The 136573-nt window shown below is 41.0% G+C and overlaps 12 protein-coding genes across 17 annotated transcripts; 4 read left to right on the top strand and 8 right to left on the bottom strand.

Moving 5' to 3' along the window:
* Positions 1-4717: 4717 nt before the first annotated feature.
* On the top strand, positions 4718-7147 carry LOC115665291 (uncharacterized). The gene is made up of 4 exons (XM_030587165.2): positions 4718-5231; positions 6385-6402; positions 6504-6682; positions 6790-7147. The coding sequence occupies exons 1-3, from the start codon at positions 4841-4843 to the stop codon at positions 6680-6682; spliced, it is 588 nt and encodes a 195-aa protein (XP_030443025.2). The 5' UTR covers positions 4718-4840; the 3' UTR covers positions 6790-7147.
* A 104-nt stretch (positions 7148-7251) lies between these two features.
* On the bottom strand, positions 7252-9457 carry LOC115665292 (probable WRKY transcription factor 53). Its single transcript, XM_030587166.2, has 3 exons — positions 8786-9457; positions 8533-8661; positions 7252-8079 (listed from the first exon to the last, which is right to left on the bottom strand). The coding sequence occupies exons 1-3, from the start codon at positions 9106-9108 to the stop codon at positions 7449-7451; spliced, it is 1083 nt and encodes a 360-aa protein (XP_030443026.1). The 5' UTR covers positions 9109-9457; the 3' UTR covers positions 7252-7448.
* Positions 9458-13766: 4309 nt separating this feature from the next.
* Positions 13767-15005, bottom strand: LOC115665289 (transcription factor TRY-like). Of its 3 annotated transcripts, none has more exons than XM_030587164.2 (3): positions 14457-15005; positions 14176-14263; positions 13767-14016 (listed from the first exon to the last, which is right to left on the bottom strand). In XM_030587164.2, the coding sequence occupies exons 1-3, from the start codon at positions 14512-14514 to the stop codon at positions 13890-13892; spliced, it is 273 nt and encodes a 90-aa protein (XP_030443024.1). In that variant the 5' UTR covers positions 14515-15005; the 3' UTR covers positions 13767-13889. The 3 variants fall into 3 exon arrangements, with proteins under 3 accessions (XP_030443024.1, XP_056173573.1, XP_030443023.2); XM_056317598.1 differs by having other exon boundaries at positions 13767-14019; positions 14457-14691; XM_030587163.2 differs by having other exon boundaries at positions 13767-14263; positions 14457-14691.
* A 23771-nt stretch (positions 15006-38776) lies between these two features.
* On the bottom strand, positions 38777-39482 carry LOC130139851 (probable polygalacturonase; the record flags this gene model as incomplete). Its single annotated transcript, XM_056317643.1, has 1 exon — positions 38777-39482. A coding segment is annotated over one exon (651 nt), but the record flags the coding sequence as incomplete, so codon positions are not given.
* Positions 39483-45941: 6459 nt separating this feature from the next.
* LOC115688475 (probable polygalacturonase) lies at positions 45942-50528 on the bottom strand. 2 transcript variants are annotated; one of them, XM_056318044.1, is made up of 6 exons: positions 49945-50528; positions 48556-48676; positions 47738-47912; positions 47540-47610; positions 46449-47020; positions 45942-46195 (listed from the first exon to the last, which is right to left on the bottom strand). In XM_056318044.1, exons 1-6 carry the CDS (start codon positions 50290-50292, stop codon positions 46175-46177), a joined length of 1308 nt encoding a protein of 435 aa, XP_056174019.1. In that variant the 5' UTR covers positions 50293-50528; the 3' UTR covers positions 45942-46174. The 2 variants fall into 2 exon arrangements, with proteins under 2 accessions (XP_056174019.1, XP_030470162.2); XM_030614302.2 differs by lacking the exon at positions 45942-46195 and having other exon boundaries at positions 46259-47020.
* Positions 50529-54852: 4324 nt separating this feature from the next.
* On the top strand, positions 54853-61625 carry LOC115688474 (uncharacterized). Of its 2 annotated transcripts, none has more exons than XM_030614300.2 (17): positions 54853-55052; positions 55530-55677; positions 56346-56396; positions 56507-56682; positions 57039-57116; positions 57213-57324; positions 58102-58186; positions 58280-58331; positions 58423-58484; positions 58570-58685; positions 58777-58898; positions 59671-59742; positions 59932-59989; positions 60141-60214; positions 60754-60802; positions 60893-60972; positions 61345-61625. In XM_030614300.2, exons 2-17 carry the CDS (start codon positions 55545-55547, stop codon positions 61405-61407), a joined length of 1383 nt encoding a protein of 460 aa, XP_030470160.2. In that variant the 5' UTR covers positions 54853-55052; positions 55530-55544; the 3' UTR covers positions 61408-61625. The 2 variants fall into 2 exon arrangements, with proteins under 2 accessions (XP_030470160.2, XP_030470161.2); XM_030614301.2 differs by having other exon boundaries at positions 54870-54998.
* Positions 61626-62388: 763 nt separating this feature from the next.
* On the bottom strand, positions 62389-64080 carry LOC115688476 (ethylene-responsive transcription factor ERF061-like). Its single transcript, XM_030614303.2, has one exon. It carries the CDS (start codon positions 63582-63584, stop codon positions 62610-62612), a length of 975 nt encoding a protein of 324 aa, XP_030470163.2. The 5' UTR covers positions 63585-64080; the 3' UTR covers positions 62389-62609.
* A 24225-nt stretch (positions 64081-88305) lies between these two features.
* Positions 88306-93188, top strand: LOC115688470 (endoglucanase 6-like). Its single transcript, XM_030614295.2, has 9 exons — positions 88306-88829; positions 89069-89281; positions 89581-89781; positions 91023-91112; positions 91243-91407; positions 91634-91918; positions 92110-92458; positions 92579-92629; positions 92768-93188. Exons 1-9 carry the CDS (start codon positions 88638-88640, stop codon positions 93064-93066), a joined length of 1845 nt encoding a protein of 614 aa, XP_030470155.2. The 5' UTR covers positions 88306-88637; the 3' UTR covers positions 93067-93188.
* A 574-nt stretch (positions 93189-93762) lies between these two features.
* LOC115688471 (probable protein phosphatase 2C 8) lies at positions 93763-96544 on the bottom strand. Its single transcript, XM_030614296.2, has 3 exons — positions 95674-96544; positions 94654-94759; positions 93763-94275 (listed from the first exon to the last, which is right to left on the bottom strand). Exons 1-3 carry the CDS (start codon positions 96328-96330, stop codon positions 93965-93967), a joined length of 1074 nt encoding a protein of 357 aa, XP_030470156.2. The 5' UTR covers positions 96331-96544; the 3' UTR covers positions 93763-93964.
* An 8010-nt stretch (positions 96545-104554) lies between these two features.
* LOC115688468 (uncharacterized) lies at positions 104555-109813 on the top strand. 2 transcript variants are annotated; one of them, XM_030614292.2, is made up of 6 exons: positions 104555-104820; positions 106035-106189; positions 106766-106983; positions 107315-107924; positions 108661-109164; positions 109271-109813. In XM_030614292.2, the coding sequence occupies exons 1-6, from the start codon at positions 104642-104644 to the stop codon at positions 109378-109380; spliced, it is 1776 nt and encodes a 591-aa protein (XP_030470152.1). In that variant the 5' UTR covers positions 104555-104641; the 3' UTR covers positions 109381-109813. The 2 variants fall into 2 exon arrangements, with proteins under 2 accessions (XP_030470152.1, XP_030470153.1); XM_030614293.2 differs by having other exon boundaries at positions 104680-104820; positions 106004-106189.
* A 441-nt stretch (positions 109814-110254) lies between these two features.
* On the bottom strand, positions 110255-117330 carry LOC115688469 (mitochondrial inner membrane protein OXA1). Its single transcript, XM_030614294.2, has 10 exons — positions 117155-117330; positions 116131-116637; positions 115605-115695; positions 114341-114388; positions 113681-113739; positions 112467-112542; positions 112227-112358; positions 111696-111803; positions 110992-111046; positions 110255-110876 (listed from the first exon to the last, which is right to left on the bottom strand). Exons 2-10 carry the CDS (start codon positions 116613-116615, stop codon positions 110614-110616), a joined length of 1317 nt encoding a protein of 438 aa, XP_030470154.1. The 5' UTR covers positions 116616-116637; positions 117155-117330; the 3' UTR covers positions 110255-110613.
* A 1838-nt stretch (positions 117331-119168) lies between these two features.
* LOC115688488 (putative RING-H2 finger protein ATL21A) lies at positions 119169-120620 on the bottom strand. The gene is made up of 2 exons (XM_030614315.2): positions 119948-120620; positions 119169-119632 (listed from the first exon to the last, which is right to left on the bottom strand). Exons 1-2 carry the CDS (start codon positions 120618-120620, stop codon positions 119169-119171), a joined length of 1137 nt encoding a protein of 378 aa, XP_030470175.2.
* Positions 120621-136573: the final 15953 nt, after the last annotated feature.

Here is a 136573-nt window from a genome sequence, read left to right as displayed (position 1 = left end):
CAAATAGCGAGAGATGAGTGTATACAAAGCAAACCCATCGATAATTTTTTACCTCAACCTATGCTTTATAATGAAAAAGTTGCAATAATATCCCTAACTGAATCGAAAGAAGCGTTATTCATATCAATAGTCGGCGCAATTCTTCTACCATTTCAGTAAATATCCAATTATTCAAATTTGAACTTAAATATCTCTTGTTCCAAAGCTAGATCAAATCTTTAAACATTTCCTTCCCGATTAAATTTTCCCTCTTCTTCACTTGCACACGCGTGTACTCTTTTTGCAGAGCAGCCAGAGCTAACATCGATTTTTTCTAGGTCTTTATAACGAGATAAATGGATTTCAGTGTGTACAAGATCGAGCACTTCATAGTAATCTGTCATGTTTGATGAGACAATGATGGGAACTGGTGGAACAGCTCACCTCGATCCTGTGTTTCTTTCTTGACCTAAAAGCAGCTGCTTGTCTCTGTCTTGGCTGATTATTGCATGGGAGAGAGAGAGAGAGAGAGAGAGAGAGAGAGAGAGAGAGAGACTCCCTATTTCTCGTGAAAATTACCTAACCAAGACCTAACAACTAGCCAAAATCTCTTCTATGTTGACCCATTAGGATTTTTGTGGTGTATCTACCAAAGTCTTCGTCTGCTTAACCTAAGACTTTTTCTTCGTCTAAAATAATGCTAACCAAGCAATAAAGTGGGCGCATTTCTTCATTTAAGTAACTATGCTTTATATCCCTTCATTGCAGCCACAACTGATCAACATCCATCGCACGGGGAAATGTAACTTAATCACCATGAAATGAAAAGTCTAAAAGAAGCGATGTAAAACGGACCATTCAACGGAATATCGTTGATTTCGAATTTGGATGGAACTAGAATTCGGGGGAAGATGGAGCCGGATGGACACAAACGTGTATCATTGATGCAAACGTACGTATTATTAAGAGCGTGGTCCGGATCTATGGGTCCTATTACTCTCATATTATAGCCTGCTTATATGCATTTACTTCTTTTCGTTGAGAAAATTATTGCGCTCCTTTACTAAAGTTTGAATGACGGGGGTCCATTTCGTACCTTGTTGCTTCTGCGAGGGAAGCATATGACAGTAATTTGCATCAGCTAGGGCATATCCACTTCATGCATGATCTTGACAAGATCATGCATGACCGTTTGAATCGAAACAGATCGACAGATGAATCCCAAACCCCTGCGACAGAAGTAAATGCACGTCGAGAGCAGAATAAATGAGTCGTGTCGTGAGGATGGTAACTTGCGCAGATGATGATAGGGGAATTTGATGAAAATTTGCTGTGTAGGAGGCATAGTTATTTTGCCCCAACTAGCAAGCAACTACCTATTTGTCGAGGAGTGCAAGAGCAACTCACTTAAGAAGAACAAAGAAAGAAGTATGGTAATTAAAGTAATTAATCTCGCAATTACAGCAAGATGTTTATCCTTTTTTAGAAGCAGAATTCTGTTGGGTCCGTAGCAAAAATAAGAGAAGTTTTTAGAGCCAGATATAAGAAAATTTGGTTACTAACTATAAATGTTTGTAATTAACTTAGATAAGAGGTAAAACAAAATTAGTTGATAAGTTAATCGGAGAAAAGTTGGTGTCGCTCTGATTGAAGTTGGTAATGTTGGTATAAAGCTCAATTGGCAGTTGTTAAGCAATTCAAATAAGAGTTGGTAATCTGAAACTAATTGGTAACTTAATCTGAACAAAGTTGGCAAGTCATTCAAATAAATTGTGTAAACTTCACATAATAGTTGGCATATTTAAGGCATTGATAATAAAAAGTAAATGGAAGTTCATAAATGAAAAGAAAATTTTGTTTACTAGAGATAAGGGAAGGTGGTAACCAAAAAAACATCGGTAACTAACTAAAATAAAAATTGGTAAAGCAAAACTAGTTAGTGTTATTCACTCTTAATTAAGGCTAGTACTTTAAAAAAGAGTAGGTAAATTAAGAGAAAAAAGCAAAATAAACTTGGTGAGAACTGAGAAACTTAAACAAGATTTAGTAAATCAAAACTAGTTGGAGGAAATATTGATAAGTCACGCAAATAAATATTGGTAATCTCATATAGAGTTGATAAATTTAAGGCAATCGTTGGAGAAAGATATTAATGTGGGTGAAAGATAACAAAAGTTGACAGATTAAAAAAATAAAATTCACGTCGGTAAATAACCCAAAAAGTTGATAACTCAAAGCTAATGTGTAATTTAATCGCAAAAGACTTAGTAAGCCAATCAAATAGAGATTGATAAATCCGTATAAGAGTTGGTAAATTTGAGGCGTTGTTAAGAAAAACAAATAAGAATCGAAAAAATTGAAGAAAAGTTTAGTAGTTTACAAACAATAAAAATGAATTGGTGATTTAATAAAAATGTTGATACTTTACCAACAAGTTATCAGGAAATCACGTATCCGATAAATTTTTTGACTAACAATTTTTTACAACTACCAACTTGTTCAGATGTCTATCGACACGGGAAGAGAAAATCTTTTCTTGAAAACAGAATAGTAAAATCGTCCATCTTAAGAATGGTAGAAGTAAGGGTTTGGGGTAGGTAATCAAAACTTTCAAACCTACTCAAGTTCGATTTGGGTTCTTAATCAAGAGGGGGAGTTCAAAACAATAATGATATAAGTTTATGGAATTTCAAAAATTCGTTTGACTATATTGGCATCATACAAAAATCTCAAATGTCATGATTTTCCGGAAGATAGGTTGAAAATAAATGTAAAGTGTGTCCAATGCAAGATTTAGATTGAGGGAAAGGTAAGGATAGAAATCTATTTAGGCGTACCATGTAAATGGATTCGAGCTAGGCATAACGTGCCCATAAAGTTGTCCAAGCCCGTATAATCATCAGTCCACTACGCCCGTAATGTGATTTTTAACATGAAATATATAGCCTTTTGAAAATTATACAAATATTAGTAGGGATATGTTCACTATAAGTCCTAAAACTTGTTACCAAAATGCAATTGAATCCTAAAACTTGCAAAAAATGTAATTAAATCCTAAAACTTATCAAATTGGTTCAAATGAGTCCTAAAGTTAGTACTGTCAAACTTACTAACAGAAAATGCTCACGTGACGCCGACGTGGCTTATTTTAATATTTTTTCTCTCTTATGTGGCGATGACGTGGCTAAAACAACGTCGTTTTAGCCCAAATTTGATTTTTAATACTACTTAATAAGCTAAAAAACAAAATTTTAAAAAAAGGGAGGAGGAGGACAGGCGAGGAGGGAGGGCTTGCCCTCACCGCTGCCCCACCATTGCCGAGAGGGACAGGCGAGGGTGGGGGGATAGCAAGCAGGCGGGGCCGGCGACCGTCGCCGACGGCAGGCGAAGGCCTGTTGGCCCTCACCCATACCTGGTCGAGGGTCGCCGATCCCTAGCCGAGGCCCAGCGACCCTCGTCTGCCGTCTCCCCACCCTCTTCGGCCCCTCCAGGCGATGATGGGGTAGCGGCGGCGGGAGGGAGAGCAAGCCCTCCTGCCCCGCTTGTCCTCCTCCTACTCCCCTTTTTTAAAATTTTTTAAAATTTTATTTTTATTTTTTTAATAAAATTAATATTAAAATAATGATTAAAAAAAGCCACGTCATCGCCATGTAAGATAGAAAAAATAATTAAAAAAATCATGTTAGCATTTTTCATTAGTCAAATTGGACAGTGTTAACTTTAGAACTTGATTGAACCAATTTGACAATCAATTGCACATTTTACAAGTTTTAGGACTCGATTGCACTTTTGTGATAAGTTTTAGGACTTCTAGTGAACATATCCCACATTAGTATCAATTATAGCTTTCTTTTTTTGTGATTTTAGAGTATAACTAATATTTTATGCATTAGAGTCTTGGAGGAATACTCAACTCGATACATAATCTTTTTAGAGATAATGGCATAAATAGTCTCCAAATTTTGGCCAAATATGTAATGTGGTATCTAAACTTTTAATTTGTTCAACATGATCCATGAACTTTAGTCGAATGTGCAATATAGTCCAGGAACTTTTAATTTGTTCAATATGATCCATGAACTTTAGCCAAATGTGCAATATGATTCATGAACTTTTAATTTGTTCAATGTGATCCCAGACTTTTGGTACATGTTTAATTTAGTCCTTAGATTATATGAAAATGCTTAATACTGTCCTTCTATTAATTTAAGCTCAAGGACAATATTGACCAAATGTTCACATTTAGCTAAAATTCAGAGACTATATTGAACAAATTAAAAGTTCAGGAACCACATTGCACACTGGACTAAAGTTCATGGACCATTTGCATCGTTTTCTCATCTTTTTACTCACAAAAAAGTTTGGGATAATGACACAAGTTATTCTTGAACTTTGGCCCAGTGTGCAATGTGGTCCATGAACTTTTAATTTGTTTAATATGGTCTTTAACTTTTGGTAAATATTCAAACTAATTCTTAAACAATATAAAAATATCCAATGTTATCTTTCCATTAATTCAAGTTCATTGACAACATTAAACATTTTCATGCAGTCTAGGAACTAGTTTAAACATATACAAAAAGTTCAGGGATCACATTGTAAAAATAAAATTTTAGGGATAATATTGTACATTAGACTAGCTTCAATGACCATATTGAAAAAATAAAAAATTTGGATCATTTATGTCATTTTCCCAACAAGGTTTTTGAAAGAACAAAGGTACACCAATCCAACGGTCAGAACAGCTCGAAATCGCTGACTCCCGATAAGGAAGAAACCGAAAGGCGGAAGCACTTCCGCTCCATGTCAGCTCCCTCTGCTCTGCAACCATCCCCAGTCCACCTCCATTGATGCGAACACCATGACCAGCTTCCCTCCCTCCCGGCTACTCCTCCAACGCTCGCCGCCGGCCTTCCTCGTCCCTCCGACGTTCTCGAGCCCGTCTCCTCCCCCGCGAAGCCTCGCGAGGCTCCGGCGCGGCGAGGCCGGCGGGTCCGGGCGGGGCGAGCCCGAGCGAGCCGGCGAGGAGGGGAGGAGGGCGCGGCGGGGGGCGAGAGCGGTCGCGCGCGGGTGGTTGCTGCCGGTGGATCCGTGGGCTCCGGCCGTCGATTCGGAGAGCATCGCGTCCCAGCTGTTCGCGCTCTCCCTGTTCCCGTACCTCGGCTTCTTGTACTTCCTCACGAAATCCAAGTCCGCCCCGAGCCTGACCCTGTTCGGGTTCTACTTCCTGCTCGCTTTCGTCGGAGCCACCAGTACGTGTCCGAAAGATTGCTCTGTGTGCGCGTGTCTGCATTATGGTCGTATGTGGAAGTTTCCCTTTTGTTTTGGGTGCATTTGTCTGGGTTTTAGCTGTTGTTCAAGGTAGACGGAAGACTTTTATGTCTGCGGTACAAGGAGCGCAGAGCTTGCGATAGAGTAAATGGAGGCTTTCGATTAGGCTGACGTGAAGTTTCTTTGATGACTCTGGTGTTTAGATGTTCCTTTTACTTGAGAAAAGTGAAGCCTTTTTGGCATCAAGGGAGAAAATTGACACCCCGAATGGTTCGAGACAAAGAAGGCGACGGCGATGATTGATGATGATAAGAATAAATCTTAAGTGCTCGGTGTTCATTAGCCCCTGTTAGAAATCTGATTTTGGCCAAATTAGGAATGCTTAGCTTGCGCAACTAGCAGCTTGGCTTCTGCCAAATGATAGGTTTATTGTGAAGCATCCCCTGTCCATCCATATATATCTATGTGTGTACCTATCTACATGGACGCACATTGTGTGCGTTACACATACGTACACATATGCATTAGTAAACTTAAGCATCACCTCTGATGAAGTGATGGTGTACACTAATCTATATCCAGCTATGTGCTTTGCATTTTGATTTTTGAGCTAAAATGAGATAACTTTTCGAAGGTTGAGCTTCTAGCCTGCTTCACCGTCTAATACATGCATTCAGTACTTAAGTGTTCTCCCCAACCCCAGTTGTTAACCAACGAAGTTCAGTTTTTTCTTACTTTTCTCAGGCAGATTTACTCTTTGGGACAATTTTCATCTTATATTTTTAATGAGCTTTTTTGTCTAACTTTTGTTAGTATTTTGTAGTCAATCAGTAGTTAGCTTTGAATCCTTTTTAGTAGGAGACAAACTAGTCGGGGACTATAGCACTGATGATATCCATTCCAGAGAATACGATGACTTTGGGTAACTGCTGTTATTGGCTACACCATCAGTATCTGGACTATTGCATGTTTAATGCTTATGAACTTCCTCAGGCTTCTTCCACCGATTGGTTGAGTTCAGCATGATACATTGTTCAATTGATGAAGTTTAATTTAGCTGTGCTTTAGTTTGCTTTCTTTCCACTGTACTGATTTCTTCATCTCATCTTTCATGGCTTCACCTCAACCGAGCAGTCCCAGCTGGGATATACGGTAGTTCCTCCCTTGTTTTCCGTTAATTGGCTTTAGTTTCTTGATGATATATTGATGTCTAATGTTAACTTTTTGCCTTATCTTCATGCAAAATGGGACAGCAAAAGTGCACTATGGTACTTCTTTATCTAATGTAGATTGGTTACACGGAGGTGCTGAATCACTGCTCACTTTGACCAACTTATTCATAGTTCTCGGCTTGAGAAGAGCCCTTAGGAAAGCAAAAGAGACGAAAGAAAGCACAACAGTGGGGAACCTAGAAGAGAAGCCTTCTGCATAGGTACAATGAAGTTGAGCTGTTGGTTTTAACTGTGCTGTCATCATCTTTAGGTCTCTTCACCTTCTTATCTGCCATATTGACTTCATTGTATTCGTGCTCCTATGCAGATGTGAGGCTTCTATTTCCATCCAATTCCAGGCTGTCCCATGGTGATGCTAAAATGCAACACATCATGTTGTTCTTCTTCTCGGTGCATTTAAGCACAATGATTTAAACCTTCCATTCACAACAAGGTTTTCAACATCGACTGAATCTCGGATCAGTCCTACTCTTGAACCGGTGGATCGGTCGTTGTCCGCTTGTGCAATTTTTAGTACCGGTTAAACTTTTTTGTACTCTTGCCCCTTTGTAACATTCTCCAACCTCATTTTACTGTGAATCTAAATAGTTTACTTACTGAGTTTGTTATAGACTACTTTGGCAACGTATTTAATGAAAAATTTACGATCATATTTGCTGCTGCAATTTGCTAGTCGCTGCTCTGTCAATAATTGCTGCAATTTGCTTTCAAGTCTACTTCTTTTGCTTTAGTTATGGCCGAGTTAAATCTGTATATGTAGTCCAGGAACGTTTAAAACATATAAATGTACTGGTCTGATCTTTTAGCTGATAATGGAGGAGGCTCTTTGGTATCCTTAGAACCTCCACATAAATGGCATAAAGCCTTACTCCTTAAAATACAAGCCACAGCAATGGCTACAAAAGCTTATCTGGCTATTTGCATCCTCCCTATCTTTTATTTTGGTTTTTTTTATCAGCTGATGAATCAAGGAAAAAACGAGGTGTCAAATGGGAAATTCGGGTCAATCCCAACTTGATCAAGGGAGAAATCCAGGTCCACAATCGGCGAATTTGTTGATGAAGTGTTGGTCGAGATAATCTCAGTAGGATCAGACTCCAAAGGTTGCACGTTGTGGGCCTGCCCCGAGTCATTCGCCTGGTGCATGGAAAAATAACTCGATTCCGGTGTTGACGGAGACAAAAATGGTGACGAGAAGCTCCCGAAAAGACTGCTGTTAACGTTTGTCAAAGTGGAAGAGTTGCAGTGTTCAATCTGCAAGAATCCGACTGATGCTGAGGGGAAAGAGAAAGGATAGTATGCTATTTCATTGCTGTCCAAATCATTAGTATCGACCCTCAGTCCTGCTCGAAACTTTGCCAACATCTCCTGTGATTGTTGTTGTTGTAGTTGTTGATGCTGATTGTTCTGGTGATTAATTTGCGTCTGTTCTTGTTTTTCCGGGGACACCGGTGCTGGGACCGAAGGCCCCAGATTGCCACATGTATGTGTACCTCTGTAAGTGATCTCGAATACTGTAGGATCTTCATCTGATCTTTGCACTTGCTTTGTGGCCCAGCAATTCTGGGTGTTGCGGTAGGTGCATCTGTAGTAGCTTCTGCAAAAGTGAACGCTTTGTGTGAGATTTTGTATCCCATCACCTTGTTTAAAAATAAGCAGAAAGATCATTAGTTCTTCTCTTTCACTTTATTGGGAAACTGCATATTACCCTCCCAATTTAGAGATTTTTTTACTTACGGCGGTCAGCTTTATAAAGTGTTGTTTTAACAAAATAGAATATAGTAAATGTTTGTGTTAGGTTTTTACTGGATCTTCATGGGTCTAGGAGCTAAAATGCAAAGCTTGGGTAGCAGAGCTTCAATATGCCTGGAGAGGGGAGGAGGGTCCAGTTTTGATTGACGTCAAACGCATTCATACAACGGTTGAAAAGTCAATAGGGTTTATTTTTTAAAAATAGGTTTTAAATGCAACTGATCCATGTACTCGTAGACTAGGAGAAAGAATAGTTTTTTCCTAGGTTTTATGTGGAATATGTTAGAATCATCATTACCTGGGATATGTGGCTCCGAGGATGTCTTTCTGTCCGTACTTTCTCCAGCTATATCCATCGTCATGAGGTCCTTCAAGCCCGTTCTCAGGGTTAATTCTGACTTGATCTGTCCATTTTGGCATCATCTTTCTGTCCCCACATATACACAAAGCACGATGCAATAAGCTTTAGCAAAAAGACAACCCGAAAAGCTAGAATTTTTATGTGTATCTTTATTATAGCAATATCGCCAATGCAGGATTTTGGAATTCACCTCTTTTTGGATATATCTCTGTTCTGCAGATGATCGCCAATCCCCTTTTCGAAATCGTCGCTCCGAGGGCTCCCGTTGACGGAGAGCGGCGATTCGGGGATGCCGGAGACTGCCACGACGGGCTGAGACTGTGGCATTGGTCCTCTCCACTTGAGAATCAGGAGGGCCTTCTCATAGGACGACAGAATCCCCTGCATCAGCACGTCCCTGGTCTCGGTCGAAGGCGCCGAAGTCAAGTGCACCCGCAATTGCTTTGCAAAGTCCATCCCTTGGATCAGCTCGCTGATCAGCGTCTTCTGCTCGTAACTCCAACCGTTATCCATCCTTCGCGATTATTATGTGAATGCAGACTTGTGACTAGTCCGATGACACCCTCTTTCTTAGCACATTCAAAATGCTACATGAAAAGCCAAGTCGGCGCCAGATAAATCGGAAGCACGAGAACGGCGAGGCGAAGAGCAACAACGAGACAGAAACTATGAAAGCAAAGAAGCTGAAAAGGCGTGGAAGAGTAATTTCTTTTTTCTGGGTGTTTCTGAGATGAACTTCTCTGAGCAATTGCAGAGTGGAGGTGAAGATTGAAGAAGAGGAGGAAGAAGCTATGTTGTGTGAGTTGAAGGAAGGGAGGAAGCTTGCAAGAAGCAGAGGGTGATGGGTTTGAATTTAAAGGGAGGGGGAGCGAGATTATATTGTGGGGAGTGGGGGTCAGGAAGTTTGACATTTTGACTGGAGAGAAACCGAGTTTTTCAGCATTTGGACTGGTCTTTGGTCAGACAAAAGTGGAGTGGAGAGTGAGGAAGGTCCAAATGCTGACCCATTCAACTCCCCAAACTTGTAGAACGGGGGGGTTTCTTTCGCTTATTGCCTTTTCCCTATTTATTTCTTGATCTTCACTATCTTTTTCTGTAGAGTGATTTGCACAGAAACAGAGAGAGAGAATGATTGGGAGAGAAGATAGTCAAAGAGTCTCCAATAGGAGGTTCTGTCACACAGACCAAAAGAATCTTCAATGCTGCTTCCGCGTTCTTTGATTTTTCTAAGTGAAAAAAGGCAAAGCGATATGAAGGGACAAAAAGAGGAGGAGGGGATTGGACAAAACAGAGGGGAAGAAGGTGGGTGACGTGCGTCAAGAGTGTGTCCATGTCATCGCATCATCATCACCTGTTTAATTAAACATTAAGGTTAATAATCACTCCTTAACAACAGTCCACGTGGACTAATAACAGTGGACGGATTCCTTGCCATGGAGGTCAAAGTCGCAATGAAACAGCTCTTTTCCAAGTCTTCTGAGTTTTGGTATGCAAAAATGTAACTGGAGAGATATCATATCATGGGATTGGAAAAAATTAACCTACTTCTGAGAAAGGAGTAAAGTTCTAGAAAAGGGACCAAAACAACGATATCATGAGGTCGAGGTCGATTTATGTAGACCGGACCGAATCGATGTTTCTGTTTTCTTGAGGAAGGAACTCGCTAGTGCTGAAGCTGATGCCGTATGCGGGCCAAAGGTGGCCTACGCAAGCAAGCTCATCCTATCATAAAACTACATAGATGGGATCAGATCAATTATAGTCGGAAGTGAATGGTATTTGGCCGAGAGCGCATTCGATACGTCGATTGCACCTAAGTTCTATGATCGAGTGGGTTTCACATGGATCTTTTTAACCGGGAAAACTTCTTGCTCGAGGCACAGACCAGTTCCCAATTTGATGGTAATTGCCTCGATGTCGAGATGGTTTCTGCACACGAGGGGTAAAAAAAAGACAAGATGAAAAAAAAAAAAAGGGGGTTCCTCTAAATTAATTTCAAATGAGGAAACAAAGATCCTTCGATTTTGCAATTCTAATTCTACTGATCATATCCTCTCATCTTTTGACCTGGTAAACTCAATTGTGAGTCACGTTTTTCTTTCCTTCAACAATCCCTTCTATCTTGACTTATTAATTTGCGGTGGACCGATGCACCCATCAAACACCCCCTCCCCCCTTCCTCCCTTTTTAAATCTCAATGACCTCCATCTTCCTTTGAACAGTTCCAAAGCGATCGACTGAAATAGCGATACATCGATACTATTGCACCATTATAAAAGTGTTAGAATATTTATATATTAAATTACGTCTTCATTTAAATAATTTAAACATTTGAGTTAAACTTTCTCACAGCTCGTCTGCAATCCGCCACACGCTACTCAGCATATCAACTTAACATATAAAATCCCAGCACATCTGGCACGACCCTTTTTATTTTTTTCTCTCTATTGTCGAGAAAGCAACTTTGTACGCACTAGCGCTTTGCATTTATAAAACCCATGTTCTCAATAGTCAAAAGACCCTAATGTTCATAATTAAAGCTTTTTGTCAGCTCTTTTTGCCAAGGGACGCGGACTGGGTCGACTTTTCTCCATGGAATTTTCTCCAACAACTTCTCAGAGATTTATTATTCGCATCATCCTACATCATGGATTTCACGAATCTTGACACCATTCTAAACCTAGGGCACCCCATCAGACATTCTAGAGGATGCATCACAAAGACGCGAGACTTTGAATTCAACGTGGCCTTCCCAATAAACGTGTCTCTGTTTTGGCCCCCAAAAGCAGCTAAGTAGACATTGGTCGCGGAACATGTCTCGTGCCTAGCGCTTTCGGCTCGTGAAGCTCGCGCTCATCGCACTCGGCGACTGTCGAAGTCTGGGTCGGGTTTAGGTTTCCCGATATCATCTCGTGTCGTGTGAAAATGGACGAGAACATGCGAAATGTTGATAGTGTTCGGGGGGAACGACAAACATAATCCGAATTCGATCCTCGAGTTATTGCAACCGCGTTTTTGTGGAAAGTGGTGGTGGGAAACTAAGGAAAACGACCCCCCTTTTTCGCAATTGCATGCTAAATGAACAGCAAAAGCGGTTTTCAAAGAGTTGCTTTTGGTTGGCCACAAGGAGTCCTTATCCTCATCCAATCCAGTGGCACTATACTTCCACCAGGTGAGGAAGACATTTTCTCTCTTTGATTTTTGATTTTTGATTTTTTTTCAGAACTAGCTTTTCTAATTTTTCTTTTTCTTTTGCAATATGATTTTCTCTCCTCTTTTTTTGGGGTTTTTTCTTGATGCAAATGAATAGGTTATGGGAATAGTATCTGATTATAAAACTCAAACGAGGCAGGGCAGACAGACCCATTTTCTTAATGGCTACTTGTACTGTTATATAAAGCAAAAAGGGCATTCTAGAATTATAATCTCTTCTTTTTCTTTTCCGAAATTCTCAATTAATTATTTTACATGTACTCTAATCATAGACAATTGCGTACATTGATAATTTTATTTCATCCGTCTTGCATTTCAGTTTTAAATATTGAAGTATTTCCATCTAATAAAGAGCATCACAAAAAAAGTTCAAATCTCGGAATATTTTCTCTTTTAAACGTCTGTGTGCGCAATTTATTCATATTTCGTAAGTAATTTATATCTATTAATTAATAATTCAAATGCTTTGTGATAGACAATTTTGCCAATTTTTTTAAATGTCAATTTGTTGCATACCTGCAACACATGTACATTCTTGCCGCTACAAATAAATAAAAAAAGAGAAAATATTAAGTGAGTACTTCACATATGATATCTACTGATTACTTTCATCGCTTTTGGTGGTTTTTATAAAATTAAAGAAAAAAAAAGGATTAAGGCTTGTATGTGCATGTGTGCATATTTAGGGAAAAAAAGTCAATGTCTTGATATTGAGAAAAGATTCCTTAAACGTAGTATATGTACTAAACTGAATACGGATCGTCAGATCTAGTGAGACTCACGTGAGTCCCCCATCATTATCAACGGTTCAAATTCGACTCAATATACATATACTACACTCGGGTAATAAATTTCTCATTTGGGTTGAAAATGCCGTACATCATTATGCTTCTTTCTTTCGCTAGCTTAGAATATAAGAAAGCGCAATCTAGGAAAAGCATGGTTTGGAGGTCTAAGGATAGGGCAACCTTTGAATATACACTCCAAAAGGTACATCATATTTTAAACAATTCAAATTCAAATTTAGCCAATTGCTAACTTCTCGTTGCGATCGACTGTATTCAAGCTGCCATGTGTTAGATTAGGAAGATATAGACCTCGATTAACGATATATTAAATAAGTTTGACCAAGTCTATATTCTTATATTTAGATTTTCTTTTGGTCAATCGAGGAATAAATTATTAGCCCAGTATTTTCTTTTATACGGAACACCCGAAATGTTTAAAAAAATAGAAGATAAAAGCATCATTTAAGGGGCCCATACACTATTTTTTTTTTGTTTGTTGTTTTTTTTCTACGTATAAATCAAAATATTAATATAATTATGCTGGAGAAGTTTAGATGCAGGCTGCAGCTAGCATGAAGGCTTCAAGCCCATGCAAAAAGCCCATTTTTTTGGGCTTGATTCTTGATGAGTGGGCTGTCGGTCCCATTTGATAAGATAATGAAAATTCGACCGGACACAATCTGATCCATGATTCGGAACATCGTACGACAAATCTAGACACAAATCCGACCGCGGACAGTACTATGGAATAGCAACCTAGATCACAATCCCGCGATGTCCTATGATGAATGCCGACAGAATGAAATGACCGGTAAATCGAGCTTAGGCGCTCTCCAGAGAGCGACTTTCTCGTCCGTCCACATGCTTCGCTGCATGTGCAATGCCGCCGTTTTGGGGAAGAAATGCAAAGATTCGTAATGTTCAGAACGTGGTGATTGGCTTGACTAACATAGGAAGTTGATCTCTGACAGTACTCAAAAGATATCACATGAATCCATCATATCTTACGCGACCTTCATCTATATGAGGTGCGTCATCACTTGAGATATGTATTATTCTTCGCATAATGCGATAATTTTCTGGAGATTGATCGAGAAATCAATTTCTAAACAAAGCTTATAGAACCACTCCGCAAAAGTTAATAACTTATTCCAAACTTCAAAGTCACAATTTTGTGATACAAACTCGAATTCTTCTTGAAAGAATATATAGAACACAATTTCTATTTACAGTAAGAATCTAAATAAAGAAAAGCCCAAGAATCCAGAGAAACATGAACAAAAATGGGAAATATCACGAGCGCCGGCCATCGCCATGCTCATACCTTTTATCAGCAGAAGTATCACCGTGTCTCATTATCCAAAACCTCTCGACTTCTTCTGGTTTCCGCCCCGGAATTCGACCTGCTATCAAATCCCACCTGCTGTCGATCGCATCGTCGAAGTAAATACAGCATACACAACCGGTATAAAGATTCTCAGACGGCCGAACCAGGCGGCCGTCCGACTTAACAAATGGAGTCACACATACAAAATTCGTAAAGAGAAGGATGTAGAAATGGGTAGTATCTTGTTCTTGCCTGTTTCCAACAAGCTTGTACATCCTGTAGATGAGATCCTCTTCTTGCTCGGTCATCTTTACGACCTCCCACTCAATACTGCTCACTTCTGCATAAGTTTACACGAACGAAGCAAACACGTTAGCGAGAAGGAAGAGGGTAATCATTAAGGGCTTTTGTAGGGATGATTGCGAGCTTCGTAAAGCAATCTCCCTGATACAGGAGCAATCAAAAGAAAGTTCTTTTGAGGACCAGGCAGCTTCAAAATCAATTGGGTTGTCTACAAGAAATGAGGTTCAGACCTTCCGTGCTGGTACTTGCTCTTTTCTGCTGTTTGCGGCTCCGTCGCCTCTCGTCCATGGCTTTTGGAGAGAGAGAGAGAGAGATTTGCTAAGGAAATTATGGGTACGATCTGCTGGTTTGAATACGGGAACGAGACTGTTGATCTGAGCGGTCGAGGAAGAGGGACAGAAGATAAGTACAGCAAGATGGGGACTTGAATTTTATATAGCCTTTCAAAAGCAATATATCTAGTAATTGACTGGTGAAGGCGAGAAAACCTTAAACGACGCTGATCAAACAAGAAAGTTGAGGGGTGGCTCAGAACACTAGACAGGGACATGTGCAGGCAGGGCTTGCGTTTCCCATCCAAACTCATCTTTCTTTGATATGTACATAGCAAGAAGAAGAAGAAAAATCAGAAAACACTTTGGAAATTTGGATTTTTTGATTGCTTGCATGCACACACTGGTCATTCCTATGAAGATGTTCTATGGCGATGTTCAAAACCTGCGGCGTATGCCCGCGAGTTCTGCTCTTGTACATCCCCGTTACAATCACTGCAGACATCTTTTATCCCATTATAATCGGCCCAATTCCCTAAAAAGCCCCAACTTTACTGCTTTGTCTCCGATTATATCCCAAACTTTTTTTCTTATAAAAGTCTCAAACTTTTACTTTTATCCCAAATCTACCTAATTATTCGACTTTTAATCCAATTTTTAATATTATTTTTTATTTTTTCGAATTTTTTATTTTTTTTTTCTTTTCTTTTCTTTTTCCTTTCCTTTTCTTTTTTTTTTTTGTTTCACCTTTGGGCCAAAAAAGGCGAGCAACGAGAAGTTCTTAGGACCAGGCAGCTTCAAATCAATTGGGGTCTACAAGAAATGAGGTTCAAAAGCAGAGGAAAGGAAAAGAAAGAAAAAATAAAAAAATAAAAAAGAAAGAAGAAGAAGAAAAATAAAAAAATAAAATTCGAAAAAATAAAAAATAATATTAAAAAATTGGACGAAAAGTAAAAAAAATTTAAAATATAATTAGGATAAAGAGTAAAGTTGAGATTTTTTAAGGAATTGGGCCCATTATAATCCCCCACCCCACCCCCGGCATTTCTGCGTATGAGTTCCCCCCATTTCTGCGTATGAGTTGTCTTGGACGTGACAGGTTTTAAAAAATGCATTTGTCTGAATCGATGAATTAGGCATGGAATGGCTGGTAATAGCCACCAGACGTAAGGGGGAATAGAGCTTTGACTTGTAGATATGTCGCGGCGTTGACTGGGTCTTCTGCAAGTCTATCTCTGCTACTCTTGTCTCTCCGTTTCTTAAAAAAACCGTTCGAGACGAAGACCTGTCATCGTCACGGGTCCGAGGGCATCCAATTCTAGGAAACGAGAATTAGGAAGGAACCAAACGAGGAAACTGCACGATTGCGACTTATCGGTTCGTGTAGCGCCAAATCATGGTGCGCTAAAAACTCTCCTTTCTCGTTCGTTGTCATTGGTCTTGTCTTTCCGTGGGAAGAAGTGCTATTTCCAATTGAATCTAGAGAACGAAATCGCGGACTGGGGCTCAATCTCACGGTAGAACTTTGTAGTTCCTATGCGATATTAGACATGATTAGTAGGAAGATTAAGTCGAGCACTTGTACCATGGATTTGAGTAAGTCTTTAAAAGTCTCGAGAAGAGACAGGAGAAGGAATTTCCCGGTATGGTAGATAGGTCTTCTCATAAGTTCTCTCCGTATTTTCTCTCTCCAGGGAAGAGAAAGATATGGAGGGAACAAGGAGGCCTCATGGGTGGAGATGGTAGACTCTACGTCAACTTTGACTGGCTATCGCAGGGTTGGCAAGTATAGTAGCCTTTCGTGCCTGAGGTGACACGAGGGGAGCTTCGGCTCCTACAGGCAAGCCTGTGCTTTGCACAGTGTCATCAACCGACGTGCTTGCCTGTACCCCACCTAATGTTTCCGTGCCAGCCCAACGTATGTTTGAGAATTTTTAAACTTCACTTATCAAAATGACCAAAATTCAGAGTCCTGGACAGGCCTAAGGTGGGTAAGAAGGTGTTACTCATCTAGGCTAGGCCTGCCCATTTATCCCGACTTATGATTGCATCTACCCGGTATAACCTTTTTGATTAGGACACTATGACTAGAACTAGGGATGTCAAGACCGAGCACTATACTCAAATCAAAACACGAACCGACTCGAACAGGCCCGAAATTTTAAGGTATTTTTGGTTTGAGTCTTATTATGTTCGGGTACATAGTAATAAAATGGGTATTGTGACATGTTTCGGTTCAGTTCGGGTCATAACACGAACCAAACCAAAAGATGTTACTTTGCCAAAACTGACTTGAAACCCTAAGTATTAATTCGCAATATGCTCTCTCTCTCTCTCTCTCTCTCACGGAATGATTCGTCTCCTTCCACATTTAATACTTTTTTTCTTTATGGGTCTTTATCGCCTGCTTTTGCCATGGAAAATTTCTATTCATTGAATCTGGCAAGGGATTTGGTACGCTTGGATTTCACCAGTTTCACTTAATCTAGCAAGTCTCCACCATAGTCAATAGTTCCATAGCCAGATTACAAAGCGCGGTTTGGATTTTGACCCATTTGTCGAGAATGCTCTTGTGGAAAGTTATGCTAAATGCAGAAGTTGCAAGATGCATCTTGTTCTAATGTCTTGGCTCACTGGATGCAAATTAATCTTTGTTATTAAAGTTGCAAGATGCGTCCAAACATATATAAGGAGACTTGAGTCATGAGGAATTGATGTGACTCTATGACTTCTAATGTTCTGTTTGAAACCCGACCCAACCCGACCCGACCCGGCCCGATCATGTGGCTATATCGTGTTCGGGTCTTGTCTCGGGTCGGGCCAAGCACACATGTTCAATATTTCGGTTCGGGTATTATGAAAACCCAACCCGACCCATTGACACCCCTAACTAGAACTAATCATTCATCAGTTGGGCCTAAAGTCCAAATGAACTGATCCTTCCTAAGCCCTAATTAATCCGTCTTATAAAGAAGGTCCAATATTTCTTTTAATGATTATGGGCAGGCCAGGAGTGGCTCATGGGTCCTTGAGCCCAATATCTAACTTTTTTTCACCCTTTGATCAGATATGCATGAACAAGAAATTCCTTGAGATGCCTTACCCCGTGTTTGGATGGAGACAAGTGGAAGGAAGGAAGGGAGAGAAGTACTAATCTAGGGAACGGGAGGAAGTTATTCCTGTTGGGTCACATTCTATTTCCTCCCAAAAGTGCGAGGAAATGGGAAAAAAAAAATCAAAATGGGATCTTTTTTTTTTCCAAAAATACCCTTTACTTTATATATTAAGAAGAGTACGACAAAACCCTATTTAGTTTATTAGTCACTTCATTTCCCTCGCATCCCTTTCCTTCAATGAACACCCAAATAAGAGGAAGGGGGAGTAACCTAACAGGTTCAATCTGGGAACTGGAACGAACCAGCCTTACGCAACTGGTTCTAAGTCAGTTCCGAAAGAATCGATCTGGTTCTAAATTCTGAACACTAGAGCCGGCCTTTAAGTAGTTTGATTCCCGATTCTTTTGTCAGAATTATTAGTTTGACTCTGCAACTAACCAAGCAAGCCAAGCCGGTTCCTTGTGTTGGAATTTTCGGTTCGACCAACTCGGGACTAACCAAGCAGGCTAGGCCGGTTCTCGGGTTGAATCGGTCTTACAGATCTTGTTTAAAAAAATAGTAAGATGCAATTAGGAAGAATGAGATCCATACCTTAAGAGAAAATATTTAGTGGTTGGCAAGCAGTTACATTAGTGCATTTATGCACCCTAAGCCAATTACAAATTGACACATATACGTTAACGTGGAATTAGATAAAAAAAAATTAAAAATTTGCCAAGCCCAACCTAGATTTCTCTCTTCCTCCTCTTCCATTTGGAACCACCTCCAAGCCCAACCTCTCTGCCTCTTCCCGTTGTCTTCGCCGGCAAAGTCGTCGGTGCCGCATCCAAACCGACACTATTGCGCGTCTAAGCCGAGCCACCCCTCTCTCATCCTTGCTCGTCCATGGCCGGTACCTCTAGATTTGGCCCAACCAAAGTTCCAAATCTAGAGCCCTTGTGCCTTGGCCGCGAGCGACGACGATAGCTCGTTCACGTGCGACGACGATAGCTCGTTGTGCTGAGGAGTCCCATCGACCACTTGGGTGGTGGAGACGCCAAATTGGATCCCCATGGATGGTCGACTCGAGGGTGGTTGGATAGAGGAGGAAGAGAGAGAAAAATCGTATTTTTTAGTTTTTTAATCTGATTCCAAACCAATGTTTACGTGTCAAGTTATAGTCGGAGATGAGTAAATAAGCGTGCCCCATCAGCTGTTGGCTTGGTGCTGGCAAATCATTGTATGTTTTCTCATGACTTAGGGTTTGAAATAGGCACACAAGATCACTCAACTAACAAGACTTCATAAGTCATAGGCTAAACAAATAATACATAATATCAACTACATGAATTCTACAAAAAAAAAACCCATTCTTGGGTAGAATCGGGAATCGATCGATTTGGTTCCAAGCCACTTCCGAGTATAACTGGTTCCAATTTTTCGAAACCAGGACATTTAGGGAAAGTTCCAGATTTCGATCTCGATCTTAGTCTCGGAACCGCTCCACCCGAAAACTAATCACCTCTAGATAACGTGGCATATTAAAATTTCCATTCATTTGCCTTCCATTTCCTTTTTTGTCCTTTTCATCCATTTTCCTTCTAACTTGAATTACCAAACGAAGTGGAGATGGCGACTAGCATAGATAACTCAAGCACTCAGCTCACCAAAACCGGGCTATAATTTACATTTTAGGGTTCAAGTTTATGGGGGTGAGTTCTGGGTTCCATTTAGGAAATCTTATGGTGTTTAGTTCTGGCTTAGATTTCAGTTTGTTCCTAAACCCCAAACCTCTTTATTATATACAGAAAATACTCAGTTTTTAACTAGGTTATTAGCGTACTTACTTCTAACCCCTAGATAAATCTAATTCACCCCATATTCTGATCACTTTGTAATTACTACATCCATTTACTCAAAAATACTTCAGCGTGCTTTCTAACCAGACTCCGTTTAAATGACCAGAATTGATGATTATCAGGTGTCAACAAAATGCTAATTTTTACCACGTCTCTTACCTTCTACGAAGAGACGCCGGTACGAACGACAAGAATGTCTGAGGAAGTTGTCGCCACCATACAAGAAAAAAAGGTTTTTCCTTTGGGACACGTGTGAGAACTGTTAAGGCACGTTTATTTATTTATTTTAATCCAATTGGAAGATTCGCCATTGGGCGTCGAGATTTAAAGCAAAACGGATAGGAAAAAAAAAGTAGGATTTGGCGAATAGTGGAATGTCAATTTTGGAATTTTCCCTTTGCGTTGACGTACAAATAATAATAGTAACGTGGATAAGATTCATATGCCTAAGATAAGTTGCATTATTCGCGATTAACCAAAAGAAAAAAAGTAGTAATTATTGCCCATATGTCGAAGGTTCATGTAGGGCCCCAAATTGGGGACAAGAGTCGGGCAACCTAAATCTTAAATTACTTGCTACTTTAGATAGAGACTACATCAATTATTGAAGATATGAAGTAGATTAATCGTGATCGAAAAGTTGATTCATGATATACAAAGCATTCGAATACGAATTTAAATGTCCTTTTCATTTTTGTCAACTGTTTCGTGTTGCGCATGAATTTTTGGCTCATTTGTCTATAAAATGTATATCAGGGCGCGAAAGGGACAATTGCAATGGGAAATTGAACATAAATCAAATCGGTTATTTCGATTTTATTTCGAAATTTTTTTCAAGTCGGGCAGTACCAAATAGATAAAATTAATCGATAAATGCTATATGGCATTACTTAGTGCATTTCATATGCGATAGAATATAATTTACGCAGCAGAATCTTACTACTACGCATGTGTTCTTACATTGGTAACTTATGTGTTTGTTTGTCATATATATAGTTTATGGGGAAATTCTTTTGTTGGTGTTTTGTGTAATACTAGAAGTAAATAGTCTGAAGTTAATATTATGCACATTATGTATATGTGGGCATTAATAGTTTAGATGAAATCCCTATATCAAAGTTTGATTTGAATTGAGATTTTTCCGAGTCAAAAATCAAATCAATCAAACCGGGAACGTCCTTTGCTATTCTCTCCATCCTATTTGATAACTTTTGACTTGAAAATCCTCTTAACACGTAGTATTGATTTTGGGGTTTTCTTACTAATACCGAAATTATTTGGTACACCCGAAATTGTCCATACAATAAATAAATACTCTATAAATGAAAGCTAGCTTTAGATGGGGTTTGGTGACACTTGCCTCATTTTTCTTCTCTTCTCTTTTCTCCTATTTCCTTTTTTTCATTCTTCAACTTTTCTCCATATATCTTGATTAATAATTTGCAAATGAGCTAAAAAAAAAAAGAAGAAGCTAACTTTGCCAATGCTTTTGGTGACAGTGCCTCATTCCTCTTGTTTATCATTTCTCACTTTTTATCTACTATCTAAGAATGGGAATTATACTTTTGTGCACTCAGAATTCTCAACATGACATGGTATGAGAACATGATTAATCCCATAACAATGTTAAGAGAATTGGAGTATAAGTTAATTCTATTTATGTAACAATATACATTGTTGTGCATTTAGCATAAACTTCCAAGGTGTGTGTACGAGACATTCCTAACGCGATGCAACATAACAATTACAAGATAACACGAGTTGATCCCAACAGGAAATTGGCAAATCCAAGTTCATCTTACAAAATCTCATTTGAATGGCATATATACTCTTACGTATTTGAAGTAAACTTTTATAAGGTGTGTGAGGTAATGTACGATATGCCACAACAAGATATGAAAACAGAAACACGACTCCATATCATAATACACTAATTATCGAATTTTAGGGTTTATGTTATTCATGTTCATGTCAAACCATGTAATCCAACTCGAGACAATCAACTTGGAATTGATTGCGAAGTCACCTTGACCTTTTTCCTAGTGCTTCAAATGTCTATGTCTGCACAAGTGTCAAGCACATTTTGATTTCCAATCTTTATCCATGCACGATGACCTACTTTTATATATCGATTATAAAAGACCTATTTGGAAGCAAAGAGGATCTGGTTTGCCACTTAAGTCAAGAGCCAAGATATGGGGATCCCACCATGATGGCCACCTATTTTTCTCCACATTTTCTTGTGGCCTATTTTTGTCACTATAAGATGGTGTTCTCCGCCAATCCTATTTCCTCAGGATCAAAAGCTTAGAGCAAGATAAAGATGCTCAAAGCGAAGGTTTTTTCCCAAGGCAAATTGGGTTGCTCACTCTCCCTCAAGGGCTTCTGATCCTACGTCTCACTTTTGGTTTTGATGTGAAATTCAAAGGCTTAGAAGTAGAAGCCTACGGGGGAGAGCGAACAAGCTTTGTCTTGCTTTTGCAGTATTATCGTTCGAGATTGTAGTTTTGAGGGAGTTGTTGAAACCAAGGCATTTCTCTACTTTGCACTCTCCCTCAAAGGCTTCCGACCATGGCCGGTCTGATTAGTGAAAAAAGATCGCGTGGTCGGAAGTCTTTGGGGTGAGTGCAAAGAATGTGTCCTGATCGAGCCGGTGAAAAAAGATAGTGCAATCGACGTCGAACAATCAATGCATGTATGGTATGGTTCGGCATTGCTCACTCTCCCTCAAGGGCTTCTGTATTTCGCCCGCCTCAGCGACGGGGCTGTGCTGAAATCCTTGCATTCCAGTCATTCATTTCTCGCTTTCTCGCGGTGGAAACTGAGGTCCTTGGGGAGAGTGAATAATGTTCTAGCCATGTTCTGGCCGAAGACAAGCCATACCACTCACCCTGCATTTTTTAGCTGCATCGCAGGTAATCACTAGCTTTTCCTCTTTCTCTTGTTTTTTGGTTCTAACAACGTTTGAGTTATCAGTTTCAGACAAAGGCTGGCATGGGTTCCAAGTTGATGAGAGGACGCAGAAAAGCTGTATTTATTCCATTGTTATTCTTAGTTTGAGTAGCAAAATGCTTCATTGAGTTTGTCGATGGCTGCTCTTAGCAGCTCATCAGATATATGTAATAGTATTCTTCTACTACTACATAAACTTTCCTTTAGGGCTGATTAATGCTTTTTGAGTGTTCACTTTGTCAACAATGCCAACAGAGAAAAGAGGAAAATGACAAAAAAAACCAGCTAAGATCAATAGTAATTGCCTTTCCAGACCACTCAAAGATAGCTTCAAGTTTATATCTGTGACTTCATTTTGAATAATGGTATGCTCAAAATAATAACCGAAGCTTTTTCTTCAATAATAAATTGTAGGCCGATCTGATCCAGATGTATTCACGTGTAATATTCAGTGAATTCAATAAAGTATACCGCTGCAGTCCCTCTTTCGATGAGCTGTCAGCTTCATCCTGTCATCAAATGGTGACCGTCCGTTACGCAGATTGGATAGTCTCCTTCTCAATTTTCTGATTCAAATTTATACTTGCAATTGTTTCGCAAAAAAGTTTCGCCATAAGTTTATTTTGAGGTTTGAGTGCTTGTGCACGAATGAAAATTTTACGGTCGTCCACTAAGTACCAAAAACTAAACTACTTCTTTCCAGTAATTGCTTTTCAGCGAGCAAAACCGCCCTCAACATAGGAAGATCACAGTGAAAAATATGGTGGAGCGTGTTGGAGTTTTGACGAGATTTGGATGGCAAACCGCTGTGACTATCGTTTTTGCACAGCATGGATGATATGTGCTGGGTTCAATGTCGCTAATGTCGCGAAATCATAATATGTAGAATCTTTAAGAGGAGATTATTTTCCAACAATAATATTCATGTTAATTGCCGAAAGCTGCCCGCTTGGCATTTCTTTCCTGCGATGAGATAGAGAGAGATGGGGAGAGAGAAGACCACGAAAGCCTCGTCACCGTCGTGATCATCGTCACCGTGAGGATGTCCGTGAGGATGTCGATTGATCTGTATTTTCATGAAGTTGAGGATGTTTTCGAAAGTTTCTGAAATGACGATAATGATTTAATGAAGGATAGAGTTTGGTTTTACATGGATTTCGGCTTATGTTTATATGCTTTCAAGTTTCCCACATGTGTGTATAGTATATTAGCACTTCTCCTAATCAACATCGTAGAATTTGTTGCGCTCTCTTGCCATTTAATATGGAGAGACATTGAATCATTTTCATCTCGATAGAGCATTGATTCATGCATTTTGACAGCAAGACTAGAATAGGACTGTGATATAAATAGTTATTCTGATTCTAAAGGTGTGTTTCGTAGCCCGCATATGAGGCCAGATAGGATAAAATTTATCATATCCGGCATTTCAGGGCACACCTTGAACGCGATAAATCAGATTTGTCCCAAAGAAAGCGAGATAATGTGTCTTGGCTCTAGAAGTGGAATAATTTTATACCACCCGGATTTGATTGAGAATTATAGAAAATAAAAAGAAGTAACTAAGCTTATACGAACAGTGCCTTGCTACTCTGCGGTGCCATCATGGTGCCAATATTGTCGACCACAGTTCGGTGATCGCCTAAGAGTTTTGTTCTATGTCGAAGGCGCAGTGACCAAATCCAGGCAAATCGAGGGTGATCACGATCACTCGATGCTGATTGCACGCCACAACGACGGCGACGATCATAGTTATTGTCGCTTCTCATTTATATCGTTCCAGCCATCAAAGGATAGGGTTTTCTTTTTTTTTTTTAATCCTTTATTGAATTTTTATCATTTATATCATTCCAGCATAGATTATACCCGGTCATTGATCAAATAAGATGTAGGACATGACAAGTCCCCCACATTATATCCCGTCCCGTTCCATTCCATCCCAATCATTATCTTCGCGACTAAATGCCGCTAACAGTATGAATATTGGCAAAAGTATTGATTTATTTGGTTGAAAAGCGAATGGTTTTATCTTGTTGGGTGGGGAATCTAGATTGATCTTTGATAAATTAAGTTCTCATATCATGTTATGAATGGATTTTGGGTACAAAGTTTTATATACCTAACGTTGCTCGTGGGTACAAACTACATCGAAAATACCACATCAAATCTCTGTCGCCCACATCGTCATTAATGGTGATACTAGTGGCGGTAATTCGGGGTGGGCTGCCAATCCTAGTTGGCGGTGATGATATCTGATGGAGGGGAGGATTGGTGTGTGAATTGGCAATATAGATCTCATGAATCGATTTGTTGCTTTCCTCTCTTTTCGCAGGCATCATCCTGCGTCAAATATGAAAACTCACGTGGCCCGTGATCATTTATATTTGGGCAAATATTGCATAAAACCCCATGCGATACCTATTGTGACACAAATATGCTCAACTTTCTTTTGTTACCAAAAACGCTAAATCTGGCAACTATGATGTAAATACTCCAAACTTTTTTTTGTGTCGCGAAGAAATCCAAACTTATACATATGTGACATATATACCATCTATTATAGTTCCATCCATGGTATATTTGTCACACTAGTATAAGTTCAGGATTTTTGGTGACAGAAAAAAAAAAGATTTAGGGTATTTGTGTCACAATGGGCAAGTTTAGAGACTTTAGTGATACAAAAAAAGTTTGGGGTATTCGTGTCACAGTGAGCATAGTTTGAGATTTTTTGTGGTATTAACTTTTGTATTTTGTACCAGTAAAGCTGGCAGGAACAGTTTTGCTTATTACTCGAGTTCCAACATCGATAATGAACAGATTCGAAAGAATATAGTCATAACTTTATTCTAAGCATGTGCTTGAAATCACAAAGGATTACAATAACACAACATGCTGGAAATTTCAATTTCTCCATTCAAATCAAGCTAGTTACAAGACTTTCAGGAGTAGGTGGCACACGAAGCGCTTTGAGAGACGCTAGTCAGCTCTGAACAAGGGGATGGACTCACGTCGAAAGCGGCCCCACTCACATCAGAGCACGACTATGGATCTTCTCTCGGCCCCAGCTTGCCGCGGAGGTTGACATTAGAAAGGCAAACGCCGGTGAAAGGGGCGTCCTTTATGGCTCGTATGATACCTGCCTGTTGAACATTTGTTCCCCACACATCCTTTATCAAGATGCCTTTCACAACCGGAAGAGCATTTGGGTCGTACTTGTCGTCGGGATGATCTCCAACATCGCCTGAAATCTTTATCCCCTTTCTTGCAGTCTCCACGTAGACACCGGAGAAGGTTAAGTTTCTTATGAAACCCCCTCTCCCGGTATTTGTTTTCACATGGATTCCAACACCCACTTTGTACAAGTTAATGTTTTCAGCCAGGACATTCTCTACCCCACCAGAGGTTTCACTTCCTACTGCAATACCGGCGAATGGGGATGATCCTGTTAATCTGCGGATGGTGATATTGGAGCTTGGGCGACCATAGGCAACACCATACTCATCCCACCCACTTTTCACCGCGACAAGATCATCTCCAACAGATATGTACGAATCATCTATACAGACATTTGAGCTTGAATCTGTATCAGCGGGTCGCAGAGAAAAGAAGGAATTAATTTAGCAAGTCAATAAGAAAATTTCAACATGAGGGAGCAATTTCATAGCTACTCATATGTAGGCGCAAAGTCAAGTCTCTGCTTAAGTTCAATGTCTAATGAAAGAACATGCGAGGAAAGATATAAGCAATCCTCGCCTGCTAAATTGCTGCTTGATGGTACTTTGTCCAACTCCTGGTTTTCTAAAATTGTCTAATAAGAAAAGAACTGACTTAAGATTTACATGCAAAACTACCAATATACCAACATAGCATAATCAAATGGCCTGTGCCTCTAGATTTGGCCCAGCCGAACTTCCAAATCTTGAGCCCTTGTGCCTCGGCCGCTAGCGACGACAATGGCTCGTTCACACACGACGACTGAGGGCGTGGGGCTGAGGAGTCCCATCGACCACTTGGGTGGTGGAGACGCCGAACTGGATCCCATGGATGGCTGACTCAAGGGTGGCTGGATGGAGGAGGAAGAGAGAAAAAAATCGTATCTTTTAGTTTTTTAATATGATTCCAAACCAATGTCCATCTGTCAAGTTATAGTTGGAGTTGAGTAAATAAGCGCCTCATCAACTGTTGGCTTGGTGCTCGCAAATCATTGTATATTTTCTCATGACTTGGGGTTTGACATAGGCATACAAGATCACACAACTAACAAGACTTCATAAGTCATAGGCTAAGCAAGTAATACATAATATCAACTACGTGAATTTTACAAAAAAAATCCTGTTTTTGGGTAGAACTGAGAATCGATCGATTTGGTTCCAAGCCAATTTCAAGTATAACCGGGTTCTGTTCCCGGTTCCATTTTTCGAAACCGGGACATGCAAAGTAGGTTCCAGGTTTCGTCTCGATCTTGGTCTCGGAATTGCTCCACCCAAAAACCAATCACCTCTAGATAACATGGGATATTAAAATTTCCATTCAATTGTTTTTCCTTCCATTTCCTTTTTGTCCTTTGTCATCCATTTTCCATCTAACCTGAATTACCAAACAAAGTGGAGATGGCGGCTAGCGTAGATAAATCGAGAACTCAGCTCACCAAAACGGTGCTATAATTTACATTTTAGGGTTCAAGGTTAAGGGGGTGAGCTTTGGGTCCCATTTAGGAAAATCCTATGATGGGGTTTAGTTTGGCTTAGATTTCAGTTTGCGATTCCTAAACCCCAAACGCCAATTAGTTATATACAGAAAATACTCATTTTATTTTTAAAGATAGCTAGGTTATCTAGCGTTCCTACTTCTCACCCCTAAATAAATCTAAGTAACCCTATCTTTTGATCACTTTGTAATTACTACATCCATTTACTCAAAAATACTTTTTTTGGGTCGTCATATTCTAACCATCAATTCACTCTCAAACTTTTGCCATATCTCTTTGCGGAGCGTGGGAATCAAAACTCATATACGAAACTAAACGTCCCACGCCTAGTCCCTTGAGAAGGTGGGAAGTCGAATTCCCCATTTCCTTTAGGAAGGGTGGCCACTAGAGCAAATCTCAATGATTCTAAAAAATACTTCACCGTGCTTTCTAAACAGACTATTTAAATGGTCAGAATTGATGATTATCAGGTGTCAAAATGCTAACTTTTACCATATGTCTCTTCCCTTCTCCGAACGACAAGAATGTTTGAGGAAGTTGTCGCCACCATACAAGAAAGAAAGGTTTTTCTTTTGGGACATGTGTGAGAACTGTTAAGGCACCTTTCTTTATTTATTTTAATTCACTTGGAAGATTCGCCATTGGGTGTCGAGATTTAAAGCAAAAGGGATAGGAAAAAAAAAGTAGGATTTGGCAAATGTGGAATGTCGATTTTGGAATTTTCCCTTTGCGTTGACGTGCAAATAATAATAGTAATGTGGATAAGATTCATATGCCTAAGATAAGTTGCATTATTCTCGATTAACCAAAAGAAAAGGAAGTAATTATTGCCCATTTGTGGAGGGTTCATCTAGGGCCCCAGATTGGGGACAAGAATCGGGCAACCTAAATCTTAAATTACTTACCTACTTAGATGGAGACTAGATCAATTATTGAAGATATGAAGTAGATCGATCGTGGTTGAAAAGTTGGTTCATGAGATACAAAGCATTCGAATACGAATTTAAATGTTCTTTCATTTTGAAGATATAAAGTAGATCAATCGTGATTGAAAAGTTGGTTCATGATATACAAAGCATTCGAATACGAATTTAAATGTTCTTTCATTTTTGTCAATTGTTTCGTGTTGCGCATGAATTTTCGATAAAATTAATCGATAAACGTTATATGTCATTATTTAGTGCATTTCATATGTGATAGATATAATTTAAATAGCAAAATCTTACTACTACACATGTGTTCTTACATTTGTAACTTATGTGTTTGTCATATAGTTTATGGAAAAATTCTTTTGTTGATGTTTTGTCTAATACTAGAAGTAAATAGTCTAAAGTTAATATCAAGCACATTATGTATATATGGGCATTAATAGTTTAGACGAAATCCCTATATCAAAGTTTGATTTGAATTGAGATTTTTCCGAATTTATAATCTAATCAATCAAACCGCGAACGTCCTTTGCTATTCTCTCCACCCTATTTGATAACTTTTGACTTGAAAATCCTCTTAACACGTAGTATTGATTTTTGGGTTTTTCTTACTAATACCGAAATTATTTGGTACACCAGAAAATGTCCATATTATAAATAAATACTCTATAAATGAAAGCTAGCTTTAGATGGGGTTTGGTGAAACTTGTCTCATTTTTCTTCTCTTATCTTTTCTCATTTTTCCTTTTTTCATTCTTCAACTTTTCTCCATATATCTTGATTAATAATTTTCGAAATGAGTTAAAAAAAAAAAAAAAAACTAACTTTGCCAATGCTTTTGGTGACATTGCCTCATTCCTCTTGTTTATCATTTCTCACTTTTTTTTTATGTACTATCTATAAATGGGAATTGTACTTTCGTGGACTCAGAGTTCTCGATATGACATTGTATGATACAAGAAAACGATAAAATCCCATAAAAAAGTTAAGAGGATTGGAGTACATGTTAATTTTATTTATTTAACAATATACATTGTTGTGCATTTAGAATAAACCTTCAAGGTGTGTGCATGAGACATTCCTAACGCGATGCAACATAACAATTACAAGATAACACGAGTTGATCCCAACAGGAAATTGGCAAATCCAAGTTCATCTGACAAAACCTCATTTGAATGGCATATATACTCTTACGTATTTGAAGTAAACTTTTTATAAGGTGTTGTGAGAGTAATGTACGATATGCCACAACAAGATATGAAAAAAGCGAAACACAACTCCATATCTCAATACACTAATTATCGAATTTTAGGGTTTATGTTATTCATGTTCATGTCAACCCATGTAATCCTACTCGAAACAATCAATTTGGATTTGATTGCGAAGTCACCTTGACCTTTTTCCTAGGGCTTCAAATGTCTATGTCTGCACAAGTGTCAAGCACATTTTGATTTCCAATCTTTATCCATGCACGATGACCTACTTTTATATATCGATTATAAAAGACCTACTTGGAAGCAAAGAGGATCTGGTTTGCCACTAAAGTCAAGAGCCAAGATATGGGGATCCCACCATGATGGGCACGTATTTTTCTCCACATTTTCTTGTGGCCTATTTTTGTCACTATAAAATGGGGTTCTCCGCCAATCCTATTTCCTCAGGATCAAAAGCATAGAGCAAGATAAAGATGCTCAAAGTGAAGGTTTTATCACAAGGAAAATTGGGTTGCTCACTCTCCCTCAAGGGCTTCTGATCCTATGTCTCACTTTTGGTTTTGATGTGAAATTCAAAGGCTTAGAAGTAGAAGCCTTTGGGGGAGAGCGAACAAGCTTTGTCTTGCTTTTGCAGTATTATCGTTCGAGATTGTAGTTTTGAGGGAGTTGTTGAAACCAAGGCATTTCTCTACTTTGCACTCTCCCTCAAAGGCTTCCGACCATGGCCGGTCTGATTAGTGAAAAAAGATCGCTTGGTCGGAAGTCTTTGGGGTGAGTGCAAAGAATGTGTCTCGATCGAGCCGGTGAAAAAAGATAGTGCAATCGATGTCGAACGATCAATGCATGTATCATATGGTTCCGCATTGCTCACTCTCCCTCAAGGGCTTCTGTATTTCGCCCGCCTCCGCGACGGGGCTGTGCTGAAATCCTTGCATTCCAGTCATTCATTTCTCACTTTCTCGCGGTGGAAACTGAGGTCCTTGGGGAGAGTAAATAATGCTCTAGCCATGTTCAGGTCAAAGACAAGCCATACCACTCACCCTGCATTTTTTAGGTGCATCGCAGGTAATTACTAGCTTTTCATCTTTCTCTTGTTTTTTGGTTCTAACAACGGTTGAGTTATCAGTTTCAGACAAAGGCTCGCATGGGTTCCAAGCTGATGAGAGGACGCAGAAAAGCTGTATTTATTCCATTGTTATTCTTAGTTTGAGTAGCAAAATGCTTCATTGAATTTGTCGATGGCTGCTCTTAGCAGCTCATCAGATATCTGTAATAGTATTCTTCTACTACTACATAAACTTTCCTTTAGGGCTGATTAATGCTTTTTGAGTGTTCACTTTGTCAACAATGCCAACAGAGAAAAGAGTAAAATGACAAAAAAAACCAGCTAAGATCAATAGTAATTGCCTTTCCAGACCACTCAAAGATAGCTTCAAGTTTATATCTGTGACTTCATTTTGAATAATGGTATGCTCAAAATAATAACCGAAGCTTTTTCTTCAATAATAAATTGTAGGCCGATATGATCCAAATGTATTCACGTGTAATATTCAGTGAATGCAATAAAGTATACCGCTGCAATCCCTCTTTCGATGAGCTGTGAGCTTCACCCTGTCATCAAATGGTGACCGTCCGTTACGCAGGTTGGATAGTCTCCTTCTTAATTTTCTGATTCAGATTTATACTTGCAATTGTTTCGCAAAAAAGTTTCGCCATAAGTTTATTTTGAGGTTTGAGTGCTTGTGCACGAATGAAAATTTTACGGTCGTCCACTAAGTACCAAAAACTAAACTACTTCTTTCCAGTAATTGCTTTTCAGCGAGCAAAACCGCCCTCAACATAGGAAGATCACAGTGAAAAATATGGTGGAGCGTGTTGGAGTTTTGACGAGATTTGGATGGCAAACCGCTGTGACTGTCGTTTTTGCACAGCATGGATGATATGTGCTGGGTTCAATGTCGCTAATGTCGCGAAATCATAATATGCAGAATCTTTAAGAGGAGATTATTTTCCAACAATAATGTTCATGTTAATTGCCGAAAGCTGCCCGCTTGGCATTTCTTTCCTGCGATGAGAGAGAGAGAGATGGGGAGAGAGAAGACCACGAAAGCCTCGTCACCGTCGTGATCATCGTCACCGTGAGGATGTCCGTGAGGATGTCGATTGATCTGTATTTTCATGAAGTTGAGGATGTTTTCAAAAGTTTCTGAAATGACGATAATGATTTAATGAAGGATAGAGTTTGGTTTTACATGGATTTCGGCTTATGTTTATATGCTTTCAAGTTTCCCACATGTGTGTATAGTATATTAGCACTTCTCCTAATCAACATCGTAGAATTTGTTGCGCTCTCTTGCCATTTAATATGGAGAGACGTTGAATCATTTTCATCTCGATAGAGCATTGATTCATGCATTTTGACAGCAAGACTAGAATAGGACTGTGATATAAATAGTTATTCTGATTCTAAAGGTGTGTTTCGTAGCCCCCATATGAGGCCAGATAGGATAAAATTTATCATATCCGGCATTTCGGGGCACACCTTGAACGCGATAAATCAGATTTGTCCGAAAGAAAGCAAGATAATGTGTCCTGGCTCTAGAAGTGGAATAATTTTATACCACCTGGATTTGATTGAGAATTATAGAAAATAAAAAGAAATAACTAAGCTTATACGAACAGTGCCTTGCTACTCTGTGGTGCCATCATGGTGCCATTGTCGACCACAGTTCGGTGATCGCTTAAGAGTTTTGTTCTATGTCGAAGGCGCAGTGACCAAATCCAGGCAAATCGAGGGCCATCACGACCACTCAGTGCTGATTGAACGCCACAACGACGGCGACGATCATAGTTATTGTCGCTTCTCATTTATATCGTTCCAGCCATCAAAGAATAGGGTTTTCTTTTTTTTTTTAAATCCTTTATTCAATTTTTATCATTTATATCATTCCAGCATAGATTATATCTGGTCATTGATCAAATAAGATGTAGGACATGACAAGTCCCCCACATTATATCCCATCCCGTTCCATTCCATCCCAATCATTATCTTCGTGACTAAATGCCGCTAATAGTATGAATATTGGCAAAAGTATTGATTTATTTGGTTGAAAAGCGAATGGTTTTATCTTGTTGGGTGGGCAATCTAGATTGATCTTTGATAAATTAAGTTCCCATATTATGTTATGAATGGTTTTTGGGTTCAAAGTTTTATATACCTAACGTTTTTCGTGGTTACAAACTACATCGAAAATACCACATCAAATCTCTGTCGCCCACATCGTCATTAATGGTGATACTAGTGGCGGTAATTCGGGGTGGGCTGCCAATCCTAGTTGGAGGTGATGATATCTGATGGAGGGGAGGATTGGTGTGTGAATTGGCAATATAGATCTCATGAATCGATTTGTTGCTTTCCTCTCTTTTCGCAGGCATCATCTTGCGTCAAATATGAAACTCACGTGGCCCGTGATCATTTATATTTGGGCAAATATTGCATAAAACTGAAAGAAAGCAAGATCGAAGACAAGGAGAGATGGCTTTGGGAGAAAATTCAATGTATATTTTTCTCTGTATTGCTCAATACACGATGTACACATTTATAATACAATGCATAAATGAATAAAGGAAATAAGAAATTCTACAAATCAAATCCAATCCCACTTGATCTTTGCATATCATTCCAAACGATATCGCATATCAATCCTAATGATATCGCATATCTTCCAACACTCCCCCTCAAGCTGGTGGCTTGTAGATGTCCAAGACACTTAGCTTGCTCAGTAGATATGCATGTTGTTTCTGACAGAGGGGTTTGGTGAAAACATCCGCGGGTTGTTCTACGGTCCCTATCCCTCTTGTTTCAATTACCCCCTCTTGAATCTTCTCCCGTGTGAAGTGACAATCTACTTCTATGTGTTTCGTTCTCTCATGCACCATAGGATTAGCCGCAAGCTTGAGAGCGGCATCATTGTCACAAAATAGTCTGGTTGGGCCCTTAATTTGTACCCCAAGATCTTGTAGTAAGCCTCGCAGCCATACTATCTCGCAAGTTGTTTTTGCCATTGCCCGATATTCTGCTTCTGCTGAAGACAGTGAGACAGTCGGCTGTTTTTTTGTCTTCCATGAGAGCAACGAGTCTCCTAGCTTAATGCAAAAACCTGTGACAGATCTTCTGCTCATTGGATAGGTCGCATAATCTGCATCACAATAAGCCGTCATTTCCATGTTGCACTTTCTAAAAAGAAGTATTCCAAGTCCTGGGCATTTCTTTAAGTACTTGACAATCTTCGGTGCGGCATTCATGTGCATTGCTCTTGTCCACATTGCTTTTGGTTTGTGCATAAATTGGTGAGGACTTAGTGTCCAAAGCCGCATAACATATGTCGGCATAACATGGTCATGGTCAAGTATATGAGCTTCCCAACAAGTTTCTGGTAGCCGATAGGATCTTTGAGTATGGGATCATCTTCTTGAGAAGATCCCTCATCATATTCCGTCGTGGTCAGCTTGATATTCTGTTCGATTGGAACAACAGCTGGCTTGCATCCTGACAGATCTGCTTCCGATATAATTTCCAACACAAATTTCCGTTGACTGAGGGAAATTCCTTGATCGGATCGGGCAATTTCAATTCCCAGAAAGTACTTAGGTGATCCCAGGTCTTTTATATGGAATGTGGAATGCGTATACTACTTGAAACTTTTTATGACATTTTCATCATTGCCAATAATAAGTATATCATCGACATATATCATTAAATAAATGGATGACATACCTTTTATCCACGTAAAAAGGGCATAGTCAAAACGGGATTGCTTGAATCCTGCAGCTGTGAGTGCATTCACAAATTTAGCATACCATTGCCGGGAAGCTTGTTTAAGACTATATAGGGATTTACGGAGACGACATACTTTATCCTCCCCTTGTCTCCGAAAGCCCGGAGGAACTTCCATATAAATCTCCTCATCCAAATCACCATGAAGGAAAGCATTATGGACATCCATTTGGTGTAAAGTCCAGTTTTGGAATGCCGCAACCGACATGAAAGATCGGACAGTGACATCTTTGGCTACTGGAGAGAATGTCTCGTGGTAATCAAAACCTTCCCGTTGTGTAAAACCCTTAGCCACCAAACGAGCCTTGTACCGTTCAATGGATCCGTATGATCGATACTTGATCTTGTACACCCATTTGCATCCAATCGGCTTCCGATGAGGGGGCAGTGGCACAAGCTCCCATGTGTTATTCTCAATCAAGGCTTGCAACTCAGCTGCCATAGCCTTTTGCCATCGTGGATCAGTGGAGGCTTCATCATAGTTGGAAGGTTCCCAATCTTCAGATATTCGGCTAATACAGCATCTATGTTCCGACGAGAGTTTATTGAATGAAACATAGGCTAAAATGGGATATCGAATACCTGGTGAATTGTGAGTGGCACAAACATAGTCTTTAGTCCACGTGGGTGGACGTGTGATCCTCCCGGAACGTCGTGGAGGGTCTCTTGGTGGTGAGGGTGAAGTTTCCTCCAAAACAGGTGATAATGCTTCGGCATATGGAGGATCTTCAATGGTCGCATCGTCTTCCACCGGTTCCGATGCTGTTGATGGAGAAGCATCGTCAGTAGGAATTATGTCAGGTATTGGAGAACCTTGAATAGTCGGAACATAGGTGGGATCCCTTAAACCTTCTTCTTCAATGGAAAAAATACGAGGAGCATTTTTGACCCCTACATCTTCCTTGGAGGAGTCACCTTCAAAAGGAAAGGTGTTTTCGTAAAATACGACATCCCTGCTTACAAAAAATTCTCCTGTGGATGGGTCAAAAAGACGATAACCCTTTTGTAGATTCGGGTATCTCATGAATATACAGTGCCGAGCATGGGGACCCATCTTGTCCCGAGGGCCCGTAGAAGTGGCGTAACATAAGCATCCAAAAATTCGCAAATGGTCCAGATCTGGCCTTTTTTTAAATAGGAGCTCAAATGGCGACTGTCCGTTGAGTACCTTCGATGGCATCCGATTAATCAAGTAGGCCGCCGTTATCACGCAATCGCCCCAAAAAATTTCTAGGATAGAAGCTTGAAACTTTAACGCCCATGCTACCTCCAAGAGATGGCGGTGTTTTCTTTCAACCACCCCATTTTGTTGTGGGGTGTAACTACATGAGCTTTCATGTAAAATTCCATGAGATAAGAAAAAATTGTCGTACTCACAGTTGAAAAATTCCCTTCCATTATCTGTTCGGATGCGTCGAATAGATTTTCCGAATTGTGTCTTTGATAAGGAAATGAATGTCTTCAAGTTATGGAAAACTTGAGCTTTAGACTGCATAAGGAAAACCCATGTAGCTCTGGAATAATCATCCACAATGGTGAGAAAGAACCGAGATCCATCATGGTTCGACGTGTGATATGGCCCCCACACATCAATGTGAATTAAAGAAAAAGTATCGATAGCACAACTCTTGCTAAGAGAAAAAGGTATACGAGATTGTTTTGCAAGTGGGCAAATATGACACTGAGAATAAGGAAATAAAGCACTATGCCCCATTCTAGAATGCACAAGGAAATTTTTATCATTGGCAGTCGAATTACACTATGATTGTTTATTGAAAGGAATGCATGATAAATCAAAATTTCTGGGAAAGCTGGTCCAAAAATATAATCCTTCAGAGAGATTACCCAAGCCCATCAGTCTGCCAGTCGAAAGGGCCTGAAAGAAACAAGTATCAGAATCGAAAAAAATTCGACAAGAATTTTCTTCATAGGCTTTAAACACAGATATGAGGTTGAACTGGAAGTCTGAGACAAAAAGGACATTTTTTAGTGTGATTTGAGAACTAATATTTACTGTCCCTATCATAGTGACATGAGTAACATTCCCATTCGGCAATTTCACAGAGATAGGAATACTTAATTTTCTATGAATAATGGAGAATAATCCCTTGTCACCGATAATATGGTCACTTGCCCCTGAGTCAATTATCCAAGCATTTCTGAAAATAGAATTTATCAAGCAATGAGTAATACCTGAAAAACTACTTCCCTTGTTGGAAGTGTCTAATTTTTGTAATGCTTGCATAATTTGTTGATATTGTCCATATGTGATGGGTTGATCATTATTTGGACCAGTGACTTGATAAGCCGCAGCCGAGGATTCTTTTCCTTTCTTTCCCTTTTCCCCGGGTTTACCATGCAATTTCCAGCAGTTGTCGATTGTGTGATGGGGCCACCTGCAATATTCACAAAAAAAAAATTCTTTTTAAATTTTGCCCGAAAAATTTTTGTGCACCCGAAAAACTTGGGCCATTGGATGTCTTTGGATGGGTTTGATGTCCACCGTCCGATTCCACTAAGGAATCGGTGCCTTTCCAGCCATCAGATCACGAGCTAAGATATCCACCGTCCATCCCATTTCCTTTAATCTGCTGCAGATCATTGCCCACAAACCCTCGCCGCTCCTTCTCTCGGTCTAGGGTTCTAGAACCCGATTCACGACGCTCGCCGCGAGTCGCAAGGGCGATGCTTTCTGCTCCCCTTGCATGCTCCGGCGAGGTGGGTCGTTGGCTCTCTTCCTGTACCGCCAGCTGAAAGATGCGTCCAAGCGGCGGCACCGGGTCCATGGCGAGGATCTGCGATCTAAAGGTAAGGTAAGATTCATTCAAAATCAGAAGGAATCATGTGACTTTCTCCCTGTCTTTCATCGCCCTATACTGTTGTAATGTGGTTTCGGGCCCCTCGAGCTTTTCCTCGACTGATTCCAGCTCGTTCCAGAGAGCCGACAGTTTGTTGAAGCATGCGATTATGCTCATATTCCCTTGTTTTAGATCTAAAAGTTCCTGGGTGAGGGAAAAAATCTTCACATGATCCAATTTCCCGTACATCTCTCTTATATTATTCCACATGTTTTTTGCATCTTCTGTGGGGGGGAGTCCGACGGCGATTTTTGGGCTTATACAGTTCCCGATCCACGTTCTAACGAGCTGATTGCATTTTCTCCATTGTGTTGCCATTCTCTCGTCATTCGAGATCGGGACAGATCCATCGATGAATCCGTCTTTGTCCTTCATCACAAGAGCCCGTCGGAACTCCTGTGCCCAGATCGAGTAATCTCCAGATCCCGTGAGATGGTGGCTAATCAGCCGCAACTCCAGTCCATCGGCGGCGGAGACGTAGAGAGCGTCGTCGGGTTCTGGTCAGCCGGTGATGGTCGTCATTTGATACGACAAATAACCGGGTGGCAGAACCGGGTATGGATTTGGACCCATACCCGGATTTCCTGACCCGATCGATATCCCCGCATTGACTGGTTCGGATCCTTTAGTTGGGCTTGCTCCACTTGTGGCTGGTAGTCCACTGCTGGGCTGGACATTCGCTTGGCCCGCCCCAAGCAATGATGCATTTGGGCTTGGCCCAAGGTACCATGGACTCTGTATCCATTGGTAAGGGTGGCTCCCGATTGGCTGGCCCACAATGGGCGGGCTCGGTAGGAGCTGCCTTGTATTTGTCTGAGCCTGATAGGGTTGCCAAAAAATAGGCTGGGCCTGGCCCCTGGAAACCACAGTCTGTGGATCCAGAGTCTATGGAATTTGTGGGGTAACTCCCTTCGAGGTATGTTGATCCGTAACATCTTCTGGGGAAGACCGATCGGAAGATGATGGTTGTTTCTGATTCATGATGAGGGTAAGTGTGTAGCCTTTAACCTTTCTTCGTCTGCTTAGAATCTGATTCCTTCGCTGGAAGGGTACCTTGTTTTTTCAGGTCCAAATTCTCGACAGGCAATCATTGAGGACTTGCGGAAGCTAAGTCAGGAGTGAAGCCGCTCTGATACCATGAAAGAAACCAAGATCGAAGACAAGGAGAGATGGCTTTGAGAGAAAATTCAATGTATATTTTTCTCTGTATTGCTCAATACACGATGTACACATTTATAATACAATGCATAAATGAATAAAGGAAATAAGAAATTCTACAAATCAAATCCAATCCCACTTGATCTTTGCATATCAATCCTAATGATATCGCATATCTTCCAACAAAAACCCCAAGCTATACCTACTGTGACACAAATATGCTCAACTTTCTTTTGTTACCAAAAACACTAAATCTGGCAACTATGATGTAAATACTCCAAACTTTTTTTTGTGTCACGAAGAAATCCAAACTTATACACATGTGACATATATACCATCTAATACAATTCCATCCCTGGTATATTTGTCACACTGGTATAAGGTCGGGGTTTTTGGTGACAGAAAAAAAAAAGATTTACAGTATTTGTGTCACAATGGGCAAATTTAGAGATTTTAGTGATACAAAAAAAGTTTAGGGTATTCGTGTCACAGTAAGCATAGTTTGAGATTTTTTGTGGTATTAACCTTTGTATTTTGTAACAGCAAAGCTGGCAGGAACAATTTTGCTTATTACTCGAGTTCCGACATCGATAATGAACAGATTCGAAAGAATATAGTCATAACTTTATTCTAAGCATGTGCTTGAAATCACAAATGATTACAATAACACAACATGCTGGAAATTTCAATTTCTCCATTCAAATCAAGCTAGGTACAAGACTTTCAGGAGTAGGTAGCACACGAAGCGCTTTGAGAGACTCTTGTCAGCTCTGAACAAGGGGATGGACTCACCTCGAAAGCGGCCCCACTCACATCAGAGCACGACCATGGATCTTCTCTCGGCCCCGGCTTGCCGCGGAGGTTGACATTAGAAAGGCAAACGCCGGTGAAAGGGGCGTCCTTTATGCCTCCTATGAGACCTGCCTGTTGAACATTTGTTCCCCACACATCCTTTATCAAGATGCCTTTCACAACCGGAAGAGCATTTGGGTCGCACTTGTCGTCGGGATGATCTCCAACATCGCCTGAAATCTTTATCCCCTTTCTTGCAGTCTCCACGTAGACATCGGAGAAGGTTAAGTTTCTTCTGAAACCCCCTCTCCCGGTATTTGTTTTCACGTGGATTCCAACACCCACTTCGTACAAGTTACTGTTTTCAGCCGGGACATTCTCTACCCCACCAGAGGTTTCACTTCCTACTGCAATACCGGCGAATGGGGATGATCCTGTTAATCTGCGGATGGTGATATTGGAGCTTGGGCGACCATAGGCAATACCATACTCATCCCACCCACTTTTCACCGCGACTAGATCATCTCCAACAGATATGTACGAATCCTCTATACAGACATTTGAGCTCGAATCTGTATCAGCGGGTCGCAGAGAAAAGAAGGAATTAATTTAGCAAGTCAATAAGAAAATTTCAACATGAGGGAGCAATTTCATAGCTACTCATATGTAGGCGCAAAGTCAAGTCTCTGCTTAAGTTCAATGTCTAATGAAAGAACATGCGAGGTAAGATATAAGCAATCCTCGCCTGCTAAATCGCTGCTTGATGGTACTTTTTCCAACTCCTGGTTTTCTAAAATTGTCTAATAAGAAAAGAACTGACTTAAGATTTACATGCAAAACTACCAATATACCAACATAGCATAATCAAATGGCCGGTGCCTCTAGATTTGGCCCAGCCGAACTTCCAAATCTTGAGCCCTTGTGCCTCGGCCGCTAGCGACGACAATGGCTCGTTCACACACGACGACTGAGGGCGTGGGGCTGAGGAGTCCCATCGACCACTTGGGTGGTGGAGACGCCGAACTGGATCCCATGGATGGCTGACTCAAGGGTGGCTGGATGGAGGAGGAAGAGAGAAAAATCATATCTTTTAGTTTTTTAATATGATTCCAAACCAATGTCCATGTGTCAAGTTATAGTTGGAGTTGAGTAAATAAGCGCCTCATCAACTGTTGGCTTGGTGCTCGCAAATCATTGTATATTTTCTCATGACTTGGGGTTTGACATAGGCATACAAGATCACACAACTAACAAGACTTCATAAGTCATAGGCTAAGCAAATAATACATAATATCAACTACGTGAATTTTACAAAAAAAATCCTGTTTTTGGGTAGAACTGAGAATCGATCGATTTGGTTCCAAGCCAGTTTCAAGTATAACCGGGTTCTGTTCCCGGTTCCATTTTTCGAAACCGGGACATGCAAAGTAGGTTCCAGGTTTCGGTCTCGATCTTGGTCTCGGAACCGCTCCACCCAAAAACCAATCACCTCTAGATAACATGGGATATTAAAATTTCCATTCAATTGTTTTTCCTTCCATTTCCTTTTTTGTCCTTTGTCATCCATTTTCCATCTAACCTGAATTACCAAACAAAGTGGAGATGGCGGCTAGCGTAGATAAATCGAGAACTCAGCTCACCAAAACGGGGCTATAATTTACATTTTAGGGTTCAAGGTTAAGGGGGTGAGCTTTGGGTCCCATTTAGGAAAATCCTATGATGGGGTTTAGTTTGGGCTTAGATTTCAGTTTGCGATTCCCTAAACCCCAAACGCCAATTAGTTATATACAGAAAATACTCATTTTATTTTTAAAGATAGCTAGGTTATCTGCGTTCCTACTTCTCACCCCTAAATAAATCTAAGTAACCCTATCTTTTGATCACTTTGTAATTACTACATCCATTTACTCAAAAATACTTTTTTTTTGGGTCTGTCATATTCTAACCATCAACTCACTCTCAAACTTTTGTCATATCTCTTTGCAGAGCGTGGGAATCAAAACTCATATCTGAAACTAAACGTCCCCACCCCTAGTCCCCTTGAGAAGGTGGGAAGTCGAATTCCCCATTTCCTTTAGGAAGGGTGGCCACTAGAGCAAACCTCAATGATTCTCAAAAATACTTCACCGTGCTTTCTAACCAGACTATTTTAATGGCCAGAATTGATGATAATCAGGTGTCAAAATGCTAACTTTTACCATATGTCTCTTCCCTTCTCCGAACGACAAGAATGTTTGAGGAAGTTGTCGCCACCATACAAGAAAGAAAAGGTTTTTCTTTTGGGACATGTGTGAGAACTGTTAAGGCACCTTTCTTTATTTATTTTAATTCAGTTGGAAGATTCGCCATTGGGTGTCGAGATTTAAAGCAAAAGGGATAGGAAAAAAAAAGTAGGATTTGGCGAATGTGGAATGTCAATTTTGGAATTTTCCCTTTGCGTTGACGTGCAAATAATAATAGTAATGTGGATAAGATTCATATGCCTAAGATAAGTTGCATTATTCTCGATTAACCAAAAGAAAAGGTAGTAATTATTGCCCATCTGTCGAGGGTTCATGTAGGGCCCCAAATTGGGGACAAGAATCGGGCAACCTAAATCTTAAATTACTTACCTACTTAGATGGAGACTAGATCAACTATTGAAGATATGAAGTAGATCGATCGTGGTTGAAAAGTTGGTTCATGAGATACAAAGCATTCGAATACGAATTTAAATGTTCTTTCATTTTGAAGATATAAAGTAGATCAATCGTGGTTGAAAAGTTGATTCATGAGATACAAAGCATTCGAATACGAATTTAAATGTTCTTTCATTTTTGTCAACTGTTTCATGTTACGCATGAATTTTCGGAGCACTTTTCTGTAAAATGTATATAAGGGCGTTAAAGGAAAATCGTAACGAGAAATTGAACAGAAATCAAATCGATTATTTCGGAAAAAAAAATCACGCCGGGCCTTACCAAATAGATAATATTAATCGATAAACGTTATATGTCATTATTTAGTGCATTTCATATGTAATAGATATAATTTAAATAGCAGAATCTTACTACTACACATGTGTTCTTACATTTATAACTTATGTGTTTGTCATATAGTTTATGGGGAAATTCTTTTGTTGATGTTTTGTGTAATACTAGAAGTAAATAGTCTGAAGTTAATATTAAGCACATTATGTATATATGGGCATTAATAGTTTAGACGAAATCCCTATATCAAAGTTTGATTTGAATTGAGATTTTTCCGAGTTGAAAATCTAATCAATCAAACCGGGAACGTCCTTTGCTATTCTCTCCATCCTCTTTGATAACTTTTGACTTGAAAATCCTCTTAACACGTAGTATTGATTTTTGGGTTTTTCTTACTAATACCGAAATTATTTGGTACACCAGAAAATGTCCATATTATAAATAAATACTCTATAAATGAAAGCTAGCGTTAGATGGGGTTTGGTGACACTTGTCTCATTTTTCTTCTCTTCTCATTTCTCATTTTTCCTTTTTTCATTCTTCCACTTTTCTCTATGTATCTTGATTAATAATTTTCGAAATGAGTTAAAAAAAACTAACTTTGCCAATGCTTTTGATGACATTGCCTCATTCCTCTTGTTTATCATTTCTCACTTTTTTTTTATCAACTATCTATAAATGGGAATTGTACTTTCGTGGACTCAGAGTTCTCGACATGACATGATATGGTATGAGAAAACGATTTAATCCCATAAAAAAGTTAAGAGGATTTGAGTATATGTTAATTTTATTTATTTAACAATATACATTGTTGTGCATTTAGAATAAACTTTCAAGGCGTGTGTATGAGACATTCCTAACGCGATGCAACATAACAATTACAAGATAACAAGAGTTGATCCCAACGGAAAATTGGCAAATCCAAGTTCATCTTACAAAATCTCAATTGATCGGCGTATATACTCTTATGTACGATATGCCACGACATGACACGAAAATAGAAATACAACTCCATATCTCAATACACTAATTATCGAATTTTAGGGTTTATGTTATTCGTGTTCATGTCAAATCATGTAATCCTACTCGAAACAATCAATTTGGATTTGATAGCGAAGTCACCCTGACCTTTTTCCTAGGGCTTCAAATGTCTCTGTCTGCACAAGTGTCAAGCACATTTTGATTTCCAATCTTTATCCATGCACGATGACCTACTTTTATATATCGATTATAAAAGACCTACTTGGAAGCAAAGAGGATCTGGTTTGCCACTAAAGTCAAGAGCCAAGATATGGGGATCCCACCATGATGGCCACCTATTTTTCTCCACATTTTCTTATGGCCTGTTTTTGTCACTATAAAATGGGGTTCTCCGCCAATCCTATTTCCTCAGGATCAAAAGCTTAGAGCAAGATAAAGATGCTCAAAGTGAAGGGTTTTTCCCAAGGCAAATTGGGTTGCTCACTCTCCCTCAAGGGCTTCTGATCCTATGTCTCACTTTTTGGTTTTGATGTGAAATTCAAAGGCTTAGAAGTAGAAGCCTTTGGGGGATAGCGAACAAAGCTTTGTCTTGCTTTTGCAGTATTATCGTTCGAGATTGTAGTTTTGAGGGAGTTGTTGAAACCAAGGCATTTCTCTACTTTGCACTCTCCCTCAAAGCCTTCCGGCCATGGCCGGTCTGATTAGTGAAAAAAGATCACATGGTCGGAAGTCTTTTGGGTGAGTGCAAAGAATGCATCTTGATCGAGCCGGTGAAAAAAGCATGTATGCGATGGTTCAGCATTGCTCACTCTCCTTCAAGGGCTTCCGTATTTCGCATGTTCGGCGACTGAGTTTTTGTCCGGATGCAATCCGTGGCGTGTGCTCTCGCATACCGGTCATTGATTTCTCGCTTTCTCCCGGTGGAAACTGAGGTCCTTGGGAAGAGTGAATAATGTTCTAGCCATGTTCAGGCCGAAGACAAGCCATACCATTCACCCTCCATTTGTTAGGTGCATCGCAGGTAATTACTAGCTTTTCATCTTTCTCTTGTTTTTTGGTTCTAACAACGTTTGAGTTATCAGTTTCAGACAAAGGCTGGCATGGGTTCCAAGCTGATGAGAGGACGCAGAAAAGCTGTATTTATTCCATTGTTATTCTTAGTTTGAGTAGCAAAATGCTTCAATGAGTTTGTCGATGGCTGCTCTTAGCAGCTCATCAGATATATGTAATAGTATTCTTCTAGTACTACATAAACTTTCGTTTAGGGTTGATTAATGCTTTTTGAGTCTGTTCACTTTGTCAACAATGCCAACGGAGAAAAGAGGAAAATGACAAAAAAAACCAGCTAAGATCAATAGTAATTGCCTTTCAAGACCACTCAAAGATAGTTTCAATTTTTTATCTGTGACTTCATTTTGGATAATGGTATGCTCAAAATAATAAACGAAGCTTTTTCTTCGATAATAAATTGTAGGCCGATTTGATCCAGATGTATTCGCGTGCTTAATATTCAGTGAATGCAATAAGGTATATCGCTGCAGGCGCTCTTTTGATGAGCTGCGAGCTTCACCCTGTGATAAAATGGCGACCGCTCGTTGCGCCTGTTGGATAGTCTCCTTCTCGATTTTCTGACTCCGATTTATACTTGCATTTGATTTGTGAAAAACTTTGCGCACCATAAGTTTATTTTAAGATTTGAGTGCTTGTGCACGAATGAAATTTTTATGGCCGTCCGCTAAATACCAAAAATTAAACTACTTACTTATTTCCAGTAATTGCTTTTCAGCGAGCAAAACCGCCCTCAACATACGAAGATCAGATAAAATATGGTGGAGCATGTCGGAGTTTTAACATGGCAAACCGCTGTGACTGTCGTTTTAGCACAGCATGGATGATATGTGCTGGGTTCAATGTCGCTAAATCATAACATGCAGATTCTTTAAGAGGAGATTATTTTTCAAGAATAATGTTCATGTTAATTGCCGAAAGCAAGTGGAAGTGCTGCTCCTGCTTCGCACTTCTTTCCAGCGAAGAGAGAGAGAGAGAGGGACGCGTCATCATCGTGATCATCGTCACTGTGAGGATGTGGACGATCTGAATCTTAATGAAGTTGAGGATGTTTTCGAATGTTTCTGAAGAGACGATATGATTTACTGAAGGTTAGAGTTTGGTTTTCCAAGGACTTCGACTGAGGTTATATGCTTTTAAGTTTCCTACATATATGCATAGCATGTTAGCACTCGTCCAAATCAACATCGTGGAATTTGTTGCACTCTCTTGCCATTTAACATGGAGAGACGTCGAATCATTTTTCATCTTGACAGAGCATTGATTCATGCATTTTGACAGCAAGAGTAGAATAGGACTGTGATGGAATAGTTATTCGGACTCTAAGGGTGTGTTTGGCAGCCTAGATATAAGGCCAGATAGGATAAGATTTATCATATCCGGCGTTTCGAGACACGCCTACCTTCAACGTGATCAACTGGATTTATCCTAAAGAAAGCAAGATAATTTTATCCCACCTAGTTTTGATTGAAAATTATAGAAAACAAAAAGAAGTAACTAAGCATATACGAAAATTGCCTTGCTACTCTGCGGTGCCATCATGGTGCCATTGTCGACCGCGGTTCGGTGGTCGCCTGAGAGTTTTGTTCTATGTCAAAGGCGGAGTGACCAAATCTAGGCAAATCGGGCCATCACGACCACTCAGTGGTGAGCGCACCTCACAGCGACGGCGACAACCACAGTTATCGTCACTCGTCGACATGGTATATCGGATTTGTGGCTCGTGGTTGACCCTCGAGCCAAACTTGTTTTCTGCCGCGGTGGTGCCGATGGTCAGGCAGTCCGGCTGTGGAGGTCGCCGCGGAAATGGCAATCACCAAAGCGACGATCGATTTTGAACCCATCAGAGAATAGGGTTTTCTTCTTCTTTTTAAAGTCATTCCAGCCTGGGCTATGATCAGATAAGATGTAGGACATGACAAGTCCCCCACGTTCTATATCCCATCTCGTCCCATTCCATCCCAATCATTGTCTTCGCTACTCAACGCTGCTAATAGTACAAATTGGCAAAAGTATTGATATATTTGGTTGAAAAGCGAATGAATTTATCTTGTTGGGTGGGGATTTAATTAAGTTCTCATATCACGTTATGAACGAATTTTGGTTACAAAGTTTTACATACCTAACATTTCTCGTGGGTGCAAACAACACCGAAAATACCACATCAAATCCCTGTCACCCACCTCGTCATTAATGGGGATGCTAGTGGTGGTTATTCTGGGCGAGCTGCCAATGCTGGTCGGCAGTGATGATCATTTATATTTTGTAACGGCAGAGCTGGCAGGAAAAGTTTTGCTTGGGACTCAAGTTCTGACATAAGCCGAATCGATAATGAACAGATTTGAAAGAATATAGTCATAATTTTATTCTAAGCATGCGCTTGAAATCCCAAAGGGTTACAATAACACAGCATGCTGGCAACTTCAATTTCTTCATTCAAATCAAGCTAGTTACAAGATTTTCAGGAGTAGATAGCACACGAAGCGCTTTGAGAGACGCTAGTCAGCTCTGAACAAGGGGATGGACTCACCTTGAAGGCAGCCCCACTCACATCAGAGCACGACCACGGATCTTCTCTCGGCCCCAGCTTGCCGCGGAGGTTGACATTAGAAAGGCAAACGCCAGTGAAAGGGGCGTCCTTTATGCCTCGTATGAGACCTGCCTGTTGAACATTTGTTCCCCACACATCCTTTATCAAGATGCCTTTCACAACCGGAAGAGCATTTGGGTCGTACTTGTCGTCGGGATGATCTCCAACATCGCCTGAAATCTTTATCCCCTTTCTTGCAGTCTCCACGTAGACACCGGAGAAGGTTAAGTTTCTTATGAAACCCCCTCTCCCGGTATTTGTTTTCACATGGATTCCAACACCCACTTTGTACAAGTTAATGTTTTCAGCCAGGACATTCTCTACCCCACCAGAGGTTTCACTTCCTACTGCAATACCGGCAAATGGGGATGATCCTGTTAATCTGCGGATGGTAATATTGGAGCTTGGGCGACCATAGGCAATACCATACTCATCCCACCCACTTTTCACTGAGACAAGATCATCTCCAACAGATATGTACGAATCCTCTATGCAGACATTTGAGCTTGAATCTGTATCAGCGGGTCGTAGAGAAAAGAAGGAATAAATTTAGCAAGTCAATAAGAAATTTTCAACATGAGGGAGCAATTTCATAGCTACTCATATGTAGGCGCAAAGTCAAGTCTCTGATTAAGTTCAATGTTTAATGAAAGAATGCGCAAGCGAGGTAAGATATAAGCAACAATCGCCTGCAAAGTTGCTGCTTGATGGTACTTTTTCAACTCCTAGTTTTCTAAAATTGTCTAATGAGAAAAGAACTGACTTAAGATTTACATACAAAACTACCAAAACAACAACACAGCATAATCAAATTAGTATAGCAAAATTTTCATCCCAGAGACTCTTCTCAACAGTAGTCAAACTAGTGGCATGAGCTAAATTTAATGGATCAGACTCCGGAGCACAGTTTGTTCAATATAAACAGTAGAACAGTCCTTCCCAGTCAAACACCGTAGCTCAGTTTTGAATTAACGACTTTTATATACAAAAGATACACGGGATAACAGGTCAAGTCTCATCATAAAGGTTACCTGGATCAATCCCATCTGTGTTGGGAGAGTCCAGTGGAGCTAATATAGTCACATTACGGACAACCACGTTACTGCAAGAAGAATTGGGCAAGTACCAAAATTAGTGTCCAAAGTACCCGTGTCAACCAAGTAATTACGGTACCCTCGAGTTTCGGAACCTATGAACTTCAATTTACTACAAAAATAAGCTTCACGTACCTACAATAAACGGGATGAATATTCCAAAACGGAGAGTTCTGGAAAACCACATTGGAAATTATGATGTCTCTGGAATTAACCAATTCGATAAGATTTGGTCTGGTAAAACTGAGACTTCTCTGCCTCCACATATTCCACCAGACATCTCCTTGGCCATCTATTGTCCCGTTCTCACCTACACAAACAATTGTCAAACTAGTCAAATACATTTAGGTGTCATTCATAAAAAATTCAGAAATAAGCTAGCGGATGTTACTTCCATCTCAACAGGTAGACGTTTTTATTCCAAGTAGTACGACAGGTTCATGACAATGAACAAGTGATGGCTCTAGGGATGTGGCAGAACTTGTGTCCCTTACCCAATTTTTGGTATGAGATCCCAACTCAACCAATAGTCAAACAAATGACTCAATCTCCAAGTGCATTCAATTGGAAAGAGTAAAAAAACAACTAATGTAAAAGTAATTGCTCAGACGATAACATCCAAGCCATGCCGGATAAATCTGCAATAGTTGTAGACTATACCAAAGCTACTCTCCATCAGAACAACTCCATTCAGCTAAGTAAAACAACTAGTGCTAGCAAAAATAAAGAGAAGCAAACTAGTTGAGACAACTCAAAGCACCAAGTTGGGACTTGGTGACATAATGTCCCCTAGTTCGCAACGGAACTTGCAAAACTGCAGTAACTATGACAGCCTCTCTCATTGGAGCTTGAGTTCATATGGATCATTCTCATAAGATGCTCTAAGGTTGAGATAGAATCATCTAGTACACACTCAAGTTCTGTTGTTAAATCACATTGCTTGGGATACCTACCAGTGATTATCACGTCTTGAAGGCCATCTCCATGAATGAAGCTCATATATCTTCCACCAGGGTGCTCCCTGCCTCTTCCATAAGACGGCAATGGCGCAATTAGTGGCCAATTCGAAGTATCCTGAAGAAGGATAAGAATAGACAAAATCAAGAATGGCCAAGAGACGCAAGTATAGTTGTGTAGAGTATTCAAGCTTGATTCTACATCGTGTGCTCTTGATTACTAACTCTGTGCTATGCAGCACGAGGGTTATAAATTCCAAAGAGCTTAAAAAAGATCAGACTGTAACCAGGACAAGTCCACGAGAAGCATTTAAAGAAAAATAGTCGTTGAGGCACATGGATGTATTAATTCTCATTGCATACAAACACTTCAGGGCCTCAAGCACTGTTCCCCGCATGGAGTGGAATAGTGGTTTAGGAAGTGGCTAGTTACGAAGACAAGACAAGTTCGACTCCTCACCACCATGCTTCATGCCATCTCACTAGGTATGTTTTGAAATGCAATTCATATACACTAAGGAGCTTACTCGATCTGCAAACCAGCATATGGTCGAGTTTCCTTCACCATTCACTATAAATTACAAAGACAGAAAAAAATAAATTGGTGCAATGCCTCTCTTTCGTATATGCTTGGGTCAATGGAGCCCACACAAGTTTAAATACTGCACATGATGCTTGTCCTTTAGGTCCACAAAAGCCGGTGGAGCATGGAACTTAAAATAGCCAGAGCAGATGACAGGGAGACTATTTTCTCTATCAATGTTGAATCTATGCCATCGGATTATCCTAGATTACAGAACGAAGTACTTGACATGATCAAGAGGGTATATAAAACCCTTGATCAGCTCCCCAACCGTCGAAATTTTTCCTACCCAAAGTCGAATGCGTGCTATCAAGCCTCCCACCAATCTCTTTTATTTAATGTAAGCCCCATCTCAGGACCCACCAAGTTGCACCAGACCTCTATCTCTTAAATGATATACATTGGCACAACCATCTCTGTGAAGTTACAGAAAACGCCGTACCAAGATAAACAATGTCTGCATCGGACACGAGCACAAGCATGGTGGGTCAAATTATCAAATACATGGGAATACTCGCAAAATAATAATTAACATCTGCAGGTGCAAATGCGGGTCTGAACCACAGAACTCGCATCTCCTTTCATCGGATACCCAAATTATTGCCCTTTACGCACACAGACTCCCCACGTTACGAACCAATCAAACCACACAAGAACTGTTCATCGTAAACATGAGACATCGCTCTAATCATTTCTTCAGCGAGTGCACACCCTGTATCATTTTAATTTCACTCACGTAATTTCCAGATAAAACAGAGGATAAGCTTCTGCTGCTGGTACTAAACCGGGCAAAATGAACCTACCTGAGTGGCTTTGATGACAGCGCCTCCGGCCAAGTAAAGCGTCATGTGGCTCGTGAGGTTGAAGCTCTCCGTCAAGTACACCCCTGGAGGCACGTACAGCAGCGTGCCCCCGGGCCGGGCCAGGTGCCAAATCCGGTACACGGCCTCCCTGAACGCCTTGGTGTTCAGCGTCCGGCCGTCGCCGACGCCGCCGAAGTCCGCGATGGAGATCCTGTCCGCGCGGTCGCTCATCGGGACTATGCCGGAGCACGTGACGACCTCATCCGCCGCCGCCGAGACGCCGGCCAACAGCAGCACGGCGGCGGCGAGGAACAGGACGCCGCCGGCTGAGGCCCACGGCCGCAGCATTTCCGGCGACTCCCTCGGAGGCGAGAGAGAGAGAGATTGAGATTCTGCCGGTGGCTGTAGGGAGGAATTGAGGAGGAGGAGGAGGAGGAGGACAACGGACAAGAGTCCAAACGAAGCTTTTCAAGCGGAGGCGATCTAAGGAGAGTAACGAGCAGCTCTGAAGAGAGTAAAGTCGACGAAGAAGACAGCGCAGAGAAAGAGAGAGAGAGAGAGAGGGGAGGTCAGTGACAGCCGAGCGACGTTTGTCGAGAAGCGGCTGTCCGCCGCGGCGGCGGCGGCGGCGGCGGCGACGATTAGAGAGAGAGACCGAAAGAGCTTGTGCAGTAGCTTTTATAGTCGCCGACAGACGGGACACGTTCGCCAGTGGCCGTTGGGGGCGCTGTTTGGTATTATTACATCTTTCGGGGCTACGAAAAGCTTCGGTAATTACTGGGACCAGCGCTGCCCGGATCTACCTTTTACTAAAAATTCCGAGATTAGAGTGGTCTAAATGGACGACCATATAAAAAAAAACAGTGATCTAAATTCCAAACTAGCTACGGTACTGCTAATGGTGATCATCTTCTCGATGACTCGATAAATTTTATGGAAATTTATATTTTTTATGGGTCAAATCCGTCCGATACAAAAAAAAAAAAATACAGAGCGATCACTGCCGTAGGAGATATAAAAGCCCACGTCGCGAATCGTTATTGCTCGGTATTGGAGTGTTCATCGTGCCGATGTGCCGGCATGGTGGAGGGTTTGCTACGAAGCGATTTGCATGTATTCGTGAAAATTACGCTCTTTATCGTGAAAAAAAAAATAGATAATGACACAAACAGTCCATGAATTTTGGCTTAATGTGCAATTTGATCCTTGAACTTTTAATTTTCTCAATGTAGCCCCTGAACTTTATCCTAATGTTCGGTTTGGTCCATGAAATTTTAATTTGTTCGATGCGGTCCATGGACTTTTGTTACGTGTTAACTATATGAAAATGTTCAATACAGTCATTCCATCAATTCAAATTCACGAACTATATTGAACGTTTTCCATATATTTCATGAGTAAAATTGAACATGTACTAAAAGTCCATGAACCACATTGAACAAATTAAAAATTCAGGGATCACGTTGCACGTTGGGCCGAAGTTCAGAAAACTATTTGAGTCGTTTTTCCTATAAAAAAAAAGGAAAAAAGAAAAAGATGGGCTCCCCTTCATAGACAACTAGACATGATGAGATGGAACAGAATATTACTACCATGTTTCTCAATTAGCAAATTTCGCTAATGGTTCATGTGAGGACGTGCGCCGTGAGTCCCGTGGGATGAAACCCGAGATTCGAGGTGAGCAGAGGGACGACGACGACGACGACGACGGGCTTTGATAATTTAGCTTTATGATAATGGGGAACCCGATGACTTTTACCCCTTTCTTTATTTTGAGAAGACCGGAGCGGGCCAAGCTGCGATTCCTCTCCCCTTTTCCTTTTTAACTTTTCTTATTTTATTTTATTTTATTTTTTGCCTTTTTTCTTTGGCCACGCTCCTTATATGACCAAAATCCACCCGATTTTTACCAGAAAGACAAAACCGTCCTCAATCGCCCCGAACTTATTTACTTTACCCTTTTTTCAGTTTTTCTGGTTTCTATGTAGGATTTAGTTACCTAGAAGATGAAATTGTCGTGTATATGAATAGGCGCTATATTTCTTGGGCGGCACTATTTCCGCCCCCTATATCATTAAATCCACTTGGCTTTCGTCAGAAGGACGAAATGGTCCTCGATCATTCAATTGCAATTTAAAGTGGCGGCCCCATATTTATTTACGTTTTTTCTAGTGTTTTCTGTTTTTACGTAGGATTTAGTTACCAAAACTGACGCTGTTTCCACTCTTTATATGACAAAAATCACCCAACTTTTACCCAAAAAAACAAAAATCGTCCTTAATCATTCGATTGCAATTCAAAGTGGTGACCCCAAATTTATTTATTTTCCTCTTTTTCAGTTTTTCTATTTTCATGTAAGATTTAGTTACCGAAGGACAAAATTCCCATATGTGGGTGGTGCTATTTCCACCCCTATATGACCAAATTCATCAAGTTTTCACAAAAAATATAAAATTATCCTCAATCATTCAATTACAATTTAAAAGTGGTGATCCCAAATTTTATTTTCCTTATTTTTTAGTTTTTCAATATCTATATATGATCTGCTTACCATAATTAACAATTTCACGTGTCTAGCTTTGTTTATTATAGATTTCTCATGTATATTAAAGGAATTTTTTTTATTATTAGATATTACTTCCATAAAGTTCATTTTGTCGACAAGAGAAATTTTCAAGAAACATAGTTCTTTTCTACATCACCGATTAATTCATGGATAAATTGTTAAGTAGAGTATAGAACAAATTCAAAATAAATGACTTTTCAACACACTGACTTGTTTATGCATTTTCACTTTTGTTTTGTTGTGTAAATCACCGCCAAACCCCTTTTTATCGATTTTCTGTTATATACAGATGCCTATAACGGGATGATCACATGAAGCCAAAAAAACCTTTTTAAGTCCGAATTTATTTATTTTTTGGTCAGATTTTAAGTCCGAATTTACAAAGCGTTTCCTTTCATGCATTTGATGTATAGCGTAGCCAGATCCCATCTCTGCGCTCTTGCATCGACTTTTGCTGGTCAAGGGCTCCACGGATTCGATTTGGGATGAATTAATTTATTAATCTCCATCCTAATTTTTTTATACTATCATTAATTTTTTTGTCGGGATTATTATATTATCATTGTTATTCTGTCTTCATTCTCTTTTCTGGTTTTGGCTTCCTTCAAGTTCAAACAAAGAATGTGTGGAATCGGTTCACTGTGCATAAATTATTTTAAAAAGCTACGAGGCAGAGCGCCCACTATCTTAGCAATATCAATTGGGTCGAGGCACCGTGCTTAATTAACATATTTCTTGGTTATCCCCTCACTCTCTCTCTCTCCCACGAAGAGAAGCCGGCGAAAAATGCGCAAGTTGCATAGGAAGATAGCACAAATAGTCCCCGAATTTTAGTATGATATGCAACGCCGTTCTTGAATCTTTAATTTATTTAACGTGATCCTTGAACTTCGGTCCAATATGTAATGTAGTCCGTGAATTTTTAATTTGTTCGATGTGGTCACTGAACTTTGATACAACATGCAACGTCATCCTTGATCTTTTAACCATTTTTATATAGTTGAGGGATTGCATTGAACATTTACTAATTATTCAGGGATCGCATTAAATAAATTAAAGGTCTAAGGACGACATCGCACGTTGGGCCAAAATTCAAGGACTACGTTGCATATATTAAAGGTTTATGGAGGATATTGCACATTGGATAAAAGTTTATGGATCATTTGTGCCATTATCCTTATTTATACAATGTAAAGTTAGGTGCTTGTCAAACATCCGGGAGAATTGCAGCACTTGCTTTCAAAATGGAAACTATTGTGTCCTTCAATTGGAAATTAAAAGATAGAGGACGGCTATCATTTGGATGGCTCTGTCGAAAGGGTGATAATGGCGCATAATGTTTAGTGAAAAATTCATTATCTCTTTAAAATATTAGTCAACAGAAAATGTTTTTATTATCAATAATAATTTATGTTTAACTATTTTCGTAGACGATAAACTTATTTTTCATTCATTTAATTTCACGAATGATACAAACGATCGTTTTTTGAAAAATATTTTCAAAATCTCAAGTTTTCTCAGTAAACAAACACATCCGGTTCACTCATTTATCTATGGCTACTTGTCCATGTTCTATACTTTATACCAATTACTATCATCATTACATTTTTATAAGATAAAATAACTAAAAGGTCTTTGTCTATTAATTCTTGTGTTCTTATATAATGGACAAGATTAAATGTAATACGGGGTTCTCTAAAATGAAATCAGATATGTCTCTCACATACCAAATTTGTCCAATGAGTACATCTTATCGTTCTATAATTTAAATAATTTTCCTACAAATATTTGATCTCTCATAGATTATAGCCTTCAATTTATAGTTTTCTCCTTGCACAAGAGTTTAATCGCGTTTATTTTTTATTTTTTTGGTCTGTTAATCTCGTTTATTAAAATAACGCAAATTATATATTTTTTGATTTTTTTTTTCATTCAATCTATATATTTATTTTAGGAAAATACTACAAAAATCCCAAACTATGTCACTTGTGATAAATTTACCTTGAACTTTTTTTTATGACATGAAAAATCCCAAATTATATTACTTGTGATAAATTTATCCACGAACTTTTTTGACACGAAAAATATAGTGGCATAGTTCGGGATTTTACGCAAAAACTTTACAAATGATAGTTTGGATTTTCACGCAAAAAAAGTTCAGGTAAATTTATCACAGTAATATAGTTTGGGGTTTTTTATGTCACAAAAAAAAGTTCAGGGTAAATTTGTCACCAATATCATAGTTTTAGATTTTTGGCGGTATTTTTCCATTTATTTTTGATTTTTTTAGGGCAACCCGCTCTCTCTCTTTTCATCGGCACGATATAGAAAGGCTTTTCCCGCCATTTCGAAGTCCACTGCCCCCAAATCTCCCGCCATCGTCAGATTCCTCGCCCCCGCGCCCACGCTCCTCCTTCCTCCGGCTCCAATCGCCGCCGCCCGCCGCCCGCCGCCGTCGCCGGCGACTTCATCTGCGAAATCTCACACCGTAAGGAAGAGATCCTCGCTGTTTTGCGCGCCGATATCACTCTTTTTTTGCCCCGTAGGTTTTCTAAGTCTCCCTGTTGTTCAAAAGCGTGGTTACGGTGTGCTTTCCTTCGAGTGGATTTCCTCGTACGGTAGCCGCCGGAGCAAATGTTCTTGCGAAATCTGAGATGTTTATTTAGTGTCCGGGCGATGTGATTAGTGGAATTCGGGGATTGTTTGAGACGTCACTGGAGTTTCGTTGAATTTTCTGTAGACAAACTGTTTGATCGCTGATTGTGGATTCATTTGTGTTCGAATCGGGGTTCGGTGTCTGATTTCGCGCGATTATGCTAGCTGGAAGCGCATTCCGAGCGGTATTGTTTGTTGACCGATGTGTATATCGGTCGTATTGGACCGACTGGGCGATTACTGGGTTGATCGCTCTGGTTTCAGTGTCAATAACCTGATTTTGCTGCTTTCGAGCCTCGTTGTTGCGAATGATGCTGATGGCGAGCTTTTTGAGTGTAACGCGGTGGATTTGATTGGACGACAGGTGTATGATTGAGAGATGAATCGAGGGGAAGCTGAGAATTGTAGGGAGGACATGGAAATTGATGGCAACGAACCAGAAATGCCTGCACAGAGGCATGGAGATATCATGCCTGATGGATTTAATCCCAATTACCTCAAAGCTTACTATGGTAATTCCTCAATCTTAAGTTCACGTGACACTTTGTTACTGTAAAATTCAATTGATCACCTTTTTGAATATTGTACGGAGCTTTCTTCTTTGATAGCACTCATATGCAAAGATCACCAGCCCGCTTTGATTGGTTAGGTTTTAGCTAATTCATGTTGGATAAATTGACAAACAGGCAAATAATGTGCAGTGTTTTCCCATAGAGAGCAAAGATTTTCTATCCAGCATTTTATTGAAAAAACAAAACAAGAGAACTTTTTTCATACTGCGGTGACATGTTGGCTGAGGGATTTTCGTTTAGCCGTTCGTACCTGTCACCATGAATTTTATGTTTACAACACATGTATTACTTCAACAAATGAGTGTATAGTGACAAGAAGAAGTTTGTCTCTCTTATCCACTAGCCTATGATTTTGGGTTGATGAATTTGCCATGTTGATGATGATGATCCCAGATTCTAGGACCATTTTGTTGAAGGGAATGGAATTGGACCATTTACTTGAAATAACATTGTACTAGGTTTATCTGCTTTGAGTTAAATGAATGAGCACGAGGTTCCGCCTAGTAACCCCCTAACTTTGACATTGGAAGCATTTATAGTTGGGATTTTAAGACCAGAGTTCAATTCGAGATTATTTCATGGTTTACAGAAGAATTTATTTGTTGCAGGAAAGATCTTTCCATATTCTGATATCTTCAAATGGATGTCCTATGGCCATGGTAAGTTGAATGTATGTCTAAACCGACGAGCAACGCGCTGCTCGATCACTTTATTCATGTTATTATGCACATGTGTCAAACCTGTAAGCATACTGTTATTGATTATGCAGATGGAAAGCACCCCGGCTGCGATCCAACATACTTTGGCCGTAGAGAATTTTCTTTCACACTGGATAATGACATCTACCTGCGGTTCCTGTCCTACACAAGCGCATATGAGCTGGAAAGCTCCATCAAAGAAAAATGCCCATTTAAAATAGATATTGGACCGGTTTACAGCGTGAATGTAAGATACTTATTTACCTTTTGTCTTTAGTTTGGAATAAAGACCCTTCAAAGTGTGTGATCAGTTTGAAGCATAAGCAGGACTCCTTAATGAGAGGAGTACTGCAGTTTGCACACATAAAGAAAGAATTAATGTATAATGCTATTGTCAATAAATTACTATACTGTTTTATTCTCTATTTCATAAACAATGTGATGAACAACAACTTGTGAAATCATGAAAGGATAGATACATGGTGATGATGTGCATTTGTCCTACTATATTTTCCTTGTGGCCCTAGATCTCTTGAGGGAAAGAAGATAATGAACTTTACTGCCTTTCAAAGGTATCTTAGTTGATTATGTTGTGTTATGCAGCCTGCAAAGAGACATGCTTACGCACAAACTGGTGATAATGTTTTTACTCCAGTGGAGAGGGAGCTCGTCTTTGATGTTGTAAGCTTTTATACATCAAGCACGTCAGACCTGTTCTCCTCTAAACTATGATTTCACTCGGTAGTCAAACTGTTTGAATTGATCTTCTGCCAATAGGATATAACAGATTACGATGACGTTAGATTTTGCTGTTCTGGAGCTGATATCTGCTTGGACTGCTGGCCACTGATGACTGTGGCTATAAAAGTAATGGACACTGCCCTCAGAGGTAGGATCCTTATACAGCAGCATTAGGCATGCCTTCTATTTCAGTTAAGAGGTTATTGCTTCGGATCTTTCTTTTCCTTCACACATTTTGTCTGCCATCCTGACCTTTTTAGGTCCATGCATCAGATTGCTATCTATATGGCCAGAAAAGGACTTTCTGTAGAAACCACATTTACGGTCGTCAGTTATGATCCCAGCAGACATAATCTAGTGCCAATAAATGAATCTAGGATGTGGTCAGTTCATCGTCCCTGAAAAGTGTATTGTCCGAGCTTTCCCATTTCAAATTCCAATTCTTTCCAAGTGCGATCATAGCTAATCAATTTCTTAAAGGAATTACGTGTTCATCACTTGCTGAACGTCAATTAAGTTTCTTTAATCGGTTTTATGTAACGGAAACAAGCTCTGAAGTTCAGCTGTGTCGGAAAAATCTTGAGCAGCTAGCAAGTTACTAGTATCTTAGCACACTTTCAAAATGCACGATGCATTCTGTAGAGCTAAAAATGTGTGTACACTATCGAAGTCTGCTCATCATGTAAGTTAATGTTCCATAGCAATTTGGCGTAGATATGCACAAATTAGTATGCAAAACTTGTTACAGATTCATTGATCAATTTGCTGATTTTATCTTTCCTCTCATCTAAATATATCAGTTTATGCCATTTCCACATTCAGATCACATCCCAGGGGAGCTGGATAATTATGTGCACGTACTACATTCAGCATCTATGGCTGGTCGATATGTTCTCATGACGTCAAATTGTTGTTTCCTTTGTAGATGACTTTGGCTTCAATCACATTTTATGGGTATATAGCGGCCGACGTGGTGTTCATTGTTGGGTTTGTGATGGGAAAGCAAGAAGGTGATGCTGCATATGGTTGAATACCAAAGTTTTACTTCTTTGCATTTTCTTTGATGAATTTAGGTTTAAAATACACTGCCGCCAATCATGCAGACTGTCTAATGAACAGAGGGCAGCTATTGCTGAGTACTTCCGTGTATATAAAGTACTGTTTCTATCACTGCATTAGTTACCTTTTTGTTTCTAGACTATTCACGCGTCTTGCATAATTCGTTTATTTCCTTTACTGCTTTCAGGGCAATGAAAATAGCAATAAGAAGGTTTCTTTAGTGGGTCCAGTTCTTCATCCGTTCCTTGCGTAAGTTCTAAAAGGAGATCCTCTTCCCCTTCTCCTTCTCTTTTCAACCCCTGGATCAACTTCTCAACAAGTCTTACCTTTGCAGGAGATCATATACAGATGTTCTAAGGGATTTCTTCGAGGGAAAAGTGCTTTTGAGCCAAAATATACTATCAACTGAAGAGAAATACGAGAAGATCCTGGATATGATTTCTGATGAATGTATTGAAATTTAAGGGGTTTTGTTGGGTCATTAGGTTTCATTTGGATAACCTATGCACTTGTTATTCACGAAGACCTTTCTTCTTTCTAGCTGTTGCTGCTGAGCTGCGGGGGAAGTGGCAGGAGAAGAGAAAATCCCATGGTTCAAAGGATGACATTAATGTTGTCCGATGGGAGCAGCTAAAGAGCTTACTCCGCTCCGGAAAACTCAAGGTAAGATAATAGCCGTATCATATTGATACCTATTGATTATGCAAAGATAAATTTTGGAAACTTCACCGGGGATACAGCGCATAAAAAGCTTCTGCCATAGGCATGAATACAAATTACTTAAATGTGCTATGCCATTGGAAAGGGGCTTTGGTCCTCTTCTGAAGCATGCTATGCTATAATTGACCAGTCTGTAGAGTTGAGAATCTGTTGTTTTGATGAGGGCACTGAGTATACACAGACAGACTATCACGCAGTCAATTTTTCGAGCAATTGGTTGGCTGAAGGTGCAGGTTCGGTCAGTCTGTTGGTTGCACTATTTCCTTGATGTCCCATGGATTCATTTGATCCTCCACATGCCAGAGTCTGGGAACCCATGATGTGGGCAGGCACATGCATGAGGATAAGCAATTGAATTTCAATTGTTATTCTCTGTGGAGAGATACTTGAGATGTGTATTATGCTGTCACCGTTGCCTCTAGACTCCAGATTTTGATTCCTCAAAGGGAACTAACGAGTCTTTTCAAATTCTTGATAATGTGGTTATGTCAATGCATCTAATAAGATCTCATAAGGTTTGATTCCCTGCTTTTCTTTTTTCTGATAGTTCGTTTTGTTTTCTGGACTTACTGTTGAGGCAAACTATCCTTTTGGGCTAAACAAGTTGCATTTTCATGGTAGAGGTAGATAAGAGCATTGTATGCTTCAGGAAACTAGACCTCAGTATGCAATCTCTGCGCTTTTCTCTCAGACATATATTGCCTCTGCTTTGCAGCACATACAAGGACTGCACAGGTGCATTGAAGAGATAATTTTTTCTTTTACCTATCCCAGGCTCGATATGGAGGTTTGTGAAGTTCCGAGCACTTTCTAATTTTCTTCTTTCGCGCCGATCTCAGTGTTCTTGTAGTTCAGAAACTCAGCTCCCTGGAGTAGTGTGTCAATTTTACCCTGAGAGGAAAATAAGCTAGCTGGAGACTTTCAACGGTAACTGTGCATGCTTACTTAACAACTCTATGACCTATTGACCTGTCAGGTATCCAAACACATGAACCATTTGCTAAAGGCACCATTCTGTGTACATCCAAAAACAGGTACAGATGGGTTCTCGTAGATAAGCCTTTGTCGTGCATCCATTTACAAGACATCATGTTTTTTTCCTTTTCAACATCCACATTGTCTGTCAATTTCATTAGCAAACTGGTATTTAGTAATATCGCTTCACTTAATTTTTCTTTAATTCAGGTCGCGTATGTGTCCCTATTGACCCGAATAAGTGCGAGGAATTTGATCCTACTGCAGTGCCAACCCTTTCACAGGCAAGTTTAGTACACTCGACCAATACTGATTGCTAGGTACTTAATCTCCCCAGAGTCATCCATTTTTCCCCGACCATAAGGCCTCAATACAAGCTAGCCATGAATATGCTCAGAATTCACTACCTGTAGTGTTTTAAAAGAATCATTTTAGTTGCTGCTAATTCTCATTTTGGAACACTGGCTGGATGAGAGAAGCATCTTTCCCATCTCCTGTTTATTTTCTTCACGAACTGTCATGTATGTACCTTTAATCTCAAGTACTTGTTCAATCTGAAACTCATGCTTCATCAGTTTAATAGCGATTGGTGCAGCCTATCATCCAGTCGTTCAGCTTTCTGATGAAATATAAGACAATTTAAATCAAGTTTTAAATCATTCATAAGGGCAGAATATCTTCCCGTCTTGCATTACGTTGTCTAGAATATCCTTCAGATGTCACATACGTAAATAGAGTAGTGATGTGCGTGCATAGATTTGCTCTTCTCCGAAATGAAGGGTACTGGTTTGTGGGCTCTTCTTTGATATTTTTTGCCTTACAGCTTCTGCAAGAACTCAACATGAGTGGTTCAAGAGCTGATATGGATGATGGTAAGGAAATAAAATATCAACTTTGATCTTAGTGTTTCTACCTCACATTGGTCAGTAGTTACACGTGTTTCATTTTCCATTTCATGCCAGAACTGGACAGAACCTCGCTTGGACGAGCAGTGAGATACTTCCGATCATCATTTTTGCAGCCCTTACTGAGATCTTGCAAGGTATACTTCATCCGAGCTTGTTGCCGCATTGCATTTCATTCTGCGAACCGAACCATTGTCAATCGGTTTGATGATAGGACTACGTTTTGACTCACTATCCGTTACTTCAAATGAGGATTTGCTGGAGTCATCTTGACTAGCACGTGTGGTTCATTAAGTTCGATCACTTGCATTTCTCGGATGATAAAGAAAAGATACGGTCTGATTAGTTCCTAGTCATTCCTGTTCTAAGCAGGTCACTTGGTCACTGTTCCGTGCACCTTTTCCCTGATTCAATTTCTGCTCAACCATCCATTTGGACCAAGGGAAGCAGTAGATTATCACTTCAATTAAAGAACATTCCATCCACCACGTGCTTTCTGTTTCTTGCAGGATGAGATAGAGAGGGCATACAATAGTCGACTGCAGCAATCAAAGAATAATTTAAGTTGGTAATGACACACAGTGTCCGTCGTACGTTTGCCTCTGGGACTCCTTTGCTGGAACGTCTATCCGTAAGTCTTGGTTGTTCATACATTAAGGAGGAAAATACGAGCGGCAAGAGTTCTCCTATAGCCATCCGATATCAATTTCCATTGTACGGAACTAAATTATGCTTCATCATGTATGTTCTCTGTCTTCTGAATGTAGCATATGTCGTAATGCTCTCAAAAGTAGTTACTCTATGCTCCGTTCACTAACCAACAAGCCTTGCGCTAGATTTTGGAGGACAGATTATTGTGTTGAACCAAATTGAATGCACTAACTCCGAGTTTATCTGTGTATCGCCCAATTGAATTAAATCGCATGATGAACGGCCCATCCTCATGTTCCTGTGCCAGGGCCTCGTCAAATTGGTCCAGAAAGAAAAGGTTGCACGGAACTACTTTTGCCGTATAAATCGATATGACGACTAGGCTTAATCTGGAGATGTGATTACTCGGTCTTTCCTATCTCATGATGGAGGATCAGGAAGAGGACCATAGCCTCTTCACATGTTGCTTTCTCACCATAAAGATGCGTGGAGGATAAGTTGTTAACGTGGTGGGTGAGTTCATTTTTCGTGATGCCAGCGGTCGAGATTAGGATTCATAACGCTACAACACCTATATATTCGACCCTCCTGTCCACCCTGTACACCTTTTCATCCTCAGAGAGCCCTCTTCAAGAAAATTCCCAATGGATGGAGAACCGTGTCGAGAGGAGCTATGCATCGGACATCAAACGAGCCGTAACGTGAGCCCGTCGATGGTGCGGATGTGAAGCTTCGGAAAGAGCGAAAAAGACCTGAGTTTTTGCCACAATGATTCGGATTTGATCGATCTGTAACAACGTAGGATACCATAGGTTTATGCTCAAAGATAAATCGCTGCAACACTACTAGGGGGGGCTTAATGCATAAAACATCGTCGCCCTGATACACAAGAGAGCCAGACGAGACAGAAAGACTCGTACTCGACATTGAATGCCCAAATTAAACAAGAGAGAGAGAGAGAGAGAGACAGAGACAGGAGAGAGCATCCTGACAACTTTAAGAGACTAATGCGACTATGAATGTACACTTGATGCCAACCGAGTTCCGATAAAGTAGATAGACTCCTTTCCCGCTACGCGCAAAAATTCCACTGCTATTCACGCTGAGAAAAGTTTCCTCGCATCTAATTAGCAAGAACTTCCCAGATCAACTCCGGATCGAACGACGGCATTTTAGCAAGCGAACACCCTTCGCTCCCCGACTCCTCGGCGATGACTGCCGAGCCATCGGCGGAGCAGGAAGGCTGCGAATTCTCGCGCTTCCAAAAGCCGTCCTCCGAAACGTCGGACGCCATCAGCTCGCTTGTCCAATCCTCTTCGCCAAAAAACAGGGGCGACGGCGGCGACAGCGACGACGAAGAGCAGTACGAATCGACTTTCGTGACTTTCTCGCTCGCGCTCTTACCACCAACACCACCATTAGAACTGCCACTACTGTTCTTTGCACTCTTCTTAGCCCTCTCCCTTTTCACCTTCTGACAGATAGCCTGAATCTTAGCATCCACCGAGCTCTTCAAAGCGTTCAATCTAGAGCAGTCGCCAAACCCCAACTTGCTCGGATCCTTAAGGTTGGGGAAGTTCAACCTCGCATATTCACCTCTTAATTTATAAGCAGCCCTATCATATGCATAAGCAGCTGCTTCAGCAGTGTCATACGTGCCCAACCACACTCTCATCCTGTTCTGTGGGAGTCTGATCTCGGCCACCCATTTGCCCCAATGCCTCTGTCTCACCCCCCTGTAGAGCTTCTTCTTGCATGGACTCGGATAAGTGGTCGAACACACTGAAGTCCGAAGTGGGCTTGTTGTGTATGAGAAGTTTGGCGATGACCTGTTTCTCTGAGAGAACTTGTGGAGGAGATCTCTCTGGAGGAGATAAACGGAGGAGCCCAACGGCTCAAAAACAGAGGGGCTGGTGATTGTGCTTGTGAGCGTAGTAGGAATTGGTGGTGGTGTTTGTGATGGTGATGGTGATGAACATAAGGAGAAGATAGAGTCTATGGTGCTGCTCCCACCAGCTAAAATCAGTTGAGACAGTGATGATCCGATGTCAATGTTGTTCTGTGAGAATGGGTTCTGGTCTTCTTGAATCTTTTCCATTTCGTTATTGGGAAACTGGTGTTTTTTCCTCTTTCTTCTAGGGGTTAAAAAACAGGGTATAAGCAGGGTGTGAGATCTAATATGTGGAGTGGAGGAAACAGGGCAGACAAAAAAAAACTAGCCCTTCTGTTTCTCTAGGATCAAACAAACAAAGAAGCTTTCAAATGACCGTTCAAGAAGTGCAAACTATGCAAAAAAAGAACTCGAAGAACAGGATTTGGGCAAAGTGCCAAAGTGAGAGTAAATGGTATCAAAAAAACAAAAGCAAAAACAAAAGAGTAGTGGGAAAGAACCAGAGAATTGTGAGCAGAAAGGTGGGGAAACAGTCACAGAAACATAGGCCGAGAAATCACAGGTGGAGGATCATCACCTGAAAGAGAGCTTCTGCAGAAACAGAAGCATTTGAGAGCAATAGACATTTGAAGTTCTTGAAGAGAGAATGTGTTTGTGTTGGTGTTTGTGTTTGTGTTTGTGTTTGTGTTAACTATGCTGGGACAGTGCTTGATTCAGCAGGGTCTATTTATAGCTGCCGAGGGAAGACACTTCCCCTTGGGGATTTTTATTTTTTTTTAACCGTCTTCCTTCGCATCTTTATTGCAGTTACATTCTGGAAGACTGTTCGGGTGTGACCCTTATGCCCTTTTGGCTTTCTCATCATCACCACTAGGCCCCCCTTCTGGTATGTAGGAAGTAGGGTAACAAGGATAAGATAAAAAGGAATCGGAATGAATTACGAGGGATCGGAGCATGAATTGATTTGGAAAATTACTGCATTTGGTAACACATCGAAATTGGAATGCATCTTTTTGTTGATCGAGGTTTTAGTGTTTCAAATTGCTGCACACAACAGGAAATTAGATGAGTGTACTTGCCGTGTTAAATTTTTCCCATACAGAAGTTACCGAAGGCAAGACTTAGTTATGGACATCCTCACGTCTACTTGCTTTTATTTTTTAGGGATAAGCGCACTGGAAGTCCTAAAACTCGTCACAAAGGCACAATTGAGTCCTAAAATTTTAAAAAAGTGCAATCAAGTCCTAAAACTTGCCACGAAAGTGCAATCGAGTCCTTAAACTTTCAAAAAGTGCAATCAACAGAAGTACTTGGTTGGACCAATCTGACAAGTTTTGGGACTTGATTGTACTGTTTTTGAAAGTTTTAAGATTTGATTGCACTTTTCTAACAAGTTTTAGGACTTAATTGCATTATTTGAAAGTTTTAAGACTCAATCACACTTTGTTGACAAGTTTTAGGACTTCAAATGCACTCGTCCCTATTTTTATTGACTCATTCTCATTGATTCTTGTTCATTCCCAACTCATTTTATGTTATTGAAAGTGCAGTAATGCGTGAATCTCCATTCCCGATTTAAATTTACATTCGGCCACCTTTTAACCAATTAAATGCGCCGATACATCGAATTGGGCTTTTCATTCTCATTCCAGTGTCCTCATTCTCGATATCCAAGCATTTTACCGTGGACAAACTAAAACAATTTCATATTTTTTACTATCATCACGCAGACTCGGACTCTGTTTTCGCGTTGTTCACGTGGAAGAAGAATTCCTATTTTTATTATGAAGTAGTGATTTTTCAAGAATTAGGACTTCTTTAGTTTGGGTCGAAGCATCCTAAACTAGTAAAAGCATTATTAGTCTCTTCCTTCTAAGGTCACACCATGTTCAACATTCAAGTGTGTTATGGGTTTGGAGCTTGCTCTCAAAATTAATGTTTGTCCTCTGCAATTGAAGTGAGCTTGAGAATCCATCCCGTGCCCACCAACATACCACATGCACACCGCATCCACTCCTAACAAAGCGCTCATAGATCGCATACCCGCTTTCCTCAAATTGAACAACGTGCCGAGATAACATCACGGCTTAACTAGATATCCTCAACGGCCATGGATTTTTCAACATGCGTCGAGAATGAGAATAACTTCATCGAAGAAGCGATACCGTCGGAAGCGATCACGTGACGTGATACGACTTTTACGGCGCGCATCTCTGCGATCTAACTCGGCGACCCCCAAAAGGGAACGGGGGCGAAATTGGGATTCCACAAATCTCGAACGGACACGTGTCCTCCTCCTCCCTAGATTGAATAACGTGTCGAGATAACATCACGGCTTAACTAGATATCCTCGACGGCCATGGATTTTCAACATGCGTTGAGGATGAGATAATCTTGTCGAAGAAGCGATATCGTCGGAAGCGATCACGTGACGTGATATGACCTTTAACGACGTGCATCTCTGCGGTCTGGCATGGTAGCCCCCAAAAGTTTACGGGGGCGAAATTGGGATTCATTTCACAATTCTCGAATGGACACGTGCCCTCCTTCCTAAATAGAATAACGTGTCGAGATAACATCACGGCTCAACTAGATATCCTCGACGGCCATGGATTTTCAACATGCGTCGAGGATGAGATAATCTCGTCGACGAAGCGACACCTTGGGAAGCGATCACGTGATGCGATACGACCTTTCACGACTCGCATATCTTCGCGATCCGACATGGCAACCCCCCCTTAAAAGGGAACGGGGGCGAAATCGGGATTTCACGAATCTCGAACGGACACGTGGCTCCCCCCTCCTCTAGATCGTGTCCAAAAAAAAAAAAAACGATGTTGGAAAGGAGGAGGAGGGGGGGAGACGGAGCTTGGAGTCCTCCTACTTTTCTTCATTTAATTTTCTCTTTTTTTTTGGGTGTTTCAAATTTTTTTTTTAATGTTGTTGTTTTTTTTTTTTTGTTGGACACTCGGGACCTGAAACTCCCATATTGATCTCCGCGTGGTCCCAAAGGACTAAAAGAGAGTTTTCTGTCCGTACTCCCTGGGCTAAAAACAGCTACTTTTTCGATTTATTGTGATGGATGTGTGCGTGTGTATTGGTGTAGTAGATGTGAATGTCACAGAGTCAGCTCAATATCATCGACCTACTTCCTCTTTCGAAAGATCAAAAAAAAAAAAAAAAAGAAAAAAAGTTCTCCAAAGCTACGTGATCTCTGCGCCACGCGTCTACTGCTCACATGCACAGTACTCGAGCTTCTTTTTTTTTTTTTTTCGGCCCCCGGGTAGTTTGTGTATTAATTACGCGAATGATTCGATATCATCGGCTAACCACGGTTATCTCCGCGCCACGTAAGCTATCCCGCGATACACACGGCTCTTCGGCCTCTGCAATGGATTGCCCTTATGGTCTTCGGATACCGTGAACGCGGCATCCGTAAGGCTGCGTCTGGGAAAATATTCTGGTCCGTGGGATCCGCGAAAGAGCGGCAAATGGAAAGCATGCTCGTGTGGAATGAACTTATCGTGTCGAATTTTCAATAGAGCTCCTTGCGTTCTGCTTTCATCGGGGCTTCGAGGAATGAGAGCTCTGTTGTTTGAACTTCAAAAACTTTTCTACAATCAACCTACCAACGTCTCACGCGTTGTCTCTATACCTTAGGACAATAAGGTCTCTTGTCTCGATACGATACGTCTTTGATTATCTTTGATTTTTCAACCTAATCCGTGGGCCTCTCGCAGCAACTTGATTTGGAGTGCCAAAAGAGCCTTGCAGCAGTGGGGCTCCGGATCGAGACCGAACGCAAGGTGATTTAGGATGGGGTGGCCGTAGGATCGAATGCTCTCTACCCTTGTATTCTGTTTAGGGTTTTTCGCAACCTTTTATAGGCATTTGTTCGATTTGATTCCTAAGTTAACAGAGTTCATACGAAATGAAATATAGTTTTTTATCTCTGCATTGATCAGCATGCAAATTATACGCACAAAATTACACGTCCACGGTGATCCAAAAGATGGAAAAAGCTTGAGAAGGAATCGAAGGAGATTGGACTTAACATGTCATCACATGCAATTTCGTTTCTTATAGTAAAATAGACCAGACAACGGAATTGCACGATGGCCATAGATAGATAGATTGAAAGTGAAAGCGCAATTCATTGGAGAGCCCACCCTAGGGTTTAGTGGAAAACGAAGTCAAGGCTAGAGATCCACGAGTTTTACACACACATCAATAGTTTTCACATCCCACTTCCCCATGCTAGCGATTCTTTCTCCACCACTAATTTGTTATGGAGCTTGTCCCATATGCAGAATCGATCCACAATGAATCCCATTTGCACGAATTTGTGGAGGCAGACCTTCTTTGAATTTATAGGCATAAAAGATAACAAAGGATGGAGGAAGATGCTATTGCCTTGTCCCTACACTTACCACATGCTAATACGGCTCCATACTTTGTAGAGCGTGAAAAATCACCCTAACTTATGGACCGAGTTCCCAACAAACAACTGCTCCTTTTTCTTCTTTTTCTTTTTTCTGAATAGTTACGGTTCAAATCGAACGTCGTGAACGAAAACAGGATCTCCATGATGACGCTCAGAAGGGCGAGCGACGTCGAATGCAATCTGACTTTTCCTTGGAACACAATCCAGTGGCACGGCGAGATCATCGGAAAAAAACCCTAGATTGACATAATGACGTAATCGATTGTTCCGTCGCGCGATACAAACACGTTATAATATTTCCGTCTTTCTCCTCTCTCTCCTTCTCTCTCTCTCTCTTAACCCGCTTTGGATTCGGAGGAGGAGATGACGGGGTCTCGTCTCATGGGTGGGGTCTCCCGTCATTAAAGACGTAAAGATGTCCACGAGAGGGTGACCCTCTTTTCTGGAAGACAAAGCTCGTGAAAGGACACACGCTGATCCCCATCTTTCAACTTCATCAATTTGGGGGGAAGAAAAAAAAGGGACTTGTGGGGATGCATGTGAGCAAACCTAACTCTCTCCAACATGGTCCCCAAGTCGATCCTCCAAGCCACCAGCAGTGCCCATCACTCTCTCATGTTATCACATTCCAGATCTCGCTCGTCTTCCCCCTCCCCCCCCCCACCAGCTCACCTCGTGCTTTTCCTCCCTCTGTTCTCTCCCCCACCGATTTTCTCTGCTTCGATGTCACTGTAACGTCATTCCAAGTTTGCCCTCCATCCATGGAAGTTGAGACAGCTCTGCATCGGTCCCTCTTCATCTTTGTTTCTCCCTCTAAGCTTGATCTGTTCTGGTATCTTTAAGCAGTCTCGTTACCTCCAGTGATTATGGTTCGTCAGTGTCGTCGGAGTGTTAAAGAGAGAGTTAGGATAGGAATGTGTCTTTTGCTTGTGAGGAAAATATCGTTACTAGCTAGTCATAAAGGGGTTTGCTCGAAACTTGCTGTCGTGGCTAGTCGTGACACCGATTAAAATGCCTAGAGCAGCATTTTTTTGGTAGGTGTAGGGTTACTATTGAGAAAGAAGAACATGCCGTGTCGAAATTAACGGACCGTTATCTCATATTAGTAAACAAGAAGTTAGTCGCTTAAGATTATGAATAATGTACTTGATTAGAAAATGAATGAATTAAACTCCTTTTGATCTGAAAGAGGCAAATCGGAATCGGCCGAGTCGATCGCGAGAATTTCAAATCTGCAAAAAAACCCACCATCAGTGCGATCGGCTCTCGCTCTTCCATGCTTCTATAGCAACTTTTCTGAAACACGCGCTGTTTCCGCCGATTCAGTGGTGAGAAAGAAAATTACGTCAGTATAGCTGAAGGACGAGAAACATCTGAATTCTCCAATCGGGTCCGTCCAAATCGATCGAGTTCGCTCGCTCGGGGATCACGACGCATGGCATTGATCACGTTCACACATTGCATTTTGCTCCAAGAAAACACTATATCCAAATGAATTTTCTTCCTTTCCTTTCCGCCCTTTGGATAAGAATGGCAAAAAATTATAAGGGTGGGGAAAAAGATTGGCATCTGCAGTGTGTGTTACTATCAGGCAGCACAGCAGACTTTGTAAGTTAGCGGGAGCAAATGGGCCTTGTTGTGGAATCTTGGAACCTCCCCACCCCCCGCCATGGAAAAGTCGAGTTTTGGCAGTTACCGGGCAGACACCGTCGTCGCCGCTGTCGTCGCCGCCGACTATTATCCCCACCTTCTACCGCGGTCCCCACTCCTCCTCCTCCTGACCCCGCGACACGTCGGAGTCTCACCGCCCTCTGCGCTTCCCTCACCCACGTGTCGCTTTATCAACCCCCTCCTACTCCTCTCGGACAGCGATATTTTGGACGTGCCCAAAAACTCGTGACCCCGTCAAAAAGTTTGATGTATTCAGAGATAACGATATAAATAATCCTTAAATTTTGATCTAATATGTAATGTGACCCTCAAACTTTCAATTTGTTCAATGCGATTTTTTAACTTTAGCCCGATGTACATTTTTAATTTATTTGATGGATCCTTAAATTTTTGGTACATATTCATTGGTCTTCAATTAATTTAAGTTTATGGATAACATCAAACATTTTCATATAATTCAAAAGACTAGTTCGAACATGTTCTAAAAATTCAAAGACCATATTGAACATTGAGCTAAAGTTCAGAGATCACGTTGAACAAATTGAAAGTTCATGGGCCACATTGCATATTTGGCCAAAATTCAGGGATCATTTGTGTCATTTTTCCCATCTATTTACAAGCTGGACTCGACTCAACACGATTATAACCAACTTATAATGTGAGCTCGGCCTTAAATTTTGAGTCGGTTTTTACGCTCGTTAAACATGTCTCGAAAAGGTAATCGGAATACGATTAGGCTCGCGAGTTTCCGAGGCTCTGAAGAGCTCGAGCTTGACAAAATGCTACAGCAATTCGAACTCTATAGCACGACTCCAAAAAAAAACTAGCCGGACTTATGACCTGAGGGTGACGCCAGCGTGACGCATGGAGTCCCGCCAAATGGGGCTCGGGTCAACCGGGGCGCCAGGTGGACCCGGGTTAACCCGTCAGAGAGGCCACTTCGTCAGCAGTCACGAGGCTCCGAATGGCGTCGTCCGTTGCTTTTTCGCATGTGAATCGTCTATCCATCCAACCCTTTTCGTTTTCTTTTTTTTTTTTTCAATCGCGTTTCTTCTTCCTTGGCTAGAAATTGACATCACGCAACTTTTCATCATAATGTAGAGAGCTTTTTTTACACCCAAAACTTGATTTCTTTTTTTTAGGCGAAGAAAGACCGCCCGTGTATATAAAAAAGCATATAAAATCCGTCGTCGAGCGAATAGGATACTTCAACGGTTATTAGCATCGCGGAACTTTGCCCAAAAAAAAAAACGGAAAAAAATAAACCTCGAAATAAAAAATGGGATCGCGGAATTCGTTTCGATTTGAACTACGGACTGGCAATGTAATGTAGGAGAAAAAGAAGTAAATGGATTTGATTCTATCGAATTATCGGTCACTTTCTGCAGCCGTGCTGTATACATATGTAAATTATCAGAGATTTCGACGCGGCTCTTCAGAGGCGGTACGCGCTTGGGGACATGCCCTGGAGGACATGGTGTCTTCATGCGGACATGGACCGTACGTGGTCTGAAAACTAGAACCCTTATTGTAGACATTTCTTCCGTGGAAAGTCAAAAATGGTAGCGACGATAGAATTCGTCATCCTGTTCTGTTTGCCTTGCGAGCGTGATCCGGCACCGACGGGGCTTTTCGTAATTGACAAGGTCAGACGCAAGCATATACCTATAGCTTTTCCCCACAATGGAAAAGGCAATAAATTTAGTAAAAGATGTTTCGTGAGGCTTTATTGATGTGATATGAGTGGGTCTAGCAACTCATGTCAATTGACGAGTTTGGGGTTATATTGAAAAGTGCAATTTAGCACGGGGTAGGAACCAATTTTATGCTTGGTGCGGACGAATCTCGACCGTCGATCCAATCATAATAATTTTTGCCGGACCTCATAGACAAGGTCAATGAAGCCATTCCCCTTTGAAAAATCTTTCGTTGCAAGAAGGATCAAACCACACAACGCATGTGTCGAACGCGATGCGGGCATGGTTGTGTTGACATTGTTATAGCACCTAATGAGACTGAAGGTGATGGCGTGTGAGGTCAATCGCACGCATGATTTTTCTCGAACATGCATGGATGTTTCGATGAAGTAGAGCATGTAAAACCAAGGTTTTTGGTACAAAGCTTCGAATCCTAAACCCATGGAAAACCAGATGAGCAATGCACACCGGCATGAATCGAAACCGAAATGATAAGAGCTTGCTAGTTTGGGCTTATCATTCAACCGATCCTTCGTGATCATCAACACTTGGCGGATGATGGCTAAAAGGAAAGCTTTTAGCCAAAGCACAACACAAAAGTTCGAGCAGAACTGGGAATGTCAGACGTGACAACAGGTCATGTCAAAGTCCCTCCTTTTCTTCCACTCTCATGAACTGTGTCCCTCCACGAGCAAAGGATCGGTCCGAAGTCGTCGTTCTTTTACCAGGTCCACTGCATCATCTGCACGAAGTCGTCCCTTGCTGGACCCGGGTCGGTTTGACGATTCCGCCATCAAACATTCCGTCGCTTCCAGAAGCTCCCCGTTCTTCTTCTTTTCTTGAAGCCTTCGAACGAGTTTTTCAGCAACGATGGAAAGTGAGGAGACGTTTTGATGATGGGTGAGGTCGACGTCGAGAGGCTTTTCGTGGCGATAATGGTGGTTCAGAGTTGGCTCTCATTATGATTTGGATGTGGAAGGACGAGAAAGAACACCCTAGATCGAGGGGTAAGTTGACTTTCACGCGGCAGCGTGGCCGACGTGCACCGCCGGCTCCACGCGAGATCAAGATGTGTCCTCCATGGATGTGCCCTTTGCTTTCCGGAGAGTGAGGTTTAGGTAGGTGGTGCGCGTAAATGAAGTCATTTCGAATATAGAAATCGTCATGCTTTAAGCTTTTAGAAGAAGTTAGTCGCGCATTTGTTGTTGTATTAATTCCTCGGAAAAGAATAATAAAGTGTTGTTAGCATCGATAGAAGTCTCATGTTCACACATTGTTTTTTTCAATCGCTTGTGAATATATGTGGAATGTGGATGCACTTGAATTAGGTGTGTGGATGGAAGTGTGCACTTATAGGTCGATCGGGCATGTTTCTATAAGGAAAAGATTGTTCCGAATAACCGCGAAATGTGTACCTTATTTTCCGTTTTTATTGTACTTTTGAGCAGTAGAGCAGATCTTGCTTAAGTTTTAAGTTTGAGATTGACTTTTAAGCTCATGAGAAGTTCATGTACATTGGTCGAGCAAGTCGAGCTCGAATACACTGGCGTCGGTCAAGTCAAGTGAACCTAAATGAGGCTGAGCTTTGTTGTGGTTCCGGTTAATTAGACCTGTGTCAAAATGGGTTATAGACCAATTTCTTAATCCATATTTGATGAGCTGAATTGTTATATGAGTTAGTTATATTTAATAAATGGATTTAGAATGGTGAAGTCCAGAATAATATGAGTGTTAAAAAGGTTCACAACTTACTTAGACACAATCACCTCTATGCCTCATTCTGTACTATCTCTCGTACTTGCTTACTTCGTACTCTCACTTCAGTTTGGATATGAGTTTTTCTATATTGGGTTAGTATATAAGTGTTTAAGCAACATATGTCGGGGCGGGGAAGAGTTGGATCCAGCATATAGTCAAAACGGATTAAATGGGTTAATTTGGGTCAGACCATTTTCGACTTAACCCAAAACCAACCCGACCCACCCATTTGATAGGTCTACTTCGAGCCAAAGTCCAATCCACAATAAAACCAGTTAAGCACGAGTTTTGGTCGGTAGGCTTCTCCATATCTTGACGTCCGTTGCTGTTGAGGTAACTCTTCTCCAGCTGTCCTTTTGCTGAATTCAGATTTCACGTGCGGTGCCCGAACAGATCTGATGGAGAACAGAGAGACTTAAATGAAAAGACTTAGATGGAGGCGAGGCGTGGTGTGTGAATCCAAGATTGTAGGCTGTGGTTAGTCAAACAACACACCGGTTGGTTAGATCTTAATTATGGGATGAAATTTTTTTGTCAAGTGAAGAATTCGTAAATAACGAGGTTGGCCTTTTGTATAGAGCCACCAATAATATTTTGCTTGACATTATCAGTATGATCTCTCTTTGTGGAATACAGCAAATGCCAATACCAAAACATGCTTAATTTCACTATGCAGTAATCTCTCTATTTCTTATTACCAAGATTTTTCGAGATGACTTATTACACGGGCCGTAGAGCACATGGACTCGATTGATCTCGGCCGTAGAATCGTATAGGTTCACGTTCAGGGTCGACATAGATCGACGGTTGATATGCTCCGGGCTCATATGCAGCGGACGAAATAGGAGCGATCGTGACTCCGGATCGAACCCGGGAAAAGCAAAAAAGTAAAGAAAAGAGAAGAGAAAGAGATTACATTTCCCTCTTATGAGCAGCTTTGTTGGGTATGGCAATCTTCTCTTGCGAACCCTACTTGCTTTGTGAGGCCCGCCAATTTAGGTCCAAGGAAAAGAATTCCTTTAGACCAATGGCTTGTCCATGAATGTTTCAATAATGGCCCAACCAGAGATTGACAAAATACAGTGTCCGCATAAAAGCGATGATCTTCAAGTCTATTTCTTTTTGGGCTAAGATGACTTACCAATTGGCAGACACCAAGAAGGTACGAGCTCCACTTCCTCGATCGACAGTTGGAATGAACTAAGCACCCACGCTTGGTCGTTTGGTTACCAGCTAATAACACCATTCGATAGTTGCACATATGCATATGCATTTCTGTTTCTTTTGTGTTATGAGCATCGGCGATATAGTGTCATGCTGACGTGGCAAAACCGTGTCAATCATGCCTCCATGTCTTTGTTTGCAAACACAAAACAACAAAAAGTAGTGACCTGCCTTATATACCCTAGACCCGATTATTCGTCCGGCCGCTCGATGGGCCGTATAGGCCCATCGACCCTATGGACGGGCTCGAACACTTAGGCCCATTAGTGCCAGATTAAGTGGTCCCTTGAAATCAAAGGCGGGCTTTGACAAGGGTCCTATGCAAGAGAGTGGGCTCGACCATATAAGCCTGAATGTCGAGCCTTTTTTTTCCCGGGGCAGGGTCGGTCCAAGCTTACCCAACCAAACCCTCTTTTTGATTGAGCTCAATATTTATTAGGGGTGAGTATCGGGTCCGGTTCTAGAAAGTGATGGTCCGGTTCCCGGTTCAAAGGCCAGAACCTACATGAGAACCGGTGTCCCAACAGTCACCGATTTAAAAATGCATCGCACGCGGTTATAATGTGTGTCTAACACATGGTAAATATGACTAGAAAAAAGATTAATCGTATAGTAAATGTGTGTCGAATTATGCTAAAAAATTCATTCTCGCGTCAAAAATGTCCCAAATATGATAAAAGCATTTTATTTGTGTAAATATGTACAAGATGTTATAAACACTTTTTTCCATATGGAGAATCAAGCCGTGTAGTCTTCAACATAAAGAAACAATAATATAACCACTTGACCGACACATGTTTTTATTGTAAAATGGTGTAACGATGATATTTTATAATAGACGAATTGATTTTTTCTGGACAAAACAAAAATTGGACCAGTTCGCAGACCAGACTGGAACCGACAGGGTCAGTTCCTAGTTCTAGGCCGGGAACTGATCACCCCTAGAATATATATAATCTCATGTCAAAAGACCAAAGCATGGTAAAATAAAAAAGGGTTAATATCACGAAAAATCCCAAACTGGTACACACTCCAAACTAATTTTTTGACCACAACAAATCTCAAACTGGTATAATTGTGATAAATTTACCAAAAACTAATTTTTTGACCATTAAAAATCTCAAATTGGTACATTTGTGACAAATTTACCTTCCGTTAGTTTCTGTTAAATTGAATTAATACCACAAAAAATCATAAACCGATACACTTACAACAAATGAATGGTAAAACATAAAACTAGTACATCAGTCAACTGCCGCGTGTTATTCAATAAAGCAATTTGATGGTAAAATTTAACGGAAACAAACTAAGAGTAAATTTGTCAGAAGTGTACCAGTTTTGGGTTTTTTGTGGTCAAAAAATTTATTTGGAGTAAAATTATCACGAATATATCAATTTGAGATTTTTCGTGGTATTAATCCTAAAAGAAAATGATAACTTCTGATGACACTTTCCATTAACGTGGTCGAGGAGCATGGCTTCTAACATATCTTATGATGTGTCTCACCGAATTAGGAGCAATGCACCAAGAGCATGCCATGATCAATACCTAAGAAGGCAACATAAGATTGTCAGGTTGTCATGTTTGAGTCTTTAGAGTAAAAATTTCGAAGAAAGAAAGATAATGCGTTCAAAATTATTAATCAAATCAACGAGGAGGTGACAAGTGTCCATCTCCCTACCACAAATCCTGCGAAGCCTAGATAGACTATAGGCATGTGAATACACAATAGACATTATTAGACACGAAACAGAATATACGAGGTGCACGTACTTTTTTACACGAGGATAACATAATTAAACGGACAGCTTTTGCCTCTTTGATTGTCTTTCTTAATCGTACTACTAATCTAAACCTAATCAAATCTACAACAGTCAGTGCCCATATAATTATCAATTCTGCCGCTTCGATTATGATCATGACGCGTGGAAGATCGCTATGCTTAAATTTAGAAGAATGATTCGCATGCACCACTATGAACATTGCACTTTAATAGGAGTCATTACCTTTTTGTAGATATCACATAGCGCATTCTTAACCACACGCAAAATTTGAACGAGAGAATAAATATGTTTATTGAAAAATGAGAAAACATGAAAATGAAACATGATTCTAAGATAAAGAAATAAAAGTAAGAGCCAAAAAAAAGCACTTTCACGGCTTGCCCAATTGTCATTGTAATTAATCTTATGGATAACAACACAAATAATCATTAAACTTTGACATAATGTGTAATGTGATCTCTGAACTTTTAAAATGTTCGGTATAGTCCCTGAACTCTAATCCAATGTGCAACGTAGCTCCTTAAACTTTTGATTTGTTCAATGTGATTCATAATCTTTTCGTATATATTCAAGTCAGTCCCTATCTTATAAGAAAATGTTTAATGTCATCATTTCATTAATTTAAGCTTAAGGACGACATTGAACATTATCACATAATTCAATGACTAAATCGAACATTTATAAAAAAATTCAAGTAACACATTGAACAAATAGCAAGTTCATAGATGACATTGTAAATCGAGCTAAAATTTATGAACTACATTGAATAAATTAAAAGCTTATGGATCATATTGCATATTGAACCGACGTTGATGGACTATTCATGTCATTTAATTTGATTTTATTGCACGAAAAGTTCTCAATTTCCATAAATGCAATATCTGTTATGAGCCATACACTTAATCAACATAAACAAAAAAAAAACGAAGAAAAAAAATAAAAATAAAAGAGAGCTAGCTCGAGGCCCGGTGCGAAGGAACAGGTGGTCAACCGCGCACGTGACGAGGCGCATCACCGCCTCAAATCGTGTCCGCTCGCCATTGGCCGGAACGAGCGGAGCACGTGCACCCCGCATCGCTTCCCCCTGCCTTCCCCCACTCGTCTGCGATTTTGAACAGGGGCAGGGATCACGTGGGCGGGCCCCACCCCGCCCCGCGTGGGGTGGGGGACCGGCCTTTGCTTGTCAGGCGGGCGGGGGGGGTGGCGCGCACGAGCGCTCACATGGACCGGAGGCGTGCGGACAGTCACCGGCGGACATGGAGGCGTGTCCCCACAAATCTCCGGATTTCGCGGCCGAAGATCCACCGTCGCTGCGGGGGGCCCCCCCACCGAGGCGGCCATCGGTGACTCGCGGAGGGATTGACGGCCGAGATCCGCAGCAGGTGACAATCTTTGATCGCATGTTACTCGTTCCTCCTCAAGATCCTCCTCGTTCAGTCCCAACAGTCACGCAGCCCTCTCGGTAAAGAGATTGGGAAGTGGGGCCGGAGAGTGCTAGATCTGGTGTTCGATCTTCATGAGCATCGCGCACACATGTACGTCGAAGAAGTTCTCATCGAGACGAAATAATAATAGTTCATGCTTTGCATAGTAATGGAATTACGAGAAAAAGAAAAAAAAAAGAGGAGAATAAATTTGAGAAAAGGAAAGAGGAGAAATGAGAAAACAAATTTCACTTCCTTTTTTTTTCTCTAATTTTGAAATCATTGAATTGGCAAAGGAAAATGCAATTAGGAAAGATTCCGACCGTTTAAATCTCGTCACAATAATATGGAAAAATTATTCCCTTGACTTCTCAAAGACCAATTCATTTCTCCTATAATGTCGATGGGAATCATATTCCCAATGTTATATTATTGGCATAGACCTGCACCTATAGAAGCTCGTGTGACATGAATTCATATGCAATAATTCGACCGGAAGAAAATGATTAAGAGCCCGACTCCGGCAAAGTCGAGGTCGGTCCGGCTATGGCCCAAAAAGAAGGGGCAAAAAAAACAAAAATCCCCTCATCGAAGCGATTCACATACTTTGACATTTTTTTTGCTAGAAACATACTTTGACATTATGCCATGTCGGAATGGAGTTTCCGAAAATGCACTTGTCCGGTGAATGTACCGTGGCGTTTCTAGAGAGGGAAAAAAGCATTTTACGGGTCCCGATTTTTCCACCATTTTGTATCTAGAGGAGTTCAAATCTCGTCCCGTCGCGAAAATTCATCTCGACACCGATATTTTAAATCGATATAACAGTGCTAGTTAATGCACGTCCGCGACTTAAAACAGCTTTTCTCCCGCTTCCCTTGTCTTCTCCTCTGAATGCTCAAAATCCACTGGACCCAGCACCAAAAAGTTGACCGCAACCGTAGGTCTCGAATGTCCCTATTAAGCTACTAATGGTTACCCATTGACCCCATCTGATTTTGTGCACTAACCAAAACAACTAACTCCACCCACATAAAATAAAATAAACACACCCAAAAATTAAAGACCATTCAACTTCCTAGAGCCCCACAAATGCTCTCAATCTCAGCATACTTCCCGCTCTTCAACTAAGAGGAAAATTTTTGCGCGGTGATCTCTGGTAAAAATATTTTCCAAAAATCGAACACTTGTATCGCCCATAAAAATCAATAAACGGAAGATATTTAGACATGTATTACTATCGATAATAAAAAGATTATTCGTTGACTGATATTTTGAGTGATGTAAGCGATCGATCTTAGGAAAATATTTTTTAAAATATTTCTTTTTCGCGAAATAAATGAAGCTTAAAATGAGAAATTTCTTTCGTGAAAAAATTAAAATAAAAAAAAGGGTGATGGGGCTCGATACGATCTTATGGGAAAGATTATTTGGGGTTAAAATATGTGGAAATGGGACAAGTGAAAAGCATCGAAAAGCCGACACCATAATCTTCCTGCGTAACGTCCGCACCAACCGTCGATGTGTTCGTTAGTGCCCATGCCCTTTTTGGTAATTCCGCCAACTTAACCCACAAGAAAAAAAAAATCAAATAATATCTAATTCCGGTCCTTTTTTCCGACCAAAAACAAAAGTCATGTGCCATTTCTTTTCTTTTCTCTTTTTAAGAAAATAATAATAAAAATAATAATTTTCATCTATCAGAGAAGTACCCACTTTTAGCCCTGCGAAAAGCCTTTCGGTTAGATTTGGGTGGATTTTTTTGTAGTGGGGCAATTGAGTTTTATGTCACATCTCCAAAAATAATTTCCAAAAAAAAACCAAATTCGTTCATTATCCTCTGCAAATGTGGTAAATTTCTATCGATTCAAACGACGACGGGTTATTCACGGGAAATCTAGAAGTTGGGGATAATAGCAAATATTTGATTAAGGATATATACAACAAATATGAAAGGTTAAGATGTTTGCAAGTAAATGTGATCATTGGGCAGTACCGACGTTCGGGTCTAGTCTGTTGACTAAGCCTGTATGTAGTATAAAATTCACGTACGAATGCAATTTGGTCTGGCTTTCTCGTGTAAGGAGTTTGCCTAAGCCTGCACATTTACCCTTTCGAGCCTCTCGTGCCCCCGCGACCGGACTCTATTCGCAAATTGCCCTTATGGAGGAAAATATCTAAATGCTTCCAAAGGTCAGCAATCAATTCATCTAAGTGAATAATCATTTGCCGAGTGCTATTAATTACATTTTCTTTTCAAAAAGATTGAAAAACGAGTCGAATAGAAACATCATATGCACCTGAAAATCTATTCTCATGACCAAGAGATGGACTTAGATATCCTCGGCCGCTAGGTCGTCATTGTATTTTCGGTAAATTTTTCGCGTAAAAATTTATAGATCTCGACTCAAGTTTTGATTCTTGTTCAAATTTTCAATCCGCCCCCCTCAAGTCAAAACTCTGCTCTGGCCATTGCTTTGCAAGCAATGCTTGGCGCGTTCAATAATGACATTCGACATCTTATATTTTTGGCCAATGCATATACCATTTCATACACAAGAATAACGAGACGGGGTCGCCACGTGCCGAGCCCATAGAGCGAGCTCATCAATTAAAAGGGAATGGAAAATTAGAATCATCGGCGCATCTGGTCGTTCATTTGCACGCTCCACGTTCGGATTCGACAACCTTTTTTTCTTGTCTCACTCGACGACTCTATCATTGAAGCCATCTTTTAACTGTTTTGCTGTGGTTGATTGCGATGTGAATCAAACTCCAAAAGATCAAAAGGGGTTAATCATAGTGGCTTACGTCCCAACTTTTTGTCTATAGCATTTTGGCGCACACGTGCTAATGATCCCTACAATATGGATTAAAGCGAAACCCCATTTTGATTTGATTAAGGCCCTTGATTAGACAGTTTAATTTTTTAATAATCCGACCCCCACGATGCCATTAATTTAATAAAAGCAAAAGGGTGTTTTTTTTTTGTTTTAAATTGTTGGATTCTTATGGAAACCATGCGTGGTTGCCAGAATTGCGATGATCAGAACTTGGAAATCTTGCAATTGTCCCTTTTCCTCGTCTTTTTACCTGTAGATGAATGGACGAAACTCTTCCTCTTGGATTGTTGCTAACAGACACCGTGGAAATTTGATGAAGCCTTGTCTGAATTGCCTTAAAAAGTGGCGAAAAAAAAAACCATCCCGCTTAATCATATCATATGTTAATTAAGGGTGCCCCAAAAAAAAAAAACCGCCCTAATCGAATCGGACAATAGATTTCGGGTCTTTTTCGTGACGGCGTCGGTTTAGTTTTGGGTCAGGTCTCTTTCTGTTTCCTTTAAAATCATTTTTTCTAGGCAATTTACGAAATTTTTGGTTCATGTCGATTCAGTTCGGGCGGTTCTTTTTTATGGGAAAAATACCAAAAAAATTTTAAATCTATTACATTGGTATTAATTCAGTCATAAAATTTTCAATTGGACCAATTCAGTCATAAATGTCAACGTCAGTGTCAGTCGTGCCATATAGGACAATCGGCGTCCATGTCAGCGTTTTCTGATCTAAATTGGCTGGATTGACTGAATTAGTTCAATGTGAAAAAGTTCAGAACTAAATTAATCAAATTGAAAGAGTTGAAACTGAATTGATACTAATGTAATAGATTTATGACTTGTTTTGTACTTTTCCTTTTTTTTTACACCCCTACAGTGCTCGACTCGACATGGTGAATGTTTTCTGGTAGCTCCGCTTTCGTTTGCATCATTTGAGAATGAAGACAGATTCATGGAAAAAGTGATTGGAAGACACTCGGCAAACAATGTCTTTAGCGCAAAATGTTGAATTTTGAATTCAAGATGTCGCCTTTTTTTTTTTTGTTTATTAGCTTTCCGGAAATCAATACATAAAAGAGAGAAAAGGCCAAAAAAAAAAAAAGAATTAAAGGAAGCAAAGAGAAATCTTCCTTGATTTGCGCTTTTTTATCTTTTTGTATCCCTGATTTGCGCTCGGCTCGCGCATGGAAAGTGAACGAAATGTCAGAAGACTAAAACTTTCTTTCCCCACCATTTTCAACCAATGGCATGCAACTCCGCGGTCAACGTTTGACCCACATTTCTTTTCTTTTTTTTTTTCCTTATTATTTTCCCTTTTTTTTTTGGAGGGGGGGTGTGGTGTTTTTTCAAGATAGGTTGGGGGGAAGGACTGACAAAGTTCTAGTGAAGGAGTTACTAGGAAATTGCAGGGCCGAATCGAATTATAGGCGTGGATTTGGGCTGACTTCCCAATAACTTACTATTTCGTGCTTCGAAATTTGCATAATTACTCTAATTAATCAGATCCAACCTAATGTACGAAGTCAACACCTGATTTCTCCACTGAATTCTTTTACCTGGGGAACATCAAGCTCAGCGATGAATAGATCCAACGAGGTGATATCTTAATGGTTATTCAAACCTCGGATGAGAGAAACCTCGATTCACCCTTCACTTTTGTACGGAAATCAATGGTATTAGCGAGCAAACAAGATCACACGTTCCTCTTTTCTTGTAACTTTCTTTTTCAAAAAAGACTCGAGTCTTGACTCGAGATGATTCCACTCGGACGAATTCTGGTATAAACATATGCCGTACGCCTAAATTCATAGACAAACTGGCTGATACCATATGCCTAAATTCGAATATCAATTGATCATGTATTACAATCTTTTTCCCCAGCTCGAGATACGCGATCCCGTGGCTGAGCGATTTCTCAGGTGGCTTCGTGTGGACAGAGAATCGATACTAGGGTTGTCTCTTGTCAGTAAGTTTAATCAGATAAATTGAAGTTTCAGGATGCTGTTCGAGCTGTCCCTTGTCAGGCCCGTTCTTGCCGGAGAAGTGTCTGTTAAGATTGCACCCACAAAAACAACTGTGCAATTTGGCAAGTGACCACGAGGAAATCAATTCCAACGAAGCGAAGTAACTTCAGTCGCAAGAAGAACCTAACAAGTTAGACCTCAGTCCATAACATGGTGGAAATAATATACATATTCTTCTTGTGATTTAATTAAGGGGAAGAAATAACAGTGAGGGAATCTGAACAAACTAGGGTTTGGCTTCGATTTTGAAATTAAGCTGCGAGTCAACGTTCCTAGATTGACTTTATTATTGGAAATTCGTGACAACATTGGGTTGTCCCCAAGAATGAGTTACGTACACTCCAGAGAGTCGTCGTTTCAGATCAGCATATGTCTTGTTTATATTTTGCGGTCAAAGTTCCGTTTGGTACAAGAAAGTCAAGATGAATATTACTTCATACAATGTGTATGCAAACCCTAGCAAAAAGGGTTTGGCTGGTGAACATAACACCGCTAATTTGGCTCGAGGGTTGCTCGTCAAAGATTGAATCGAGTCTGATTTCCATTTTAATCCGTAACACATTGAAGAAAAATCAAAGGTCTTACTGAACACAGGTAGGATTCCACTTCCCCCAGTTGACAACACCCGTAGGAGGGTCTCAAAAAATGCATGTCCATTTGCATTTTCATGTTATTAGGGATTAAGCAGGTTTAGGGGGCTTCCATAGCATAACGCTTTTCAGCTCGTGTGTTACTTGGTTCCTACACTTTTCGCGGGTGCAGTTGTTCAGTACCATTTAGGACCAACTTCGACCGTTCCACGCACGGACTAATTTTTTCCTAAAAGCACCCGGAGTAGCGACCTTTTGGAGAGGGAGACTTTAACTTATGAATCGAGCGACATGTAAGAGCCTTTTTGATGTAGTTGCGTCCCAACCGCAACTCACCGTGTTGTAACTACGCCGTGAAGTACTGTAGTTTGTATGTCTAGTGATACGCGTTTTGAAGCTATTGGGATGCCCTTTATCGTAACTGGAGCTATGGTAGGGAAATTATGCTCGATAGCTCATAAGTCATCTCTGATTTGACGCGTAATTCGGCCGTCACATAAAAGAATTCTTATCTTAATCCAACCACGTTATATTCGCATGGAAACGTTATACTTCTACCGGAAATTGCACCATATCAAGAAGATCAATCCAACTACAAAAAGCTTAGGTAGAGACACACTAAAAGAACAAGATCTAAATGGATCATCTACATCTAAATCTAAACGAAAGCAAGATCCAATCCTGTGGTAGCAACGTCGTCTGAGTCTAGGCGCCAAGGGGGTTACTTAGCTGTCATTCTCATTTCACGAGGGAGCTATTTGGGGGGAGGCTCACCGGTGACTGTGGCCCCCGTCCGAGTCGCTGCCGTCGCCGTGACAAAACCGGTGCCCACCGGCCATCGCGGAGCCATGCTCCCCTTTGACTTTGTCGCCATGCGCGCGCGGCGTGCCTGCCCCCTCCCCATTATTTTTCCCTTACTTTCTCGCCCTTTTAGCCCCCACCAAATTTTATGTTCTTTCCTCTTTTTTCTCCGGTCAATATTTTAATTCGCACTTACTTTCGTAAAAGCAAAAAGAGAAAAAAAACTCGCAAAATAAAAAAAAAGGACAAAATCGAAAAAACAAAAGAGAGAGGGAGTCAATCAACTGAGATTTCCGACCTCTTTTCCGGCGGCGACCGTTGATTGCGGTTGGAAACATTAAAAACCGGTCCGAACGAGGGGGGCCCACCGCGTCTTTCTCTCTCTTTTTGTTTTTTGACCGCATCTGCTTTTGTCCCTTCTCTCTCTCTCCCTGCTGCAGCGCAAGTGCCCACGGTTCTGCGGAATATTTACGGGGAATGCCATCCGATGCGGTTTGGACTGGACCGTCCAGTAAACAGGTAGGTTTTTTACCGGTTGCTGTCGGTGGACTTTGAGGGCCCTTTTTTTTTATAATAAATTTTTTTTTCTAATTAATTAATTAATTTAATTGGTTTTTCGTTTTCAAGAAAGGGAAGATATTGATGGGCGATGGTGTGCTGTTTGTCGGGTTGTCGGGTTCCGATCCCCGGTGTGAGTACAGGTCAATCCGGTGGACATCGTTCTAAAGAGAACATGTTAGTTGTCGCCCTGGTGGCGCCATTGGAAGAGAAACGGCAAGCTCCGATTTCTCCATCATTTCTCTTATAAAAAAATCAGGAAAAAATATCGGAAAAATCGTAAACTTATCACATTTGTGCCGATTTAGTCATAAATCCTTCATTGGTGCAAATTTAGCTATAAACCTTTTGACCTGGGGTCAATTCAATCCTTTCAACTAATTTTGACCAGATATTATTGACGTGAACGTCGGCTGGTTACTCAAGCGAGGCTAGCCCTTGTCGGCCGCCGGAGGAAAGAGGAGGAATAAAAGAGAGAAAAAACGAAAAAGAAAGATAAAAATAAAAAAAATCGAAAATTATTAAAAATATTATTAAAAAATTTCTACATCAATGCTAGCCGTGCCACGTAGGCCGGTTGGCATCCACGTCAAAAAATCCGACTAGAATTAGCCGGGACAACCAAATCGGTTCTAGGTCAAAAGTTTTAAGATTAAATTGGTACAATTAAAATGTTTAAGACTAAAAGGGCATTATAAGTTTATGAATTTTCCGACACTTCTCCCTACAAAATCACATGATCATATTTTAGACTTTTGAGCATATTATAGATCTTTTTCTCTCTTTTTAATCTTATGCTGGCCGGATAACATTTTTTCGGGCACCCGAATGTTGTTTATCCCATTTATATTCCGAAGAAAAAATTACCCAATTGTGAATCCTTACACGGGTGTGCACCGAGTAATGTGTCAATTTGATCAAGTAACACGAGTTCACTTAATGGTTTCTCGTAGGTCGTAGAGATCTGGTGATATGCCGTCTTTTTGTGGCCAAGTGGGATGGCTAGTGTTCCGACTTTCGGCTTCCAATGGTAGTAGGTTGAAGCAAGAGATCATTCGCTAGTTATAAGCTAACATAGCAACTTTGATAACTTTACCATCGTGCTCTGCCAAGAGATTCCCAAAATGGTTGGATTGGATGGTCTTTTGAATGAGATCCCGAATGAGATCCCCAGACAATTGTATCTAACTGGGACCTGATATCTTTAATTTGAGGGGGGCACTTTTGGGCGCGTTAGTAACTTGCACATTACACTTGCGCAGCTAGAGCATCAGCTCGAGATGGGATCATAAATGCATGTTGCGGCCGAACCGAATGCACTCTTGCGAATCGAATCGCTCGTACCACGTGATATGTTGATACGGGGCATCACACTCGACCAATCATAATGTCCATTAAGGTATCCGGGGCATCAAATATGCTTGGAAGTCTTGACAAATAATGACATCTGTCAAGATGAATAGCATCGTGTTAATCTATCGCATGACATAAGTGACTAAGGTGATACAAAGTTTCGTCATTTTCGTGAGGGTGTGGCCTCGGGATACCAGTAAACTTAAATTGAAAAATAAGAATAACAATTCAAAAACACTTTGAGAATGGAAGAATACCCATTTTAACAAAATCATTTACTTCAGATAGTGAATTTTAAACCTACAAAGTACATTCGATAAGACTCGACAGGTATCCAAACATCATTTTCTTAGGGAAAATGACACAAACAGTCATTGAACTTTGGTTTAATGTGCAATGCGGTCCCTGAACTTTTAATTTCTTCATAGTTCATAAACTTTAACCCAATGTGCAATGCGATCCCTAAACTTTTAATTTGTTTAATGTCATCCATAAATTATTTAATCTCTGAATTATATGAAAATATTCAATATAGTTCTTCTATTAATTCAAGTTCAAGAACTACATTGAATATTTTAATATAGTTCAAAAACTACATTAAACATGTACTAAAGGTCTAGGGACTATATTAAACAAATTAAAAATTTAGGAATCACATTGGACGTTAGGTTAAAGCTTAGGAACTACATTAAACATATTAAAAGTTTAGGAATCAAATTGCACATTAGGCTAAAGTTCGAGAACTATATTAAACAAATTAAAAGTTCAGAGATCAAATTGTACGTTAATTCAAAATTCAGTAGCTGTTTGTGTCATTAGCTCCTTTATTTTTTTAACATTCTTCTTGGGTTAATAATAATTCACCCTTGGCCCCTCCACGAGCAGCGATGGAGACTGCTCGACCGCATCTCAAGCTCTTGAATTAACCCCATATGCCCCCACGATCTAAACATGGAGAGAGAGAGAGAGAGAGAGAGAGAGAGAGAGAGAGAGAGAGAGAGAGAGAGAGAGAGAGAGAGAGAGAGAGTTTTGCATGGAAAATATGAGCAGCATTCAACACCATATAATAGAGAGCTCAAAATTTCGTGCGTATTTTACACATGCTTGATGGAATGTTATACCACAAGTTACAACGATTAGTCCCCGTTCAATAAGGTTCGGGCGATATAACTTTAAGGTTTGGGTCGACCGGTCTGGTGGAGTCGCAACGAAGCTTGTCGAACAAAATTGGTTTGAATTTCGAAAAACACCGCTTGAATGCATCTCAAGAAAACTAGTGCCTTTGGAATACTCGTTGTCGTGCGGTTCATTTGGCTCCATCATTTCCGTATACAAAAATACGAGTAAGTGGTGAGGATAAGGGCATGAGATTTTACTTTTCCAGGCGAATTTTGGGCTAAGTCAACGCTCTTTTATCTCTCAAACTATCAAGATTACGTAAATTGGTAAGACGATCGAGACAGCCTTCACCCCAAAAATATACAGAAGCCCGGGATGTGGCTCCACATCGGCACGTATCTTGTCGGGGTAAAGTTTGCAAAGAACTTTCGCGTGTGACTAACCCCTCTTCGCCCCGACTTGCATGACTTTGATTTTTCCAAAGACAAAATTAGTCAATACCCCCAAAAAATTAGGACTGTGCAAAAGAAATCGTGCGGAACGGTTCCCAAGGCACTAGTCTAGTTCTAGGTTTCAAAAAATTGGAACCGGTGATTTTTTGTCCGATCTCCGGTTCCATATGTGGAACCGCCTACCTGGACAAACTGTATCGGATCGATTTTTTTTATATCTCTTACAAATCCTTGAAAAGTTTTAAGCACGGATGGCTCTTACCCTATGCTCGTCTCCTATCGTGAGCTTCGTGTTCATCACTCTTTCACAAACCCTAATCATATTCTTCATGTTCATGCCTCTTGTGCTTGCTCGATTCTCACACGCTACCATCTCGCCTGAATCGCTTGCGTCCCTCTCGCTTGACTCTCAATCACTCTCTCACTTGACTCTTAGATGCTCCCGATTTAATCGGGAACCGGCCCCTCTAGTCTGGTTCCCGGGTGGTCTGGTTGGTTCTTAATTTCTGAATAAGAATCGGATCACTCGAGAACTGATCACTCCTAAAAAAAAAATACTTTCCCATTTTGTTACACGAAGAACGTAGTTCATTCACGACAAGAAGGGGTGCCGATATCGCACGGAAGATTTGCGAAGAGGCCCCATGGCCGCACCAAACCCTTCTTTTTGGGCGATCGCATTGATGATTCGGGCAGCCTCGCAACTTCCCCGTGCAGCGCCAAAGAACCAACGTCGCGATCTGCGCTCCCTCAAACAGGTCAAGACCCTTATATTCAAACTTAGGTACGAACAGGGATCGCGCTCGACTCTCGACCGATCTTTAAACGAATCAAAATACCCGATTCGAGCAGCAGTAAATGAATCCCACCCCTGCCTTTCTGCGCATGAATGAACAGGCCAGCGCGTAAAACTTTTCCTTTTTCTGATGTGCACATTTAAATCTCCACCGACCCTTGCTGTAAAAAGCCATCTCCAAGTGTGGGGGGCCACTTTCACATGGTTTCTCTTTCTCTTCCTCTTCCTCTTCCTCTTCTCTCCCAACCGCTGTCAAGCCATCCGAAAGAGAAGTAAATGGACAAAATTTGGTCATTCGGCAATACTAAATAATAATGAATTTGTGTTTTTTCTTTTGTTTGCCTTTATTGAGGGTCTTCTTCTGCTTCTCTTCGATTATAAAGACGCTCCAGCTCCCCCTCCTTTCTTCCCAACCCCTCCTCCCTCTCTCTCTCTCTCTCTCTCTCTCTGTCTCTCGCTCTCACACTCTGTCTTGAGTTGTAGTAGAGTCTCTCGCTTTTGCTGTTTTCTTTAGCGGGTTGGTTCGTCAGAAATTTTTAGCTGGTGAACCAGAGCCGCATTACCGATTTATCTTCGGGAGGGGGGGCAAAGTGAGATTGATTCTCTTTTGTGTTTTAGAAGCTTGGGGGAGCATCTCATTCTCCGTTGATACGCACAAAAGTGCTTCGGTTTGTCGCAGCACATTCGCATTTGCCTCTGTTTTCCGTTTGTTCTCTGATACGGAGAAGATGACGCTTGCTCTGTGTCCTCTGTTTCTCGTGCTCCTCTGGAGTCCTCTGGCTCTTGGCGGGCATGACTATGGCCAAGCTCTGTCCAAGAGCATCCTCTTCTTTGAAGCTCAGAGATCTGGTTACCTACCCAGCACGCAGAGAGTCTCGTGGAGAGCCAATTCCGGCTTGAGCGATGGAAAAGCGAGCGGGGTAAGTTAGTCACTCTCGCACCGCACAAGACTGTATCAACCTTTACTCTGTTTTTTTAATTGCCCTTGCTCATGCCAATTTAGGTAGGTCAGAAAAATCACTTCTTTTCACAAGCCTACCGGTCCTTTCGAACAAATCTCAGATACCCATCACACCGAACATAATGAATTTTAACATCTCACAAGCTTTCAAAAAATTTGGTCTCACCCCATCATTTGGGATTTCAATGGTTTCCTCAGGTGGATCTGGTGGGAGGGTACTACGATGCAGGGGACAATGTGAAGTTCGGGCTCCCCATGGCATTCACGGTGACAATGATGTCTTGGAGCATACTGGAGTATGGCAAGCAAATGGCCGCGAGCGGTGAGCTGAGCCACGCCATGGATGCTGTCAAGTGGGGCACTGACTACTTCATCAAGGCTCACCCTGAACCATACGTCCTCTATGGAGAGGTATATTACCCTCGTTAATTACAACCATCTGTTTATCCATTTTACTTATCAGAGACAGAAAGATGTTGATCAGAGAGTCAATGGGGTTCAACTTATTGTGGAGAATCACGAAATATCCGCGCAAAGTTGTGATTTTTTATTCAGTTTCATGCGGCATCATCCCCTCTCTTGCTGTCGCTATCAATGGGATTATCTTGCCCTTTTTGCTGCTATAGACATAAGCTTAACTATGTTTTTTTTTGTGTTCATGGCGTTTTTTTAATCGGTTTTATTTAACGGTCCGAATGATACGTGGTTAGGTGGGAGATGGGAACACCGACCACTACTGCTGGCAGAGGCCGGAGGACATGACCACCGACAGGAGGGCGTACCGGATCGACCCGAGCAACCCCGGGTCCGACCTCGCCGGGGAGACCGCCGCCGCCATGGCCGCCGCGTCCATGGTCTTCCACTCCTCCAACGCCGCATACTCCGGCGAGCTCCTCCGCCACGCCGAGCAGGTTTGACTTTCTCGCTCCCCTCAGATCTCATAGCCCTCCAACTATTTCTATAGAATGTTTTGGCCATTATAGTTCTCCAATTATTCACCGCAGCGATTCAGCTCCGTTTCTTCGTTAGAACACTAAAAATGGAAACAAATTACATTATTTACTTATGAATAATCTGGTTAATGAAAATTTGAATTGATGGAGGGAGACCTTGAGAACTACAGAGAACGGAAGTGGCCGAAAGGAGGATCGAGGCCTTAGCGCCAAAAATTCTAAAGGGAGACCGAAAGGGACACTCGTCTACGAGTGCGTAGGTCGTGTTTAGCGCACGTTAGCAGCCAATACTTTTAAGGTGGTCCCGTCCCAGCATCGTCCTTTTCACCTTTTGACACTTTTTACTTTTCCCAGCCATTATTCACCTGATCCGCCGCCGTCATAGGGCGGCTGAGCAGCGCACGTTAGCGAGAGCGGTGGAGGATAGTAGGCAGGAAGTTGGAAAAAAGTTTTACCCTTTCTTGTCAGATTGGTCGGTGCACGCTTCGTTCTCTTTCACGCGTGTCGCATTACTGAGACCAGAACCTCGTCTAGTAAACAGTAAATCAATTACATTGTCATGAAACATGAAATGGGTCTAAGCAACGGTCCACAACACGCTAAGTATCTCGTGAAAAAACACCCATCATGGACATAGATTACGGTAACTTCTGATGCTTGCTTAGCTTGCAGCAGTAAGTGGCGTGCGTGATTATGTTTAGCGTAAATCGAGAGCAGAGTACAGTACACTTAACGCTGCAGATTAGCAGCAGCTTGATCCAAGCGCTGACCCCGGCGCATAAGTTGGATCGCGGGAGGCGATTCTTGCGCCCATCACGGGTCTCTGTCCTTTGGACCGTACGCTAGCTTTCGCGTTCAGTTCTGATTAATCTCGACCATAATAAAATACTGCCTTAGTTTAGTTTAGTTTAGTCGCGGTGATAACCTGAGCACGTGACCTTCGTCACGTGATAGCTCGCCCGTCGGGGTGGTGCGCGGCAGCTTCTTCGATATGTGATGTAAATCAATTAGATGACGAGTTAATTGTCGAAAAAACAGCAGAAAAATGGACACTTTTGTCGGAAATTTTGTAATTTTTGCTTATTGGTCCTCCGAAGTTCTTGCTTTTTCCCCAATCCGAGAGATCTTTCCTTGATTATGAATGCTGCGGAGATTAGTATGATCGATCTAAGTTTTGTTCACCGTCTTTGGTTTTTCAGCTGTTTGAGTTTGCGGACAAGTACAGGGGCAAATACGACAGCAGCATTACCGTGGCCCAGAAGTATTATAGATCAGTCAGTGGGTACAATGTACGTATTTCTTATAAAAATACCCAATTAAGCGGTTTTTCTTTTTTTGTAATTATTTGCTAGAAATTGGTAATTTGTTTTTTGAGGTTTTACTGAATTTCATTATCTTCTTTTGTTTTGGGGTGTGAAGGATGAGTTGCTGTGGGCTGCTGCATGGCTGTACCAAGCCACCAACAACCAGTACTATCTCAGTTACTTGGGCAACAACGGCGACTCGCTGGGCGGAACCACTTGGGGCATGACCGAGTTCGGCTGGGACGTCAAGTATGCCGGTGTTCAGACACTCGTCGCCAAGGTACTCTCTTGATACCATGGTTTACTTCCTAGTAATTCGTTTTGCTTCTGTTGAAAATGTAAGGTCTTATTTACAGGACAATGTTAGTGAACGCTGATGATTCATTACTTATTCGAATTCGGGTTGGGAAAAAAATGTCCTAAGTACTGCATAGTTCGGCACATAATCGTGTCCATTTTCACTTTCGCTCGACATTTCTTGATAATGTTGTTCCTTTTTGCTTCAGTTCCTGATGCAGGGGCAGGCTGGGCACTACTCGTCGGTCTTCGAGAAATACCAGCAAGAGGCGGAGTACTTCATGTGCTCGTGCCTCGGGAAGGGGTCGAGGAACGTCCAGATGACCCCCGGTGGCCTCATCTTCCGCCAGAGCTGGAACAATATGCAGTTCGTCACGAGTGCCGCGTTCCTCATGACCGTCTATTCCGACTACCTTTCTTCCTCAGGCAAGAGCTTGCAGTGCTCGTCCAGCAGTGTTCAACCATCGGAACTCCTCTCCTTCGCGAAATCTCAGGTAATACAATCCGTCTGATTGTCATAGTGACTTTCTGATCTTCATCTTTTGCCAGTGCTGTGTGATTTATAGTCGCTGATATAACCAGTTAATTGAGGAAAATGTGAGAATTTGATGTTTATAATTGAATCTTGTTATAAATCAAGATCCAATGAAAAAATATTTACTCCGTGAATGTTGAATATATGCAGGTGGACTATATTCTGGGAGACAACCCCAGAGCCACGAGCTACATGGTTGGCTACGGGAACAACTACCCGAGGCAAGTCCATCACCGGGCGGCTTCCATCGTGTCCATAAAGGCCGATTCTTCCTTCGTGAGCTGCCGAGGCGGATATGCCACATGGTTTAGCCGGAAAGCGAGTGACCCCAATCTCCTCACCGGTGCTATCGTCGGTGGCCCTGATGCATATGACAACTTTGCTGATCAAAGAGACAATTACGAGCAAACGGAGCCTGCCACTTACAACAACGCACCGCTCCTAGGCATATTAGCCCGGTTGAGTGGCGGTCACGGGGGTTACAATCAGCTCCTTCCCGGTACGTGACATATCCCATTCTAACAATAGAATTTGATCATTGAAAGTTGGGAGTTGTTCAGACAAAAGCAATGCTTTCGCATATTTCTGCTTCTGATGAATCTGTTTTCATTCCATGCAGTGGTTGTTCCTGCGCCAAAAGCAGTCGTGACCAAGCCAACTCCCGCTCCGGGTACAATTTCGTCCGCCTCCCCTCACTAACTGTGAAATTAAAGATTTTTACAACATCCTGAAGCAAAGACGAAAATTTTCCTTGATTAATGCTGTGATTCCATTAGCTTACTCTGCACTGTCGCTTTCTTGATTCCAGTAACAACTTCCAACCAGTTGTCCGTCGAGCAGAAGCTAACGGCTTCATGGACCGCCAACGGAAAAACATACTACAGATACTCGACGGTGGTGACCAACAAGTCGGACAAGACCCTTAAATATGTCAACCTTTCGATCTCCAAGCTCTATGGTCCTCTGTGGGGACTAGCCAAATCTGGCGACTCATACGTGTTCCCTTCCTGGATCCAATCCTTACCTTCTGGGAAGAGCCTCGAGTTCGTGTACATCCATGCTTCGCCTCAGGCGGACGTCTCCATTTCAAGCTACACTCTGGCATAGGAAGATAGTTCAAGCTTCAGAAGACATTGCACAGTTTTTCTGGGTTCAGGGATGTAAAGAACTGTGCAGCCATACTTGTTGCATACGGTCTCGGAAGTTCTCGGTTTCTTTCTTTTCGAAAATGTTTGTCTTCGCTTCATGGTGTCGGAACCCGTTTCCACTTGGGTGTCAGGTGGAAACCAAGCTGAATAAGGGCGAGGCTCGAAGGACGAAAGGAGTGAAGAGACATCATAAACGAGAGTGCTCATCCTCTTTCCCCTCTTACTTCGCCGGTTAAAAGAGAAGAGTCTGAGATGTGCACAGCAAAGAATGGTTTGCTGAGGAGAAAAAAAGGGCTTCCTTATAGTTCGCGAAGTCCTTTTGTTTCTTAAACTTGTTACTTGTTAGATGTTTTTCCTTTCTTGTGATTCTGTTGTGTTGCGAACCTTTGCAACAGCTTCTCTGTTTGTTAGGATATTAATAGTGTTCTGCAAAACAGTTGTATCTATTCGGTTTTTGAAGAATTTAAGGTATGAAAGTTTACTTTTTTGCTAATTTGAAGAGAGGTGTTCCCGTGTCGACTTTTGTTCATGAATTTCCAGCACTCTGTCACAAGAGATCAGCAAGTAGTCTCCAACACAATGCTGCTGTCGTAATTGTCAATCTTGGGATAAAAGCTTATCATATGAGGTATAAACAGTAAACAGCATGATGCAATGATACGAAGGACGTGGCATTTTAATATCAACTTGAAGTCAGTACAAGAGATTACACAAGATGAACATTGATAGCCCAACTTGGGGATATAAAGAAACGTTCTCATTCTACCAGTGTTTTTTTTTTTTTGGTCGGAACATTCTACCAGTTTACATGGTGACAGGAGGTCACTACAACCACCCAAATGAAGAGGAACTTCTTCTTAAGGACTCTTCGAGTTCGGTTTGTTCAGCTCAACCACAATCACGCTGATATTGTCGTGGCTACCTCGAGCCATGGCCAGTTCAGCTAGCACCGCTGCCGCCTCGGCGGCGCAACTTCCTCTCAGCTCCTCGGGGGACCTCGTCTTTATTTGTCCATCGAGGCATCTCCTCACGACCTGGCAGGCGACCTCATTTGAGATCGCATCCCATAAACCATCACTTGCTATCACGAGGAAGTTGTCCAACTCTGTTCTCTTGCTTACCGTGACCTCCGGCTCCGCTATCACGTATGGCTTCAAATAATAGTCTCCTGCAACAAGTAAATGCCACTATCAGACACAGGATACAGCCACCACACAAGAGGTGTTGGTTATTGTTCCCTGTTGGTAATTCAGTCCTCGGCGTTGTTTCAAGTACATATCATATGGCTGCAGTTACCAATTCCAAGGTGCACTCAAACAAATTGTTGCCAAACTAGAATCTCTGCGTAATCGAATACGTTCCCTTCAAGTGCAGAGGTTCGGCAGCACAATTGTACTAATGCTAACCACAAATTCGACTTACTCTGAAGCAATCAATGCAATTGGATGGAAACCAACATAACTTGCACAAATTAAGTATATATTCCTATAAAAGCATCGAATAAAGTCCATCATTAGAGCCATTTGATTGATGAAGTTCTGCGTACCTATTGACCTCGATGTAGCAAGCACGCCGAGGACACGGGATCCATTCCAATCTATGACCCTTCCTCCAGCTGCTTCCACTCTCTCCTTCTCATCTGGCCTGTCAGGCTATTCAGGGGAGTTGTAAGCCATTTTAATCGAAATCCAAGAGGTTTAACCCAAGGTATTACATGCATGACGTGATGTAACTATTTTTGCTTTAGCACCAAGTAATTTATCCTGCTACCGACCTACCATTGGCCACTAATCGAGTATGTATTGTGACAAATGCTCTAAAGATGTTGCTCAAGAAAATTTCCCACAAGTCAAACTGTACCATTTCAATATGAAGACGACTCTATTCGCGTTCACTGGCTGAAGACCTTGTTACTGTTTAAATATCAGAAAATAGACATGTCACTGAAGAAGAGACGGTATCAATATACTGGCAAGAGCTTTAAAAGGTTTGCGTTCATTTTTTAACCCGGTAACATACCATATTGCTATGGGCCGCGTCTAGCTATCACCATTTGTGGCGACTTGAAGTGATTTCAGCAGTGATCTATTGAGAACTGCAGACTGAACAATGCGTGGCTGACCACAAAACATCACAGGGACAAATTCTAGTTCACTGATTACACCAACAGAGTAAAGATGGGCCTCAGCCTGTACATAACGATTAACAAAAACAGAGAATGCCAGAGCGTAGCAAGACCCTGTGAAGCAAGACCCCAAAGTCAAACTAACCTGAATTAGACATTCTAGGAATTTCTTGCACATGCTTTCAAATGAAATAAACACCACAATAAAAATTAAGCACCTTTGAAAGAACACCGAGTGATCTTTTGCAAAAAATTACGCAGAAATGGCACGAAGTAGACAAAAGGGTTGACTCATATAGATCAGATTATTCTAGTCACTTCAAGATTTCTGGCAAAATGTATGAATAAATGAAGTGTCTTTTGGGGTGGGAAGAACAAGAACAGATCCCCTGAGCTACTACAGCTTCACTGGAAACGAACAGAACGAAGTTGAGAGCTCACCTTGTGATCACGAGACAAGGGCACGGCCACTTCGCTGCGAGACAACACCGCTCGCGAATCCCCGCAGTTCGCCACCACAACCTCCTCCAGCCCCACCACCGCCACGACGGCCGTCGACCCTTCCGTCCTCATCGACGAGTCCACTCCCTTCCCTCCAACCTCCTCGTCCATCTTCCCGAAAGATGCCTCCATCACCTTCCTCCACTCGCTCTCTCCAAACCCGTCACGGCAGATGTCATCCCTCCCCTCCATCTCCTTCGCTAGCAGCTTGTGCAGCCGGTCGCGGCAAGCGTTCGCCACGTTCGCGCCGCCGTGCCCGTCGTACACCCCGAAGAAGTCGTACGAGCCCAACTTCCCGGCCGCGGCGCCCGGCGCCACCGTCACCGCGTCCTCCATCGACCTCCGCCTCCCGATCACCGACATCGACCCGTGAGACACGCTCGTCAGGCTCCGCACATCTCCCTCCCCTTCTCCGCCGCCGAGCACCGGCCTCACCGGCCCGTCCTCCTCCGCCGAAACGTCCGGCGCCTTCTTGTTCGAACCATCGGCAGTGGACTCGCGCGAGGTCGGCTCCCGGGCTCCTCTCTTCCTCTTGAGCGCGCATCCGTCCAACGCGAGGAGGCTATCGCGCTCCGGCAGCTTGACGAAGCTCTCCATTCAGCGGAACCCCGACCGCCGTCGAACTCGACCGCAGCGGTCCCAGCTCCTCCGGCGAGCTAGCCGGCGCTTCTTCCGTTTGCTCCGGCGGCGACCACCACCGTCCGTCTCGTTTGGTCTCCTTGCTCAAACTTCGCTTTCGGGGCAATGATGGGAGAAGTGTGACAATGACCGGAGACATTTCGAAGGCTCTTAAGAAGAGGAGAGAGAGAGAGAGAGAGAGAGAGAGGGGGGGGGGGGGGGGACGAACGCGGGCCGTCGGATCCTGCGGGTCCGGTGGGGGAGCTACAGGTGGTGGGCGGCGGGGTATCCCGTGGCCGGCCGAGGCGACGACGTGGACGGCGGAGATGGGGGCGGGGCGGCACGTGGCGCGAGGATTCGACGGGCAGGTGATGATGGGTTCTGTGGCGGGAGCATGGCGGAGTCAGGTGGGCTCGCGGGGCTCGGCGACGTGTGAGGCGGAGAGCCCGGCGGCGGCGGCGACGTGGCGACCGCGAGCGCCAGCGTACGGGGCTGCGTCCGCCCATCTCTCTCTCTCTCTCAATAATAAATATATATTTTTTTTGAACCACCAATAATAAATAATTTCACTGTACCTTCTCTAACTCATATCCTATCCTATCTAATTTTCAATTTTGAGTTTGAAATTTTTTTCAGTTGCACGGAAAATCCATCCGAACTCGGTTGATTGTTCGGACTTATATTGAATGTTGTATTCGATTATATATAAACAGAATATATATATATATATATATATATATATCTCGACAGAACCCCTATTTATATCGAATTTCTTTAATAATTTTTATAATTATAAAATTACATTTATAGGCAATCTTGGGAATAAGTTTCACTGTCTTTTTCCAAGTCATTTATTAAAATAGTGATCTCATTTCTACCATTTCTAGGAAATTCATGAGCCATTATGAGCCACTGGTTATTGAGGCGTACTCCATATACCTATAATTATCAGTTATTTATCAGTTACGACAATAAGCATGCGATTTGATAATGTTATTGTTATTGTTATTGTAATCGGATTATATAAAATGATATACGCTTTTCTCTGGAAATCTAAGTTTTTATTTGAATTTCAAAAAACTACTTAGATCCAAATCTTCATTACATTCTACTCTATGAGATTATAAGTTTAAGTCACGTTGCTGTCATGACAAAATTGTACACTTATGGGTAGAATGAGTATCTACGATTAAAACAAAGCTTTTCGTAGTGGTGGAGAAAATTACCCAATCGATCCTAATCCTATTGTATGTATGTCAATTCAATTTTAAATTATTCAATTTTGCTCAATTTAGTCTTGAACATTTGTACGAAATTCTGATGTAGTCATTCCGGTTAATTTTCGCCAGAAATCGCTGACGTAGCGGTCCAGTTATCGTCAGCCGTCCTAAGTGGCATAACGTTATATCAACAATTTCATATGAAAATTGACTGAAAGGACTATTTGGGACTTCGTACAAAAGTTTAGGACTCCCCTAGTGATGGGTGGAACTCTTTTGGTAACGATAAGCGGGGCAGTTATGGTGATCACCCCTCGCCAGTTGCCATTATATTACTCGTTAAAAAAGAGTCCGAGAGAAATAAGAGGAATTTTATAATTTTTCGTGAGAATGACATGGGGAAATTTTAAAATTCGGCTAATTTTCGTTCCCCGTTTATAGATTTTCCCCCTTCCCTAGTTCTGAACATGACATTAATTTCGAACTTGCTTTGACTAACGTACATTACATGTACTAAGACATTAGTAAAATTATACTCGGGGAGTTAGTTTTGCTTCTTCTATTATTGCCCGACTTGGTTCCGAAAACGTACATTACATGTACTAAAACACGACATTGTTAGGTTTCCCTATGATCGAAAAAGGAAATTACGAAATCATAGACACTCAATGTTGAAGTACGTGTGTGAGTCGTGTTAAAAAAGTTTCACATCGGATAAGCGGTGTGGTGTGGAGTAATTAATATATCAAAGTTGGCCTATAACTCATTGGTTTAAGTTTTTGAGTGAATGTGGGTCCAATTGGATATGTTGACGGGCTAGGACTTGAGCTCCCTCTCGGCGATCTCCCTGGATGAAGGTATCGGGTTTCTGCTGTGTGCTCCCAACAAATGGTATCAGAGTTGATGGTTGATTGGTGGGCCTCCTATATGTTGAGGTGTTTGGTGAATATTTCAAGAAAGAAATTCAATGATCGATGCTCGTTTCAAGTGGAAATTGCCATCACAGTTGGTCTAGCGAGAAGAGACCATGGATAGTTGGTCCGGTGACGCAAGATAGTAGACCATGAGTGATACAATTCCAAGTTAGCAGTTGATGATGGTTGTTGTGCATAGTTGCGGGTGCATTGCAATGACTTGAAGATTCAAGTTGAGATATATTAGTGTGTATGGATATTTGAATTAAGGAGGAGCATATCTAATACTAAGCTGACACGTGAGGGGGAGATTGTTGAAGTACACGTATGAGTCGTGTTAGAAAAGTTTCATATCGGATAAGTGGTGTGGTGTGTAGTAATTAATATATCAAAGGTGGGTCCAATTGGATATGTTGACGAGCTTGGACTTGATCGAAAGTATCGGGTTTTCTGCTGCGTGCTTCCAACAGTCAACACGCCATGTCGGTCATGGGATTGGACTCTTATGCATGTCATCTCATCCAACGGTGACCATGTAGTTTAGATCGAAACCACCTCATGGTTCTCTCGAACTAGAAGGCCGCGCGCATACAAACGCAGGGACTCCTCTCTGTCTGTCTGTCAATCAACTCTAATAAGGAACTCGTGTCCCAGGTTCCGTTCTCTTCCTCTTGTCATGACGTTACTCGATCTCATCATTTGAAGAAAAAGTCCAAACAATAACGACCTTTTGTCATGACGTTACTCGATCTCACCATGCCCAGTGCAGCGGCATTCGACACCGCCCACTTTCTCTCCTGATTTTTCCGTGTGCTCGCACTCGTATTTAACTACCGTTGCGTCTTCCGACCTTTTGCCACTCAAAAGTGACTCGTAGCCCTTTCACTTGTATTTTTCTTCCTTCCTTTGGGCAATCTTACTTTGACGTAAGTCATGAATCTTTCAGTTGAACGAGTGGATTTTGTCGGAGATTTGGCACTACTACACGCCTGTCGGAGTTGTAGGAGCGCCTTCAACTCTGTACTATATACATGTGTAATCTGTTTTTGCCCTAATATGACCACCTAGACGTTTTTCTTTGTTCGAAAAGAATACGTTCCTACTCAGGTCTAACTTTCTTTTTCTCCAAGAAAGTTTAAGCAGATCTTTTGAAGACCTAAGTAGGGGCAGCCGACGTGGATCTCGATCGTCGGCTGCCCCTTTTTAAACTTACGCTGGTCAAAAAACAATCGCGACGCTCATTCTTAAAAAGGGGCAGCCGACGATCGAGAAACGAACCCGCTCGAGGTCAATGCCCAGCATGTTTCGGGCACTCAATATCCAGCTCTCAAAATCGGCAATTGGCGTAGTTGCGTGCATCCAGTTTGAATTACCCCTTTGTCACGGAGCTTGCCGATGCCTGTAAATCTTTCTATAGCCCGTTACAAGTGCAGGAGATGCGCTCGAACAGTTAAAACTTCCTGTTCCTGCAGAAGATGACTTATCCACTCCTTAACTCTCTCGCGTAATGTCTGCTGAATTCCATGCTCTGTTGTCCTCTTTTTCATGAGCCATCCGTCATCCATGAATGGCTCATGGGGCCGTCTTTCTCAATCAAGCATACGGAACGCTTGACCTTTCGAGGGAAGGGGGAGGCTCCTCGGGGTGACTCCACGGAGGCCTCAAGGAGGAAACCGACGAGCCATTTGTCCCCAAGAACAGGACGACGAGTGTCTTGGCTTTCCACGTGATCTCGGAATTTTGTTTGGCTGTCCGCTCTTTTGCATCAGGTGGTCGGTTCCAAAGTGATCCGATTACTACATATGAATTAGGAACCGAACCGGAGCATATTCAGTTTCTTTTTTTCATTTGTCGTTAATGTTCAAGATAAAATTGAAAATGTTTTTGATAATCAATAATCAATGAGTTACGTATAACATTGCAGATTTCACATAATTTTTTTTTAATTTGTGAGCAACTATTATTGTGTTTTGATTTGTTCTTGTCATCTTACTCACATACATAAGTAAACATAGTCGTTAAGAGCTTTCCATTGTGAAATGGGAGATAGATTAGGGTTTTCTATTTTTTTTTACAGATTTTTAAGAAATAAAAAATTGATAAAACTTGGTCCAGTTTGAGTGGTTCGGGTGGGGGGTTTCACAACTGGAATTGAGAATTGGACGGAAATTCACCAATTCCAATTCTATGGAATTGGGAACCGCCTAGAACCGGCTAGTCAGGACGGTTCCTTTCGCTCACCCCTAATTTGCATGTACTTTCGCTTGCTAAATTCAGACGCACAAGTGACCTCGGCCCTTAAAAAATAGATAAATAAATGAATATCCAAGAAGATCACATGTATATAAAGAGAATATATGAGCGTGATGTTTTAACGCCACATGAAATTTAGCGAATGGAGGATTACAGACGCGAAACTTGCCTATGATAACACATTACAATGCTTGGCCTAAAAAGTGAATGGAGACCGCATTCACATTATATAAATCCCGTAAACGAGCGATGTGAGATATTGCTCGATGAGAAATTATTCGGCGAATCTGAGACACCAGATATAGTGGGTTGGGTTCCATTTGAGATGGTGGGATCCGAGTAAGATCCACACAGGCATGTCATATTGAGCTTGATATGAATTTCTCATGAGTCAGACACGAGCCTACTCTTCGTGCAAGGCAACTCTTTTGTCTTGCAATTAAGAAAACTTTACAATCTCCAAATCTCTTTCCTCCCTTTGCCGGCGTCTCCACGTCCCCTCGTCGTTGCCTCGTCCGCCACACCTCTTTGCTTGTCGCTTCAAATATCGCTCTTTGTTGTCGTCAGTTGCATCTTGGTCGTCGAAAATATTATATGCTAATTATCATTTATTGATATGCAAATTAGAAATGAGCAAAAGAAACCACTTGGACTGACCAGTTGTGAGACCAGTTTTATGTCATCAATTATGTTCACATAATGGCCTAGAGGCCTAACCCTGAGATAACTGCTGGGCTAACGAGCTTAACTACCTTGCTTCAAGCCCAAAAGCAATCAAGCTTTACTGTTTTACCTTCCATTTTTTTACCGCTTGACTTGTATTAAGGGGTACTTGGTTGGCAAGACGGTTACAAGTCATCATGAGAAGCATAGACCAACCAAGGAGGAGCCGAAGCTCCCCTGTGTTACTTGGCAGTATTCGGTTGAAGCTAACGTGGAGTTTACCTTCCCCACCCACAGGCCCCTAAGTTCCCTCCCATTTTTTTCTCTTTCCAAGAGAGAAGGAATACGGACAGAATTTACGGGAAGATCCCTTCACCTTACCGGAGAGTTCCTTTCTTTGTCTCTCATTGAGCCTTTTAAGGACCTACTCAGGTCCAAAATCTCAATTCTTGTTTAGATCTAAAGTGGACGAGTTTTAAAAAATATATGTTTTCTTACTATTTAATCGGGAGTAAATAGTTAAATCTTCCAAAAACATATAAATATCGATAATCCATGTCTCTCAATTGTTTTATAAAGTCGAATCCACCCTCGGTAAAAGCTCAACCCCAGTACTCTGTATGATCGTACTCGATTCGATTATCAATTTATGATGATCACGAAAGATAACCCGTACCGGGGGTTCTAATTTGATACAAAATTCAAAAAGAAACTGTGGAAATGTGCGTCATTGATGAGTGTATCCGCAATACCCGTTAAACATACATTGCTCGGAATAATTGAGTCTCTAAGGTATTTACCGTGTAGAGCACGCGAAACCGATTCTTGTACGTTGAAAACTGTAAAATTTCCTTAATTTTGATGGCTAGGGTGCGCACGATAACCATTCTGTTCCGGAATGAGTTCCTGAACCAGAAATAGATTTTTCTATTTCTGGTTCCTGGATGAGTTTCTGAGAAAAAAAACCCGTTTGATAACGACCAAAAATTTCTATTTCTAGAACAGAAACCCGTTTGATAACAGCACAAAATTTCTATTTCCTGAAACAAAAACCCGTTTGATAAACAACAGAAAATTCTATTTCCAGGAACAGAAATCCATTTTTTTAGAAATGGAATAAAAATAATTAAAAAATCTGAAAAATTCATAAAAATCTAAAAAAAAATCAGAAAATCCAAAAAAATTGAAAAATTCCAGAAAAAATCATCAAAATGTCAAGAAAATAAAAAAAAAATTCAGATTTCGGGAAAATAGAAAATTTGTTGAATTTTTTAAAAAAAAAATCAAGAAATCAAAAATTTCTAAACTTCACAGAATTACTTAGAATACTTGTAGCCACCCACTTTGAGTAAAATTTAAATTTTTTGAGGTGCCCAAAAAAATAAAAAAAATTTCAAAATTTCACAAAATGGCTTAGAATATCTTTGGCCACTCACTTTTTGAGTAAATTTTAATTTTTTTGAGATACCCAAAAAAAATTTAAAAAAAATTAAAAATTTCAAAACTTCACAGAATGGCTTAGAATACCTGTGGCCACCCACTTTGAGTGAATTTTTAATTTTTGGAGGTGAAAAAAAAAGCAAAAAATAAAAAATTTCAAAACTTCACAGAATAACTTAGAATATATGTGGCCATCCACTTTGAGTGAAATTTAAATTTTTTTAGGTGAAAAAAAACATAAAAAATCAAAAATTTCAAAACTTCACAGAATGACTTACAATACCTTTAGCCACCCACTTTGAGTAAAATTTAATTATTTTTAGATGCCCAAATGGTATTTTTGATTTTTTTTTTGGTTCCTAAAGAAAATTAAATTTCACTCAAAGTGGATGGCCACATGTATTCTAAACCACTCTGTGAAGTTTTGAAAATTTTTCTTTTTTGCTTATTTTTATTTTTTTTTCGACACCTAAAAAAAATTAAATTTCACTCAAAGTGGGTGGCCACAAGTATTCTAAGCAATTATGTGAAGTTTTTTATTTTTTATTTTTTTTATTATTTTCGGCACCTAAAAAAATTTAAATTTCGCTTAAAGTCGATGACCACAGGTATTCTAAGCCATTTTGTGAAGTTTTGAAATTTTTTATTTTTTTATTTTTTTTTTATTTTTTTCGGCAACTAAAAAAATAAAATTTCGCTCAAAGTGGGTGGCCACAGGTATTTTAAGCCATTCAGTAAAGTTTTGAAATTTTTACTTTTTTGCTTATTTTTATTTTTTTGGCATATAAAAAAATTTAAATTTTGCTCAAAGTGGGTGGCCACAGGTATTTTAAGCTATTCTGTGAAGTTTTGAAATTTTTTATTTTTTTTTATTTTTTTCGGCAACTAAAAAAATTTAAATTTCACTCAAAGTGGATGGCCACAAGTATTCTACGCCATTTTGTGAAGTTTTGAAATTTTTGCTTTTTTGCTTTTTTTTTTATTTTTTTCGGCACCTAAAAAAATAAAATTTCGCTCAAATTGGGTGGCCACAGGTATTCTAAGATATTTTGTGAAGTTTTTAAATTTTAGAATTTTTTATTATTTTTGGCAACTAAAAAAATTAAATTTTGCTCAAAGTGGGTGGCCATAGGTTTTCTAAGCCATTTTGTGAAATTTTTATTTTTTATTATTTTTATTATTTTTATTTTTTTCGGTACCTAAAAAAATTTAAATTTCACTTGAAAGTGGGTAGCCACAGATTCTAAATCATTCTCTTAAGTTTTGAAATTTTTGATTTTTTGCTTTTTTTTCTCACCTCAAAGATCGTGACTTCCATATGAATATGTGTGTTGAAGAAAATGAATTCCTCAGAAATGGTTCTCACTTTTGTTCCAGAAATGAAAAACCAACTTTTTTTTGGTTCTCATTTCTGGTTTCAGAATCAGTTTTGGAAGCAAACTTGTCCCGGAAATAGAAAAATGAAATTGCGTTATCAAATGGGTTTCTGGTCCAAAACTGATTCTAGGAACAAAAAACCAGTTCTGGACAGAACCAGAATGGTTTTCATGCAGCACCTTAACAAATGCGCTTAGGACGCTCCAACAAAATTTCATTAAAAAAAAAAGGTGAAGAATTCTCGTACGTAATTTTGTTTCTGACCGAGGAGAATGACATCCGCCTACCTTCGTGTCTCTGTCGTTCGCTATGACCATATTGTAATGTAGCCTTTACACTTTCAGCAGCTTCCTGTCACTTTCGCTCTTTCCATAGATATCGAATCGAGCCGATCGAGAGAGTCGATCCTCCCGACGGGTCGACATGGAGGAGATCGAGAGCCGGCTCCTGCGCCTCTGCATCGAATCCGCTTGCCGGAGCGGCGACGCCGTCGAGAAGTGGCGGATGCAGCGGCGGACCCTCGAGCGGCTGCCCTCCCCGCTCGCCGACGCCCTCCTCCGCCGCCTCCTGCAGCGCCGCCTTCTCTCGCCGTCGTTGCTCGAGTAAGCCCCCCCCCCCCCCCCCTTCGTCTCCCCGTTGCTCGCCGCGAGATAGCTGTTGTTAAGAGGAGAGGTGTCGGTTTGTTTCTAAATGGTCGATCGAATCTGCGATCTCGCGCGCGAATCGCGTTTCGTGTGTTGCGGTTCTACGTTCGTTGGCGGCGGTGGCTCTAGTTGGTGCGGAGCTGGAAAATTTACCCGTTCTCGTCTAGTTGATGTTGGAGCTGAAAGTAAAGAGAGCAATGCGTGGTGGCCGTACTGTGCTTGTGCTCGTTGACTGGAGATTCTTTGCTTCGAGAAAGTCTCCGGTCTGTTTCGATTTAGCTTTTGAGGAAGAGAAATCGAAGAATGGCGTCGTAGAGATATAAGCTGTCTCTGCTGATTGAATAATCTGCAAATTGCGATCATGCGCTTTGTTCCTTAAATTTGGCTGTTTTAAAAAATGAATGATGTCTCGATTTCGTGTGGTTTATTTGTTTGATATTTGGAGATAAAAGGAAGAGATACCTTGAGTGACGGTGCAGTATAAAGATTGTTCATATGGACTTGAAATCCAGTGCTCAATATTTTTCCAGTTGTCTTATAGTGCACATCTTGTATAAGTAAACTAGTTAGATGTAAAACAAAGGCGAGAGTCGTTATTGGTCCTTTCACTTGATTCTTCTGAGGGAAGCATCGAGCATGTGCTGCACTTCAGTTGGTGAACTTGGGAGGGACGTCGATGATGCTGCACAACTTGCTTCATTGTGATGGAAATGCAAAGAGGTCATTGTATTTGCTGAATTCGTTTCACCTTTTAATGGGCCAGCTCTTTCCAGAACTTGCCAAATGGGTTTTAGAATTAAGTAGTGTTGTTCAATTGCTTGTATTCTTATGTGCCTGCTTCAGTAAGCCTTTTCAAATTTTTAGTGTGAGCTCTTGCAACAGGGTCATTTCTGTATCCTTTATTATTTTAATTTCTCGAATGACAAAGGAAGAGAGAGTAAAAGGAATAAATGGTAATTAAATACCGTATAACAATGTGGTTCACCTGAGTATGAAAAGTAAGTGGAAGAGTCCAAGCATATTATCGGGGAAGTGTAGTAACATTATGTGTTATTCACTTGGTTTGAGCACATGAATGGCTTTTCCGCAATCTGATATGTGGTCTTCATGTTCTAATGTAATTTCTTCCATGCTAGTCTAGGCCATCTGCCAAACTGAACTTGCTTCAACAGGGTATTCAAAAGCTGTGTCGAGGAGGTTGATTTAAGAGGGGAGATCTCTGTGGATGCAGAATGGATGGCATACTTGGGAGGATTCCGTTACTTGCGCTGTTTGAATGTTGCAGATTGCCATAGAATTACCAGTTCTGCTCTTTGGGCCATTTCAGGTTTGCTCAAGATCATTTTTATGTTATCCTTGTGGGCCATCCTCAAGATCATTTCTATTTAATAGGTCTTATTACATCACAAAATGCTTAGAATGATGGCACCGAAACTTTGCATATAAGGAAGTGGAGGCATCGGACCTTTAGTTTGAGTAGTCATGTCAATTCACATGTTCTGATTTTCCTGAGCATCTTTCTGCCTTTTACTTGATCATTGATACCCCGTTTCTCTCTGTTAGAGTAATTAAATATTAAATTATGCCTTTATCTAATAGCTTAAGCTTTTATAACAGTTAGCAGTGGTCCCATAGAATCTTACATGGTATCAGAGCTGGAGGTCCTGAGTTCAAATCTTTCCAAGCCCCATTTGCCTCCCCAATTAAATATGTCCACGCTTAGTACTAGGCAAAAGACTAGGCTAAGCGTGAGAGGGAGTGTTAGAATAATTAAATATTAAACCACGCCTTCATCTGATAGCTTAAGCTTTTAGAATAGTTGGCAGTGGTTTTACAGAATCTTACACTCTCTAGAAATTTAGCAATTGCAATCAAGCTTATTGTCCACTTCTTTTGGTTCAAGGAATGGCTAATTTGAAGGAGGTGGACCTCTCCAGATGTGTGAAGGTCACCGATGCTGGCATTCGGCATCTTCTGTCTATATCCACTCTGGAAAAGCTGAGGATCTCAGAAACTGGTGTCACGGCAGATGGTATCGCACTTTTGGCTTCCCTTTCAAACTTGTCAACGTTGGACTTGGGTGGCTTGCCTGTCAATGACAAGGCTTTGAATTCGCTTCAGGTACTTTTTTTTTTCTTGAATTCGTTGTCCTCGGAATTTTTGCTTACTCTCTGTTTCTTCTGTCAGTTATCCTTGTTTTCTAGGTTATTGGGAGGAAATAGCATAATAAATCTGATTGGATTGAAATCAGCCAATTTATCCATCTGGGCCTTTTGTCGATCATCAAGGATCGACTCTGTGAAATTCTCCATCGCATGAACTCTTTAGAATTTGCTGTTACTTGAGTTGATTTTAAATATTGTTGGCAAGTCTTTGTCAGCTGGTATTACTGCTTTGGTAGTACTTTGCTACTATTCTGCGATTTTATATTGTCATACATCCTGTTTTTTAGGTACTGACCAAACTCCAGCATCTTGATCTCTGGGGAAGCGACTTATCAGACAATGGTGTCATTCTTCTTGAAAAATTCCCTAAATTGAGTTTCCTGAGTTTGGCGTGGACCAAGGTGACGACATTGCCAAACCTGTCCTCTCTTGAATGCCTTAACATGAGTAACTGCACAATTAAATCCATCCTTGGAGGAACTGGTGATAAAGCCCCTCTAGTAAAGCTCCAAATTGCTGGAGCTACATTGCCAAATGAGGCCGAAGCCTTCATGCATCTTGAACCAAGCTTCTTGACCTTTCTAGATGCTTCTCAGACTCGGATTCCCAGATTTTACTTCCTATCTTCCATGAAATCACTGGAGTGGTTGGACCTCAGTTCTAGTGGAATTGGAGATGATTCAGTTGAACTAATTGCTCAGATAGGAGGCAACCTGAGGAATTTGAATCTCAACAACACAGGAGTGACTTCTTCCGGTGTGGGTATCCTGGCAGGATTTGTTCCAAATCTTGAGATTTTCTCACTTTCTCATACATCAGTTGATGATATTGCTATTGCCTATATCAGCGTGATACCTAAATTGAGGGCTATTGACTTAAGCCACACAAGGGTTAAAGGTACTTCTCTTGGACCCAATCATATAAGGTTGTTCTATTTGATGTATCTGATATGCTATTATGCAGACATTCCATAAGACACAGCAAGCAAATAGTCTCAATTCTCTTTAGTCTGCATTGACATATTACTATGTCACAACATCTTAAACAAATGTATTAGGGACAAGGGGAAAGAACCTTTAGATCAGATTCTTTAATATGAGTAACCTGACAAGTGAAATGAAGGAGATTGTCCAATGTTTCTGCTATTACCTATTTTCAGTTTAAGTTCTGAATGAAAATGGATACCAGGGAAAAATTCAGACTTGACCTTTCTGATATTTTCAAGGAATTGTAAATGAGTTGAGCAGTGTAGTGCTTGACTACAAGCGAGCCAGAGAGGACTTTGGTTGTCCGAAGGTCCAAAACAGCGCATTCCGTGCTGAATGCTTCTGTTTTTTCCTCCAGACTAGCATAGCAATGGCCTGCAAATTAGTTTTTATCTCTTGTTGCGAAGTTCACATCAAAGCCAATGCTGCTGATGAATGGCGTCTAGTATTTACGACTCTTGCTTTCTCTTCAGGGATGTAAAAACCCATCGATCAAAAATCTCGTTTCCAAATTCTCTTGGTGGAGAAAATGTCTCATTTGACTCCTATTCTCCGCTCGCATTAATTTCCAAATTTTGTTTAGAGCCAAATGAAGCTGTGAATTGATAATGTGCTGGCTAACTGTTGTATGTTTTTTGAAATATCAGGTTTCATCAACTACGGAAATGCTGAACCAGATAAGGTTTATTCTTTGACGGCTCTGCAAAGTCTTCGTTTAGAAAGGTTAAATTTGGAGCAGATCCATGTCCAGGATGATGCTCTGTGCTCTTTACTGGACTTTCCAGAGTTGAGGCACTTGTTCCTTCAAAGTGCCTACCTTACCGACTTGTCCCTTCACCACTGGTCATCCCTCCGTTGCCTAAAAACCCTCGGCTTTCGTGATGCCGTGCTGACAAATAACGGGCTTGATTCATTCAAACCTCCGGCATCACTGGAACTGTTGGATCTGAGGGGTTGCTGGCTTTTAACCGAGGATGCCATATTGCTATTTCATAGAAAACATCCGCAGCTCGAGTTGAAGCATGAACTTATTCATATCTCAGCTTCAGACCATCCCCCCTCTAATTTTCCATCTAAATCACAGTTTAATAGAAGAACTCCTCCAGTGAATATTAATTCGGAAAAGCTGTGCTTGTCCCCAACCTTTGTTGGTGAGCCTTTCCTCTCGGACTGAATAAAGCTTTTTCTTGAATCTTTATGGTTTTAGTATCTATATCTGACTTATTTTATTTTATTTTTTGATCTGTTTCTCAACAGATCAAAGGTTGAAATATAACAGAGAAGAGTTACTAGCATTGCGGTACTCATCTCTATCTCTCCCACTGAATCATAGAGACGGGGCAATTTTCAAGCTGCCGATGGATTGAAGCCTAGATCGTCACCCTCGACTGCTGTCATTCCTTCACGAAATCGTAGAAACATCTTCAGTAACAGAGATGAAATCGACAAAATTCCAGGGTCCCCATTTGCTCGAAGTGTCTATGCGTGTAATTTTGGCCTTTGTGATTTGATACCGAGTAAAAAACAAGAGGAGAAAGATCAATGGTTCCCCCAGCGTTTCGGCAATGAAAAGTTAAGAATGCCGAATGGCATGGTCATTCTAATTGTGCTCGTTCGTTTATTTATTTATTTGTTTGCTTTCGCTATAGCTTATTTGGATTATTGATGCCGCTTCCTCTTCTAGGGAAGCACCAACTTTCAGACAGATTTACCGTTCATTTTTTTGCTTAAAGACAGATTTACTTAATTAGCTGTTGTTACTGGATTAACCCTGAAAGAGAGCTATGCAAGATTATGACACGGGCTCTGTTAACCATATACGGTAATTTTCGATGCATTGAGTACATATAACACGCGAATGGCTGCATTAAAAAGAACAATCTTACCTTATTCAATTGCTCAACAGATTTCTCAAGACACTTTCAACCTAATCCTTACAATATATAAGAGGCATATTGTAAAAAAATGCCATCATGGCTCCTGTTAAGAAGTCATTTAAAGATGCATCTAATCCATACTTCAAATATCGAAACATTCTTATCAAGTATGCTTAATAATATTCGTTAACAAGACATGTAAGAAAATCGGGTCACCCATTAGACACTAGCTTTCGGACGAAAATTTGGAAAGCAAAAGCCTTCATTATTTGCTGGATCAATGAAGCATTTGTCCACCAAATATCAAATGATCTGTTAAGCCGTCGCCACTGAAATGATAAAAGTATACAGTACTAGAGGCGGATTCAAAATCGCTCTGTTCCTCGCTCTCTGCTTTAACCCAATGATTAAACAACCTTCATCAGGAAGAATACAGACTTCATACATCGATGTGTGCATCAGATTATTCAGCGGAACCGCCAAAATTTTCTATTGGCACTCACAACAAAGGCCAAGGCGGTTATTCTAACAAAGAATCAAATACATAGGGGACCCAGTATCCTCTCAACTCTCTTTTTTAATGCCATCCGGTGGCGGACTGGCGGCGTCACTGTATTCTGTAATCTATGTTAAAAAGTAGGAAAAGTCCGAAGAATTTAACACCGCTCAGCACCTCCTAATAATAGATAAAAAGGGTCTACTACGAGTAAATTGAAAATATCTTCACCTTTTCTTGCTTTTCTTTCGTCCCTTCACCTCTTTCTCCAGACTCCTGAGCCTATGACTAAGTACCGAAGAAGAAGATATCCTTCTGTCGTTGAACTTGGATGGTTGAGCAGGTGCAGAGTTAGGTTCCTGCACTGCAGAAGTTGGTTGTTTGAGTGCCGAGAATACAGAGAAGACAGGTTGTTCCGGGGCGGGTTGTTTCGAAGCCACGGGCAACTCCGGGACACCCACAATCTTCTTCAGGTTTGTATGTTTGAGCACTGAAATGATTGTTCACATGGTCAGACGCTTAGGGACAAATTAAAAGCAAAAAGGAACCGGTGTCAGAAGTAGCTCAATTATTTGCTTAATGTTTTAGATGCAGAGGGGACTTACCAAGTCCATACAGGAGAGAGAAAAAGTTGGTGGTTATCCAGTAACAAAAGATGGCCTGCAAATTAAAAGTATCGTCCATCGGGATAAATGTTTGTTTCCATCTGAAATCACTAGAAACTTATCTGTCGGAGTGTTCAAAGTATCTTGAGACAACAGGAAACAAGAAAACCAGAAAAAGCAGATGTAGTGCCTGTTCCGCCCATATACAACCATCAATTTCCAAGGAAGATGCATGCGTAAATGCATTCCTGAATCACATTAAAATTGTTTTCAAAATTTGATTCTAAGATGAGGTGACATAAGGCCCACATGCTAAATTAGTTAACATAATCTTGTCACTATCCATGCGATTATGGCTCTGTATGCTTTAAAAAATTCATGGGGTCTCCAGTATCTATATTTGCAGGTTAGTCCAAATAAGACAGTCTGCAGAAATAACTGAAAACGCCATAAAGGTGACAACCTCATCACTTATGTTTTTAAAGCCCATACTCTCTTTTAGGGGAAAAGGAAATAATTTCAACTTTCAGACGCTCCTACATCACAGTGCAGACAACTCAGTATGAAATGCAGATGAATCAGTTTAGCAATGAAAAAGAAAACTCAACAAAATGACAACACATTATGCAATCAGTATCTCTCTTTCCACATATGAAAATATTTAACAAGTATCAGGATCTTAACACCAAAAGCAGGAGTTTTACCTTTGGGAAAGAAGCTGTAAATGGAACAGTGAGAACAGCAAAGGCCCTAAAAACATTCTTCATTGTACCAGCCATGGGGTTTCCTTCCATGCCTTCCTGCGTGTTGGACTGAAGAAAGGCTGGGTTAGTAGGCCAAGAGCCAGCTATTCAAAACACTTAACACAAAAAATGAGAAGTGAGAAGGAAAGAATCTAAAGCAACGATAAGACCATGTAAACTTCGCATTCAGTATGAGAAAAAGGTGGATTTCATGTTTGAGTTAGACCAGCTACTTGCACGATGGAATGTGCATAAGATATAGCTTAATAAAGGCACAATGCAATAGCATAATTAACTCGTGAGGTGTGTGTGCATACATGAATGTTTGTGCCATGAGAGAGAGAGAGAGAGAGAGAGAGAGAGAGAGAGAGAGAGAGAGAGAGAGAGAGAGAGAGAGAGAGAGTGTCCTCATTGAAGCAAATGAAGGACATTTCATGGAAAAAGGTGATAGAAGGCAACATTTTGCTCTAAATCCATGCTAAACCAATATACCTCCACGGTAATCAAGAATGTTAATCCTGTCAAAACTGGAAAGATATATAAAGTATCTGGGGTAGTGAGGTCTGTGAACCAGTATGCTCCACCACTTTTGAACGATGGAACTTTTTCTGCCATGTTTGATACCTACAAAAAGGAGGAATCTGTATTCTAAACATTGATGCAAAGGGAAAGGTGAGAGATAACTGAAAAGCAACTAAGCCATAATTCAAGAAAAAGCGGTTGTTGTCTTACAGCAAGGAAGAAACTGATGAAAATAGGGCCTTGGATAAACAGTCCCTTCAGTGGTGTAAATGGACTAACGCCACTTCTGCAAAGTTGTAAGTAAGAAGTCATGGTTATAGACTTCAGTTCACTAAAAGGATGATCCACGTTTCAGAAATTTAAGGGGACACTTTTCCACATAATTTACAATCAAGCAAGATCCCTTGTTCTACTGACTCACTTAATCTAGTATCTGAGACTTTATATTGATCTTTAGAACATACACAGGCGAATTGAGCAGCCTATGCTTTAGAAAGAAAAACAGTGGGTAATCTTTTATCAAGAGGCATTTCTAAGAACTGACTCTCCATTTTCAGGAAGTAATCTATGCTTTAAGAAAGCTTCTCAACTATGCAAATGAATCAGTAATCTTAAGAACGAGAGGAGAAGTTGCCGAAAAGAAGTTGTTAAATGGCAGACTTGATGAACAGGACTTTTCAAAATACACATATAATCCTCCAAGCAATCTACTCTTTGACATACTGACTTGCTTAATACCTAATCCAGTACAGGTACTCGAGTTCTGAGAGTAGACTGCGCAAACATTTTTTGTCTAAGCTGAACAATGTATCCAATTGAAAGTCTTTTTGATCCATTATTAATGGATAATACAGCTTCCACATTTCTAAGTTTTCACTAACAGCATATTGATGTACTCTAGGGAGACTGTTGCTCAAAATATTGGAGCCTCGTAGAGGCCATCGTGGTCGGTGAAGAGTTGAAAGAAAGGGCTACATTGTCAAGCAAACAGGGAGGGAATAAATAGTGAAGCTTTTGCGGATGATGAAATGACTCTCGCTATTGTAATGGATCATGAGGATGATGATGATAATGACGCTAATGTAATTTATTAGGTTTTCCATAGCATACAATTTGGCCGGGAAATGTATACCCTTTTATCCTGCAAGTTAATTTTTAGTATATTATCCTGCAAGTTTAGAGGGTAGAAAATCTTGCTGCTTACTGAAGCAGAGAATTAAATAATTGCGAGAAGAAAAACCAGTGCACTTTTCAAAATACACCAGCCACCATCCTAGAAGACTTTTTGAGTCTTAGCAATTTTCACATGAAATGAGTTTCTTTGTCCTCAATCTTTTTCTACACATAAAACATTACTATGAGGATGAATGGCAGCAAAGCAACTAATACTAGTGGTCTGGCATGGGCACAAAAGGGTTTCTTACTCATTGAACAATTGCTTCATCTTTCTCTGACCTTCAGCCACAGCAATTGGATCCATACCCTAAAAGACATGAGGAAGATAAGTACATAACTTTCACCTAAAACAAACCCTTGAATTTTGTTTGGATAAAAAGAAAACCCATCCATTCTTGACAATTGCCGTAATGTCCAGTCATATAAAATAACACATGAAACATTCACATACACATGTAGGGCTACCCAAATGTCAATCTCCAGAGTTGAGAAAATCAAGGATTTTGCCCCAGATAGGAAAAACGGCAGTCTTAGGTAGCTCATCAAGCTAAACTCTTTAAAGAAATCATACACACACACTACAGCATATGTAGACATGCAGTCTGCTTATTGGGAGCCAGTCATGCCATGCTAGACGAAGATCTTGAACTTAATTGACAAGTAAGGATATGAAAGGCAAGGAAGGAGGAGACATCTCAAACAGGAGCTCCTCGACAGAGCTTCATGCGTTTCGTGCTTGCGACAACTTTGGGGGCGCACAAGTAGAAATTCACACGCAGATCCGGCAAACAGTGGAAATTCAAGCCCAAGTAGAATATTGCAGCAATACATGTCCTAACAAGACAAAAACAGCTGCATCTTGGAACATGGGTAAAATGTCAAGCAGGATACATGACCGCCAGTCATACCTTTGCATCCATTTCTGCTTTTATCTCCTCCATGCGTGGCTTAATTATCTACAGAAAATGAAAGATAACATCAACTATAAAGGACATGGATCCGTATGCAATAAAGCAGGAAACAATTCAAAAAACATATCTGGCCATCTGCACCATGAGATTGCAAAAGGCAGCTCATTGATCTAGCACTAAAATTCAAAGTGTGCTAATGGAAATTAAAACACCTTGAAAGAAAACCAATAATTTCAACCATTGCAATTCCAGAAAAATGGACAATTGTCAACAATTGCAATTTACGAGAAAATAAAGTCATAATCCTTACTCTATGTTATATTGGCAAACGTTTTAAACAAAATTTGTAAGGTGAATATAAGAACAGCTATTAAATCTTTTCTCTTTGCTGCGAAAATCTTGTTGGATAATGGTAAAAGTACAAATTTCATTGCTTCCAATTGTCACACAGATAGCAAGTTCCTTATATTCTGATTCTCACAAACATAAGATGATGCCGAGCTTTTTATAATCACATACTTCCTTTTGGAGTAACAGCAACATAAGTAACCAACTAGGGGATAAGTACACAAGATATATCAATGGCTATGAGTATTAACGACATATTGCCAATAAGAAAGCCCTTGGCTTAAAAAAAGTCATTATGGTCTAGAATAACAAAGGGATCCCCTCTGCTGTCATATCGATGATAATAAATAATATATTCATCTAAAGTGCAGCAGATTAGTAGCCTATAATTGAAAGTCTTGAGTGTAAGGGCAGCTGATGAAACAGAAGCTAATGCCGTATGTATGACAGAGGTGGAGCAGTTATACTGGTATTGATTGAGAAAGACTAAAAAGTACTATATCAGGAACGATTCAAACATCCTAAGGCATAAAGAAAAAACACATTGCCAATTGCATCTACATAGTTGGGCCGAAATATGAGCAGGTTATAAAATGCTTAAATCCCTTAAATTTGGTAGATTCAGCACCCTAGAAGTCTTACTCATCGGCAGTTAAAAATAACGTCAAGTCATCTGAGTGATGGACTGAAATGAACTACGGCTGAATCACTGAACAGCAAATCAGACATGATTAACTGGCTAGTCAAATGTTCATCCGTGTAGTGTAGTATCATATCTTAAGCATCGAGCAGAAGATTCTCATTTTTAATAGATGAAATGCAACAGTCTCAATAGGCAATTACACCAAGCATTGCATGTCTTTGTTTACTAAGAACATAACATGGAAAATGTAGCAGTAGAAGTCCAACTTACAGAAAGTTTGGTAGTAGATTTCAGTTGATTTATCATAAGAGGAACTGTTGCAGTTCGAATCAAGAGAGTTGTCACCACAATGGAAGCCCACCTGAAAGATACATGCAAGATATTGTAAAAACTGCCTCATAATATCATTCGTATTTGAAAGTGGATGCTCCCCTTTTGAAAAGACAAATCCTAGCTTTATACATAGAATACTAACTAGTCAAGTATCAATAATTGCTGCCTTCGATAGCTTTAACAAGCAATCAACACCATCTAAAGGCACAGCAATTACAAATTTTTCCATGCAGGGAAAGTCAAACACTAAAGATACAAGGCTTTGTCGGTTTATCTAACAGGATTTTGAACACACCATTAAAAGTGATATATGATTTTCTAAATATGTAATCCCATTGCATTTGATTGAACTGTATCTGTTTCTTCGAAGAAAACATCTGGATGAGATGCCACTTTACATCATTAGAGATTTACCGACGTGTCCAAGATAACAAATACCAGGAAATAAATTATCCATCCATACCAGTTGAAGCCAGTGAACTGGTGCACATAGTCGATCAAATACTGCAAGGCCATCACAGGCAAGTAGGAATCTGCAGCTGCTATAGCTACTTCACTAACAGCAGGTGCCTGGGAAGCAACTGCCTGTACTGTAGTATCTGTAATGACTTCCGCTACGTCACTTATAAGTTCAATCTTATCTGCGCTTTCACCAACTGCGGTTGACATGTACCGATGGAAAGAAGACCCCATGCTTGGTGAAAACAAGAGACTTGAGCGAGTTGATAATGAACCACTCTTGAAAAAGGGCCCGGATACAGCTGACTTATTGACGTTACTTGCAAAGGACCTCCGTTGGGAAACATCCTTTAGCATCCGTTGATTTGGATCGACATCAAGCCTGTTACCTCCATGATCCTCATCGCGCTGAGGAATATAGGTAAATGATGCGCGATACCTTTGAGCAATAAGGCCTGATCGCTTACAGAGGCTCTGTCTAAAGGCCATTGGCAATAGGAGTGCACTCTCCCTAACACAAAAGAGTCCATGTATCAAATTGCAGATCGGATAACATAGCCGCACTGACATACCAGTATAAATGTGCTAAGGACACATAGGCACAACGAAGCATCAACCACCCACTTACTAAAAGGAGCTCAGAATCACTACCAAACCCACGTAAGCTGGTGGGTCTGCCAGATGTTCGACAAAATTCCCCACCAGATCTTCTGCCGCGTGCTCTTAGCTACAGCACGTACAGAAACAAACCGAGAGAAAACACGATTCCGTATAACATCAGCAAAAGCGCACAACTTTTGAGTAAATAATGCAGCGAGAGAAAAACATAACATTTCCCGCGGTACCTAGAACGGGAAAAAGCGCGAGAAGATTTACTGGAACGCGAACTGTTTCGCGCGCCATTCACTTCGCGAGCTCAAATTCGAAGCACTCATGGCCTCAGCGACCAACACTGCCCGCACCCAGAAACCCCCGCATAAATCTCACCAAAGGGGAGCGCGAAAAAAGGCTTGCTTGGACGAACGTACCGTCGAACAATTCCAGCTTGCCGGAAAATCAATGTCCGGCGATCCGCCGGAACTCGCTTCGGTGATGTGAAGCGAGGAGGAGCTGATCGATCGACCGGGACCTGAGATGCGCAGAGAGACAGACAGCAACTGCGTCGTCGTCTCTCCGACTAGGTTGAGAAAACCCACGTGGCAGCCCCCTGCGTTCGAGGCGTTCGCATGAACAAGAGCTTGGGCTTTGAGATGCTGACGATGATGTCTCGAAGAGAGATCTCCATTGGGCCCTTCAGGATTGGGCTCAAGTTGACTGGGCCGTGTCACTTGTGCCCACTGTTTAAAAAAAGGAGCTCCGACCTCGTATCCCGAATGATAAACTGTGATTGGCTGTCGCGAAATCAAAATTTAAGAGTCGGGATAACGTATAAGTGACTCGTGAAACGTTCGCCACGTACCGAGAACGAGTCAAGTGGCTCGTTCTCGGGTAGGTTCCCGGTTCTGATCCATATCCAAACGATTTGTATCGGGGAATGTGGCTAGAGATGCGAGCGAGTCAAACTACTTCTTGTGAGCTACTCGTGCTAGCCGATCTCAAGTACAGCTACTTGAGATCGGCTTGCGTTTTTTCGAGAGTCTAGTTTGAGCTCGAAGGTAATTGACTCGGCCGGCTTGCGAGCCTGATCGAGTATGTTGTTTTTTACATAGATATCATTTTCGTTTGAAATGATGTTTAGTACTTATAAAATTACTTTTTTTTTATATGTGACCTTAGATGCAATTTCAAACACAAACAAAAAGGGCTAGTTGAAGTATTTCGAGCCGAGCCGAATTCGACCGAGCCGGGAAAATCGAGTATGATGAGTTTTATATACTTGAAATCGAGTCGAGTTTGAGTTTGAGTATGTCGAGATTTGTAACGAGTTGAGTTCGAGCAGGGAAAAAAGTATCCGATAAAGATTGAGTGGAGTTTCCAATTCATGATTCGAGTAAAGCTTGAGCCGAGCACTATGCGAAGAATGCTAATAATCAATTTGTCCGATGGACTAATCATAGTGATAAATCAATCTCACCTAGGCGGTACATGGCGGGACGAAATCCTACTTGATTGGATGGAATTTAGGAAAAAAATAATAATTTGATGTATAAGTTAAACTTCATTAATTTGAAATAGCATGGAAAATTATTAAAAGAGTACTAAATTTATTGTAATTGTGCCAATTCGGTCCTAAACCTTTTATTTGCCAATTAAGTCCTTAACCTTTTTTATATGTGTCAATTCAGTCAATTCGGCCAATTTTGGCCCGAAAATCTCTAACATGAACGCCGGCCGTCTTACGTGATGTGGCTGGCGCTGACATGGACAATTTTCAATAATATTTTAATATATATATTTTTATCTTTTGCTTTCCTTTTCTTTTCTTCCCTTCTTCCTCTGGCTGATCGGCAGACCTCGGCGACTGGCCAGAACGGTGTCACTAGATCTGACGAGAAAGCTCCTCACCGGCCACTAGCGTCGCCAAATCTGGCAAGAAGGCTTGCTGCTAAAGCTTTCTAGGGACCATTAGTGAACCCTGTAGTTGAGAAAACTTATCATCATCGATGGTCATTTCGTGTCTAGAGGCCTTAGTAAACAACATAAACTGACCTTGGAACCGAATTGTTGTGTCTAGGGACTGTTCATCCTGTTCTCAAAGCAATGCACCTATTCATTGCTTAGAAGAAGAAGATTTTGTTTAGTGGTGCAAACATGGTGTTCAGTATATTGTGGATCGGCCAGTGTAGAGTCACATCATCATGCAACTCTAATCCCCAAAGGTCACCGCAATTTTCTCAAAAGAAGGGTAAGCACAACAATTTTGCGAAATTCGCCTGGACCCATTTTGATAGAAGAAATAAGCTTGTAGATAACTAAACTCTCAAGGAACGATAATACAACAAACGATTGATTGACACGACCCTATACATCAATCTCAAGTCAGTGGTCAAATGAGGTCAATATATCCATTTTGGTAGAGGGCAATTATATATGCAAGAAATGTTATACATTCCCCTTTTTATTGCGGCACATCGGGCAAGAAGCGTTCCGCCCAAGCCACTGGTCGATGCACTGCGCATGGAAGTAATGTCCACACTTGGGGATGGTCCGGAGCATCTCCTTGGGCTGGTACTCCGACAAGCAAATTGCGCAAATATTATCGTTTGGCCTAGGTACCCTTCCATCATCACCGACTTGAACCTTCGGATAAGATTCTATCGCGAGGGAATCGAGGCCCACGGCGCCATTGGAGGTGCGTCGAGTTCTTGTCACGGGGCTCGAAGGAGACAAGATATCCGCGACGTTGTTTTCGCCATCGTTACCGTTAGGAGGTTGTCTGGGACGATCGGGATGCCCAGATAATCGAGCATGCGAGCTTAGGTAACATGTGATTCCGAACATGCAAAGGAGCAAGGGTGCCAGGACAGCGCGGAGGATCGTGTATTTGGCTTCACTTTTTGAAAGCCCTGCATGATTAATCGATTATGATGAATAATGAACTAGTTCAAGAGTGATCTTTCAATGAAAAGATAAATTATCTGTTGGGGAAAGCAAGATCTAAACTCCTTTTACACAATAAAGATCTAAACTCCTTTTACACAATCACCATTATGAAAGACAATCGCAGAGATTCAATTCCCATGTGTCGTGCACCTATTGTTCCAATGACTGATCTTAAAGCACTAATTCGTCTCTCTAAGTAGTAAGGATAATGCATTCACTTTGCTCCGAAGATGACATAATGCTTCGAAGATTCCTAGACAGCATATCTAGGTACGTACCATGTTTACTGAAGCATCCAACTTGAGAGCCCGTGGAACCACTGAGCCCGCACCACCCACCCCTTTTCTCGCACGATCTACAATCCGGCCGATCCCACTTCAGGGAAACCCTCTCAGTTATATCCATCAATAATTGCCGGGACACTGGAACCGACACGTTCCAAGTACGGCAACCGAGTATCGGGAGGTATAGAGCGCCGGGATCATTGGCATCACAAAGCAGTACCTTGTGGTGTTCATCACTGAGGCAATCCACTGGGCTCATTCCGAAATTTGGCAAAAATTTATCTGGGCAATCCGTGAACGTGAAGCTCCCGTACTCTTGCGCCACGAAAAGCGAGCTCGAAAACGTCTGGTTTTGAAGCCGCTTAGCTAGACAGTTGCTCGGGTACTTGAGCACGATGTATTGTTGGTCATAGTTAATGAGGGAGACTACGAAGTCTTGCAAGTTAGGCAATTGGAGAATCGCTTGGCTTCGGTTGTTGCACGAGAGGTCGAAGCCCGGATAGCCACATCGGTCGGGTTGGACGTCTCTTAGTCGAAAAGGGAAGCGAATCTCGGGTCCGCCATGTTGACAAGATGTCGCCGGACATATATCGTTAGAGTTATCAGCGGATACATGGAGAGAGAGGCTGAGGTAGAAAGAGAAGAAGAAGATGGTAGAGGAAGCCATGACAGGCACGTACCGAAGAGTAGCCAGGATTATACCTAGGAATGTAAGGTTCCTCTCTCTCTTTCTTCTAAAGAAACTTTTCATTTCCGTTTGAAAGAGAGATTATTAAAATGTTATGTACCTTCTCAAGGACAGACATAAATTGTTGTTTAGCCAATGTAGCCGGCCAAATGGATGGGGGATGTGGAAGGTCTTTAGAAAGACACATGTTGAACAATGAATGGGAAAAGGCGAACCATCATGTCCTTACAAAGGTAACAGAGAACCGCATTGTGTTGTATGGTTCCATGAGGACAACCCCATAGAGACAATTACTTGAGAAAATTGGAAACATGTGTAAAAGCGAGCGAACGATCACAACCCATTTGCTCTCCTCTCTTCTTTTGAGCCTGCGTCGATCACAGTCATTCATAAGCTAAACCACATGCGAGTTTACAAAATCAAATGGTTACGGCTGCACCTAATTCACAAGGCATAGACCCTGATCGAGGCATGTATTCACCAAGCGAGACAACCCAACTCCATAATTCATATACATTAATCGGCATCAAAGCAAACTTGGCCTAATGCACGAGAACATTGTTTACATATGTAGTATATTATCGAAATACTATCAAAATCTGTTTTTATGGAAAAAGAATTTGACAAATCTTGCGTTCACGTCGAATTTCAAATTAAACCAATCTTCCTAATTAACTGGTGAAAAACAGAATCGATAGCTTCTTGTTAAGAAAATTGTTTCATAGTTTTTTTTTTTTGGTCAGAAAATTGTTTCATAGTTGAATGTTGTCATTTGTGGGGTAAGAGTTGGAAAAAAAAAATGTTCTGCACCTATCATCCGACCTATAATATCCGCGGAGAAAACTAGCCCCGCCAACAGTGAAAGTAAAGAAAACGATCTTCCGTACGAGGATTCTTACGGAACAGGTTCCAATAATAATTTAAAAGTTACTGCTTTTAGTGCATTGACTTTGCTTTGGAGATACCATAGATCTCAGGCAGAAACCAGCTAAACTAAGTACGCACCAAAAAAAAAAGTACGTACCATGTCTGCCGAAGCATCCAAGTACGACATCCGTAATTCGAGAAGTACCAAAAAGCATCGTTATCCCTGGAGCTCTAAACAGTTGTTGACACCTAAATTTTGACGTATCATTTAGTCGTAATTTGTATAGAAAATTAGGGATTAAATTTTTAACCCTTAAACAAAAATATTTAGGTTGCATAACATATAATTTAAATTCATTTTAGATTAATTGCATTTTGCATCGGACCGGCGGTGACGAACGAGCTTAAATTTCATCGAATGGGACTCGGCTCGCTTGGAATGCAAGGGCCGGGAATTACAAGTCAAACGGGCTCGGTTGTTTTAATTTGAGCTTAATTCAGCCCATTATCCTTAATTAATTCAGCCCATTTAAATTAAATTAAAATCTAAGCCCAAGCCTAAGCCCATTAGGACTAGAAAGCCCATCTAATTGACCTAGATTAGTATTATATATACATCATTAGGTCAGGATTTTAGGGGCTCTCACAATTTTCAGAACACGATTTTTGAGAGCACGAGAGTCACACGTGAGCGAGAGCAAGAGTAAGAGAGAGAGAGTCGGTCGCGCACGCGCACACGCTCGCCTCACAGTCGCGCCGCCTCGCGACCACACTGCGCGGACCACTCCTGCCGCTGTTCCGCGACGCCGCCATCCCACCGCTGATCGTCGAGCCGCCGCCCATTGCCGCCGGCCGTGAATCGCGACCAGAACTGTGGCCGTGAGTCGCGACCCTCCTCGTCGTGGTCCCTGCTGCCGTGACTAGACACCAATTACTGTGGACTCAGCAAACCGCCAGCGACGCGCCTTTCAACTTCACGGTGAAAACCAGCAAATCGCCACTTTCCATCGTAGGTCTCGACGTGTCGATATCTTCAGCTTTGGTCCAATCCAATCCCCATTGACCACCGCTTGGAAAAGAAGTCCTTGAACCCCGCAATCGGTGAACTGGAGTTGGAATAAAAATAGCACATCAGTTCACAAAGTGGAATTTCAATTCGTGTTACACAGGAGGAAGACAATTTTGGGCATTAGTGGGTGATCTTTACTCGTTGCTGGATTTTCCGTGGTTGTTTCCTGAGCCCACGTCGGACCAGCTGCTGCCCCACCACAATCCCGACATCCTTCGAAGTTGCTGGTCACCTCGAGTCCCGACGCCAAGCCACTGCTGTCCCAGTGCCTCGTGGCATCCTTACATTGCCGTGGCCTTATTCTTGTTTTGCAGATTGACTGGGAGCACCACCGTGCACACCATTGCGCCCGCCGCCGGCCACCCCGTTGCCGTCCCACGGTGGGCCTCCATTGCCGTCGCCGGACGCCACCGTGAGCCGCCGCGCCGACGCCGCGTCGCCCGTCGTCCGAGTTCGATCCCGATCCACAATTCGAATTTGGAAGTTATCTGCAAATTAGGTAATTCAACATTATCCGATATTTTCAGAATATTTAATTTCCTAATATGGGTGTTTGAATATTTCGTGAGTATCATGTGGATATTTAGATATCTTAGGATAATGTTCGATATATCCGCAATATTTTTAAATATTCAAAATTAGGAAAACTTCCTAATTTAGCAACGTATCTGGACGACTATCCGACCTTATCCCTAAGGTTCGATACGAGGCGATACGGAAAATTATTATCCTATCCATAACCACTTGGGTACGATAATGATTTTTATCCGCGTTCCAAATTTGAATAATCGGCTTTCCGTCGATATCTATAACCCTATAGATATGACCGATAGTTTGATTTTTGTGCCTAATCCGAGTTTGAAACAAATATGCCGGATCGCGTGAACGTTTTGAATGTGGTTGCTATCCTTGTTTATTTAATTGCTTTCCTTTTTTCAAATAAACAGAAAATTCAAAAAAATATTAATTAGATTTGAATTAGAGTTTTTGCATGTCTAGGAATCCTAAATATATCTAGAAGGTAGAGTAGTTATTTAATTTAAATTAGGACTTGAGATGATCTATTTCCTAGTTTAAATTAAGTAATATTCTAATCTTAATAGATTATTCAGGTTATTTTATTATTTCGAATTTCCATGAAAATCCCAAGAAAAGAAGAATGAATTGTTTTAGGATAGATTAGGATAGATTGTATTCTTAATTTAAGTAATTCATTATTTCGAATTTTAACAAAAATCCTAAGGAGAAATCATGCTAGGGTAGATTAAGTCATCATAGTTTGCATGTTAATTTAGGCAATTTTATTATTCCGAATTTAAATTGAGAAAATACCAAAAATAATCATTCGTCCTGTCATTAGAAATAGGTCACGTCATCGCACGACATATAATTTGCATGCTAGGTTGCATTAATCGCATGTCATTTTCGCATGTCATTGCATATAGGCTAGATTTCATTTAAATAAGTGAAAATCCAAAAAAAGAAATTGAGTGAATTGCTTGTTAATTAGAAATCATATTAGGGTGTCAATGTGATTTTCTAGCTAATAAAGCAGATGCTTACGTTGCTTCCAGGTAAGTAATTCTTCCAAACTTGCAATTTATTTAATGCTTTCTGGGTGTTAAATTGGTGGTTTGCGCACTCGCATGAACACCTCACATGTTAGTAACTAAGTTGAAATGGATCCAAACTGCCTGCCAAAACATTTTTGAAAAGAAAAGGTACCGAAAGGGCGTTAGACCAGATCTAGCGTAATCAAGTCCCCGGGCTTAGAATCTCTGGTTCGTAGGAATAAAACATATCTCCCTATGTTTTATTTAGGTTTCTAATCAACCTACCATAAATTGATTAGTGGCGACTCCAAGCATAAAAATTTTTGCATGTTAAAAACTTAAACTCTAAGTTGCGAATTGGTAGGGCTTGGGAGGGCCCGAGTTAAGATTAGTCTTAATAATCCATTAGCCCGAAAAATGAGGAATTTTTTTAGGTCGCGACAACAGTACAATGTTGTATTTATCGCCGAGGTAGCGAATCCATTTGATTCTGGGATCCAGCATCAAATAACGCGAGCAATTCGCGAAACACGAAGCTCTCGTACTTTTGCGCCGCAAAAAGCAAGCTAAAAAACGTCGAGTTATGAAGCCGCTTCGCTAGGCAGTCGCTCGAGTCCTTGAGTCCGAAGTATTGTCGCGCATAATTAATGAGGTCAACAACAAAGTCTTGCAAGTTAGGTAATTGGAGAATTGCTTGGCTTTGGTTGTTGCATCGAGAGATTGAAGACTGAATAGCCACATTGCTCGGGTTGGACATCTCGAAAAAGGAAGTGAATCTCAAATCTACCACGTTGACAGGATGTTATTGGACATGTATCGTTAGGGTTGTCCGAGGGAAATTACCATGTTAATACAATCCTAAACTTTTCAATTTGATAAATTTAATTATAAACCTTTTCACAATTTCAATTCAGTCCATCCGGCCAATTTTGACGGAAAATCATTGACGTGGACGCTGATCATCCTATGTGGTGCCGTTGGAGTTGCATGGACAATTTATATAATTTTTAAAAAATTTATGAAATTTTTTTAATTTTTTTTTTATCTTTTTTATTTTATATTTTTCATTGTGGTCTAAGAGGTCGCTGGTGACTCTTGCCGCTTGGGCGAGGCTCAACATCGTTGTCGCTAGGCGAGGTTAGCCTTGCTCGGGCTAGGCTGGAGAGGCTCGACCTTGCCAGCGGCTGGGCTAGTGAGGCTCGCTCTTGTTGGCCATGGGTGAGGCTTGACCTTGCCAGATTCGGTGAGGCTCGAGCCTTAGCCAAAGGTTGCGAGGGTGGCCTCGCCCAAGTTGCTAGGGTCTAACCCTTGCCAGTGACGCTCGACCCTCGCCAGTCCAGCCACTGGTAAGGTCAATCTCGCCCAGCGACTATGAATAAACAGGAAAATAAAAAGGAAAAAAAGAGAAAAAATACAAATTCATAAAATGTTTACAAATTATTAAAATTATCCACGTTAGCGCCGACAGTGCTAGGTAGGACGGCCGGTGTCTACATCAGCGATTCCCGATCAAAATTGGCCGGATGGATTGAATTGATAAATTGTCAAAATGTATATAACTAAATTGGCCAAATTAAAAAAAGGTTTATGACTGAATTGACATAATTGCAATAGGTTTATGACTTTTATGGTAATTTTCTCTATTGTTCACGGGTACCAGAGAGAGAGGCCGAGGAAGAAAGAGAAAGAAGATGGCAGAGGAAGCTATGAGAGGCAGATACGGAACAGAAGCTAAGACTATACTTAGGATGTAAGGTTCTTCTCTCTCTTTTTTCTAAAGAAAGATTTATTTCCTTTCAAGGGCGAAGATTAGTATCTTATGTAACTTCTCAAGGACCCGACATAAAATGTGCCTTAGTTAATTTAGCCGGCCTATTGGATGGGGATGTGTAGGTCCTTGGAAAGGCTTATGTTGAAATAATGAACGAAGAGGACAAGCCCATAGAGACTAGTACTTGAGGAAATTGGACACATGTATAAGTGAATGAACGATGGCATAGGATCACAATCCATTTGCTCCTCCTCTCTTCTTTTGGGTTCAGGTCTGTTGATGTTTAGAGTCAGAGAGAAAACAACGACAAAGTGTTTATGGTGGCTCAACCCTAATTAGGGTTGTATGATATGTATTTATAGGAGTGACTAATTACAGAAAGGGTACACATATAAACATAATTACATAAATACCCCATAATACATATAATTATACATTAATACTCTCCCTCAATCCGAAGTAGGTGTAACAACTGAGAGATTGGATCTTAATAACGCGTGACGCGGACTAGGTAGTCCCTTGGTGAAGATATCTGCCAATTGATCTGTTGTAGGCACGTAGCGAACATGGAGATCTCCGGAAGCAACCCGTTCTCGAACAAAATGATAATCCAACTCAATGTGTTTGGTGCGAGCTGAAACACAGGGTTGATAGCAAGATAGGTGGCAGAGATGTTGTCACAATAAACGGTGAGAGGATTATAAAGGGGGACCCCAAGCTCACGAAGTAAATGACGAATCCAAATAGTCTCAGCAACACAGTGAGCGACAGCACGATACTCAGCCTCTGTACTAGAACGGGCCACGGTGGGTTGCTTCTTGGCACTCCATGAAACAAGATTGGTGCCTAGAAAAACACAAAATCCGGAGGTGGACCGTCTAGTATCGGAGCATCCAGCCCAATCTGCATCCGCATAAGCAGTCAAGGAAGTGGGAGAACCCCGCTCAATGAGCAAGCCATGGGTGGAGGTGCCAGCTAAATATCGGTATATACGTTTGACGGCCTGGAGATGAGGTAATCGTGGTTGATGCATGAATTGACTAACCAAATTAACAGCAAAACTAATATCTGGTCTGGTCATAGATACATACTGTAGAGCACCAACCATTTGTCGATACAACGTCGCAGAAGCGAGAACCTCACCATCATTAGCAGACAATAGAGTCTTCGAGGCTAGAGGAGTAGATACAGGCTTGACCTTAACAAGGTCAAACTTGCGCAAAAGACTATCAACATACTTGGCTTAAGATAAAAGCGTACCGTCAGAGCGGTGATGAGCCTCAATGCCTAGGAAATAGTGAAGTGGTCCAAGATCCTTCATAGCAAATTCCTGTGAGAGTCGAGTAATCAAAGACCGTAATAACTCAGGAGTATCATCGGTGACAAGGATATCATCAACATACAGCAGGAGATACACACGGCCCCGAGAAGAAGCATAGACGAATAATGAAGGATCGGCCTTACTCGTCATGAAGCCCAAAGATAATAAAAAACTGATGAAGCGATGAAACCATGCACGTGGAGCTTGTTTTAAACCGTAGATGGCTTTCTGGAGACGGCACACATGATTCGGGAATTCAGGATGAGAGAAACCGGGAGGTTGGCGCATGTAAACTTCCTCACAAAGGATGCCGTGTAAGAAGGCATTCTTGACATCAAGTTGACGTATGGCCCATCCCGAGCAAATTGCAATAGAGAGAACAACCCGAATTGTAGTGGGTTTAACGACTGGGCTAAAAGTCTCGTCATAGTCCAGTCCAGCTTGCTGCTTAAATCCCTGTGCAACGAGGCGAGCTTTGAAGCATTCCACAGTTCCATCAGATTTTTCCTTAATCTTAAAAATCCATTTACAACCGACTAAATTCTTAGAAGGATCAGGTGGTACAAGATCCCACGTGTGATTGGTGAACAAGGCATCAAATTCATCTGCCATGGCCGCTTTCCAACGAGGGTCAAGAATAGCCTTAGAATAGTAAGTCGGTGTCTCGTCATGAAAAGAATGAGAGAGATTAAAAATTTTCCTCTGTTTAGAAATTCCAGATTTGGCACGAGTTTGCATAGGATGAGTCGGAAGAGAGGAAATGGAAGTGGTAGAGCTGGATAGAGATGTAGAGGGGATTTGCGGGTCTGTTATGGGAGGAATTTTGTCGGGAGAGGAGTGAGGTTGAGACATAGTGACTGAGTTCGGAGAGAGGGGAGGTGGAGGTGAAAAAGAATTGGAAGTAGATTCGGTAGTTCGAGAGGAGGAGAGAGGCAAATTAGGAGGTTGGGCTTGAGAAGAAAAAAGAGGCGGATGAGAAATTTGAGGGCCAAAGGAAGTAGAAGGAAGAATAGATTGATTGGAGTAAACAAAAAAGTGAAGAAGGTGATGTAGAACAGTGGGGTACGGGACTATGATTTGAAGATTTTGTTGAAAAGGGAAAATTCTCCTCATCAAACCGAACATGACGACTGATAAAAACACGACCACTTGACCGATCAAGGCAACGATAGCCTTTGTGATTTGACGCGTACCCAAGAAATACACATGGCAGAGAATGAGGTGCCAGCTTATGAGAGACACGAGACGGAAGAAAAGGATAACAAGCACACCCAAAAACCCGAAAGAACGAGTAATCAAACTTGAACCCAAATAAACAGTGGAAAGGAGAAATATTAGATATGACAGGAATGGGAAGTCGATTAATGGTGTAAACAGCAGTGAGAAGAGCATCGACCCAATATGAAGAAGGCATATGAGCATGGATTAATAAGGTTCGAGACATTTCAACTAAGTGTCTGATTTTGTGTTCGGATAAACCATTTTGAGATGGGGTTTGTGGACAAGAAAAACGTTGAATAATACCATTTTCACGTAAGTATGTTTGAAACGCATTGTTGGTATATTCACCTCCCCCATCAGTTTGTAAAAATTTAATTTTGGCATTGCACAGATTTTCGATAAAACAACGAAAGCGATGAAAGTGTGTAGGCACTTCAGATTTATTTTTCATGGGAAATGCCCAAGTGAACCGAGAATAATCATCAATGAATAACACAAAATATTTGAAACCAGAATTAGAGAAAATTGGACTCATCCATACATCAGAATGAATTACAACTAAAGGAAAAGAAGCACGATGACTAACAGACTCAAAAGGCAATCGATGAGACTTGCCTACAAGACAGGACTCACATGATATCAACTTAGAACTAGAATTGCAAACACGACTCAAAACTTGTTTATTTGGATGGCCAAGACGAGCATGCCAGCGAGTGAGTGAAGCAGAGGAAGCCACGATAGGATGCGACTGAGATGACACCATTGAGTTGGAAATCAGATAAAGACCATGAGAAGAATCAGCTTGGAGGAGAACTTTCCCGGTTTGTTTGTCCTTCAAAGAAAAGGATGAACTATTAAAATCAATGGCACAAGAATTTTTATGGCAAAGTTGAGCAACGGAGAGAAGATTGCGAGCAAGATTAGGAACATGATAGACAGGAGATAATAATAAAGATCGAGAACCAGTATGTAAAAAGGCTTTACCGACTTGCTTAACAGGCAATAAACGACCATCACCAACCGAAACTTTTGTCAAATCGTAAAAAGGTCTAGGATTTAGGATGTTACCAATATCACTAGTCATGTGTGCCGACGCTCCACTGTCAAGATACCAAGATAAATCAGAGGTCTCACCAACCGAGAGAGCTGAGAATGAGTCCGACAGATCAGTAGTGGTAAAAGCATGGTTGAATCGTTGTCGACATTGTAGTGCAGTATGCCCAACTCCGTTACATATCTGACAAGTAAGATGAGGCCTAAATCCGAGAATACCTCCCGGTGTGAAAGGGGGAACATAGGGCTTCGAACCACCACGAGACCGACCAGAGGAGGTGGAGGAGGCATAGGGAGCCGATAATGATTGCGAACCGAACCGATCATAGGAAGATTGCCAATTCGATTTATCACGCGAGAATCGTCCACCTTGTCCCCGACCAGATCTACGACCTCTAGAATTACGTCCACCTCGAGATCCTCGAAACGGTGGACTGGGTGAAGTGGTGTGACCAATCAAAGCATGATGAATATCAGATGAAGATGATGCACTGGATTTTCGGAGAAATCATTCTTCTTGGATGAGGAGACGTGACCGCAGATCACCGAAGGAGAGAATTGTAGGGCCGTTTGTGACCATAGTGACAAAAGGATCATACTCAGATGGGAGCCCATTGAGGGCTTGAATCACCAAGTCCTTGTCAGAGACGGAGCAATTGATTGCGGTGAGAGAGTCCGCAATTGACTTCAGATGCTGGAGATAATCAGACATTGACTGATCGGGTTTCTTCACAGTATTCTGAAAATCCAATTTTAGTCCAATTTCCTTGGCCGCGCAGCGATCAGTAAAACGTTGTCCTAGAGCAAGCCAAATCTCCCGAGATGTCTGAAGGTCGTGAACTTCACGGAAAATTTCGACTGTGAGGGTCGAATTGATCAAACTACGAACACATTGATCTGTCTTTACCCAGGTGGAATAGGAAGTATTGACCACTACAGTGCCAGTCTGATCATTGATAAGCTTCGGCGGACATGGAAAAGAACCATCCACATAGCCCAGCAGATCGTTACAGATTAAAATAGATTCAAACTGAGATTTCCACAGAAGATAATTGTCTGCATCGAGTTTGATGGAGACGAGACTTGTGATGTTGGGAAGAACAAGCGACGACGAGGATGATTGCACGCCGTAATTTGAGTAGCGGCAGAGATCGGAGCGCGAAGTGAAGAGTGAAGAAGAGGGGAAAGTGGGCGCAATATTATCGGGAGGCGATGGGAAATTGGGATTAACAGAAAAAGAAAATGGTGGGTAAAGAGATGGTAGAGAAGAAGAAAAATTTAGAGATGTATTGGACATTGTTGAGATAGTAATTGGAGCAAAGGAAGTGTTGATTTGGGGTAGGGATGTTGAAGAATTCGATTCGTTTTCCTGCTCTGATACCATGTTGATGTTTAGAGTCAGAGAGAAAACAACGACAAAGTGTTTATGGTGGCTCAACCCTAATTAGGGTTGTATGATATGTATTTATAGGAGTGACTAATTACAGAAAGGGTACACATATAAACATAATTACATAAATATCCCATAATACATATAATTATACATTAATAAGGTCAATCGCCGTCATTGATCATCTAAATCTCATGGAAAAGATACCTAACATATCTTTCGTACATGTTTAATTTCGAATTAGAAAAATCTCTCTAATCTTATACCCACAACTTCAACAATCACCGAAATAATACAAATCTTCAAAATTTCATTTTTCACATGTTTAATCTTTTTTGGACGTTTCGTGCATATGCATATGGGTGCATACGCATATTGTTACTATCTTGTGCTCTCCGGGTGATCACAGACCAGAAGGCCTACACGACTCAGAAGGAAAAATAGAACATTATCGACCATACGATTTACTACTGGTCCAAATATAGCCCTCCTGCCTTCAGCTGTTTGCGTACAATATAATTTACCTGTCCTTTTAATGTCAAGAGCCTCGCGGTCTATGATTTTCTCATACAATTTAGTTTAGTCTAGCAATTACCAATTGTTGGAAAAGAATGGTAATAAACAATTTATTCGATGCACCAACCAAAGGGATAACTCGATCTTACCTAAGCAACACACATCGTGCTACGAGTGCATAAGAGTGACGTTCACTTAGCACGCGCAAAATCCTACTTGATCCGACGGAATTTAGGGAATAAACTTGCAACGTGGCTTATAAGCTAAACTCCACTGGCTCAAATAACCCGTCTTGAAAGAGGGGTGAATGCGCGTCGATCGGTTTCGATAGTTTGTGAATCGCACGTTGCTTTATTTTTCTTCTGAACAAAGTTGGCGCACTAGTCGAAATCCTATCTTAAACAAAAGTTCATGGCTAACCCATGAGGATGCGATGCATGGATTAAGTACTTAAGGCACTCAATTTTGTTGGATAGAACAAGCTGAAGAGAAAAAGATAAACATGAATCAACGAAATTGTTGAATCACACTCCTATAGGTGCCCCCGCAAACTCTACCCACAGTTACAACGAGACACATGGAAAAAAAAAGTTTTTGTACAATCATAAATTTCAATTCTATTGACTTATATTCACACCTCGCTAGCTGATATTTCTGCTCTTCTTCTCCACTTTGACTGATGAGATGCTCTTGTGCATGTGCCCGAGGAGATGAATTTCCAAAGAGAAAACCGCCAAAAGTTGCGCATTGCCATGTTCCTCTACATGACAATTTACTTTCAGTTGCTTGCGGTCATGGAATCAGCAGACCTACATAACCCAATGAGATTATTATCATTATTATTATCCTATTGGACTATTGCAAAACTACAGTAGAGGAGCTGAGTTTAATTGACAGACTCGAGAAATCGGAGTTTTTGATATCCATTTGAGCTTACTTTGACGTAGCTTATCAAAACTAGCCACTACTTTGCCCAGGAAATGAGCTCATCATTCAAAGTAATTTTATAAGTGTTGCGAAAATTCAAATCGGCATTAACATAAATATTACAAACAATACATAATTGTAAAGAAACGAAATTGCAATAACAAAGTCGGAATCGATACAAATGAATACCGAGGCCTGTGTTTGACACAATTTCCTTAAAACAGATTCGTTCCCTCGAGCACGCGATTGAGGTTTCGTGAACGTCTGTCTCCCAGGATACAACGGTTGACAGCGAAGAAGAGATCACGGCACTTCCAAGCTTTCGGCGAACTTGAACAAACTCGAAAATGAACACTACCGAAAAACAGTGCAAATGCAAAGAATTTTTTTAAAACAGAGGAAGAATGATTTCGATAAAATAGAACGCAGGGGAGAGCATTTCGGGAATAATAACGGCCGATTAAATCTGTCGTTACAAAATCAATACGAATAACGGACGATTAAATTTGCCGTTATAAAATCAATACGAATAACGGACGATTAATTCTGCCGTTATAAAATCAATATGCATGGGAATAACGGTTGATTAAATATGCCGCACGTTACGAAATTCGTAACAGTTTGAGTTGAAAAAAATAAATCAGAAGGCAAAATTGGGCTCGTCGTGATGTGGACATCGAACCCTATCGAGGAGGAGGTGCTAGGGACCCGTTGTTCTATCCGCTAGGCCCGATCACTCGAGCGAGAGCGAAGGAATTCAAACAAGCTGTCGGCATCATGGTTCAAGATATTTGGAATGGAGACAATCTGGATTCGAAACTTGAAGATTCTGAAGCTCTTTGGCGCAACATGATTACTCTTGGTCCAGCGAATTCCGAAGGAGCTTAGAATTGACGAACACCGAATTGGCTCAAATTTGGATGGACGCTTGGAAACGGGCCGCTGATCAATACTCACTACTTTAGTAGTGAATGATGATGTTTTTTAGCGATTTGGAGTCGTTTAGATGAACTTTTAGGCCTTTTTCCATTTTTGGACGAATTTTAGCAATTAAGGTTATTTTTGTAATTTTAATCTTAGTAGGATTAGGATTAGGGTTAGCACCCTATATAAGGTTGCTTATAGATTTCTAAGAGGCAGAGATAGAATTTTATATAGAGAAGTTTTCTTCTTGAGTTCTCTTGAGGACTAGATCTTATCAAGGTTCCCTTGTGGCGATCGAATTCAACTTATCGAGCAAGATCACGAATTCTCTTGTTCGTGGCGTTATAGCGTGGATTGGTTGACACAGGTTCGTCAACAGGTTTCGTTCATACCGAGATTACTAATCACAAGTTCGATTGGGGGTCGAGGTCAGCAATTCGTAACTCATAGATCTTCGTAGAACGGTCATCTTCCGCACAGATTCATATCATCTGGTATCAGAGCTAGTTCTACAAGGTCTAGTTATCCTACTTTTATTGCTTTTCATTTATCAATCTAGGGTTTATAGAAACTAGGGTTTACAGAATTAGGGTTTCGTTATTAATCGAATTAGGGTTCTGAATTTGTTCTTGCTGTGATTTCAATTTTGATTTAGGGTTTTCGGTCCTAGTTGTTTTTTTATATTGTACTTGAGTTCGTCAAAAAAAAAAATCGGCCAAAAAAAAGGCCAAAAAAAAAAGTTTCTGCCAAAAAAAAAATAAAAATTCAAGAGGACGACTCGTTTGTTTTTATCATTGATAGTTGGACCGAATAGAAAAAAAAAAATTTCAGTAGCAGAAATTGAATCTGAATCCGAATTTAGGGAAAATTTGCTGAATTGCTGAGTTGAGCGGTATATTGCTGAATTTGATCTTGCTTGGTGGTTTATCGATTGTTGTGAGGAGCTTGTGAGACTGGATTCAAGTCTGAAAAAAAGAGCTTGCTAGAAGGAAACGAGATGTAAAAGGCAAGAGTGTGTGAGTCTAATTGAGGGAAGAAAAAGCCGAAATTGAGTTAAACACGAGAGGAGTGACAAACACTTTGAGTGGAAAACGTGAGGGAGTGACTAGTGAGATTTCTTTTATCTCTAACATTTTCTTGCAGGTTTAAAAAAAAAATGTCAGGCTCAGGCTAGGGAAGTGTGAATCAAAGGGAGGATCGCACTCATCCAAGGGATGATGCGATTCTAGCAGGCATCCAGCAATTGAGTTTACAAATTGAAGCACTTAGCAACCGAGTTGCAAGATGTGAGACAAGACTTGAAGATGACCAAGAGCCATCACGAGGGAGGCCACAAAATCAGCGAGAGGAGCCTAGGGCACAACCTAGATGGCAGCGGCAATTTGATGATGCATATGTGTCCGATACAGAAGATGATCGAGATGGTAGGTTTGAGAGGAGAAACGGATGCCGAGGATTTAGACGTCAAGAAGATGATGAGCTTGGCAACATCAAGATGAAGATTCCATCTTTTCAAGGAAAGAATGATCCTGATGCGTATCTAGAATGGGAGAAACGGATGGAGATGGTATTTGATTGCCAGCGATATTTGGAGCCTAAAAAGGTAAAAATTGCAGCTGTTGAATTCACTGATTATGCTATAATTTGGTGGGATCAACTTGTGACTAGCAGGAGACGCAATGGTGAAAGACCAATAGAAACGTGGGATGAGATGAAAGCAGTGATGAGGAGGCGCTTTATACCTAGTCATTACCACAGAGACTTGTTCCATAAGCTGCAAAATCTCACACAAGGTAATAGGAGTGTGGAAGAATACCATAAAGAGATGGAGATTGCTATGATCCGTGCTAATGTGGTGGAAGACCGTGAGGCTACAATGTCATGATTTTTGTGTGGTTTGAGCCGAGATATAGCAAGGGTGGTAGAGCTGCAACACTATGTTGAATTGGAGGAATTAGTGGACAAAGCCATCAAAGTTGAGAGGCAATTGAAGCTGGACCGAAATTACAAGAGTAGTGGAGGTTCAAGCTCGAATTGGAAGTCTAATTGGAAGAGAGACGAGAAGCCGAATTGGAAGGGAAATAATATCAAGATTGAAGCTTTGAAGGAGAAGGAGAAGGATGGCAAAGTTGGTTCGAATCCAGCTTCAGGTAAAACTGAAAACCCTAACACTAAAACTCGTGATATTAAATGTTTCAAGTGTTTGGGCAGGGGTCATATGGCAAATCAGTGCCCTAACAGGAGGGTGATGATCATGACTGGATATGATGATGTTGAATCAGAAAGTGAGAGGGAGGAAGAGGATGATGACATGCCACCATTGGAGGATTGTAGTGATGTTGAGATGCCAGCAAAGGGTGAATTGATGGTGGTTAGGCGTTCTCTTAGTGTTCAAGTCAAAGAGGAGGAGCATCACCAGCAACGCGATAACTTGTTCCATACAAGATGCTTGGTGAATGGTAAGATTTGTAGCTTGATTGTTGATGGAGGTAGTTGTACAAATGTAGCACGTTGTACCATGGTGGAGAAGTTGGGATTGAAGACTGCAAAGCATCCAAGACCATATAGATTGCAGTGGTTGAATGATAGTGGTGAAGTAAAAGTATCGAAGCAAGTCCGAGTTCCATTTGAGATAGGGCGATATAAGGATGAGGTGATGTGTGATGTTATACCTATGCAAGCAGGGCATCTTTTACTTGGTAGCCCATGGCAGTATGATCGAAAGGTACATCATGACGGGTACACTAACCGATATTCATTGGTGATGAATCAGAAGACATACACATTGGTGCCAATGACACCTACTGAGGTGTATGAAGATCAATTGAAACTACAACGTGAGGCTGAGAGAGAGAGAAAAAGTGATAAAACTGAGGGCCTGCGTGGAAACTCTGAGACGCAAGTAAAAGGAGAGGAAGATAAGAGTAGAGTGGTAAAAACCGAGAGAAAAGGAGAGAGAAAAGAAAAGAGAGAAAAGAATTTCTATGCAAAATCGAGTGAAGTGACGAGAGCTTTGATTCTGGACCGACCGATACTTGTACTTTTGTACAAAGAGGCACTGTTTACTACTAACGAACTTGACCCGAATTTGCCAAGTTCTGTCGTGTCTTTGTTGCAGGAATTTGAAGATGTCTTTCCTGATGAGCTTCCTGGAGGTTTACCACCGATTCGAGGCATAGAGCATCAAATCGATTTGATTCCCGGTGCACCATTGCCTAACCGACCTGCATATCGAAGCAATCCTGAAGAGACAAAGGAACTTCAGCAGCAAGTTAGCGAATTATTAAAGCAAGGATATGTGAGAGAGTCTCTTAGCTCAT

The sequence above is a fragment of the Syzygium oleosum genome, unplaced genomic scaffold (genome assembly GCF_021117445.2).
Source record: "Syzygium oleosum isolate NSW1041296 unplaced genomic scaffold, Sole_v2.1 Sole_v2.14, whole genome shotgun sequence".
Classification (NCBI taxonomy): Eukaryota; Viridiplantae; Streptophyta; class Magnoliopsida; order Myrtales; family Myrtaceae; genus Syzygium; species Syzygium oleosum.
Note: the sequence above shows the minus strand (reverse complement) of the source record. Positions and strands in the feature narration are given on the sequence as shown.

What these genes read in the sequence shown, in the direction of transcription:
- LOC115665291 (XM_030587165.2), top strand. Translation starts at nt 4,841, where the DNA reads ATGACCAGCTTCCCTCCCTCCCGGCTACTCCTCCAACGCTCGCCGCCG.
- LOC115688468 (XM_030614292.2), top strand. Translation starts at nt 104,642, where the DNA reads ATGGAGGAGATCGAGAGCCGGCTCCTGCGCCTCTGCATCGAATCCGCT. An exon ending in TGCTCTTTGGGCCATTTCAG is followed by an intron (nt 106,190 to 106,765) that starts GTTTGCTCAAGA and finishes TTTTGGTTCAAG; the next exon opens with GAATGGCTAATTTGAAGGAG. An exon ending in AGGCTTTGAATTCGCTTCAG is followed by an intron (nt 106,984 to 107,314) that starts GTACTTTTTTTT and finishes CCTGTTTTTTAG; the next exon opens with GTACTGACCAAACTCCAGCA.
- LOC115665289 (XM_030587163.2), bottom strand. Translation starts at nt 14,514, where the DNA reads ATGGACGAGAGGCGACGGAGCCGCAAACAGCAGAAAAGAGCAAGTACC. An exon ending in AGCAAGTACCAGCACGGAAG is followed by an intron (nt 14,264 to 14,456) that starts GTCTGAACCTCA and finishes AAACTTATGCAG; the next exon opens with AAGTGAGCAGTATTGAGTGG.
- LOC115688471 (XM_030614296.2), bottom strand. Translation starts at nt 96,330, where the DNA reads ATGGAGAGCTTCGTCAAGCTGCCGGAGCGCGATAGCCTCCTCGCGTTG. An exon ending in CCTTGTCTCGTGATCACAAG is followed by an intron (nt 94,760 to 95,673) that starts GTGAGCTCTCAA and finishes TCCCCTGAATAG; the next exon opens with CCTGACAGGCCAGATGAGAA. An exon ending in TGCTACATCGAGGTCAATAG is followed by an intron (nt 94,276 to 94,653) that starts GTACGCAGAACT and finishes TACTTGTTGCAG; the next exon opens with GAGACTATTATTTGAAGCCA.
- LOC115688470 (XM_030614295.2), top strand. Translation starts at nt 88,638, where the DNA reads ATGACGCTTGCTCTGTGTCCTCTGTTTCTCGTGCTCCTCTGGAGTCCT. An exon ending in CATACGTCCTCTATGGAGAG is followed by an intron (nt 89,282 to 89,580) that starts GTATATTACCCT and finishes ATACGTGGTTAG; the next exon opens with GTGGGAGATGGGAACACCGA. An exon ending in GATCAGTCAGTGGGTACAAT is followed by an intron (nt 91,113 to 91,242) that starts GTACGTATTTCT and finishes TGGGGTGTGAAG; the next exon opens with GATGAGTTGCTGTGGGCTGC.
- LOC115688474 (XM_030614300.2), top strand. Translation starts at nt 55,545, where the DNA reads ATGAATCGAGGGGAAGCTGAGAATTGTAGGGAGGACATGGAAATTGAT. An exon ending in TGTGATGGGAAAGCAAGAAG is followed by an intron (nt 58,187 to 58,279) that starts GTGATGCTGCAT and finishes CCAATCATGCAG; the next exon opens with ACTGTCTAATGAACAGAGGG. An exon ending in AAGAGCTGATATGGATGATG is followed by an intron (nt 60,803 to 60,892) that starts GTAAGGAAATAA and finishes ATTTCATGCCAG; the next exon opens with AACTGGACAGAACCTCGCTT.
- LOC115688488 (XM_030614315.2), bottom strand. Translation starts at nt 120,620, where the DNA reads ATGGCTTCCTCTACCATCTTCTTCTTCTCTTTCTACCTCAGCCTCTCT. An exon ending in TGGATGCTTCAGTAAACATG is followed by an intron (nt 119,633 to 119,947) that starts GTACGTACCTAG and finishes TTAATCATGCAG; the next exon opens with GGCTTTCAAAAAGTGAAGCC.
- LOC115688476 (XM_030614303.2), bottom strand. Translation starts at nt 63,584, where the DNA reads ATGGAAAAGATTCAAGAAGACCAGAACCCATTCTCACAGAACAACATT.
- LOC115688469 (XM_030614294.2), bottom strand. Translation starts at nt 116,615, where the DNA reads ATGGCCTTTAGACAGAGCCTCTGTAAGCGATCAGGCCTTATTGCTCAA. An exon ending in TCATCAGTTTCTTCCTTGCT is followed by an intron (nt 112,359 to 112,466) that starts GTAAGACAACAA and finishes TCCTTTTTGTAG; the next exon opens with GTATCAAACATGGCAGAAAA. An exon ending in CTCTCTCCTGTATGGACTTG is followed by an intron (nt 110,877 to 110,991) that starts GTAAGTCCCCTC and finishes CAATCATTTCAG; the next exon opens with TGCTCAAACATACAAACCTG.
- LOC115665292 (XM_030587166.2), bottom strand. Translation starts at nt 9,108, where the DNA reads ATGGATAACGGTTGGAGTTACGAGCAGAAGACGCTGATCAGCGAGCTG. An exon ending in AGAGATATATCCAAAAAGAG is followed by an intron (nt 8,662 to 8,785) that starts GTGAATTCCAAA and finishes ATGTGGGGACAG; the next exon opens with AAAGATGATGCCAAAATGGA. An exon ending in CTCGGAGCCACATATCCCAG is followed by an intron (nt 8,080 to 8,532) that starts GTAATGATGATT and finishes TCACTTTTGCAG; the next exon opens with AAGCTACTACAGATGCACCT.
- LOC115688475 (XM_030614302.2), bottom strand. Translation starts at nt 50,292, where the DNA reads ATGCTGCGGCCGTGGGCCTCAGCCGGCGGCGTCCTGTTCCTCGCCGCC. An exon ending in TCAAGACGTGATAATCACTG is followed by an intron (nt 47,913 to 48,555) that starts GTAGGTATCCCA and finishes TTGTTTGTGTAG; the next exon opens with GTGAGAACGGGACAATAGAT. An exon ending in ATTCATCCCGTTTATTGTAG is followed by an intron (nt 47,611 to 47,737) that starts GTACGTGAAGCT and finishes TTCTTCTTGCAG; the next exon opens with TAACGTGGTTGTCCGTAATG.